At 42.5% G+C, this 144179-nt stretch overlaps 2 protein-coding genes, 1 long non-coding RNA gene and 1 pseudogene across 6 annotated transcripts in view; 2 read left to right on the forward strand and 2 right to left on the reverse strand.

The window, feature by feature from the left end:
- Nucleotides 1-18888: 18888 nt before the first annotated feature.
- LOC114480408 (zinc finger protein 85-like) lies at nucleotides 18889-64091 on the reverse strand. 2 transcript variants are annotated; one of them, XM_028474539.1, is made up of 3 exons: nucleotides 63790-64091; nucleotides 49129-49238; nucleotides 18889-19597 (listed from the first exon to the last, which is right to left on the reverse strand). In XM_028474539.1, exons 1-3 carry the CDS (start codon nucleotides 64069-64071, stop codon nucleotides 19009-19011), a joined length of 981 nt encoding a protein of 326 aa, XP_028330340.1. In that variant the 5' UTR covers nucleotides 64072-64091; the 3' UTR covers nucleotides 18889-19008. The 2 variants fall into 2 exon arrangements, with proteins under 2 accessions (XP_028330340.1, XP_028330339.1); XM_028474538.1 differs by lacking the exon at nucleotides 18889-19597 and having other exon boundaries at nucleotides 48335-49238.
- On the forward strand, nucleotides 41045-41162 carry LOC114480911 (uncharacterized; annotated as a pseudogene).
- A 1300-nt stretch (nucleotides 64092-65391) lies between the features above and the next one.
- Nucleotides 65392-83616, forward strand: LOC114480423 (uncharacterized). 2 transcript variants are annotated; one of them, XR_003676101.1, is made up of 4 exons: nucleotides 65392-65483; nucleotides 67907-68054; nucleotides 81433-81534; nucleotides 83245-83616. It is a non-coding gene; the product is annotated as an uncharacterized LOC114480423 (long non-coding RNA). The 2 variants fall into 2 exon arrangements; XR_003676102.1 differs by lacking the exon at nucleotides 67907-68054.
- A 58955-nt stretch (nucleotides 83617-142571) lies between these two features.
- LOC114480396 (adhesion G-protein coupled receptor G6-like) overlaps nucleotides 142572-144179 on the reverse strand; it is a 21755-nt gene continuing 20147 nt past the window's right edge. For both annotated transcript variants that reach the window (XM_028474520.1, XM_028474519.1), the window contains 3 exons: nucleotides 144113-144179; nucleotides 143893-143980; nucleotides 142572-143697 (listed from right to left, as the gene is read on the reverse strand). The exon at nucleotides 144113-144179 is cut by the window's right edge and continues 95 nt beyond it. In XM_028474520.1, coding sequence (XP_028330321.1) covers nucleotides 143925-143980; nucleotides 144113-144179 — 123 coding nt within the window. In that variant the 3' untranslated portion in view covers nucleotides 142572-143697; nucleotides 143893-143924. The remainder of the gene's footprint in view (nucleotides 143698-143892; nucleotides 143981-144112) is intronic.

The following is a 144179-nucleotide window of genomic DNA, read 5'->3' on the forward strand; positions in this document are numbered from 1 at the left end:
AGCATCATTACTCATCGTGCAGTGCAGGACATGAAATGTATGAGGATGGATTAAGAGGTGTGAGACGAGCTGGCTGTCCACCGCACTGCTGTTCACCACGCATTATGTTTAATGACTATATGGACACTAGTGACGAAGAACAATATGGACAAAAAGAAAGAATCCCCACGTTGCAGCCGGGACATTTTGACGGGACTGGTCCTTGGAAGGACTTCCTGTATCAGTTTGAAAGCTGTGCAAAAGCCAATCGCTGGACTGAAAAGACAAAAGCTGTTCAGTTGAAGTTCAGTCTGAGGGGTGCAGCTGGGGCCATCGTCCACAAAAATCCGAAATCTGACCGCTGGAGCTACCTGCGCATGGTGGAGGAGATTGAAGCTGCCTACGGTCCGCGTTCCGAGCATGCTGCAGCCATCGGCATTGAGCTGAGACAACGAGTCAGGAGACCAGGTGAAGCCTTGCACACCCTCAGAGATGACATTTATGAAAAGGTCTCCATTGTGTATGCTAACCGCACAGAGTTGGAGCAAGACTGTATATGCGTGGAGGTCTTCACCAACGCCTTGGCCGACGCCGAGGTGGTTCAAAAGTTACTAGAGGAGCGCCCCTACACCCTAGCTAAAGCCTATGAAATTGCACACCGCTACGAGACCACCAGGAGGGCTGCTAGGGCAGTCACACAGCTCATGCGGCCAGGTGGGCGTGGCTTTGCAGCACAGGCAACCAGAACTGCTACAGTACGCGAAGCTGCTAACATTCCAGTGTTTGAGCAACTACCAGGGGCCACCAGATTCAATAAGCAGCAACGACCTTACCAAAACAAGTTTAAAAAGACAAACCTTAATGAAGTCATCTGTCACAACTGCTCCGGTGTAGGACATTTAAAGAGAAACTGCCCCTCCCCTTATCGATCCACAAGGAGCCCTGGGAATGCCACTTTCACTTCCACCCCCGACCCAAGCACAGTAGTTATCTGTACTAAGAGCCCAGTAGATGAGATGTGTGTACAAATAATGATTCATGGACTAGAAATCTGTGCTCTGCTCGACTCTGGTGCACGGAGGAATGTCCTGCCTTTGCATCATTTCAACTCCCTCCCTACTCAGTTCAGACCACCAGTGCAGCCATCTGTTGCACAGATTCTGGAAGGCATTGGCCCTGAAGGCTTAGTTGTTTTGGGTGAAGTAATTTTACCAGTGCACATTGGAAACAGCATCACCCACGTTAATTTCATCATGGCGGACACCACCCAAAGCACCGAGGTTATCCTGGGACATCAATTCCTGCTGCAGGCGCAGGCCCGTTTGGACTATGGGCGTAAAGAAATAACTCTTTTTGGTGAAAAGGTGCCTGATTTTTATTCCAGCCAACCTTCTGACACATCTCGTTCGTGTGGCACGCACCACATCGGGTTGTGAGTACGTGGTGCCCGGCATTTCTCGTCTCCGCAGCGCTGTGGGTGGAACTCTGATGCTCAGCCCCGTAAAAGGTTTTATTGAAAGGCACCAGGTTCTTGTGGCTCGAGCAGTATTACAAGCCCGGCAGGCTGCCAGCATCCCCATCAGAGTGTTTAATCCTAGCGCCATACCCGTCACCTTAAAGAGAGGAGCTGTGGCTGGGGTTCTTCAGCAAGCACAGGTGCTGGCAGAGGCGGAGCCGCAGTCATCAAAGACCCCAGGTGCGCATGAATTCACTCATACCCATTCCACCAATGTACCATATCACTTGCAGGTGCTGTATGCAGAAAGCTGTGCTGGTCTGTCGGGGGATGCCTCCCGTAGCCTGGCTCACCTTTTGTGTTCCTACAGTGATGTCTTTTCTGCGGGTCCCACAGATCTTGGCCGCACTAACATCGTGCAGCATGACATTATCACCATCCCAGGGCCGTCAGTAAAGCAGGCACCACGCAGGATGAATAGGGAAAAGCAGGTGGCGGCAGACCAGCAGGTGCAGCAAAGCCTGGATACCGGCGTGGCTCAACCAAGCAACAGCAGCTGGGCTGCCCCGATTGTCATGGTAAGAAAAAAAGACCAAAGCCCAAGACTGTGTGTTGATTACAGGCTTTTAAACGAACGCACTATTAAGGATGCTTATCCGCTTCCCCGCATTCAGAACACCCTCGACACACTTTACACTGCCAAGTATTTCAGCACCCTAGATTTGACATCCGGCTATTGGCAGGTGGAAATGACCCCCAGGGCCCGGAAAGCTGCAGCCTTTTGCACACGTAAAGGACTGTTCGAGTGGAACGTGATGCCCTTTGGACTGTGCAATGCACCAGCCATGTTCCAAAGGCTAATGGATTGTGTTTTAATGGGGCTGCAGTGGGAGACGTGTCTGGTGTATCTCGACGACATCATCATTCTGGGGCGGGACAGTGCACAGATGCTGGAGCGGCTGGAACAGGTGTTAATTCGACTGCGTTTAGCCAACCTCAAGCTGAAACCATCTAAGTGCTGTTTGTTTCGGGAGAAGGTGGCCTACCTGGGGCACATCGTGTCCGCTGGGGGCGTTGCTACTGACCCCCAAAAGATTCAACAAGTGGAGGAGTGGCCTGCGCCACAAAATGTTTCGGAAGTGCGACAGTTTGTTGGTTTGGCTTCATATTACCGCCGTTTTGTTGAAAACTTTGCAACCATAGCCCGACCCCTCCACGAATTGACCCAAAAATATGCACGGTTCCATTGGACCCCTGAGTGTCAGGAGGCGTTCGACAGACTAAAAAAAATGCTAACTTCGGCTCCAGTCCTAGGCTATCCCCTCGACGATGGGGACTTCTTTCTCGACACAGATGCTAGTGACTGGGGAATCGGAGCAGTCCTCTCCCAGGTGCAAGGAGAAGAGGAGAGAGTTCTAGCCTATTGGAGCCGGAGGTTGTCCGCTACCGAGCAAAATTATTGCACAACAAGACGTGAGCTCCTTGCAGTGGTTGAGTTCACAACACACTTCAGACAATATCTACTTGGTAGGCCTTTCACTGTTCGAACCGACCACAGCAGCCTTCGCTGGTTGACCAGACTAAGGGAGCCTGAGGGTCAGCTGGCTCGCTGGCTTGAGAAGCTTGCAGAGTATGATTTCCAGGTCATCCATCGGCCAGGGAAAAACCACCAGAATGCTGATGCTCTCTCTAGGAGACCCTGCCGCGCCTCATGTCCATGCACGGTCCCAGAACCTGACTTTAGAAACATTCAACATAAGGGGGTGCAGTGCGACCTGGGTGATGTAGTGCTCCAGACTCTAACATGTACAGGGCATCCTCCAGTGGGGGTAGTTGAGCCGGAGCTCTGTGTAGGGGAGAAGAGGACCTCAGCGGCGGAGTTTGCCATAGTGGGGGTAGAGGGCTTCGATCTCGACACCTGCACTGCTGTCTTAGCTGATCATCCCATCATCCGCCTGGTGAGTGAGTCTTCTAGTAATAACTTGTTTCACGGCTGGACCCAAGAACAACTCAAAACTGCACAAGTGACTGATCCAGATATAGCACCAATAAGGGTGTGGAAGGAGGAAGGCTGTAATCGTCCACCCTGGGCTGACATCGCAGCTCACAGCCCCGCCACCAAAGCCTACTGGGCGCAGTGGAAAAGACTGTGCCTAAGAGATGGAATTTTGCTGAGAAAATACTACTGCAGTGAGGGGAAGGTGTTCTACCCTCAAATTCTGCTGCCCCGCACTTTCCGCAACTCGGTGATGGAGCAGCTGCATGAAGGCGCAGTAGGTGGACACTTCGGTGCAGAAAAGACACTAGCACGCCTTAAAACCCGGTACCATTGGTACAACATGAGGGATGATGTCACATTGTGGTGCCGCACTTGTGTTAGCTGTGCAGCTAAAGCTCGCCCCAGAAAAACCCCTCGCGCTGCCATGGGCACCGTTCAGGTTGGCGCCCCCATGGAACGAATTGCAGTTGATCTGATGGGACCTTTAAATGAGACTGAAAGGCACAATCGTTTCATACTGGTGGTCCAAGACTACTTCAGTAAGTGGGTAGAGGCTTACCCAGTTCCCAACGAGCTAGCAACCATGGTGGCAGAAAAGATTTTTTCGGAGTGGGTGTGCAGGTATGGTGCACCTCGGGCTTTGCACAGCGACCAGGGCTCCAACTTTGAGTCGGCTGTCTTCAGGGGGATGTGTGAACTCCTGGGAATTGAAAAAACACGTACCACGCCCTTTCATCCACAATCGGATGGACAAGTTGAGCGCTTCAATGCCACTCTACAAAAAGCTCTGGCCACGATGTCCGAGCGGTGCCACTGGGACTGGGATTTGATGATCCCCTACTCACTCATGGCCTATCGTGCAACCAAACACAGCTCCACTGGCTTGACCCCAAATATGATGCTCTTTGGGCGAGAAATCACAGAGCCTGTTGACCTGGTCGTGGGTCTTCCTCCTGGTGAAAATGACATCAACACCATCCCTGAATATGTCATGCAGCTCAGACAGCAGCTGGAGCTCGCCCATCAGCTGGCACGGGAAGCCCTGGGAAAATCCTCTGAGCGCGCCAAGAAACAGTGCGACAAAAACATCTGTCAAGTCCAATATCAAATAGGTGCTGCGGTGTGGCACTTAATCAAAGGCACCAAACGAATAAAGAACAAAGTGCGGAAGTTCCTGCCAGCCTACGAAGGCCCCTACTTCATTGTGGGTGTATTAGACGACTTAATCTATCGCGTCCAGAAGAGCCCAAGGTCCAAGACCAAAGTTGTTCACCATGACAAATTAAAGCCTTTTCACTCCAGAACTCCGTTGGACAACAGCTGGGTCTTCCACAACACTGATGTACCGGTACCAGTGGAGGTGCTGACACCTTCAACAGATAACGAGTCGGAGGACATTGGACCGCTGAACCTCTGGGATACGTCTGCAGAGGAAGAGGAACTAGTGGTGGAGACCCCCAGAGACACCAGCTCACCTGGTGGCGTCCTGCTTTTTGACAGCTCTGCTCAGCCTCAGCTAGATGAGGAAGTCAATCAAGATTTAACCCCGGAACCGCACGGTTGTTCTTCTCCAAACTCTTCATATGCTCCAAGACCTCGTAGGGAGCGTAGACCGCCAAACTGGTTTGGTGATTGGGCGGTTGATTAAAAAAAATTAAAAAAAATAAAAGTAAAAAAAAAAAAAAAGAAAAAAAAAAATTATAATAATAATAATTTGTTATGTTCTCAAAAGTATGGTTGGTATTTTGTAAAAGTTGAATTGCTTTATGCGAAGGTTTAATATAATGTTTACATAGAAATGTGATATAGCTCTATTTTTGTGGCTATGGTTATAACTGCTAATGTTGAATTTTTTTTTTTTGGTTTATGGATGCTGGTTATTATGTTGATGTCTGACTATGGGGTAAGGTTTAACCCACAGATTTCGTAAGGAGACAGACAATTTTCCATAATGCACCCTCTGTTAGGTATAGTATATTTTGCCATAATGTCCTCTTTGCTAACTGTGTATCTGTTGTGCAATAGACATTTTTGTTACACTGTAATAAGAGTGAGAAATGTGCATTGGCTTTTGTTTTATTTAATGTGTTAGAGTAGGAACCAGGTTTGCAGTGTAAACAAAGGGTTGTTCTGAATGTCCTGTTGTGACTATGATGCTGGAGTGATGTTAAAGGTTTAATCATCATCCAGAGTGGGGGTTGTGTTACAGGCACGGCCTGTCACTTTAAGAGAGGTGTTGCATTGTGGGAGGTGAAGGCATGACCGGGTTGTTTACGTGTGGGAAATGTAGTTTTTGTCTGGTCGGTCCGGGAGTAGATGTTCACAGGTGCGCTCTCTGTAAGTTTTGAATGCAGCGTGTTTATTACCCAAGAAAAGAGAGGATTAAAGCACATCATACCCTCAGATACCTGCCTGCTTCTTCCTCCCTGCACTCACCCGGTATGCAGAGTCGGCATTACGGACCGCTGTTGTTACCAGTAATAACGAGCCACGGCTGGGGTAAAACTCAGTGAAATACCAGACCTCCTTACCACGGTTCGGAGATAACCTGGCGAAGGTAACACTGGAGAAGGCCTGGAGGGTGAAGGCATCAATGGTATTATCATTTTTTTCAGTAATGATAGGGAAGCAAAATAGGCTTTAAGTTCAATTTTAAATACTGTTGAGGATGGACTTTTGTTTTGCCATTTGTTTTTGTGCAAGTGGTATTTACTCATAAATATGATTATATTACAAAGTTATGGATTTATTTTTATTTCCAAAAAGCACTTGTTCCAACTGCAATTGTGCAACTTTATCGATTCTAATTTTTAACCAATTTAACAATTTGTGCCTCTAGGGTTTAGTTATGTCACAAATGAAGAAAAGATGTTCAGCGGTTTCCTCCTTCTGTCCTCCACATCTCAAAACCAAAAAAAAATTTAAGTATTGTTGCTGCTGGATAAAAAATTTTAATTGCATTTTTTTTTTTTTTTTAACTTTAGGGGGTATTGGCCATTTCATTAATTTAACACACTTTTTTGTTTTTTATGCTACCATCACTATTATAGATGTTAACATGTCTATCATAATTATGAAATAGTTTGCATTTAAATAATGTGTTCATCCTACATTTTTGTCATTTAAAGAGATTTGATTCAATTGTAATTTAGCTAAAGATATTTGTCTGTGATAATATTGCAAATAGTTTTGAATTAAATTTAGTGAGGCGACAGGTATTGCTTTGCAAACTTTATTGTATTCTCTGATTGAACTCTGAATATTAAATTTAGTCTGCAAAGCCCTGAAACTTAGAAAATTACCTTGGTTATTCAGAATGTCAGAGATAAAAAAAAAAATGCTATTAATTTTGTACCAGCTGTGAATGAATAATATTTTTCTATTAGATGTAATGACTCTATTGTTCCACAAGGTGAAGCCATGAGGAGTAAAGTTATGGGTAAAAGCCATTTTCCAATAGTGGAAAATATGCTTATGGTATTCATCGGCAGTTTGGATACTTCAAAATCACATTTCAATAGAAATGTTTTTGGGAATATTATAGCAAATTGAATCAGGATTAGCAAGAAAATATTTTATCCAATTAATTCTAAAGACACCAACCATTGACTCAAAGTCAATGGTTTAAATCCTCCTTTGTCAGTCTTTAACAAGTTCCAAGAGAGTCCAGCTGCAGACCTGCTCGCTCAGCTCCTGCTCTCTGAGCAGTTTTTTTCAAGTACAACACATGAAGGTAAAATATGTCAATAAATCCATTTTATGATAACTGTGTCACAGTTATGTAGAGTATGTAATTTTTTTTTTTTTTTGTGATTATGTGAATAGTGATTAAAGTGATTCTTACAGTCCAGAGCTATGTGTTTTATGAAACAATATCAAAACGTTCAAGACGTGGTTTTACGTTAGACACACAATTTGTGTTAATGTTTTACATATTCTCTTATTTTTTTTTAAAAAAAATGCAATTTTGAGGTTTTACTAGGATGGTGTATCATGTCCTCATAATTTATGCACATCTGCATTAAAACTATCCATCCATCTTCTCCCGCTTAGCCGTTTCCGGGTCGCGGGGGCAGCATCCTCAGTAGGGAGGCCCAGACTTCCCTCTCCACGGCCACTTCCTCCAGCTCTTCCGGGGGGACACCAAGACGTTCCCAGGCCAGCCGAGAGACATAGTCTCTCCAGCGTGTACTGGGTCTTCCCCAGGGCCTCCTTCCAGAGGGACGTGCCCTGAACGCCTCACTAGGGAGGCGTTCAGGGGGCATCCTAATTAGGTGCCCGAGCCACCTCATCTGGCTCTTCTCGATGTGGAGAAGCAGCGACTCTACTTTGAGCCCCTCCCGAATGACTGAGCTTCTCACCCTATCTCTAAGGGAAAGCCCAGCCACCCTACGGAGGAAACTCATTTCGGCCGCTTGTACCCGTGATCTTGTTCTTTCGGTCATGACCCAAAGTTCATGACCATAGGTGAGGGTTGGAACGTAGACCGACCTGTAAATCGAGAGCTTTGCTTTTTGGCTCAGCTCCCTCTTTACAATGACGGACTGGTGCAGACTCTGCATCACTGCAGATGCCGCACCAATCCGCCTGTCGATCTCTCGCTCCATCCTTCTCTCACTCGTGAACAAGACCCCGAGGTACTTGAACTCCTCCACCTGGGGCAGAACCTCATCTCCAACCCGGAGAAGGCACTCCCCCTTTTTCTGGTCGAGAACCATGGACTCGGATTTGGAGGTGCTGATTCTCATTCCGGCCGCTTCACACTCGGCTGCGAACCGATCCAGTGAGAGTTGAAGGTCACGGTATGTTGGAGCCAACAGGACCACATCATCTGCAAAAAGCAGTGATGCAATACTGAGGCCCCCGAACCGGACCCCCTCAACGCCCTGACTGCGCCTAGAAATTCTGTCCATAAAAGTTATGAACAAAATCGGTGACAAAGGGCAGCCCTGGCGGAGTCCAACCCTCACCGGAAACGATTTCGACATACTGCCGGCAATGCGGACCAGACTCTGACTCCGGTCATACAGGGAACGAACAGCTCCTATCAGGAGGTTCGATACCCTATACTCCTGGAGGACCCCCCACAGGAATCCCCGAGGGACACGGTCAAATGCCTTTTCCAGGTCCACAAAACACATGTGGACTGGTTGGGCAAATTCCCATGACCCCTCAAGGACCCTGCTGAGGGTGTAGAGCTGGTCCACAGTTCCACGGCCAGGACGAAAACCACATTGCTCCTCCTGAATCCGAGGTTCAGCTATCCGGCGGACCCTCCTCTGCATTAAAACTACACTAAAAATAATTTACAATTTGCAGAATCACATGGCTTGCTAATCACTGTATATCCATATCTATATCTATATCAGATCGAGTGAAAGTAGACCTCAAGGAATATAGTTAATGCTAGATATATCATAAATATAATATTAACATAAGTAAAATATACAAAAATGTACATTTTGTTACTGTTAGGAAGCAAAAGCTCCCTCACAACTGAAATGTTCAATATTTGTTAAATGTAGATTTTAAACATGTATTTAATTTGTTTTGCAAGTGAGAAATTGTGTTTAATATATTTTGTAAAATTCTTGTTTTATTACAATTATGAAGGGTTCAGTTTTTGTTAAAGAAATGAAAGGCATTGATTGAGGAGGCGGAGCCTGGGGCCTATAAAAGCAGGAAGTGAAGGTGAGGAGGGAGGACAAGTCAAGATGGCTCCTGCAGCACACATGGACAGGGAAATGTCTGAGCAGGTCTGAATTGAACCCTTTGTTGGAGTATTTGTTTTGATGATTCTCTCCTTGTTTTTCCTGTTGTTTAACGAAGGACTGAAAGCAGAAAATAAATGGACTTGTTTTTTTGAAACCTGAATTGCTCCCAGTGACTTTGTCCTAAGTTTGCCATGACACAACCTTTTGCCTTGTAACAAATGGTGTCAGAAGTGGGATCGTATGCCTTCGAGAAGCTGCTGGAGAACCTGAAGAAATGGCCAGCAGAGGACGGGGGAGACCACGAGTGACAAGGAGAGGTCCACTGGCAGACATGGAGGAAGACCATGTGGAGGGAGTAGAGGAGCATGGGCCACCACCTGAAGGAGCCATGGCTGTAGAGGAAAATCTACATTCGGTAGTGAGGCCGAAAGTGACTTCAGATGCAACAGTGAGTCAAGAATCTTGTGATCTGCAGTCTAACATTTTTGATGAAATGATAGAGTTTATGCGAAACTCTAAAAAGACTGAGGCAATACTTTTTGAACAAATTAAGCAGCTGAGAAGTGAAAGGATGCCGAAGTATTTGCCTGAGACATATGATGAACATTATGAACAGGCTGTTCAGAAAGACAATCCTATGTTTTTTCATCTTCCAAGAAATAAAACTGTACAGCCATCAACTTGGCAGCAATCCCCTCCTGAAGGCTCAAACAGGGGTGGAGTACTTCATGTGACAGAGCCCAGAATGCCTGATTTCAAGGAAGGTGAAGATCCTGAGAGTTTTTTTGTGAGGTTTGAGCGTATAGCCAGAACATGGGGTTGGAGACACACTGAGTGGGCAGCTAGAGTGGTCACCCTGTTAACTGGAAAAGCTCTAGGGGCTTATGCTGCAATGGATGAAGATAAATCAAATTCTTATGAAGAAATTAAAACTGCTGTGCTAATGAAATTTAATGTTACAGAAGAAACATATAGACAGCGTTTTAGGAACATCAACGTGCCAGATGGAGAGACTGTTCGAGAAACCTACAGCCGACTTAAAGGACTATATAGAAGATGGATACGGCCGGATATTCGCAACAAGGAGGAAATTGGGGACGCCATCATCCTGGAGCAGTATCTTCGGGTACTCCCTCCTGACATCCGCACTTGGGTGAAGGAGAACAATCCACAGACTGGGGAGGACGCTGCAGCGCTGGCAGAGCATTACAGTGCAGTACACAGGGCTCCTGTGAGGCCGAGAGGAACTATGGTGAGGACAAGATTTGCTGAAGGCAAAACTCACAGACCGCCTCGGATGGACAATGTGGACACTGCGGGTGGTGAGAAACCAGCTCATTCAAATGTGAAGTTTAATTTTGTGTGTTATTACTGTCAGCAGCCAGGACATAAAGCTTCTGTGTGCCCTCTAAGGAAGTCAAAGGTTGTTGAAATGTGCAGCATACCTCGATGTGATAACAAGAATGATGATTGTATGCCTCATAAACATGTAGTGGAAGTCACCATTAATGGGAATTGGGTAAAAGCCTTGGTAGATACAGGAAGTTCACAAACCCTAGTCAAGTCGTCAGTGCTTAAGAACATCCTACCTGACTATGACCGAAATGTAAACATAACCTGTGTTCATGGATGTAGAAAAGATTATCCAACTGCAGATGTAACAATTGAAGTGGAAGGTCAAGCCTTTATGTTAACTGTTGGGGTTTTAGATCATCTAGCTTATGATGTGGTGCTTGGGGAAGATCTGCCCATTTTGGATAACTTGATACACCAAAATAAAACTTATTCTTCTGCAGTGATCACCCGCTCAAAGACTAAAGGCCTAGAGCCATTACCTGAGGCAGATGTTAGTTTGTATGAAGGTGGACAGAAAGTTAAAAAATCCAAGCGTCAACGCCGTCAGGAGAAAAATAAATGTACTGAAAAGGTGAAAAGTAATGATTTGGCCCCTAAAAAGTAATGATTTGGTCTCCCTAAAACCCCACCCATTGATTCAGAGTGGCAAATTCCTGTTAATTTCAGGGAAAGTCAAGAAACTGACTCTTCTTTAAAGCCACTCTTTGCCAAAGCTTATGTGGTTGAAGGGGATCAGAAAATAAATGTTGCTCAGAGGCAAAATGTTGTTGATGATCCATTCATAATAAAAAACAACCTCTTATATCTTGCCGATATTGAGAAGCCTAGGTTAGTTGTGCCAAAAGAGTACCGCCAAGTAATCCTTAATTTAGGTGATACAGTACCATGGGCTGGACACTTGGGACAGGCAAAAACCTATGATCGCATTGCTCGCCGATTTTTCTGGTCAGGTTTATACACAGATGTACTAAACTACTGTAAAACATGTCACGATTGTCAGCTAGTAGCTCCCACTAGAATCTCTGATCGTGGCCTGTTACAGCCCTTGCCAATTATGGACGTGCCTTATGAGAGGATTGCCATGGATGTAATTGGTCCCCTCCCAAAAAGTAGTAGCGGGTATAAATTTGCACTGGTGATTTGTGATTACGCCACACGATATCCAGATGTCTATCCATTACGCTCTCTTCAGGTTAAACACATAATCCGGTGTTTAATAGAACTGTTTTCGAGAGTTGGAATTCCAAAAGAAATATTGACTGACCAAGGTACAAATTTCATGTCTCAGTTAATGAAATCACTGTATTCCCAACTTGGAGTAAAAGGCATAAGAACTACACCATATCATCCAGAAACTGATGGTCTTGTTGAAAGGTTTAATGGCACCCTTAAACAAATGTTGAGAAAATTTGTGGATGAAACTGGCAAAGACTGGGATAAATGGTTACCTTTTGTGTTGTTTGCATATAGAGAGGTGCCACAGGCATCAACTGGTTTTTCACCTTTTGAGTTGTTGTATGGAAGACAGGTCAGAGGTCCCTTGGATGTGTTGAAGGAGAACTGGATGGCTGAGGAGGCAACTTCTACTACCACCAACATCCTATCCTACATCCTCCAAATGAGAGATAAGCTAAACACCTTCAGAGAAATGGCTAAGGAGAACATGCAACAGGCACAACAGAAGCAAAAGGTATGGTACGACAAACGTGCCCGTGAGCGAGAATTAAGAGCGGGTCAACAAGTACTTGTATTGCTACCAACTGGACCAAGCAAGCTACTGGCAAAGTGGCAAGGCCCATATGCTGTCACGAGAAGGGTAGGTCCTGTGACGTATGAAATTGAATGTCCTGATAAAAGGAAAGATAAACAATTGCTGCACGTTAACCTGTTGAAAGAATTTCATCAAAGAAACCCTACAGAGAAGAGGGAGGAACCTGTTCTGATGATCCAGGACATACAACTGGAAGAAAAGGCTACCCGGGAAGCTGAAGCTGACATGAGGCCCTGCAGAGAGAGATGCATGCCTGAAGCCCGTCCGGAGCACTTGACACAAAAGCAATGGCGTCAGTTGGGTGAGCTCAAAGAATCTTTTCCTCCATTGTTTTCTGCAAAACCTGGAAGAACGGATATTATATCCCATAAAATAGTTTTAAAGGACTCTAAACCTGTACATTTGAAGCCATACAGGATTGCAGAGCAGATGATGGAGCCACTGAAGAAGGAGGTCCAGATGATGTTGGACATGGGAGTGATTGAACCTTCCAGAAGTGAGTGGTCAAACCCCATAGTGTTGGTTCCTAAAAAAGACTCTGCTCAACCACGTTTCTGTTCCGATATGAGGAAATTGAACAGTATTTCATGTTTTGATTCATACCCAATGCCACGCATTGATGAACTGCTTGAAAGACTGGGAAAAGCCTGTTATATCACAACCTTGGATCTTTGTAAAGGTTACTGGCAAGTGCCTCTTGACCCAAGTTGCAAAGAATACACAGCATTTCAGATCCCAGGGATGGGTCTGTTCCATTACACTGTGTTGCCTTTTGGTCTCCATGGAGCCCCTGCAACTTTTCAGAGACTGATGGACATTGTGCTTAATGACTGTTCTAAGTTTGCAGCTGCTTACCTTGATGATATAGTCATCTACAGTGAGTCCTGGGAGGAACACCTGGAGCACATGAAAGTTGTCCTGACAAGGATACAGGAAGCCGGCTTAACCCTCAATGCAATTAAGTGTTCATGGGCTCAAGAAGAGGTGAGATACCTTGGGTACATTGTGGGCCGTGGACAGATCAAACCCCAGGTTGAGAAAATCACAGCTATACAAATGATTCCCAGGCCCAAGACAAGGAAGCAAGTGCGATCGTTTTTAGGAATGGTGGGATGGTACAGAAGATTCATCCCTCACTTTTCAACGTTGGCATCGCCTCTAACTGATTTAACAAAAAAATCTGCCTCCAAAATGATTTGGACTGATGAATGTGAGAAAGCCTTCTGTTTGTTAAAGATGCAAATCTGTGAAGCGCCTGTGTTGCAGAGTCCTGACTTCTCGAAACAGTTCCTTGTACAGGTGGATGCCTCTGGTGTTGGCTTAGGAGCAGTGCTAGCCCAAGGAGATCCTGGTGAAGAAAAACCCATCCTCTTCTTGAGTAAGAAACTGTTTGAACGGGAGAAGAAGTACTCTACTGTGGAGAAAGAAGGCCTAGCTATAAAATGGGCGGTTGATTCTCTAAAATATTACCTCTTGGGAAGGAATTTTATTTTACAGACTGATCACAGACCATTGACATGGATGCACTCAAAGCAACATCAAAATCCAAGAATTCTACGTTGGTGCTTAGCCCTTCAGCCATACCAGTTCACCGTACAACACTGCCCGGGTAAGAAAAACATCATTGCCGATTATCTCTCTCGTTTACCTGACATTTGTGAACCAGAGGGGGGAGGAAGGGTGAAATGTTAGGAAGCAAAAGCTCCCTCACAACTGAAATGTTCAATATTTGTTAAATGTAGATTTTAAACATGTATTTAATTTGTTTTGCAAGTGAGAAATTGTGTTTAATATATTTTGTAAAATTCTTGTTTTATTACAATTATGAAGGGTTCAGTTTTTGTTAAAGAAATGAAAGGCATTGATTGAGGAGGCGGAGCCTGGGGCCTATAAAAGCAGGAAGTGAAGGTGAGGAGGGAGGACAAGTCAAGATGGCTCCTGCAGCACACATGGACAGGGAAATGTCTGAGCAGGTCTGAATTGAACCCTTTGTTGGAGTATTTGTTTTGATGATTCTCTCCTTGTTTTTCCTGTTGTTTAACGAAGGACTGAAAGCAGAAAATAAATGGACTTGTTTTTTTGAAACCTGAATTGCTCCCAGTGACTTTGTCCTAAGTTTGCCATGACACAACCTTTTGCCTTGTAACAGTTACAGTTGTGAATAGGCATACTGTTATTAACCTATTAAGTATACAATGCCAGATACAAATACATTTACATTTGAACCACTGAAACTTAATATATAATTTTGTTCCAAAGAAGTTTCAAACCACTATTGTTTAAGTTATAAGCAAGTAATATGGATGATAATTTGGTAACTAAAGACACAAATAGGTGGTTGACAAAAGGAAATATTTAGTAAGGTAAAAAAAAAAAAAAAAAATTAAATTATGTAAGATCAACACAAATAACAATATTAAACAAATACAATGGGCTGTAAACATGATGACCTAAACAAGCATCAGTTACAGTGGGGGAAAAAAACAAAAGCTCCCTTTTAGAATAGAAGCTTTTATTGTACACATGTACAACACCATTAAGGTGCTCTCCAGGTATATATACTGTATATACATGCTGTGACATGTTGTCAACTTTAAATTTAAATAAAAAAAAAAATGCGTGAGATTGGTCTGACGCATACCTGTCAAGTTTTGGATTTGAAAATAAGGGAAATTTTCTGGCGCCCACTACAAGCCATCCCACCCACCCAACGAAGCTCCAGTATCCCTTATATTTTAAGATAGGTGTACAATAAATCTAAAATATCCACTTGTCAACCACTGACCAAATGCAATTATGTGATTAGAATCTGGTAGGTCGACCTTTATTAATATTTAAATGCTCTGAACGTTCTAACTAGGGCTGGGTGATATGGACCAAAACTCATATCTCAATATATTTTCTCAAAATGGTGATATATGATATAAATCTAGATAATTTTATCAAATAAAGTCTGACCAGGGTTAAATTTGCTGATGCAAAATGCCACACAGGGACATTTATTAACAAACACAAGATGGCACTCAGAAATTAATCTAAAGCTTCGCTTTTCCCACATTTCATCATGTTACAGCCTTATTCCAAAAGGGATTCAATTGATTTTTTTCCTCAAAATTCTACACACAATACCCCATAATGACAACATGAAAAACATTTTTTTAAATGTTTGCAAATTTATTAGAAATAAATAATGAAAATATAACATGTACATACAGTAAGTATTCACAGCCTTTGCTCAGTACTTTGTTGTGGCACCTTTGGCAGCAATTACGGTCTCAAGTCTTTTGGAATATGAAGCCACAAGCTTGGCACATCTATCTGTGGCCACTTTGGCCCATTCCTCTTTACAGAACCTCTTGAGCTCCATCAGGTTGGATGGGGAGCGTCGGTGCACAGCCATTTTCAGATCCCTCCAGAGATGTTCAATGGGATTCAAGTTCGGGCTTTGGCTGGGCCACTCTAGGACATTCACAGAGTTGTCCTGAAGCCACTCCTTCGATATCTTGGCTGTGTGCTTAGGGTCGTTGTCCTGTTGAAAGATAAACCGAGCAGAGCCTGGTGTCCTCCAAACATAACGCTTGGCATTCACGCCAAAGAGTTCAATCTTTGTCTCATCAGACCAGAGAATTTTGTTTCTCATGGTCTGAGAGTCTTTCAGGTGCCTTTTGGCAAACTCCAGGCGGGCTGCCATGTGCCTTTTACTAAGGAGTGGCTTCCGTCTGGCCACTCTACCATACGGGCCTGATTGGTGGACTGCTGTAGTGATGGTCATCCTGCTGGAAGGTTCTCCTCTCTCCACAAAGGAACCCTGGAGCTCTGTCAGAGTGACCATCAGGTTGTTAGTCACCTCCCTCACTAAAGCCCTTCTTCCCCGATCACTCAGTTTAGAGGGACGGTCAGCTCTGGGATGAGTCCTGGTGGTTCCAAACTTCTTCCATTTACAGATGATGGAGGTCACTGTTTTCATTGGGACCTTTAAAGCAGCAGAAATTTTTCTGTCCCCTTCCCCAGACCTGTGCCTTGAGACAATCCTGTATCGGAGGTCTACAGACATATCCTTTGACTTCATGCTTGTTTTGTGGTCTGACATACACTGTTAACTGTGGGACCTTATATAGACAGGTGTGTGCCTTTCCAAATCATGTCCAGTCAACTGAATTGACCACAGGTGGACTCCAATTAGGCTGTAGAAACATCTCAAGGATGATCAGTGGAAACAGAATGCACCTCAGCTCAATTTTGAGCTTCATCGCCAAAATAGAAAATTAAAGCCTAAATGGGTAAATGAAGCACATGTGTTTATTTAATATACTTACAGTTTATATACAAGTCAACAAAATACTAATACGGGAAGATGGCGGGAATAAGGGGTAAAATACGGGAGTTTCGCGATACTTGACAGGTATGGTCTGACGCTGTAATATCCACTGTCTCAAGAGGAAGCACTCCATTTTCAAAGGACAAGTTAAATAGATATACTAATGGTGCACTGATTCTACCAATAACACACTTTAAAGTTTGCATATCTATATCATCAACGACTTTGCTTGTTTTGTTCTTAAAACTTTTGATAATGTCACAGATTTATCTTTCTACTACTGGTTCTGCTACATGGTTCTACACATTGTGTTTTGGTTTGAGTTGATGTAAACTGCTGCATCTATTTTCGTTCCTTCAAACTTTATTTCTTCTGGGAGTTTTGGTCCAAAATTTAAAAAATAATGATTTAATCTATTTACTATCTCCTCCTTATCCTTAATCATATGGTTGTTTTCCATAAAGTATGGGGGGTATCACTTATCATTATTTTTATTTCTGATTATACCATTTAATATTTTCCATAAATCTCTAGTAATTCTTGTTGTATTCTAGTTTATCTGTATAATATTCTTTTTTACACATTCTGATTATGTTAGAGTTTATTTTTATATTTATTTTCAGTTTCTATAGTTCCATTTTTTTATAATTTCTCAATATAAAGTGTTTTTTTTTTTTTTTTTACAGGCATTTTGAAGCCCTATTGTCATCCACGATTTATCACAGTACTTTGAATTCCTTTTATATTTTACAACTGGAAAATTCAAAGAATCAAAGATTCACTGGACATTTCATATCATTACATTTACACATTGATTCAATCTTTATGTCAAAAGGAATTTTAACTTCTAAAGAAATGCTGGACAGGCTAAAGAACAGATTAAAGAACATTTCAGAGATACAAATATCACTTAGACTAAATCTATGAGCTGTAATCAAAGAGTGAATGGAAATGTAAATATGGTGATAAAACGGGAGTGTTTGGACACTTTGGGCTCCCCTTCCTCCGATATTCATTCAGCACACTGCATGATCCATTCACAGGCTTTAGGCAGGATCTCCCTGTCAGGAACCATTTGATCACATTCACTTCAACTGCAAAATATACTTTACATGAAAAAAATCAGATCTAAAATCATTTAAAACTCATTACAAATATGAATCCCTTTACAAACACAGAGAAAAGAAACAGATTCAAAGGTACATGAATGAAGATGGTCTGCATTAACACAGCATCTAAGATGGGATCTGATTATTACATCTAGTTTTTATAGACTGTAGAGGGTGACTAACGATTATTATGTACAGTATACAAACACATGAACATCATAGACTGTCTTGAATATGTGTAAAACTCAAGGCCCAGGGGCCAAATCCAGCCCTTTAGAGCATCTAATTTGGTCTGCAGGAGAAAGTAAAAATGACAGAGAAAACATGAATTATTGTGTAAATTATAAAGTAATTCAGCTGTAGATTTCTCAGCCCCTCAAAAAACAAATCATTTTAAGTAAACTCCACAATATTAGCAGACCTCACAGTTTTTCCATGCCGTCATCCCATGATGGGAGTCATTTTAAACTCAAATTGTTGCCGGAACTTTTCATTTTTTTTCAATCCTACAATTTTACTTAAATAATTCCACAAAATTTTTCAAAACTAAAACTAAGTTGCTCACTAAGGGCTCTATTCTCCTATGCGCGTAAGTCCAAAAAGCCGCCAGCAACGCTGTTTTTGGCTGTCCGCTATTCTCCCCCTGTACTTAAGTCAGTCGCAGCTGTGACTCGGACAGAATGCGGCCGATCCTCAGTCACACTGCAATAATCTGATCAAATCAACCTGTTATATTGTTTATCAATGAAGGCATTTCAAATTAAGTGAACTTTATCATTTTCATGGATTTCAATTACATTTACAAGCGTTGGGAAAACTCCATGTTCCGTGATTTCTAGACAGCTTACATAGTTTACATTTCATTTATAGGTGGAAGTACAAACTAGGGCTGGTTTTCCTATAATCTGCAGCCCTTTGGACCCCAAACTGGTCTGTATTTGAACCCTCAACTAAAATCCTGTATCCTGTATAGAACCTGAACAAAGGGAAACTTCTTCCTGCTTCCTTTCCAACTGATCATTGTATTGATCTTTTTTTTTTCAGACCAGACCTTCAAATATCAACAACTTCCTGAACTGTTGGTGTCCATTTTCCAGCTGACAGCAGGTTTATGTTGGAATCCTGTGCAGCCTGATCTCTGGGTTCTTCAGTCCAACACTGAAAACAGAAGGTGTCGTCACCATATGTGTGTCGCTGGGATCTGAAGATGCTCCTGCTCCATGTCTCCATCCACACAGAGATGTGAGTGGAGAACAGATAAAGTGCTGAAGGTCTTCCCACACTGGTCACATCTGAAAACATTGTTCTATTGAACTCGTTGGTGGCGATTAAGTTGAGATTTCCACTTGTAAGATTTTCCACATCTGTCACATTTATGAGGTCTTTCTGATGAGTGGCTGATTTGGTGATGTTTTAACTGATGATATGTTGTAAAAACTTTGTCACACTGGTCACAGGGATACACTTCATGTCCAGTGTGAGATCTCAGGTGGTGGGTGAGGTTATGTTTCTGTTTATATATTTTCCCACAGTGGTCACAGCGATACAACTCTGTTCTGGAGTGAGTCTTCATGTGCATCGTTAAAGATGATTTTAGTGTAAAAGCCTTTCCACACTGTTCACATCTGTGAGCTTTGGTTCCACGGTGAGTGAGGACATGTAGACTGAGGTATCCAGATCGACTAAAAGTCTTCCCACATTCATCACACGTGTGCGATCTCTCTCCACTGTGAACAAGCTGATGGCGTTTCAGGTTCTGCTTAAGAGCAAAAGCTTTTCCACACTCTTCACATTTAAACTTTTTCACTCCAGTATGAACAACTTTGTGTTTTCTTAAGTTAGAACAGTGGTTAAAGGCCTTCCCACACTGGTCACATGTATGTGCTTTAACTCCAGCTTGGCTCTGCTGTTGAACTCTTTGCTTTGTGGCTGAAGTTTTTCTCTTAGATTTGTTTCTTTGTTGTGGCGGAGCTTCTTCATCCTGAGAGCGTTGAGGTGTCACTTTGTTCTGGCTTCCAGAGTCCTGTAGAACAGTTAGAGATTAAATACAGAGAAGAAACCAAATAAACATTAGTTCCTTTTTCGGTTTACATTTTTTAAAAATTATTTTTACATTAACAAGGCACAATTATATATACATATCAATGAATGTATAAAACTACAAAAACACAACCCCATACCCCCTACCCCCACCCAACAGAACAAACAGAACAAACATTGACTCATTTCGTATGGCTTTGCTACTTGAAAAAAAAAAAAAAAAAAAAAAGAGCAGAAGTTTTGTTTAACATAGTTGGGGATATATCGTCATCCATTCCTCACGCAATCCAAAACAATTGGATTTGTGGGCAAGACCACAGCACATGTAATAAAGTACCATCACAGTGTTTACATTTTCAACATAGTGTTGAACCTCACAACCCCATTCTAAATAATCTACTTGGTGTCCAATAAAAGCGGTGTAATATTTTGAACTGCATTGGTCTCACTCTTAGATCTCTGGATAAAGTACGACCATTAGCACATATTTTTGCCCAGTCCTGGTCATCAAAAGAAATCCCTAAATCTTTTTCCCACACCCATTTCAGAGAGGCCATGCTTTTATTCTCACCGAGGCTGAACAATAGCTTGTAATATTTTGGAGCTTCCCGCCCCCCCCAATTATCTTAAAAATTGCATTTACTGGATCTGCAGTCTGTGGGGACTGATGCTGTGAATTAAACACTCCTTTCAAAGCATGACAAATCTGAAAGTATTGTTGTTGCGATAGATCCTCGAATGATTTAATTATATTCCCACTGTACAGGTCCCTCATAGTGCCAATCCCTTTATCCAACCATTCTGTCCACAACAAGGAAACTTTATTAATACAAACTTTCGGATTCAGCCAAATACTCGATGTACAGTTTAGATAAGGGTCAACATCTACAATTTTCAAATTTTTTTTCCACATCCCTTGAAGATGCGATATAATTGGGTGGAATTTGTCACCCTTCCTAAATTTACTTGACAGACAGTTTATTAATGGTGAAGGCGCTGCTGCAGATTGCTCTATGGAGTGCCATGATGGGGCCCTTTCTGGAGGCAATGCCCAATGTGCAAGGTGTCTCAAGCTGTATGCATAGGGTGTACTCACACTGGCAACTGGGGCCGTTCCAAGCTCACAGCAGGAATCCCCCCTCCCTGCCCCTTTTATGGCACGGTAGAACGGACGTGATCATCAGCTCAACTCGGTTCCTACAGAGAAACACATCATCACGTTAATTTATGACACACGTATGGCGCTACGTCACCATTAAGCGACTCTGGGTTTGTTGTTGACAGTACATTCTGTTAATTTCATATTTTCTTTTGCGTAGGGTAACTATAAACCAAGATTTACCCAGACACGTGCTCTTTTCACTGACTGGGTTTCCCAGGGCCCCTGAACGCATCACATTAATTTAAATGACCGTAACTCTGCTCATATTTGCTCTATCGGAGAAATTCCACCAGTTTATGAAAGATAAGTTGTTCTTTACAGCCAGTGTCGGTAAATTACAGTAATTTTACTCACACGTAACGGAAACATTAAAGATACCGCTTTGTTTTGACGAAATCGACACAAGGAACAGAGAGAACCAAGTGAGTGAGAAAGAAAGATTAAAACCGACCAAATAACGGTGGATTTATTAAAAATGAAAGACTCTCTCTGACGATAAAAACCACCATGAATGGAGGTTCAAATGGATTTGAAAACAAAGAAGGAAACTGAGCCTATAAAGGTAAGATCAGTTTAATTTCTGGATCAATAAATGTCGTTCTGATTTTGTGGAGCTAGTCTTTGTGTACATTAATATAAGTGTAAATAGATGCTTTTAATGTGTGAGACAGTTTAGGACAGAGTATTTGTGTGTTTGTTTAAACTTTGTGTGTGTGTCTGTGTGTCCATCTGAGCATATTTATCTCCATCACTTTCAGTTTTCCTTTTGATGAACATGACATTATCTAACTCTTCTTTTATTTCTTCTTCTTTAAGTCCATGCAGAGTGGACACGCCCCTCCCTGGACATTAAAACCATGAGCTGATCCTAGTTTCCATCATCTGGTCTAGACCCATCACTTCTACAGACAACAGACAGATAAAGCTCAGAGTCAACATGGGATGCACTTATTTATTGAAATGTATATTAAATGATTATTTAATTTTCTGTAATTTTATTTTTTAGGGGATGTTTTTAATTGTTTCAATAATTTAGAGAGTTAAGGAACTGATTGTTATAATGCATAATAAAGGTGATTTACTTGAGTCAGCACTAATTTCAGATTGTTTTTAAGTCTTTGTATAAAAATACTTTAACAGGACAACGATGATGTGCAGAGCTGCAGTAATGTTGGGTTCATACAATAATAATAATAATAATAACAACCACTGATGGTGACATTGAGATCTCAATGTCACCATCAGTGAACTTTTTTTTTTTGTAAATTATTCACTGGAAGCTTAGATATTGTGTGACAAAGATATCAAAATTTGTTATTTTGAGGAATCAAATTTATGATTAAAAGTTATGATTGTAGAATATTCTAAAGTTTAGAATGATCTGGCTCGTCTTCCTTTCTTTCTGTTCACAGCATAACCTTATATTTAGTTCTACAAAATGTGTTTACAGCTAATTTTACTGATTATTGTTACATATCATCCTGCATGTGCATTATTTACAGTATAAATGTGTAGATTAAACCAACTGTTGGAGAAACCATTTTATTAAATACAAAGCAAACAACATGTAAACAGAAAAACAAAGGTAGAAATAGTTTATTTAAATTATGAAATTAGTGAGTTGTTAAAGTGCTGAGGTGCAGCGGAGGGTCTTCTTCTGCAGAGACGTGATGATGAGGGGTCTGAGTAAAACCCAAAATTCCATGGTAATTTTGAGGGTATAAACATGCATATAAACACATTACTGGTGTATTAACCCATATAAACCAAAAAATATAGAAATGGGACATTATACGGCTGAAAATGTGTAACATATTACTGGTATTTTGAGAACAGGACACGTGTAGATTTCTGAGCAAATCATTATAGTTGTGCAGGACTAACAGGAACTCCACATACTGAAAATTGGTATTGCCACGTGCACTACCCCGACACGACCTAAGAAGAGAACTAAAATAAGAACAATTTGCAGTTTCAGGTTCTGCTGTCATAATATTCCCATCCTTGTACTTCCAATGTTTAAATGTTTTATTTTTAAGGTTCATGTTACATTTTGCAAAAGGTTGCACTTTATTTCTGGCTTATTGATTTTTGTATGGAAAATTATTACCCTTTCTTTCAGACATTTCATTTATTTGGGCTTGTATTTGCGATGTTCTGTTTTTGGTTACATTTAGATGAATAAATTAATACACTACACTTTGCTCCCAAAGACACTGTGTTTGTTTTCATTCTACAGAGTTTGTGAGTATGTGTCCCAGAACACTGAAACACCATATGTATATATTTATATTATTTATACATTAGCAGCAGTACAATGTCCAATTTCCATTTTTTTCTGGGTTATGTAATAGACAACCACATGTGTCCTGTCCACAAAATACCAGTAATATGTTACACATTTGCTGCAGTAAAATGTCCAATTTCCATATTTTCTGGTTTATATGGGTTAATATACCAGTAATATGTGTTTATATGTATATTTATACCCGGAAAATATATATCGGAAATACCCGGACCTGATGATGAGCTGCTACACTCCGTTACTGTCCCGCTGTCGGCTGAACAAAGAGAAGTCCTGACGGTCATGTTGTCCTCTTCCTCCATGAGTTCTCTGTGGTGTTGTTCATATATACTGTATCAGGTAACGCCAACTCTGAACTTTTCATCGGCTAACGAGCACTTCTGACACCGCTATCATTGCGGAATGCGGATGTTTATGTGCGTGCGCATGCGCGGCCAACCGAGCCAGTCTGGCACGCTGTTTGGACCACCTCTTCCAGCAGGACCATCGGGCCGTTAACCCCCCTGCGGTGCAGTTCACACCTACGCAGGCCAGACAATGGCCCCCCATGGTTTCACACATGCACAGAGCTGGTTAGGAACGGCCTTGGTGTGAGTACACCCTTAAAAGAGTAGTCTTGGAAGTCCCAGGCCCCCTCTTTCTACAGGCTGTTGAAGTTTCCCAAGATGCATTCGTAGGTGCTTACCATTCCAGAGAAAATCTTTGCAAATTATATCAAATTTTTTGAAATAACTTAGAGGAATCTGTAGGGGGAGAGAATGTAGCAGATAGTTGAATTTTGGAATTGACTTCATTTTAAGTGCATTAACCTCACCCCAGAGAGACAAGGATAATGATGACCAACGTTTCACATCCACAGAGATTTTTTGCATCAGTGGGTCAAAGTTCACTTTAATAAGATCATCCAGATGAGGAGGAAACAGAATGCCTAGACATTGTAAACCCCGCCTCGGCCAGGAAAAATTGCCTTCCTGAAACAATGCTCAATGGCAGGGCCTCTGATTTTGCCCAGATAACTTTATACCCTAAAAATTTGGAAAATGAGTTAATTATATTAAGCGCTGAAGGAATAGACACCTGAGGATCAGATACAAACAGCAAAATGTCGTCCGCATATAACACCAATTTATGAATAGATCCCTCAATGTCAATTCCGCAAAAGTTCTCTTCCTGTCGGATTGCTGCTGCTAATGGTTCTAATGCTAAGCAGAACAAACACGGGCTGAGTGGTGATCCTTGGCGGGTTCCCCTGCTTAATCTAAAGTAAGGAGAAATGTATCCATTTGTTTGAACTGCGGCCTCTGGTTGATAGTATAAAAACTGCATCCACCTGATAAATATCCTACCAAAATCCAAGAAATTCCAATAATTTGAACATATACCCCCACTCGACCCGATCAAAAGCTTTTTCAGCATCAAGCAAAATAGCAGCCATTGAATAGTCCAAGTCTGAAACCCGCCCACATAATATAAATAAACCTTCTTATATTGTCTAATGAGTTTCGTTTATTAATGAACCCCACCTGGTCTCTATGTATTAGAGAGGTGATAACTTTGTCCAATCGATTGGCTAAAATTTTCCACAATATCTTGGTGTCCAGAGATATCAGAGAAATAGGCTGATAATTTTTGCACTCATTTGGATCCTTGTACTTTTTCACAATTAGTGTAATCAGAGCTTGAGACAGCATTTGATCTAGTTCCCCTCTCTCATGTACATATCATATAACAGAGGAGTCAACTCGGTCACATAACATTTAAAAAAAGAAGGGTGTCCAAAGGCAGCTCTCTATGCTGCCTTTGGACGTAACCGCGCTATGCTAAATGCTATACGTAAGTTCACAGTGCATTAGTGAATTGATATCATGTGACCGCTGCAGCTACGTTCTCGAGCTAGTGGGTGGGATAACACTACAGGCAGGATGACAGCACTAGAGACGATAAAGAAACTTTTTTTTGAGGAAAAACGACAGCTTTTAAAAGATGGGAGACCAATGCCTGAACTACCAGACCTTCGGCAAAGGTAAGGTCAAAAAAATGTTTGTATTTTCTACAGTGAATGGTACAAAAGGAAGGATTGGCTTTGTGGATGCGCCTCACTGAGGCTGTTCTGAGTTGTTGACATTTTCTCTGTGTTTCCAACACAAACAATGGATGTGCTGTTGTGTTATGAGATATAATTTGTTGGGAAAGTATGGAGGCTATATTAAATAATTGTTTATGTTTCTTTAATGGTGTTTTACAACATTGATTTTGTTAGATGGCTAAATTTTTAAAAAAAATTGTTTTACAAGAAAAACAATAATGGGTCAAAGTCAGTTGTGAAAAATTCCACAAAGACCCTTTTATTAATCACTAGCAGCTCAATATCAACATTTTGTGCCACTTTTGACTTTTTGCTTCATTAAGGCTGAAATGTGTGATTCAATTCTATAGTGTTGCTTCTTTCAGGGCAGCCCTGAGTTGCTGAAAGTTGTTCTTAAAGTAAATCACATTTGGGACACTGTCCCTTAAAGAAAGTGTAAACAGCCCTGTGAGCCTAATCGCTCTGCTGCTGCGGAGCAACAGAGAGTTAGTTAAAGAAGAGAAATACATGCAGTGTTCCTTCAAACGTCTCTCATCATAGGGCTTTTCCACCAAGAGCACAGGCTTTTTGTTCGGAGCTATAGTTGGAGCGCGAGCTACTTCAGAGCTAGTCCTGTTTAGCTGAAGAACCGGTTTGGTTTTCCACTGCAGCAGCGGCAAGTTGGAGCCACGTCCTTGCTTCACCACAATACGTCAGTACGTCACTGATTACGTAGCAGTTTACACGAGCGCTTGTCCCATAATGAAGCCCATATTTTGACTGTTGACATCGTATGAATACTATCCTATCCTATGTACATATTCAGCTGAACAACTCTACCGTCTTCATTGGAGTCACAGGAATCTGCGACATTTGTGTTAGTCTTTGCTAAGCTACTTAGCTTCAACTACACCTGCATAAGTACAGCAGATAAAGACAATAAGTTGATTTTGATATGTTTGTTTATCATTATAGATGCTCTTAATGCTGACTGTGCACGTCCGTGATCACACTGCTGCGACTCAATACGACCAGAATCAGCGCAAGTTTGTGTCAAACTAACATGTCCTGATGTCATTCATCATCTATATTTGGACCGAGGACTTATTGTGTGACTGAAGGGATGCTGTATTTAAATGTGTGTGTCCTCATCATGTTGTTTAACTTGTGTTATTTATGATCAACGACACCTTATTTATCCACATTTGTTTTATACCTATTGCTGCTGTTTTATTTGTTTCAATAAATTTTGTTTTGAGGAAATCTCCACTGCATTCTATTTATTTATTCAGTTCAGTTCATTTCCGACATGGTTGCATTCACAGAAATTCATTTGACATTCAGAGCAAAATCACATCATTGTTTTTTTTTTTTTTTTTTGTCCTTTTTCATGCCGGAAAGGGCGACGGAAAAAAAGCATTATGCTTATCTTATATTTAATTGTCCTACTCATTAGGTGAGTATTGTATGAACTTTTCAATTCTATAAATGTATCAAAATAAAAAAAAAATACAAACCTAATAGTGTGTGCTACAGCAGGTTATGTCTCTATCTTACAAAAAGTGGATATAAAAAGCAATTAAATTATCTGAATGAAAATAAAATACGTGTGTGCTTACAAGTAGGCAACAAACAATGAACAAAGTCCTTGTAGAATACAAAATAAGTAACTTTATTTACACAAAGTAAAAATGGATATACCTGTATAAACCAACTCAATATAAATCAACATTGACTTAAAAAATGATTGTGGGTTTTCTATTAGAAAGGACCAAAGTCTGCCTCTATCTGCTCCAGAATCAACACCAGCCCAACCAGTGCTGAGGAGTTCATCATGAGCTGGAGGTTATGGACCATGGACGTGGTCCTGGTTCTGGTCCATGAACTGTGTCCCTGACTGCTACATGGAAGAAAATCTGCATTTAACATCTTCCTCCTTTTTTCCTGCATAGAAGCATTTAAAATATTTGAATTTATTAATTATTTCAGCAGTCTCAATGTAGTGGGTTCGATACAAGAAAATGATATGGCTTAGTCAGCTTCGTGTTCTGGTGAATTTATTGTGCAGTTCCGCCCAAAAGTGCAAACAAAAAAAAAAAATGACTTTGCCAAAACCAGATCCACGTGCACTTTTTCCTATAATAATTACAATATTTACAATATTTACAACCTGCTTCGTCCTTGCCAAGAATTGGTACCTTCCATGTACTCAGCTCCCCCTTCAAGCACACACTGCCCATCTGTCATGTTGAAGGCCCTTTATATAGCCTGAGGCCCCGCCCCAACACAATGAAAATAAAGAAAACCAACAGTTTCTCTACACACAGAAACGAAATCACAAGATAAGTATTTTTAACAAACTACAAAAAGAACTAACCACAATAATATATTTACTAATGACTCTCACATTTCCCAAAAGAGAAAATAAAATACTTCAGTATTGAAACCGTAAAGTCACCTGACATCCCGTGACGTCACTCATGCGCGCCCTGCATATGACGCAATATAATGCGGAAGACGTATTCACTCAGGTTGGCTGGGTAAGTGTATGACTGAGTGGCGTATACCGGTGAAATGTTTGCAACTTGGAGAAAACTATGGATGGGAAAGGAGTTGAGCAGCGACCAAGTGTGCACCCATGGCGGCTGCAGTGGCTGATGACACGAACCCTGAGGACCGTGGTAAACGGATGAAGCGGTAAGGAAAAGCTGGTCTGAGTGAGTGTGAATGTATATGTGTGCGTTATCGTCGTGGCGGCTCCCCCTTCACTAGCTGATGGGGCTACTCCGTCACACCTTCCTCCCTCTCACCAAGGTTGCCAAGGTTGGGCAACCTGGAAAGGTAGTCCGCCACAACGTTGTTTATGCCCTTGCGATGACGGACCTCGAACTTGAAAGGCTGTAAGGACAGATACCACCTTGTCAGCCTACTGTTGTGGTCCTTCATGCTGTTAATCCAGGTGAGTGTGCGGTGATCCGTTTCAAGGACAAACTCTCGCCCAAGGAGATAGTAGCGGAGACTCTCTAGTGCCCATTTGATGGCCAGACCCTCTTGTTCTACCACCGAGTATCTGCCCTCTCGAGGTAAAAGCTTCCTGCTCAGGTAGAGAATGGGCCGCTCCTCTCCTGGATCACCTTGAGCCAGGACCGCACCAAGGCCAACTCCAGAAGCGTCAACCTGCACTACAAAACCCTTGGTGAAATCTGGACTTTGGAGGACTGGAGACGAACACAAGCACTCCTTCAAAGTCCGGAAAGCTGTCTCGCATTGTTCTATCCAGACCACCGGATTCCTTTGGTCTTTCGCAGTTAGTGCGGTGAGTGGAGAAGCAATGGTGGCGAACTGTGGCACGAAGCGTCTGTACCACCCAGCAAGACCCAAGAAAGCCCTCACCTCCTTCTTTGTTCTCGGTCTGGGACAGTTCCGCAGTGCCTCCACCTTGTCGACTTGGGGTCGCACCTGACCTTGACCCAGTTGATAACCCAGGTAGCGCACCTCTTCTCAGGCCCACTCACATTTCTTGAGATTGAGTTTAAGCCCTGCGGCCTGGATCTTCCCCAAGACTTTCGTCAGATGGACCAAATGCTCCTCCCATGTCCGACTGTAGATTACAACGTCATCCAAGTACGCCGCACTACACTCTTCGCACCCTTGCAGCACCTTGTCCATGAGCCGTTGGAAAGTGGCGGGTGCTCCGTGTAGACCAAACGGCATGACGGTAAACTGGAAGAGCCCTGCTGGAGTACGAAAGGCAGTATAAGGTCGGCTGGCGAAATCCAAAGGCACCTGCCAATACCCTTTGCACAGGTCGAGAGTAGTGATGAAGGTTGCTGACCCAATCCGTTCCAACAGCTCGTCAATCCTGGGCATGGGTAGGCATCGAACTCTGACACAGCGTTAAGCTTGCGAAAGTCAATGCAGATTCGTAGTGTACCATCCTTCTTATACACTATCACGACTGGACTGCACCATTCAGAGTTAGATGGCTCGATGACTCCAAGCTGCAGCATCGTCTCTATCTCAACCTTCAGCTGCTCCACCAACTTCTGAGGGATGCGATAGGGCCGCTGACGACATGGCTGAGAGTCCTTCAGTTGGATAGTGTGCTCAATCAACAAAGTTTTTCCTGGCTTGGCAGAGAACAGAGAGGGTAAATCATAAAACAGCTGCCGGAGCTGGGTACCCAGTTCAGCAGTGAGGTGGGAGAGATCAGGTCGGTTCCCAACTTCAGCGACAAGGCCAACATCTAGATCCTCTTCTTCTTCCACTGCTTGGACCAGGAGGGCAGCATTAGGAACTGGAACAGCAGGATCTTTCCACTCTTTCAGCAGGTTGATATGATATGTTTGTTTGGCCTTCTTCTTTTCAGGGTGATGGATCTCGTAGGTGACAGGCCCCATACGCCGTGTTATGACATATGGGCCCTGCCACTTGGCCAAAAGCTTACAGTTCGAGGAGGGAAGTAACAGCAGTACCCTCTGTCCCGGCTCAAAGCTCCGGTTCCGAGCTTGTCTGTCGTACAGCCTCTTTTGTTTCTCCTGGGCCTCCCGCAGGTTCTCAGTAGCCTCCTCCTGATACTGAGCCAGCCGGTCCCTCATCTGGAGTACAAACTGCACGACCCCTTGTTCGCTGGCTTTGGACTTTGAGGATGTCCACATGGAGTTGAGCAAGTCCAATGGGCCCTGGACATCCCACCCATACAACAGTTCAAAGGGTGAGAAGCCCGTCGAGGCCTGGGGCACCTCACGGTAAGCAAACAACAGGAACGGGAGCCAGCGATCCCAATCCTTCCCGGAGTCATCAACAAACTTCTGGAGCATTTTCTTTAGAGTCTGATTAAACCGCTCCACTAACCCATCCGTCTGTGGATGGTAGGGTGTAGTTTTGAGAGCGGTAATGCCCAGTTGCTGGTGGAACAGTTGGAGTAGTCGGGAAGTGAAGTTTGTTCCTTGGTCCGTCAATATCTCTTCCGGTATTCCGACACGAGAGAAGAGCTGAATTAGAGCCCTGAGCACACTTGAAGCGGTGATAGTCCGTAGAGGGAATGCCTCGGGAAACCGGGTGGCGTAGTCACACACAACCAGGATGTATTGATGACCTCGGCCGCTCCGGGGCAATGGACCAACGATATCCATGGCAATCCGTCGAAATGGTTCTGCGATGATGGGAAGTGGTTGGAGTAGCGCCCTGTCAGATTTTCGAGGAGAACCAGTTAGCTGGCAGGTAGGACATGTGCGACAGTAAGTTTGTATGTCAGTGTACATGCCCGGCCAAAAAAATCGAGTGCTTATTCGTAGGTATGTTTTGTGCCGACCGAGATGTCCGGCCCAGGGCAGGGTGTGCGCGAGTCGCATCACTAACTGTCGGCAACTAGCGGGAATAACTAAACGTTTGCAACCATCATTACAAGCATACAGAACATCATTTTCGATCACAAACTGTTCTTTCCCCGAAAAGGAAGGGTGTGTGCTGGTCACCACCTTCTCAAATAAACATTTTAGTGAAACATCCTGTCTCTGCAAATTGGCAATATTATCAGGTACTTCCCACAGCCCATCAACAGTTAAGTCCTTGGTATCATGCACAGTACACCCCAACCCTTTCTCAAAACGCCTCTGCCGCCGGGATTTGCGTAGTCCCTTGGTCCCTCCCTCGCACAGACTACCATCCAAGTCAGGCAGAGGTTGGAGACCAGCAACTTTGGCTTGAGTCCGTGTAACGACAGGACACACCACATTCCCCATGACCACCCCCCTAGAGTCACTTCCGGGCCCCGGCAAGAGGTCCATTAGCAGAGGGAAATCCGTTCCCAGGATTAAGTCCTTTGGCAGATTGTCGACTACTGCCACAGTCATGAGATACTGTTGCCCCTCGATCTCAACAGAGACCTCTGTTTTGGGGTAAACATGACAATCCCCGTGAACACAAACAATGTCTGTCTTGGAATGATAGTCTATATTGCTGACAGGAACAAAACTCCTTTTGATCAGGGAGGTGAAGCTCCCACTGTCAAGCAGTGCTATAGCCTGCTGACCATTCACCAAAACTAGTCTCTCAGTTCTTAGTGTAAGTTGACTTCCCCCTTGCTCATTCTCAACACGAGGAGCATAACACGCTCCCGTAAGTTTAGTTTTACGCATTGGACACACTGACGCCTTATGTCCCAGCTGCTGGCAGTAAAAACAAATTAAGGTCTTACCCGGTCCTGGCTGATACGGGGTAGAGTTGGCAGTACCTTTAGCATCCTGGCTGAATTCACCTTGGCGATGTCGTGGTGGTCCAGGCGGTGGAGCTGGACGATGGCCGGAACTGGAGAAACGGTTGGGACCTCGATGGGCATTCTGGTATTGCAGGGCCAATCTTGCAGTGGTGATACCATCCTCAGGTTCATGCTCCTTTACCCAGGTCCTGACTTCCGTCGGTAGAACCCCAAGCAGCTGCTCCATGATGATCAGCTCCCCAATCGCGTCTTTGGACAGTTGATCTGGACGAATCCAACGCCGGTAGAGTCCTTTAAGCCGATGATACGTCTCCGTAGGTGTCTCCCCATATGGCACCGTGGCTACCCGGAACCGCTGGCGGTACGTCTCTGGAGAAATGTCAAACTTGGTGAGCAGTGCGTTCTTTAGGCAGGTATAGCTATGTGCTTCCTCATCATCCATGGCAGAATATGCCTCGAGCGCTTTCCCAGCAAGAAGTGGGACCAGCCGGCATGCCCATTCTGACTCTGGCCATCTCCAAGTTTTTGCGATCCGCTCGAACCGTAACAGATAATTTTCAATGTCTTCGTCGCGATGATAGGGTGGAATCTTAGGATCATTAAACTGCCTCCAGTCTGGTCTTTGTCCACCTTCCCCCTCACGGTTGTCGTTAAACGAAGTAGCTTCTGGCTCTTTCCCCAGGTAGTAACCAGGCTGCACTACCACTCTCGTGCCACCAGGGGTTGGTAGCCCCCTCATAGGAGGACTACTGGATATCTCCGTCACAGCAGATGCCTGGGACAGCCGTCGTGGCGGCGGAGACCTCTGCGGTGGTAGCTGTAGCGGTGACGTGCGCTGGTCTGGAATGGCCGCCCTCAGCCCACGAAGCTCCCCCAGCAGGCCCTCCTCTCTCCTCTCTTGTCCGTCCAGGAATGACTTCATTATCGATACCAGCTCAGCGATGGGTTGTTTGGTAGAAGCTTCATCTTCCCTTTCCAGTGACCCAATTTCTTCCTCCTCCTCCTGTTTCCGTTGTTGACCTTTACGCCTCCTTCGACTAGCCATATCCCACTTCTGACACCAATTGTAGTGGGTTCGATACAAGAAAATGATATGGCTTAGTCAGCTTCGTGTTCTGGTGAATTTATTGTGCAGTTCCGCCCAAAAGTGCAAACAAAAAAAAAAAAATGACTTTGCCAAAAACCAGATCCACGTGCACTTTTTCCTATAATAATTACAATATTTACAATATTTACAACCTGCTTCGTCCTTGCCAAGAATTGGTACCTTCCATGTACTCAGCTCCCCCTTCAAGCACACACTGCCCATCTGTCATGTTGAAGGCCCTTTATATAGCCTGAGGCCCCGCCCCAACACAATGAAAATAAAGAAAACCAACAGTTTCTCTACACACAGAAACGAAATCACAAGATAAGTATTTTTAACAAACTACAAAAAGAACTAACCACAATAATATATTTACTAATGACTCTCACATTTCCCAAAAGAGAAAATAAAATACTTCAGTATTGAAACCGTAAAGTCAATTGACATCCCGTGACGTCACTCATGCGCGCCCTGCATATGACGCAATATAATGCGGAAGACGTATTCACTCAGGTTGGCTGGGTAAGTGTATGACTGAGTGGCGTATACCGGTGAAATGTTTGCAACTTGGAGAAAACTATGGATGGGAAAGGAGTTGAGCAGCGACCAAGTGTGCACCCATGGCGGCTGCAGTGGCTGATGACACGAACCCTGAGGACCGTGGTAAATGGATGAAGCGGTAAGGAAAAGCTGGTCTGAGTGAGTGTGAATGTATATGTGTGCGTTATCGTCGTGGCGGCTCCCCCTTCACTAGCTGACGGGGCTACTCCGTCACACTCAACAATAAGAAAATACAAAAACAAACAATTGTGAAATCCTTAAGCCACTTACTATTTTAACAATATATAATCTACACAAGTGATATATACAATTTATACAGTCACATCAAACATATATACACATGAATGTATATATGACATGTTCTTGGTAAAATTGTTACTCTTCTTTCTTATATTTACTAACAATATATAATTTAAAAAGCTTTTTAAACTGGTTTATGTTGTTTTATTTCATCACTTACGCTGTTCCATAATTTAACCCCTGATATTGTTATACTCATTTTGACTGTTGTTCTAGCATTTTTCATCTTGAAATGTAGTACTCCCCTTCTCACTCTAAAAAAAAAAAACTTTTCTGCAACCCTTTTGGAAGTGAACCTTTATTTGTTTTATACATCATTTGGACAGTTTTGAGTTTGAGGGTGAAATAAAACTCACCAGGATTGGTAACAGTTCTACAGGACGAGTTCCTCCATGGCTGTAGTTGTGTTTGGTCCGTGGAGCTCTGTCCACTTCCCCTGAACCTCTTCAGACATGCACAGTACCAGGAAACAATGTTCTACTCCTCTGACCACTGCTCTGTCTTCTTTGACTCACTTTTAAATGTTTTTTGTCGGATTTTCGCTAACGTGACCACCGCTCGCCAGCTTAAAAAAATGGCTGCTTTTTGTTTTTGGAGGACCGTCGATAACCCCGCTTACCACCCGCCCACTTCAGAGCTGAGCTGTAGCCCAGAAGCTTTATGGGGCTCTGGAAGCTCTGGTTTTTGGCTCCGAGAACTGGAGCTATGTTGGTGGAAACAGAATGGCTCGGAGCCAAAACACCCGCTAGCTCCAAGTTAGCTCCAGCTCCTGCCTGGTGGAAAAGCCCTATCAGTGCTTCAACACTCAGAACTGATGGAGTTTTACAGACAGACATCTTTGGATGTGCTATGATGCAGACATGGCACCGAGGGTTAAAATGTGAACTACAAGCGGTTCTACGATCTCCGTGATTTTGGAGATTGTTGTCATGTTTTTATCCTTAATCTAATATTGTCAGATTACACACCCTTACATAGGACTAAATCGTAATCAGGGCTCTACACTAACTTTTCCAGTGGTGGCACTGGTGTGACTAACTTTCTCAGTTCAGCATAGCCACGCATGCTGATGAATAGTTGACTTAACTGGCGTATCGTAGTTTTGTATAAAGTAAAGATTGACAATGACTCGAGATACATTTGCTAAATGTTTTCAGATTAAGTTTTTCTGAAACAAGCAGTGACTGAAATAACAGGTCATTTCTTTTATAGAATTTTAAAAGACAAAAAAAAATGTAAATAACAAAAGATAACAACAGGTTACATGTATTCTGTTTTTTTTTTTTTTTTTTTTTTTTTGCAGAAATGCTGTACTTGAATTAACTTAACAGTAGCATAACCAACTTAGCATCTGCATTGCTTCACTCCATGGAATTCAATTTGGAGGGGCCAGCTCTTATAGTGGGGTCTCCTTACCCTCTTCCCCTGTTCAGGGGCCTGCAACCTTTACTCTTAAGTAAATGCAGACTGGAGAAGAATTACAAACGTTTTTAAGGGGGAGTAAATGTCCGCCAAGAAGAAAGGGTACTCGACTGTAAAAAGTTTGGGAACCACTGATCTAATTTAAACTGAGAAGAATCCAAGGAAATGATCAGCTCCATCAATCCTGTTACAAAAGACAATATCATGACCAATAAAGAAATTCTGCAGTTTTACTGTTTAAACTATTTCTAACAACCTTTCATTACTCCCCATATTCCTTTAATATTAGTTTGATTATTATCCAATATCTTCCTGTAACAATCTTCCTTGCTTGTTCTCAAGTTATTCAATTATTGAGTTTACAGAGGAATCTTCAAAGCCTGTTCTTAGATCCATCCAGTGGAACCTCTGCTCCATGTTCTTCTGATGAGAACGATGTGTGTTTGATGGAGGATTATGTGCTATCCAATGAAAAGCTCTCCCTCTCTCTTACATGTTTCTATGTTCAAAGAAATTCAGCACAGACAATAACATGTCTTCATTCAAAGGAACAAAGCTTCACTGGACATTTGATATCATTACATTTACATTGATTCAAACTTTACATCAGAAGGAATCAAAAGAGATTTAAAAAGAAATTTAGGATTTATCATTCATTTATAATAATAGATTTAATTTATAATGCACTATTCATTCCAAGGAATCTCAAAGTGCTACATTTAAAAAACAATAAAACTACACAAGATTTAACACTTAAAAGCTTTCCTAAATAAATGTCTTTAGGTCAGTTTTAAATGAGTCCAGACCGGCGCCGGGCGCTAGAGCACCGCCCCACCACTCACCATGTTTGTTTGAGGCATAAAAAATAATAATGAATTAAAAATATTATGAAACAAATGTATATCTGTATTTAGATAATCAGAATAAATGTTATATAGATAATGATGATGTGTGAAGTTATTTTGTTCATCTGTGTCTGATTGATGATGTATTTCCTCCTTGGGACGCAAGAATCTTTATCGTCCACTCTCATTCAAAGTCGTGCATTCACAGTAACGCCTTTACAATACGTGTCTCTGGGCGCAACTTACCTGCGTCCAGAGACCCTCTGCGGCTGTGCAGAGTTGATTGCAGCCGGAACTTTTACAAATCCTCCTCCCGCCATGGGAGGGGCTCACATCACAGCGGTCCGTCAAAAAGCGGCTTTGACAGGTGAAGCCGTGGAAGGAGAAGCATAATGAAGAAAGAAAAATTAAATAATTCTGCTTTCCTTGCCTACCTGCTGACTCAGCATGGATGAAGTCAGGTAGGAGCCATTTAAAGCACTTTCACAGAACACAAAGAAACATGAACAATCTAGGAACAAACTAAATGTGATGAAAATCTTGAATATGTCCATATTTTGTAAAATAGGCCTTAAATTATATTTTGTCATGTCTTAAATTATGTATATTCATTCACCACTTAATTTTTCACCACCAATTTTATTTAATTACTTGTTAAACTAAAACTGTGTCAATGTGTGTGTTTCTGGTTTAATTTTGTTTTTGTGTGGTTGGCAGGGCCGCCTTAACCTAATGTTAGGCCCCGGGGCTGAGAGGTTTTGTAGGCCCTCCATCCCCTCAATTTATAGTCTCCTTTTAAAAAAGTGTAATATAATCCAGGTAATCTACATCACAAAATGCATTAATTTCTTTTGAGATATACAACAGTGAGTTTTTCCTCTTTGATCCAGAAAACACCATAATATTATTAACATATCACTGAGCCCACTTGAGCATAAACACAATACACTTTATTTAACAACCACACACAGAAACTTATCGTGATGATAAAACCAAAATGTGTGAAAGTATGATTTCAAACAATATTCTGTCTGCTATTGATAATAACTAATAACAGCATAAGAAAAGAACAGCAACAGATCATAGTAGTAGCCTCTTCGCTGGCCTCGGCGGGCCCTGTGTGCATCTGTGCAGGTGCATGTGATTGGTTCAAACACACTCAATTCAGCACCATGGATAGCAACATGGCCTAATGCCAGGAACCAAAAAGATGAACTGAGCAACATTTATATTAGGTTGGTAGTATAATCTAGACAAACATTTAATCAAATGTGCATTTCTCTGAAAACAATGTGCAGCAACAACAATTTAAAACCTGCACAAGCTATAAATACAGCACTTTTGTACCATTTTAAAAGTGCTTTCGCCTGGTTTTCTTTGGAGAAAACGCCTTAATTATGTCCCTAAAGTCCAAATCACGACGGATATCATGCTCAATATGTCATGAGTCTGCTTAGTTAGTTATGGTTTACCTCCTTATTCACTCCCTGTTCCTGTCCATGTTTTCCTGCCTGCCCAGTTTTCTTGCTCTCCACAGCTGCTCCTCATTCCCTCGTCAAGTTGGAGGGGGTTACTTATTCTCCCTCTGTTCTGTCAGTCTCTGGCTAGATAGTCAACCCGTTAAGAGAGACTTCAAACTCCTAGAAAGTATTGAGAGTTCCTGAGTGTGATTATTAAAGTGGGGTATTGAGAGTTCCTGAGTTTGATTATTAAAGTGGGGAATTGAGAGTTCCTGTTTTTGATTATTAAGTGTGGAATCTGAGTTCTTTATTAAATAACAAATCCGAGTGGGGAATATTTCAGTTGTCTTCCTGGTTTTGTGCGGGGCCCGTTTATTCAATCTTATTTAGATATTTCAGTATCTGTCTACTCCTTCCTGCGTTGCATTTGAGTTCTTCTGTATACCTGTGATACAATAGACATCAATGTGAGATGACTGATTCGGTCTTGCTGCATGCTTGATCGCAGTCTATTTTTCCACCAAGCCCAGTTTGGAGAAGGACCGTTCTCTGCTCGTGTTAGTGACTGGCATAGTCAGGAACAACCGTAGAGCTATGTATGTGTTTGGAAACACTGTGTGGAGTTTTCTTCTTATTAAATTCAGTATTTCCACTGCAGATGTGCTGCTCACATTCTGTACAAATTCTCTGAACTGTACCACCTCCTCCACAAAGTCAGAGGTCTTGGGGGGGAAATCAAGTGCAACCCATTTAAAAACCCAAAGTTTTAACACACATCTTTGTATGACTGGTATCTTCTATCCAGTTCTGATACTTAAACGGCCAAATTCTGGTGCTTATCATCAGCAATGTTGAGTAATGACTGCTGGATCCCTGCGTAGTTCTGAAATAGGGCTTTGGTTGCAACAGCGTGTACTGACCATCTTGTGTCAGAAAGTGATGTCAAAGTCTCTGTTCGTTTGTTATCATTGGGCTGCAACCCTGCCCTGATCATCTGCCAGCATGAAGTGGTCTGTGATGAAAAGTTGAACAAAGCTTCTACAAAACTGAAAAACTGTTCAGTCTCCTCACAGCAGTTCACATGGTTGACCCCCATCAGGTTTAGAGGTGTGTGCTGCACAGGGTGCCCATTGTGCCAATGAGCTGATCTGCTTGATGCGGGCCTGCACACCTTTGTAGGCTCCTGACAAGTTATTAGCATTGTCATAACATTGTCCAGTTATTAATGCCAATGCCCATCTCCTTTAAAACACTTGCTGACTTCCGGCAGCTGAGCTGACAGCAGCAAAAGAGCAGAGCGGAGCTCACAGAGGAATTTATTTACTAAACATGAACTTTTTCTTCTGAGAAATGATACGATACCTCAACATCAAACTCTATCATTTACCATCTGACTCTGGCTCTGAGGTAATCATCTACTGCTTTTTTATTTGCTGGCTCAACTGGAAAGCTAAGTAGCAAGCTAGCTAGCTACAAGTAGCAAGCTAGCTAGCTACAAGTAGCAAGCTAACTAGCAGAAGAATGGCTCTTTCCACAACAGAATACAGCTGTCTTCTCCAAAAGATTACTGAACTGGAGACTACAGTGCGAGGAATGCAAGTAAACATTGAGGTTAATGGACACTGTGGATATGATAATGATACGACTGTGCCGCTGTTTCAAAACAGCGGAGTGGATAAAGCTAACTCGCTACCAGCCCGTGCTAACAAAGCTATCAGACCTAGGGAGGATCCTGTTCCCGTTGATAAGCCAACAGGTGCGAGTCCTCCTTGGAATACCCTGGGAGCTAAGCCTAAGAAAAAGGCCGAGCAAAGCGCCCTGATATCAATAATGAGACGGACTGGCCTGCACTGGCTTCGCAGACTGCAGCCTCAACATCAACTCCCTTGTCTGCCCAGGCACAAAAGTGGACATCTGCTAAAGGCAGGAGTATCACCAAGTCACAAACCCAGTTTCATGTAGAACTGGGTAATCGATTTGCCCCACTGCTGAATGACCTAGGATCTGGGTCTAATTAGGTCAACACAACCTTCTGGAACTGCGAAGACTGAAAGGGCTTCAGGAAAACAGAAGCGAAATGGTAGGCCAAAGCAACAACCTCACACACTGATAGTGGGAGACGTTTCTGTTAAAGATGCTCAGAAGATGTTTAGCAGCAACGTGAAAGTGATCTGCTTACCTAATGACACAGTATCAGACCTGGCTGACAAAATCTTGCATATCGTTGCAGATTACCCACATTTGAAAAATGTTGTGATTCATTTTGGGTTAAATGATTTAGCCAAGGAGGAGTCTGAGGTGTTAAAGCAGGATTTCACCAATCTGCTAAAAACTGTGAGCTGTTTACAGCCTAAAGTGTTCATCAGTGGCCCGATACCTCCAGTACGCAAAGGAGATCTGAAATTCTCAAGGATTTACTCTTTGAATAAATTTCTGTCTTCGGCTTGTGCTGCCCTTTCACTAAATTTTATAGAAAATTTTCCTATTTTTTGGGAACGTCGTCATCTTTTTAGAGCAGATGGACTGTGTCTAAACAAGGCTGGAGTAAAACTCTTCACATCCAACTTGTTTTACTTCACAGTCACATTGCTATCAGTACTGATAAAGACAGAGGACAACATGTACCATCGGAGAACAAAACAACAAGGAAAGAACATGGAGTCGATGAGCTTCCAGCAAGAAATAAAAATCGCCAAAATGAAGAGGTCAACCCAACCCCCACATCTCAGGACCCACCTGCTTCACCCCAAAATTCACCTACTTCCACCTCATCCAGCTTCTCTCCTACCCCTGCCTTCTTGGATTTAACTGCCCAGATGAACGAGCTGGTTCTGGCTGGCACAAGACTGACACCCCACCCTTTACCCCACCATGGTCCCATCTTATCTCCTCTAAAGAACCAATCTGCACCACCCATCCCTCCTCGACGATACCAGGCCCAGGATCACTCTTCTCCTCAGGCCAGCTGTGTTCATCTTAGAGCGACACAGGCCTGATGTGTGCTGGGTCCAGACTGCAATAGCTCTATTTTTAGGAACAACCAGAAAAAGTCAGGGCCCTATGGAGTTAATGCAGCTTCTTTAATTCCTGTGGTGACAGGTAACACAGGTAAAATTGTGAAATTAAAGAAAAGCAAAAAGCTTTATAGATATAAAAATTTGACTCCTATAACATGTCATCCAAAAAGTCCACCAGTGTCTCCAGTAAAGTTTTTAAAATTAGCTCTTCTTAATGTTCGATCTCTTGTTAACAAGTCACTAATAATTAATGATATTATTTTGACACATCACTTGGACTTTTTATTTCTTAATGAAACGTGGTTGAATGATGGTGTCAGTAATACTATTCTCAATGAAAGTGCACCACAAGATTTTATTTATTTAAATAAGTGTCGTACTTGCAGGAAAGGTGGTGGAGTTGCTGCCATTTTTAAATCAATATTTCAGTGCAAAGAAATAATATTTGGGGATTTTATCTCCTTTGAATATATGTCATTCTTACTGAAGGGTGATTCAAGAGTTCTGTTTTTAGTCGTTTATAGACCCCCAAAATATTCTGGAGAATTCATGGATGAGTTTGCTGAACTGCTGTCAGTTGTATGCACTGAATACAACTTTTTAATAATAACAGGTGACTTAAATATTCATGTAGACAATAACATGGACAATACTGCCAAAGAACTGTATGCTTTAATGGATACTTTTGGTCTTACACAACATGTGACTGGTCCGACACACACTCAAGGTCACACTTTGGATCTGGTTATCTCTAAAGGTGTTGATATCTCTGCTGATGATGTAAGAGACTTAGCTCTATCTGATCATTTCTGTGTCTTTTTTGACCTAGAGACTGTAACATCTGTTCCCCCTAGTTAGTATTGTGGCCATACCAGCCATGCATTGCCCGATCCCGTTAGATCTCGGAAGCTAAGCAGGTCTGGGCCTGGTTAGTAGTTGGATGGGAGACCAATGAGAATTCCAGGTGCCACAGTGGGGTGGCAGTCACCCAGTGGTATCTGTCATTGTGCCCTTGGGCAAGGCACTTCACCTACATTGCCTAGTATGAATGTAGTGTGTGAGTGAGTGTTGGTGGTGGTCGGAGGGGCTGATGGCGCACTATGGCAGCCTCGCTTCCGTCAGTCTGCCCCAGGGCAGCTGTGGATACAATAGTAGTTTACCACCACTAAGTGTGGAGTGAAAGAATAATGCCTTAATTCTGTAAAACGACTTTGAGTGTCTATGATAAAGCGCTATATAAAACTGATGCATTATTATTATTATTATAAAGAAAAGGTACATAAATGAGAACACAAGTGCACAGTTTATGGAAGCCATAGCAATGACACCAACATTGAGTGCTGAGACAGTTGATGATCTTCTGGATGAGTATCATAGAAAAGTCTGTAATGTCATAGATGTGGTGGCTCCAATCAAAACTAAGAGAAAACCAAACGCACAGAAAACACCTTGGAGGAGGACTGAGATAATGCAGAATTTTAAATCTGACTGTAGAAGAGCTGAGCATAAATGGAGATCAACAAAACTCCAAATTCATCTAGAACTGTACAAAATAAGTCTGCGAAAATTCAATGATGGCTTGTTCAAAGCAAGGCAGCAATACTTTTCTGAAAATATTGCCAAAAATGTCAACAACTCTCGCACGTTGTTTTCTGTAATTGAAAAGCTCACAACCCCCCCAGATCAGATAGCCCCTGAATTACTGTCAGCTGGAAAATGCAATGAATTTGCTGTATATTTCAATGAAAAAATACAATCAATAAGGTCAAACATCAGAACAAACCAGCAAAATCACAAAAAGCTTGAACAGCTTCAACCACTGAGGGATGAGTCAACTACAATGTTAGAGTTTATTACAGTGAACCCAAAAACAATAGAGACTGTTCAGCAGCTGAATCCATCAATGTGTTGCCCTGGCACAATACCCTCAAACTTCTTTAAAACTGTTGTAAAGTCAATTGTCACTGATTTGTGTCAGATAATTAACTGCTCATTCCAATCAGGCACCGTACCAAAATCCCTGAAAGTAGCTGCTGTGAAACCTCTGTTAAAAAAGAAAACACTGGATGCCTCTATACTGGCTAACTATAGACCAATCAGCAACCTTCCATTCATGGCCAAGATCATTGAGAAGGTGGTCTTCAACCAACTGAGTCAATTCTTAACATTCAACAAAATATTTGATAAATTTCAGTCAGGTTTTCGTTCTCATCACAGCACTGAAACTGCTCTTATCAAAGTGATCAATGACATAAGGTTGAACACTGATTCAGGAAAAGTATCTGTTCTCATTCTGTTGGATCTAAGTGCTGCATTTGATACTGTAGATCATACAATTTTGTTGCACAGAGTGCAAACATGGGTTGGACTAAATGGAAAAGTAATGCAATGGTTTAAGTCATACTTGGAGGAGCGAAGGTATTTTGTAAGCATTGGAAACTTTGAATCTGACAGATTACCAATGTCCTGTGGGGTTCCTCAGGGATCTGTTCTTGGACCTCTTCTGTTTTACATGCTTCCTTTAGGACAAATTTTACAGAACTGTAAGGTTGATTATCAGAGCTACATAGATGACACACAACTATATGTATCACTGAACCCAGATGACTATGGTCCCATTGAGGTGTTGTGTGACTGTTTAGAAAAAGTAAACTGCTGGATGAGTGAAAACTTCCTTCAACTAAACCATGACAAGATGGAGGTGATTGTCTTTGGTAACAAGGAAAAGCAGACTGCTGTCAGCAATTATCTTGAGTCTCGTTCTTTAAAAGCTAAAGACCAAGTCAAAAACCTTGGTGTTCTGATTGACTCAGATCTTACATTCAGCAGTCAGATCAAATCTATCACAAAAACAGCCTTCTACCACCTAAAGAACATCTCCAGAGTGAAAGGTTTAATGACTCAGAAAGATCAGGAGAAACTGGTCCATGCTTTTATCTCCAGCAGACTGGACTATTGTAATGGTCTTCTAACAGGAATCCCCCAAAAGAGCATCAAACAGCTACAGCTGGTTCAGAACGCTGCAGCTCGGGTCTTAACCAGAACAAAGAGGTCAGAGCACATTACTCCAGTTTTAAAGTCTTTACACTGGCTCCCAGTCATCCTCAGAATAGACTTTAAAGTTCTGCTGCTGGTGTATAAATCTGTGAATGGGTTTGGTCCGGAATACATCAGTGAGATGTTAGTCAGGCATGAACCCAGCAGATCTCTCAGATCTATGGACACAGGTCAGATTGTGGAGCCCAGAGTTCACAGTAAACATGGTGATGCTGCTTTTAGTTGTTATGCTGCAAAGAAGTGGAACAAACTGCCAGCAGAGCTGAAGTCAGCATCCAATGTGAACATTTTTAAAAAAAAGTTAAAGGCACTTTTTTTCTCTACTGCATATGATTGAGAGAAAGATTTTTTGTCATGTTGTTGATGTCATGATGATTTTACTGATGATTTTACTGATGACTTTAATTGATTTTACTGATGATTTTAATTGATTTTACTGATGATTTTAAATGTTCTTATTGATTTTAAACAATTGAATGTTTTATCATGTAAAGCACATTGAGTTGCCTTGAGTATGAAATGCGCTATACAAATAAATTTGCCATGCCTTAATAACTGAGTTAAACAGTGCTTCTCCCGTGTGGCTTTCAATAGGGAGGAACTTTACAAAGCGCTACTCTACACAACCCTCTGATGATACGTACCGCAGGATGGAAGTCAGCTGGTCCACATGTGTGATATCAGGCGTGAAGTCCACACTGATAGCCAAATATTTCAGAAGTTTCACTCTGCTGATTACTTCCTTGAGTACCTTCTGTCCATTCAGCTGTATGATTCCTCACACACATTCAGGGAGCGGTAGGGTGGGGTTCCTTGGCCAGAGTTTCCGTATTTTTCAATATGAGCCTTTAGAAAAGGATTAAACTGGCTAATCATTTCAATGCACCCCAAATAATTACCGTTGTCAATGTCTCCAAACCTGTGGCTGTCACCCCTGAAATCAAGTACTCGTTCAGCCAAAAACTTCACAACAGTAACAATTTTCTGTAGAACCTGTGTCCAGTATTCACACTCCTCATTGAACTGTTTTTTTTTTTTTAGTTCTGAGTCAGCTGTCCCACTGTCAGCTGCTTGATTGATGTAAGCGATCATGGCTTTGCTGTGAATGTCACAGTTTTCATGTTCTGCTATACAATCCTTAGCATGTTTCCAGTCAAAATAACCTCCACTAACAAATGCTGACTTTTCCTTGTTCTCCCCAAATATTTTGCATGCAAAACAAAACACACGACCTGCTGATGGTGAATGACAGAGCCATTCTCTGGGCACACACTCTCCTCGGGTTTGTGTTTGAAATGCATTTTTGAGAAAAATCTTCTCTGCTTTTTATATTGATGTTCCGATGCCGACACGTTAACATTTTTATTTTGACAGGACTCTGGTCCCATTTTTGCCCAATAAACAGGCACTTTTGCGTTAATATTTTTTCCTCAGCGGCCCGGGTCACTGTTATATGGGTCGTCTGACTGGTGTCCCCCTGATTGCTTTGCCGTGTGGTCTTCTCTCGGGGGCTCGTGCGCACCCCCCACCTCCATTGCTGTGGCCGGTCCCATGCTCCTCTCCAGCTACATCCACCTGCGCGGGCTGCGCCTCCTCTGCTCCCTCCGGTGTGTGAGATGGCAAGCTTTCCCTGGTGCTGGGTCCATCTTCAGCAGCAGCTGGTTTTAAAAACCTGGTGATCTTAGGGATGCTTTTCAGTAATTATTTTTTGCGCAACTCATTCTTAATAAGTTTTTGTCTTTTCTGGGCACCACTCTCGAATGTCCTTCCCGACATTTTCCACTTAAAGCTGTTATGTCCCGCCCTCAACAGCTGTTCTCCCTCCACCTGCCTCTAACAACCTACCAGAAGCTACGCCTCTACGTTTGTGCACACGCATTACCTATTAGGCCACGTGGGTCACTTCTAATTTGGATCAATCAGCAGCCACGTAACGTGCGATTAGAGTGATTGACAGAAAACCTGACAAATTACGAGGACCTTGAACTTGACAGGCCCCTGGGCTTCAGCCCAGGTAAGCCCGTGCATTAAAGCTGCCTTTGTGGTTGGTAATATATAAATTATTCCATCTCAGATTGTTTCTTATGTTATGTTTGTGTAATTTGTAACAATGTGTCTTTGTTGTCATCAAAATGTACTTTACATGAAACAAATCAGATCTAAAATCAAGAACATAAAATTATGTGATGTTTTAGATATTCATTTCAAACTCATTACAAGTATTAATCAATTTACAAATACAGAGAAAAGAAAACAGATTCAAAGGTACATTGATGAAGATGGGCTGCATTAACATCATCTAGAAGTTAGGATCTGATTATTACATCTATTGGAATTTCACTCGTTTTATAGACTGTAGAGAAGGTGACTGATTACTATACACAATACACAAACACATGGACATCATAGACTGTCTTTCATATAGAATACGTGTGAAACTCAAGGCCCAGGGGCCAAATCCAGCCCTTTCATAGCATCTAATTCAGCCTGCAGGAGAAAGTAAAAATGACAGAGAAAACATTCATTATTGTGTAAATTATAAAGTAATTAATTTGTAGATATCTCAGCCCCTCAAAAAACAAACGATTTGAAATAAACTCCACAATAATAGCAGAACTCAGTTTTCCCATGTCGTCATTACATGATGGGAGTCATTTTAAAGGGGATTTTGTAGTCCAAGCTCAAGGATGCCGAAGTTACGAGAGGATAAGTCAAAATGTTCGGTTGTTGGATGTAGTAACCCACACGCTTCATTACACCGTCTCCCAGCATCAGAGCCTTTTCGAAGTGCCTGGTTGAGTTTTATTTTTCACGGGAATGTACCAACATCTGTGGGTAAGGTCATTTTTGTGTGCGTGAAGCACTTCAAGAATGACTGCTTCGTCAGTATAAAGAAGGTTTTGCCGAAAGACTTCGTCTGATTGAGGGGTCAATTCCTTCTATCTTTGGAGACGACAAACAGAGCACTTCAGTAAGCTGTAAATAACGCGATAAGACGTCCCTGTCAATGTTTTGTTAGCATTAGCAGTTGCACCGTCTTCATATGTTAGCGCTGTGTGCTTGTTTTAGATCCTTGAAGATATGGCCTACGTGATTTAATTTAAGTCTAAAGTTTTCATTAGTCATTTTATTTTGCCGTTTTTGTCTCCGAAAAAACTATTAAAATGCATTTCGTGACGATAGCTTGGCGCTAGCGTTAGCTCGATGCTTGTGTTAGCTCACTTGTTAGCGTTCTGCAGGTTCATCATCTTCATTTTCATCTCGCTCCGCCGGGTCAGACTCTGGCTCGAACATGTAAGGCTGGATGGACAAGTCTTCCGTTGTTGACATTTTGTAAATAACGTGTGAATAAAAAGTTTCTGTGCCGCTACATAATCGTATCTCTTCTATCAAACTACAAAAATGGCCGAGCAGGGTGGAGTTGAACCGAGTGTCACCTCTGCAACCTGGAGAGGGGGCAGGGTATGAAGTGTCTCATTTGCATTTAAAGAGACCGCACCAAAACGAGTTGCTCTCAGAAGCACATCAGAAAAGGGATAGAAAAGGGGTGGAGCTATAATAAGGAGATATTCAGACCCAAGCATTGCAGTTCCGCTTTATATAGACCACAACTGTATGATTTACATGTAAAAAAGAAAGATTTAAAAGCATGATATGTCTCCTTTAAACTCAAATTGTTGTCAGAACTTTTAAATTTTTTTTTTCAATCCTGCAATTTTTCTTAAATTATTCCACAAAATTTTCCAAAACTAAAGCAAAGTTGCTCACTAAGATCCTACAGGGACTGATATTTGTCACCTATTGTATTGTTAGTGCCTTACATACTTACATTTATAGGTGGAAGTACAAACTAGGGCTGGTTTTCCTATAATCTGCAGCCCTTTGGACCCCAAACTGGTCCATATTTGAACACTCAACTAAAATGAGTTTGACAGCCCTGATATAAAATCTGTCATTAGTGTATCATAATAATCTGAATCATTCTTCATAAACATCATGTATGAATACATAAGCTATAGAATGTATATCCTGTATAAAAACTGAACAAAGGGAAACTTCTTCCTGATCTCTGGGTTCTTCAGTCCAGCACTGGAACCAGAAGGTGTCATCACCATCCGTGTGTCGCTGAGATCTGAACAGTGACATCAGGGTAGGCAAGGTATGCAGTGCCTACCCAAGGGTGAATTGATATTTTGATAACTTGTTTCATTATAATAATTATAAATTATTAATTTTTCCATTTCCAATAGCCTACAGTAGCTATACGTTTGAAAGTGTCCGCAATTTGTGAGTTTCATAGCCCAAAAGACTAAACAGCGCTATTTCCTGGAATGGCTGCCGTCTCACTCCGCTGTAAGGCAGGAGAAAACCACGCCCCCTGCCAAAAGCACACGGCTGCTCTGCCTATTCTCATAGCATGTTTTTATGTGTTTGCGCATGTGCAGTCAGTTCCCCAAGATGACAACCAGCTCTCTACGCTGCCTTTGGACGTAACCGCGCTATGCTAAATGCTATAAGTTCACAGTGCATTAGTGAATTGCTATCACGTGACCACTGCTGCTACGTTCTCTCGCTAGTGGGCGGGATAACACTAGTCAGGATGACAGCGTTACAGACAATAGAGAAACTTTTTTTGAGGAAAAATGACAGCTTTTAAAAGATGGGAGACCAACACCTGAGCTACCAGACCTTCAGCAAAGGTAAGGTCAGAAAATGTTTCATACTTGTCACGGTGAATGGTACAAAAGGAAGGATTGGCTTTGTGGATGCGCCTCACTGAGGCTGTTCTGAGTTGTTGTCATTTTCTCCCTGTTTCTGTGTTTCCAACACAAACAACGGATGCGCTGCCGTGTCAATAGATATATCTTGTTGGGAGAGTATGGAGGCTATATTAAATAATTGTTTATGTTTCTTTAACTGTGTTTTACAATGTTGATTTTGTTAGATGGCTAAATGCTTGTTCATGTGGATCTTGTTAGGTTTTTTCTTTCTTATTATGAATTTTATATTTTGTTAAGTGCATTGAGATGACTTTGTTGTGAATTGCTTTATACAAATAAAGTTGATTTGAATTGAATTAACACTTGCCAGCAGAAACATATGAAATTGTCATTGGTGGTCTCGATTTGCAACGTGCCTACCCAACCCTAGTGGTCACGGTACGTCACTGGATCTGAAGATGCTCCTGCTCCATGTCTCCATCCACACAGAGATGTGAGTGGAGAAGAGATGAAGTGCTGAAGGTCTTCCCACACTCGTCACATCTGAAAACATTCTTCTCATGAACTCGCTGGTGGCGATTAAGTTGAGATTTCCACTTGTAAGATTTTCCACATGTGTCACATTTATGAGGCCTTTCTGATGAGTGGCTGATTTGGTGATGTTTTAACTGATGATATGTTGTAAAAACTTTGTCACACTGGTCACAGGGACACATTTCATGTCCAGTGTGAGATCTCAGGTGTTCGGTGAGGTTATGTTTCTGTTTATATATTTTCCCACAGTGGTCACAGTGATACAACTCTGTTCTGGAGTGAGTTTTCATGTGATTCGTTAAATCTGATCTGTGTGTAAAAGCCTTTCCACACTGTTCACATCTGTGAGCTTTGATTCCACGGTGAGCGAGGACATGTTTACTGAGGTTTCCAGATCGACTAAAAGTCTTCCCACATTCATCACACGTGTGTGCTTTTTCTCCACTGTGAACAAGCTGATGGCGTTTCAGGTTCTGCTTAAGAGCAAATGTTTTTCCACACTCGTCACATTTAAACTTTTTAACTCCAGTATGAACGACTTTGTGTTTTCTAAAATTAGAAAGGTGGTTAAAGGCCTTCCCACACTGGTCACATATATGTGCTTTAACTCCAGCTTGGCTCTGCTGTTGAACTCTTTCCTCTGTGGCTGAAGTTTTTTTCTTAGATTTCTTTCTTTGTTTTGGCTGAGCTTCGTTGTCCTGAGAGTGTTGAGGTGTCACTTTGTTCTGGCTTCCAGAGTCCTGTAGAACAGTTAGAGATTAAACACAGAGAAGAAACCAAACAAACATTTGTTTCTTAATGTGTTCTCTAGAAAGAATAGTGGCTGTTAAAGATGGATCAGACATAGCATTAGGCTTCAGTAGAAGCTCAACTTCAATAGAACATCCACATGGATGCCAGGAACCAAAGGTTACCAGCAGAACATTGACGAAAGCATCACATTGCCTCCACAGCTCAGTGGCAGGGATGGACATTAGCACTTGTCTTTGATCAAATGAAGTAGAGGTGGGTGATAAGGGAGAAAAAAATCATATCACTTTTTTTCTTTGTAAAATCACGATCACAATTTTTTTCTTTCAAATCATTTAGACTATTTGAAAGTTATTTACATTGATTGACTGTCTCAAAAACATGAAGTCGAAGCCTATTGGCTCGGCGTAGTAGGGATCGTTTCCATTTGTATAGGGGTCTATAGGATGAAGAAGGGTCTTATATACATTAATGTATATGAATGACTACCGGCAGTAGAGTATAGTAAATGACTAGTTAGGTATTTTTATGAATTTCAAAAGAATCATACATAAACATAGATTTCTCAGAAACTCCGGATATCAGCTGTGAGTAGAGTTGTCAGTTATGACTTTGAAGGTTGGATGTACAAAGAGGTGTACATACTCTGTCCAGAAATAAATGTCTATATTTATGCGGGTGCAAAGTAAAATAGCGAGTGCGATTTCCCTGGTTTAATTCTATGGGACATGCACATGATAAATGTGTTTGTTGTTTTTTGTTTTAAGTCATTTTTATATTTTTTTCATTTTCATTTTTTTCTGTAATGTATGTATGTTTTTTGGAGTCATGTGTAATTTTGTTTTTTTCTGTTTTTGTGCATTTTTTGTACAATTATTGTTTTTTGCTGCCACTGTAGTGTGATTCTGGAGTAATTTTGTGCATTTTTGTATCTTTTTTGATGGAAGTTTTGTGTATTTCTGTTGTCATTTTGGTTATTTTTTGAATAAATACGTAGTTTTGTGTGTTTTTAGTCATTTTCATATTTTTGCTGTCGTTTGGCATATTTTCTGTAATAAATGTTTTTGGGAGTCATTGTGTGTGTTTTTGGAGCCTTTTTGTATATTTTTGTGCATTTCTGTTGTCGTTTTGTGTACTTTATGTATACATTTTGTTCAGTTTTTTGTTTTGTTTTACTCATATTTCACTTTTTGTTTTTTTTTTTTTTACCTTGGCAGCACATGCAGTCAAAGGTCAACACTACAAGAAGTGTAATCTTTTTAAGACAGTAATGCATGTTTTGTTAAAGCAATTAAATAAATGAATTTATTTTATTACGTAATTGTGACCATCACCGGCCCTCCCTAAGGAAGGGTAAGAAATACTTCATTAAAGGGAGGATGTAAAAAGAAAGGGCAGTGTTACACCTACGTGAAAGGGGGTGTGGAAGGGAACAAGGAGGAGAGAGTCGAGGTGGTAAATGGAAAGGGTGGGGAAGAGTTGATTATTTTAAAGTGAGAGTGAGACATGAAGTTGTAGCTGTGTATATTGTGCTTATTGTGTAATGTACTCAAGCCAGTCTGGTGACAAGTGTGAAGCTTAGGTATAATGGTGGTGGCTGTGGACAGAGGGAAGGAGTGAATGGTAATACCTAAAACAGGTATTTGGGATCAGTGTGTCTAAGATTAAGCCCAGTACCAGTTTTATCCCACAGCCCAAGGCATGCCAGTGCATCGTAGTCCAATGTATGTGCAAAAAACACCGAGCACTGCAAACCCGAGCACTGTCCCGGTACCGAAGATGCAGCCAGGCCAGCAGAAACAGCGGGGGCCAAGGAGCCCCAGGCAACCACTCCAGGGCAGAGCAACACCCCAGATGTCCCCAAGATCCCAAGCCGAGAGGCAGCCACCACTCCACAAATACACATCAGAGAAAGCCCCAAGGAGCCCCAGCCCCGCCGCCCTCCGAAAGCCACGGGGCAATGCCCCCAACTGGCGTGCAAACGACCGGTGGCCACCACTGCGGCGAGGAGGCACTCCAATGGCACACATCCAGTATGGAACAGCAGCCCCCAGCCAAGGGCGCCCCGGACTAACTTACCAGCAGAACAGACCTAGCCGGGGGCCGACAGCGACCTCAACCACCAGAACAGCTAGCGCCGTCCCCCAGCAAACAGCATCATCCCGAAGTGCAAAGCAACCCCGTCCCAACCCCAGTACAAACGCCAGCACCCCCCAGCGCACCCACCTCCCACAGGTGCCAGGCCGCCCCGGGCCCGCACACCGCCCCCAAGGCAACCAGGAGACAAGACAAGCATAAGCCAAACCCGAAGGGAAAAGGCACCCCCATGCCCCGCCAGGCCTACACCGCCCGGAGAGACCCGCGAAGAGAGCCCCCAGCAACAAACCACCCACGCACCTCCGAGACCCACCGCCCCGCCACGCCTGACCATCCTGGTTTATTTTTACTCTACATGGCGGCTCAACCATCAACAGAGGGGCCGGGACCCCACCCGACAGGCCCATATGTGTGCACCTATCCTGTTATGGTGCCTCTCCACCCCTGTCTGAAGGTGTGTGTTTAGTGAATATATGAGATGCTATTGAAAGAAAGGGAAAGGAGGGGAGCGGTGCTCCCCATCCAACCTTTGTGTATATATGTGTATGTGGTGGAATAGCTCCGGAGGGTGGAGGTGGTTGTCGTACCCTCCGGGGGGTGGTGTGTTGAAATGTGACTAAAAATGGAGGGATTGGTAGGGCAACTTGAGGTGGGAGTGCCCAGCCCAGCCCCCCAATGGTTAGGTATGGGTGTGTGGTACACCAAGTGAGTGGGCCAGACCAGCTGGGAGTGAACTGAAGTGTCCATGTAGGGGACCTGTCTGGTGTGAGCCAGGCCCATCCGCATGGCAGGCCAAAAGAGAGGGTAGAGAGCGCAGACGGGCACACGGCACCGCTGGCCCCAGGGACGCGCCTAGCAGCACAGCCGGAGACCCACCCCGCGCCCCCCCCCAAACCATGCCAGCCCCACGGACCACGGCGACACCCCCCACGCGCAGCCGGACACCAGCCACATCCCCCAGCAGTCCAGGGCATGACCCCCGCCGCAACAGGGAGCGGCTGAGCAGGAGAGAAGCCAGCACCCACACCAGGGTCAGCACAGGCCCGCATGGCACCACAATACAACACCCTCCACAAGGAAGCGGCCCACGCCCCCTCCGACGAGAGAGGACACCATCTAACTGCCCAAGCAGGGCCATCCGGCCAGCCATGGACCGACAAGCAGATGAACCCAAGCACTCCCAGCAGAGCCCCGCGCGCATGCACATACTTCATCACAGGTTGTTGAAATGCGTGTGTAGAGAAAAAAAAAATGGACCCGCGGGAACTATTTGAAACTTCTGGGAACTCTTCCGTTGTCACAACTCTCTCTAAACGGCCCTGTGTCCGTTCAGCATGTACATCCAAGGTGCGCATTGGTTATATAGCATGTGGTAAAAATATCAGCTTTTACAATGCTGTATCCACGGAGAAATTTGCTTTTTTCGTCGTAAGCTTTCAACACAGTCGTGGCCATTGCCCGTCAACTTCCGGATCCCGTTCGTCCGGTCTAAATAGCGAATGGTCAAATAAACATGAAAATAAAGGTTTTGAAACATAATCACCAAATAAGTAACAGTAAAAGGATGTTTCCTCAAAAGAGAAGTCCACAGGCTTCCTCTCTCTCACTCGTGTTCCTGCAGTCCGTGTCTGCTTGGCTCTGGCTGCGCACGTGACTCTAGCTGGCCAATGTGATTGGCTCTGGCATGCACTGGAGTGGAGCTGTGCAGTAAAATAGATAGAGATGGACTTCATAGCTCCAGTGACGTCATTACCAGGGAACGTGTGTGTGTGTGCAGAAGACGAGGGGAGACAACTGGCTGATCACTTCCCTTATCATAAACTGTGCCATTTTTATGGTATAACTGGTCAACTTACATAGTTACTAAAGGACGAGCTCACTTAGAATGTAGGCTTATTCAAGATTAACCACTTTAATTTTGCCCCGGTACGTTTAGGAAGCCTCCCGCTGCCCGTCTCACTGAAGCGGGAGGGAGGAGCTGCTGCCTCAGGGGTGCGGAGTGTTTACGACAGTGACATAATCAAAAGGGACATTTAGGGGGAGCGCTAAGCAAAAGTTTTGTTTTGGTTTTTTGTTTGTAATCTTTATTACGAACATGAGACAGTGAAATCAGCAAAACAAAACAAAAAAGTAATAATCCATAATAAATAAATATATAAATCAATCATTAACGTGCTCGAAAAGGAGTAGAAAAAAGTATAAAAACTTACTTAATCCTACCCCCTATTATATATGCATACACAAACGAACACACTTAATTTCCTATGTACAACTTTACATGATTAACAATATGGTAATATAGTAACACACTCACAAATCAATGTACGATAATATAACTATACCCGGTTTTATAAATCAATATATCAGTGCCAACAGTATATCAGATATTCATAGAAATAAAACAAAATTCAAGAAATATATATAAATATATAATAACTCAGAGCCACCTAACCCCACCCCGAGAGCAACCACAGACAAAAAAGCAAACATCAAGCTCCCTCCTCTCTGTATCTTGTGAAAATGATTTGTTTATAGTTATTTTTAAACTGGTTGATGGTTGGACATTGTTGCAGCTCCACACTCAGTCTGTTCTAAAGCCTTACTCCATTATTTGTTACGCAGAATCTTTTCATTGTTGTTCGACATCTCTGAATCTTAAAATTGAACTTTTCCTTTAAATCATACCATCCCTCTTGTTCATGAAACCTTTTCTGTAAGTTTCTTGATAATAAAGTATTCCTTGCTTTGTATAGATATTGTGCTGTTTGGAATTCTACAATATCATAAAATTGTATTATTTTAGACTTTATAAATATTAGATTGGTGTGTTCAAGATACCCAACATTATGAATAATTCGGATGGCTCTTTTTTGCAGTATGAATAGTGACTAATGATTTTTTATATGTATTACCCCAGATCTCTGTGCAGTAATTTAAGTATGGTAAGACAAGTGAACAGTACAGAATGCGGCGTGATTTGTTTTCTAAGAAGTGCTTTGCTTTAGCCATTACAGAAATATTTCTCGATATTTTAGTGCTGATGTATTTAATTTTTATCATTTATTGTCACCCCAAGGAATTTGATTTCATGTACTCTTTCTATGTCTACCCCCTCTAACTGCACCTGTGCTTGGTGATTAATTTGTCTGTTGCCAAATATTATGATTTTTGTCTTGCTCAGATTTAGTGACAGCTTGTTTTTATCAAATCAGTATTTAATTTTGATGAATTCTGAAGTGATAATGTGTAAACGTTGCTGTAAATTCTCAACTGAACCAAGTACAGTTGTGTCATCAGCAAATAAAATTAATTTGAGTATTTGTGATATTTTACATATGTCATTGGTATAACTTCTCACCCACTTTAGTGCCAGTCCCCTAATCCCCTATTGTACTAATTTATTGAATAATATTTCATGGTTTATTGTATCAAATGCTTTTTTTTTAGATCAATGAATACTAGGGATGTAACGATTAATCGTAAGGCAATTAAAAATCGATTCATAGGTATCACGGTTGATATCGATTTTTTGAAAATTGAATCGCAGTACTTTTTTTAACCAGCAGAGGGCGCTATCCACAAGTGTAGGCGGCGGGCGGAGTCTGCTAATACTTTCTGTCTGGCTGCCTTCTACTCTTAAATATGTTAATAAATGATTCATTACCCCTTTAGTACCGACAGAATATCTGTAATATTACTTGAATATCTGTAAAAGTCACGTTTTTCTATTAGCTCTGTCTGCTGGCATAGCTTCTCTTCTTCACTGCAAGATATCTGCATGTCAACCGACCACTGTATTACCAGCGCCCTCTGCTGGTCCAAACAAATATGACGTAAATCAGCGTAATCACGTTTTTTTTTTTTTTTTTTTAAAGTCCAATTGTTAAGGCACAAAATACATTTTCAGTTGCACTTTTAAAAAGAAAAAGAACTATTATGCAGTTTTGCATTGTTTATTATAGAACCAGAATTTAAATTAATAGGCTTCATTTGCATTTGTATTATAACTTTATTTATTTCATTCAAGATTTATTTTTAGTTAAATTGCATTGTTTTGAATTGTTTATCAAGGAATTCTTTTGACAATGAAAAATAAAAGGAAAATAGTACAGTATTTTCTAGTTTTTTTCCCAAAAAAAACATTTGTCTACAGTCCCATTTTGTAAAATAAATCGTGAGAGAATCGTATCGTGAACCCAGTATTGTGAATCGAATCGTATCGGGAGTTGAGTGAATCGTTACATCCCTAATGAATACCCCAACAGTATATTTTCTTTTGTTACTTAGCTGCGCTTTAAGATTTACTATGGGGTTTGCCTCTGAAAAAAGAAACTAACTGGTATGCTATGCTATAATAATCAGGGGAAACCCCAATTACATCACAGAGAAAACATCAATATACATTGAGTATTGTCATTCTGGTTCAATTGTATGCATCAAACCCGGCGTGCAACCCCCGCGGGTAGCCCGTCCCCTCCGATCCCGTCAAAGGGGCCGACAACGGCGGCGAGGCCAGAGAGTAGGGGGGAAGCACCACTGTTTCAGCGAGTCACGAAAGTGATCCACATATTCAAAGCTGGTGATACAGATGATTTCAACAATTATCGCCCCATATCCGTCCTACAATGCATCTCTAAAGGCTGGAATACACTGTGCGATTTTTTCAATTGTTGTACTCAGCTCCAGCTCAAACTGTGAGACTCAGACGCAGAGCTCGAACGTGCGCAGCTCACGATGCATGTTCTCACACTGTACGGTCCGACACGATCTGATTGCTCACACTGTACGTTCATTCACAACACGTTGGGGTCTTGTTTCCGGAAATGCACAGTACAAATTAGAAAAAGAAAAAGAAAAAAAACTGTCTGGACAAACGTGGGCACGACAGTTCGTCAATTTTACAGCAGTCCTAAGGTGTTCGCACATACGCAGTGTGAGCGTTTATGGTAAGCCGGTCCGTGGCACTGCTTCAACTGTGCGATACCCTCATGAGGAGCACACGAGGAGCGACTGGATTTCAAACTTGTTTGAAATCCTCACAACCTACGATTGCTGATCGGGAGCTGGTCGTGAGGTGTTAATCGCTTCTCGTGACCCCATGTATACTACACAATGCACGACTCACGATCTAGCAGAGACTCGCACGATCCCACATAATAGTTACACAAGTCAAAAGTCGGCTAAAAATGGGCCAAAAATCGCACAGTGTATGCCTGCCTTAAGGTATTAGAGAAATTAGTTTGTTAGATTAGCCAGGCACTTAGCTGAAAATAAATTCCTATATGCACACATGGATTCTGTAAAATACATTAAACTGATTGTGCTTTACTCCAGCTAATGAATGTAATCTCTACAGCCATGGACCAAAATTTTTTTTTTTACCTCTGTAAAGCATTTGATACAAGTAATCACAGTATACAGATTTCAAAATTAAATAAATAGTTGGGAATCCTATGCTGAACTGGTTAAAAAATTACTTAATTTATAGAGAAGAATGTGTCACTGAATGATTATTCTTCCATTAATTCTAGAATTATTCATGGGGTGTCTCAGGGCTCAATCTTTGGGCGCTTTATTATTTATTATATGTATATAAATTATCTACCCACATCTTGCAAACATTGTCTCCCTATTACGGATCGACCGATATGGATTTTTAAGGGCCGATGTCGATTATAAATTTTTATTTATTTCTATACTACTTTTGCTCCCTCAATTTACATCATAAAAATTACACAAATCATACAAATCTCTGTTAAGGAATATTAGTTGATGAAAAACTGAATTGGTAAAATCACATAGACCTTGTTTGCAAAAGAAACTTAAAGATGACTGAACTATTATGAAAAGTGTGTCCTTTAAATCATTCCTCTGCTCATTTAACTTTATACAGCTTTTTATTTCCTTATCTAAATTATTGTAATATGGTCTGGGCAGTTTCATATCCCACCCATCTCAAGAAATTATGTATTATTCAGAAAAGGTTCTTAAGATGAATTTCGCATTCAAACAATTTTGCTCCATCAGCTCCACTTTTTATCAGTTGTGCAATTCTCCCAATTTACAAGCTAAACATCTATCAGACATGTTTATTCATACACAAGTTTATTTATAGTAAGCAAGATGTTTCTGTCACTCTTCAAAGTTTTTTTGAACTTTTACTTCTAAAAATACAATCATACTGTACGAGACAATAATGATAATAATATTAATAACTATCGTCTATATCTACCCTTTGCCCGAACATCATATCATCAATTTAACATGTCCTATATAGAATAGTTTACCTCCCCCGATAAGATCCATATCCTCCTACTCAATCTTAAAAAGGCAGTTAAAAAAAAACCTCTTATTCATTCATGAATTCCCTGCATGTCTCGCTCTGTTACGAGGGGGATCAGTAATCACCAAAGCAAATGTATTTTTGCTATCCACACACAGTTGTGATTGTTTTCTGCCGAAAAACTGCACATTACAGTAAAACACATGGCTATATAAGCTGCCATTCAGAGGGAATCCGCCTCCCCTCCCCGCACGGTGACGTAGGGCCAGAGGATGCCACAGAGTGCTTCTTATTTCAGCAAGCCAATATTGAAGTGACTAAGAATGTTGGAAGTTGGAAGCCGTCCAATTCCACAACCGAGTCCGTTGTTAGCGCTGTGAGCCAGAAATCCATAACCATCCCCATCGTTTCCTCCTCAGTTCACAAAGCAATGTCGGGTCTCTCTGCATAGGCTGGTGTAGCATTAGCACGGAATGCTAACAGCTGATGTGTGTGAACAATGGCCGTGGATCCAAGCAGTGACTCCCAACATGAACGACAGTAGAAAAAGTAGTGCAGTTTGGGCGTCCAGTAGTGCAGTTTGCATTTACATATATGGAAATAAAGTATAATATATATTCTATATTAAACCGCAGTGTTTGTTTTAGCTGTTAGATAAATGGAGAGGGAGGAGCTCACATTCTAGAAGGCATGTTAGGTGACGTCACCTGCCAACTAGTGATCGACCGATTCATCGGTCGGCCGATTTATTCGGCTGATTTTTGCGTGTGTTACGTGTATCGGCATCGGCTGATGTGGGCTGCTGCGTTGGCCGATCCCATTATATATAGAGAGCCCTCCACAGGCTGCTGCAGCTAGAGAGGCTGGCGTGCAGTGCAGAGCACCACCCCCTACAAGGAGAGTGCTGGAAGAAGCTCTTGGGCAACCATGGATCAGGTGGTAGTGGGTTGTCTTCTGATCGAGAGGTTGGGGGTTCGATCCCAGTACCTGACTATGTGTCGAAGTGTCCTTGGGCAAGACACTGAACCCTAAGTTGCTCCCAGTGGTCGACTAGCGCCTTGCATGGCAGTCCTGTCCCACTGGTGTGTGAATGTGAGAGTGATTGGGTGAATGAGCTGATATGTAAAGCACTTTGAGACTGCTTCAGTGTGGTGATAAAGCGCTATATAAAATGAAGTCCATTTACCATTCTTCAACACAATAAGTTTTAAACTTTCAAAGCATTATTTTAACAGTTTAAGTTAGCTGAAATATTACCACACAGTTTAAGTGGAAACACAAATGCCAAATGCATGCTCTACATGTGTTATGCTTGAAACTATACACTCAGAAAGTTTATGGGTCCAAATGGTAAACAGGAATGCCGAATGCCTCAGATATAAAACTGCTCACCATTGTGGCTATATGTATTCATACGGTAGCTGTTACGAACACGTGTCATGTAATGTCGATGTTGTTCCGTGGTTCTGTCGTCGTCGCTGTTGTATTTAGCAACCTGGCTGGAGGTTTGGACGGGCGTGCTTCTCCCTCCCTCTCTGTCTCACACTCACTGGGACACACACACACATCACAGCGATACATGAGATGACTGAATGAGAGCTTTTAAAACTTTGAGAAACCGTCCTCTGTTCCTAGTGAGACGGTATTCAGCGAGGTCAGCCAGATATATAGAAAAAAAAGAGTAACAGGCTGACGGGAGAAAATGCAGAGCGTCTGTGTTTCCTCCACTATAACCTGCAGCTCCTAAACTGGGAGTATAAGCTTTCAGTGAGGGATGTGTGAAATGACCACCCTCTGTTGTGTTAACACTGATCAGCAGGAGGCTAAACTCAGTTATACATTCAATATCACAAGTGACATTTTAAAGTTTTTGTTATTTGGTGATTTTTTTACATTTCTCTTTTCCTAAATCACTAATAATATCTTTGAATCTCCCCTGTGTGGGGTAAAGACCTAGGTAAAGTTTGATCTGATCATAGAGTGTATTTTTGTTACTGTGCGCAATACTGTGTCATTATTTTATTTATGCTTAAATACATACTTTCATATCTATTTTTACTTGTTCTACATCACCTGTTTTTAATATTTGTTAAATATTTTTTACTTGTCGTTCTACCTCACCTTTGTACATTTCAATAAATGTTCCTTTTTAAAAAATTGAGACTTGTACCATTTATCATTGTGTAATTTCTATTATGTAAATTAAGCGAGAAAAAGTAGTATCGGCTCCAAATATCGGCTCAAGAAAATCGTCAGTCTGAATCGGTCATCTGCAAAAGCTGATGGGAAAAAAATCCCATATCGGTCGATCCCTACTGCCAACGTGTGCAAAATCCAACTCGCTCGTTTGGAGCTGACTTTTTACAAAATGTGGAATAACAAGAGAGGGAGGAAACAAAACTTTTTCAACTTTGGCACTCTGAACGAGGCTAAAAAAAATGCATATTGAGCGGCAGTAGCTCAGTCCTTAAGTTGTTCTGGTAGCTGGAGAGGTGCCAGGGCACTTCTTGACCACTGTCGAGGTGCCCTTGAGCAAGGCACTAAACCCCAACACTGCTCTGGCTCCCTTCATTGGAAAAGCAGCCCCACTCTGACATCTCTCCATTAATGCATTTCCACAGGTCCTGTTTGTGCATGTGTGTGATTCGGCCTATGTGTGTGAGAAGCATGTCCCTAAAAATAACAGAGTGCAATGTAATTTCCCTTCAGGTATTAATAAAGTAATTCAAATTCAAATATCATTGTAGCACAACCATTATAAAGTGATTTTTTTTTTTTCATCATACCTCCCCTTTAATGCACTTTAGTTTTTTTTTTTTTGTGGAATGCATGTTTTGTTTTATTTGAAGGGCTAAAAAAATGAAAAACTTTGTTGTGCTTTTTTTGAAAAGCAAAGGCTACTGGAATATTTAAAAAAATGTCAGAATATTCAATAAACATTTACTTTCTTTAAAAAAACATGTCTAAAAATGTATTCAAGGCTATTTATGCACTGTTTAAAAGAATAGTGAAAAACTTAACAACCGCATTTGATATTCAGTATTCGGCCAAATGTTTATATTTTATTCGGCTTTGGCCACAAATTTTCATTTCGGTTTATCCCTAGCAGTGACGTATTTAGAGCCAAAAACACACCGTTACGCCAATTATTATATTAATCATCATATCATAAAATGTGTGTTCATGTGTATAATTTTTAATGTGTTGTTTATGCACAATGACTGCATTATTCATTGTACTTGTGAACAGAAACGTGTGCTCGTATAGTATCAAATTGTACATTTTGTAAGTTCTACTTTGTCTCTGGGATATCTTCTCATGCCGTGTATCACAGTGAACACAGATATAACTAACCCTCACATGGAGATATTGTTCTTGGCTGAAACCAGGCGCCAAGGCAACACACACCAACTCCGTTAAGATAAAAGAGGTGCCTTCCTGCTCAGACATCTTCAACAAAGTCTTCGTCACTCTCTCTCTCTTTGAGTCCCTGAGAAAACTATATTTGTATGCATTTTCTGGGTGAAGTCACTGGTGTTTTATGAGATTGGATGTGATCCCTCCTTTGTATGTATATAATTTATACAGCATAGCCATGCATGCTGATGAATATTTGACTTAACTGGTGTATCGTAGTTTTGTATGAAGTAAAGATTGACAATGACTTGATATATTTGCAAAATGTTTTAGTGTCAATATTAAGTTTTTCTGCAACAAGCAGTGGCTGAAATAAAAGGTCATTTATTTTATATAATTTTAAAAGACGACATTCGAATTTTTTTTTAAATAACAGCAAAGCATAACAACATGTTACGTGTATTCTGTTTTTTTTTTATTTTGCAGAAATGCTGTACTTGAATTAACTTAACAGTAGCAAAACAAACACAGCATCTGCATTGCTTCACCAAATGGAATTAAAGTCAGAGGGTCCAGCTCTGATAGTGGGGTCTCCTAACCCTCTTCCCCTGGTCAGGGGTCTGCAACCTTTACAAGGAACCATTTTGCCTCATCTCACCTGGAGCCAAAAAATACCTTCCCAATACAGTACATTAAATTTTATACAGTTAAAATTATATAGAATAATGTTTGATTTAATTTGATGTGGTTTATATTATTCATGTAAATGGAAACTTAAAAACAGTTTAAAATAAAATTTTAAAAATTGACATCAAGAAATAAAACAGTATCTTACATCTTCAAATTGTTACACATCTCAGTTTACATGAACACAATGTTATGTCATTTTAGTTAATGCATTTTAAAGGCTACAAAAGTAACTTGAACATGATAACACATGATCATGTGATCAACACATGCTAATTACTCATTTCTTGCCACACATAAAACATACATATTTAACCTGCACATTGGTGGTTAAATGAATCTGTTCCCACACAATCAAAATCTCTATTTTCTTCCAGAATAGTGTTTTTATTGGTTTAGTTATCTTACCAGGGATTTAAAACTTAAGCTTAGCCACAGGTGCAGGAAAGTTGATGGTCTGTAGATGTTGCAGGAGGTGAAGTAGGAAGGTGCTGAGTCATTTATTTTAGGTTAACAATTTGTTATATCTTGATTTTATTTGTCATTAATCATTAATAGCTTCTGTAAAAAAGAACTCCTCATTTCAATAGTTTTTGTTAAAGTATAGGGAGCCATTGCAAAAGAGTCAAAGGATGTAGACAAAGACACGTTTGCAAAGAAAGCTGCATTTAACCATGATGCCTTCTCGGCCATGGGAAATCTCAGCATCAGTTAACCACTGAATACACAGGGACGTAACGGAGCGTTCAGCCGCTCCGTCCAAAAAAAGGTCAACCATACGCACTCGCACGGATGCGACCAGATAAAGATTTCACTCGCACACACTGAAAATACACTTGCATGTGCAACCATTTTGGTCACAGTCTCGAGCACTGAAATTATATACATACAAAGGAGGGATCACATCCAATGTCATAAAACACCAGTGACATCACCCAGAAAATGCATACATTTAACCTCTATGGTTTATTATGTTGGAGACAAAGCATTATTGTCAATTTTTCTTTTTTTTTGAAAGACAGACAATTTAAGTTGATTATTTATATTAATTAAATATAACTAATATATTAGTTATATTATATATAACTAATATATTGGTTATATTTCCTTTGCACATAAATTGATGTGCAAACTGAATGATTATTTTTTTTAATTTCAACCATATAAATTCTAACTTCATTTATTAGTTTTTTATTGCTTATATGCTTTTGTTCATGTACTCTTATCATGCACCAAATAAAACTATAAGTAATTAATATGTATGTCAAACTTATACAAATACATTTGCAGTTCATACTAATAACAATAACAATAACAATAATAATAATAATAATAATAAAGGCTTCAGTATTGCAATATTACCCGGAACCTTGATACTTTGTGTAGTATAGTAACTCATTTAGGTATTGTGACAACTCTAATTCACAGTATTTTTGTTAATATCTATTCTGTTGTATTTAGAGGGGAAAATATTAATGTTTTCCTGTGGTTTTCGGAGTACTACAGTGAATTATGAAGAAGTTATTACTATTTCAAGACAGTATTAATGGTAATTAATGAATGTTTATCAAAATGTAGAAAGTCACGTTTCATATATTTATATATATTTAAAAGGGCAGACCCAACAAAGACTGTCAGTTGTGTTCAGGGTACTGCAGTTATTTTTGAAGAAGTTATTGCTAGTTAATGACAGTAATACTGGATTTTATTTTATTTTTTTTTTTCAAATAAAAAAATCAGATAAAGAATCTTCTTAACTATAATTGCTGTAGTAAATAGAGAGCCCTAATAAAGACTGTCCACAGGGTTATTGGTGTTATTGTTGACGCTTCCTTTGGGGGTGTGACTTTGTAGACGGTCCCTGCCCACTCCTTAGCTCATTAACATAAAGTGTGTTTTTCTGTAGTTTGTTCTCTGTGTTCCACTGAGTACACACAGGTTGTTCCACCTTTACATCGTCACATATCGATGAGAGAAATGTGAGTGTGAATGAAGTGGGTCACCAGTTAAACTAGTCTCCAGTGTGTGTGTAACAGCGGATGAATGTGGTGAGTGAGTGAGTGAGTGAGTGAGTGAGTGAGTGAATGAATGAATGGAAACACACGGAGTGTTCTAACCTCTTCCTTCACAGAACCTTGATCTGCGGCACAGGACGGAAACTCCTCCGTTTCTTCTTCTCCGCTTTTCTCCATCTTTGGAGCAAACATTCCGTCCCACACATGGTCGGGATGACGAAGCTCCTCCAGCACAGCTTTCCTCCTGCAGCCTTCATCATCATCATCATCATCATCATCATCATCACTGTCCGTCTCACCCACCTTCACTTCCCTCCATAATATTTCTTCTTCTTTTTCTTCCAGTTTAACAGTAGTCATCATCCAGCTCTGTCCGTCCGCCATTTCACTGCTTTGTTCCTGACTCTAGCTGGTTGCCAGATACAACCGACGATTCCCCGCATGAAATATGTTGAATGTCCACAGAAATGCCCCAAAAACCATCCGTTCATCATCCAACTAAAACATAAATATCACCTTCAACCAACATTAAACTGTTTGATCACTAAGTAATTTAAAAAAAAAAACAATCTCACAATCAGCGGTAAAATACTGAACCTGGCAACCACTCTGAACTGTTGCGTTGACGTCACAACCCACTGTATTGACCAAAACAGTCAGAATAAATGTGTTTAATGGTGATTTAAGAGTTAATAATTAGTTACAGCCTGAAGGATTTGGTCTGTGGATGATTTAATGGATTCTAGAAGAAATTTGTTGCATAGAAATTAATTTATGATTAAATTATGATTGGTTTGTTCTCAGAAACAATAAAAAAAAATAAAAAAAAAGATCTAACGAAGAAACATTTCATGAACAGTGAGAGTAAAGTCAATGTGTAGAGCACATTAGATCCACAGTTGCTTTTGCTTTAATTAAAAAAAATGTTTATATAATTGTTATTTTTTTTTTTTTTTTTTTTTTTTTTTTTTTTTTTTTTAATTGAAAAAGGAAACTAAATTACGATGGAGCATTGTAGTCAGTTAAAAAAAAAAAAAAAATCCGTTTTCCGAATTGATGTTTTTTTTAAATCCGTTTTCCGAATTAAGATTTTTTTTCAATCCGTTTTCCGAATTAATATTTTTTTTAAATCTGTATTCCGAAATATATTTTTTTTGAATCCGTTTTCCGAAATAATATTTTTTTTTAAATCCGTTTTCCGAATTAATATTTTTTTTTTAAATCCGTTTTCCGAGATAATGTTTTTTTTAAATCCGTTTTCCGAATTATTTTTTTTTTTTAAATCTGTTTTCCGAATTAATTTTTTTTTCCTGTGGGTATTATCTCGTAATTTTTTATTTATTTTTTTAAACACAGAGACTGGTTCCGGGTCAGAGCTCATCACAATGGCGTCATCCACAGCGCTGGCTATTCATCCATGTATTGATTTTTACTTTTCGAGTTAGAATATAAAGATATTAAGGATTTGCAGTCGGCACAACTTTAACATTAGTGACGGACAGGTTGGAGTCCTGGTTGAATTCATTAGCAACCAACTACAATACTACGGGCAACTTCACGGATACCGGTGGATAATAATATTATTAATGATGTATTGGATTTTATTTAGAAACAGTAGGTGGCGGTAATGCGCTTTTTACTTTGCCAACTGCCATAAAACCCCAATAAAGAAGAAGAAGAACGAGAACGCCCCGCCCTCTTTCTTTCTCTGTTACTGGGAGAAGAAGAACACGGAGCTTCACTCTGACTCTGAGCCTCGTTTAACCGTCAAAGATCACTTTCTGTCAGGACTGAAGGTAAAAACACTACTTTCATGGTTTTACTGAAAGCCTCTGATGGTTTCAGACCGGTTTTAGAGCGCTTTGAGGCTGATTTGTAGGTTTCAGGGTAGTTTTCTCTGATGCTAACGTTAGCGTCCTGTCTGTGTTCATCATGTTAATGTTTAGACTCTATGATGAAGATGCAGTCATTGCTAATGTTCCTGTAGTTTATCATACGCAGCTGGAGCAGATCATCTCATTATTAAATATTAAATAGACCTGAAAGTTATTGATTTATTTTTGTTATTAAAGATAAAATAACATCTTGGTATTATTTCTATCATGTTTTTGGTTGTGTTGTAATGATCTTTAACCTACGGTGGCTGAGAAGTGCAAAACACATTTACAAATTCCACAACACTTGCAAAACTTTTACAAATGACCGCAACACATTGACAAATTAGTGCAAATGTTTTACAAATGCCACAACAAAATTACAATTTTGAAAACAAATATACATAATTATTTAAAAAAAAAAAAAGGCAAATAGCAAAACACTTACAAATGTTGAGACAGATTTACAAAGGCATATTGTAATTGTACAAGTGTTTCCATATTTGTTCATTTGTTTTGACCTTTTGTAAAAGTGTTGCAGTAATTTGTAAAAATATTGTGGTTGTTGACGTGTTGTGTGAACTCACAACGGAAAAGGAGAGGGGATTATTTTCAGAATAAAATACTCCGTGTTCAAGGCGGATTGACAGTGTCAAATAAAACGGAATTTGGAAAAAAATAAAATGGATTTTATAGGGCCCTACACACAGGAAGGATGTGGGCTTAAATCCAGAAGATGACAAAGTTCTTGGAGGGAAACAATCCATTTCTTCATCATTCATTGAAGTCTCCTAGATAATAAGAACTTTATACTTTTTGACTGAGTCTTTATATTTGCTCTTCACGTCAATTAATGGCAGGGAGAGTTTAGAGAATATTTCTTTAGAATGAGCGGTTCTATTAGGAACATAAACCTTGCAAATTATAAATAGATTATTGTCCACCTTTAACACCAAAATAATCCACCTTCCTTCTTCTGAAATAATAGATTCCAGTGTATCACCATTAAATCTATTAAACACAATTGCAACTCCAGCAGAGTGATTGGAGCAATGAGAAAAAAAACATAACTTCTCCCTAAGGCTGAACGATTAACCTTAATCACCGATATTTAGGTTTCCACTACTGCAGTAACGTAACCTCAGATGCTGGAAGTTTTTACTTCCGTCTCCTTCATTTTCTTAAATTCCTTGTTTTCCGCTTTAATGTTTTAAATTCCATATTTTTTTTAGAAAAATGAATCATTTTTTTAAAGAAAATAGATTTTAACTCCTGTGAGGAAACAAAATAAATACTAATAAATTTTAAAAAACTCAATTAAACAAACGTATGTCTGAAGTAAGATACAATTAAAAGGTAGATATAAATTGTAGTGACGGATTATTTTTAATTATGTCATATAAAGATGTATGAGAACAGCATTAATTTCACCCAGTTTCCTCTCAAGGATCAATGGTTTACTGAATTTGATCAGGTTTTGATCTTTAAACTAAGTTTTGATCAACTTAGTTTAAATTAACAATTTAAATTATCCTATCTTCTGTAGCTCTGATGTAACATTCTAATAACGTTTCTCCAACTGACTTTTATTTTGTAAACCGGAAGTTCCCACTGAAACGGTTGTACTTGAGGTAACTTGCTGACTGTGAATGTGTACCTACGAGGCGCGGACAAAAAGCTGGAATAAAAAGAACTAAAGGACAACACGGACTGAGTTATTCTTAGTTAACCAGGCACAACAGTTCGAACACTGAGCAGGTGAAGATGATTAAAGCTGATCACATTCTCACGGAGCACCGCTGCGCTACACGAAAAACGGGCGGAGCTTTACAGGCTCGGCAAAGTTAAACGGGCACTGGTGGCTCTGTAGTTAGGAGTCAGTGAAGATTTGTGTTGTTTTTAGACTGTGTTTGTGGTGATTTAAGCTGAGTTTAATGCAGCCAGGACAGGAGGAGGGAGTGGTGCTCCTAATAAGTGGTCCCCGGAAACATTTCCCCATTAAAAAAAAAGTTCCTTGCCCCACACTGACGGCGTTTCATGCCGATTATGTCCATTTCCGCGTTTAACCGTTTTCATTGGTCGATTTTGCGATTCCTTCCGCTATTACTTTAAGGCAGATTTTTTAGGACCCTAGGTAAGGTAAGAGTTTATTTCTTAGCTTGTTAGATCTTCTTTGATAACAATTTTCTTCTTAATGCTTCCACTCTCCCGGAAGATTATCCAGATCTTGTTCCTGGATGATCTCATTGTGAATTGTATGATGACGGGATGGGATGCATTTTCATTGGCTGCTCCAATTCTGTGCACCGTATCAACAAGAAAGCCCATTTTTTCCTTGTCTTCAGGTGTCAGTGATGCTAGAAGCTGCATGAGCTCTTGTTTGATGTCTTCACCTGTCGTCTCTCTGAAGTCGTGAATTGGTAGATTCCAATGCCTGCTGTAGCGCTCAGCATCCTCAATCCTCTGCTTCAGGGCTTTTGGTTGGTGTAGCAGGTAAGGGTGTGCACTAAACATCCATTCCAGCAGGTTTAGAGTTCAGCACTCGCTTATTTTGGTATCCCTTTTCAGCATGCCTTCTGCTGTAGTTAGCTAGCCCAATGCTAACTTCTCACACCGAGCTCAAGTTGAACAACAGTATTGTTTCCCGGCGCGGCTTGGTTTTATCACAAGTCTTATATGGACATAATGCACAGTTGTCATAAGGTTAAACTGTTCATATTTGGCGTGGTACAACTTATATTGGGCCCTATAAAATCCGCATTAACGGAATCGCGGACGGAATCACGGAATCGACCAATAAAAACGTTTAAACGCGGAAATGGACAAAATCGGCATGAAACGCCGTCACCGTGGTGCAAAGAACGTTTTTTTTTTAATGGGAAATGTTTCCAGGGACCGCTTATTAGGTGCACCGCCCTCTTTCCTCCTGTCCTGGCTGCATTAAACTCATCTTAAACCACTACAAACACCCTCTAAAACAACACAAATCATCACTGCCTGCTAAATACAGCTCTGTCCGTGTTTCGTGTAGCGCAGCGTTGCTCCGTGAAAACGTGATCAGCTTTAATCATCTTCCCCTGCTCAGTGTTCGAACTGTCATGCCTGGCTAACTAAGTTTGACATAATTTTATTCCATTTATCAAAATTTGATTTTGCTATTGGTAATGCCTGAAACAGGAACAAGAATCTTGGTAATACCATCATTTTTAGTGTTTCCACTCTGCTCAGTATTCCATCTGGTATTAGCTTCCATCCATATTTAAGTCCTGTTGTATTTTGTTTTCTAACACACCATTATTACTATTATACAGCTCTTCTAAGTTCATACTAATGTTAATACCCAAATATTTTATTTTCTGTGCGTCCCACCTAAGCTGATATTTATCTGAAGATCTTGACTAATTTGTTTCCCTATTACTATTGATTCTCACTTATTTTTATTCAGTTTATACCCTGAGACTGCACTATATTCACCAATTGTTTACATTAATTTATTGACGGATTCTTCTGGTGAAGTAAGATAGACAATTATGTCATCTGCATAAAGTGCCAGATTATGCATTTCCTTTCCTACCTGTAGTCCTTTGATATTTTTATTCTGTTTTATTGCCTCTAACACTTCAGTATATAAAGCAAATAATAGAGGGAAAAGAGGGTCTTTCTTTCTAGTTCCTCTTTGTATATTAAATCTTCTTGACACTGTATCATTTATTTTAACCTTTGCATATGGATTACTATAGATTGCCTGTGATCATGAGATAAATTTTTTATCCATTCTGAAGTAGTCAAGTATTTTAAACATATGAGGCAAACTCACTAAATCAAAAGCTTTCTCCGCATCTAGAGTTAATAGCAGCAGATCAGCATCTTGCTTTTGAGCATAGTCAATAAGATTTATAGTTCACCTTATGTTATCTGCCAATAACCTACCTGGAATGAAACCACACTGATCTGTGATAACTATATATTGAGTAATATTTTTTTAATCTTTTGGCCAATATTGATATTAGTTTGTAATCTGTGTTAAGAAGTGATATAGGCCTGTATGAGGAGCACTGTGTAGGGTCCTTTCCTTCTTCATGAGTAAGTGTGATAACTGCTGACTGCCATGTCTGAGCCCATGTATCAGTATCTATTGCATAATTATACGCATTAAGTAGTATGAGAATTATTTGTACTTCAAATTTTTTGTAAAATTTATTTGTAAATCCATCATCTCCTGGAGATTTTCCTGTTTTCAGTCCCTGAATGTGTTCTTCTCTAATTTGCTGTTATTGCCTTTATCAATGTAAAAATATTTTCTTCTGATACTTTTGATAAATTACATTTGTCCAAATATGTTTTCATTCGATTCTCATCTGCCTTAACTTCATGACTATATAATGTTTCATAGTATCTGGCAAACTCTTCTGCAATTTGTTCTTTATCTATAATTGTTTGCGATTGACCTACAGATAGTTTCATAATATAACCCTTCTTGATTTGTCTTTTAAGTTTATAGGCCAGAATTTTTAAGGATTTGTGTTCACTTTCATAATTTTCTTGTTTTGTAAACCTCATTAATCTTTCTCTCTTTACTGCCAGATTCCCTATGTTTATCCTCCATTATTTTAGCATCTATTAGTAGCTTTTTCCAACTGTGCCTCTCCTGCCTTCTTTTTGGTAGATGTATATGACCCTCATAACTGCTTTGGATCCTTCCTATAATATTATTGGATTTATATCCTCTGTATTATTTATTTTAACATATTCTGTTAGGACCTTTTGCCTCTTTTCTATGAACTTTGTATCTTGTAGAAGGGAATTATTTAATCTCCACAGAGTTTTACCTTTGCTGATTTTTAGTAATATTTAAGAGAGACCGTAGCATGGTCTGACATATTTATTGAACCAATACTGTAACTTTTAACCAGTGCCATGTCATTTTTAAACATAAAAAGGTAGTCTAATCTATTATATACTGCATGTCTACCAGAGTAGCATGTATATTCTCTCTTATTAGGGTTGGGTGCTCTCCATATGTCCTCCAGACCTATCTCAGAACATGCTCTTCTCATCATTTTTGCATTTTTTTCTGCTCTGTGTGTCTTAGCATTAGACGAGTCTAATTTTGGCTTCAATGTCATATTCAAATCTCCTCCAAATATGAAGACTCCTTTACTCCTTGATGTTATTAAATTTATAACAGTGATGTTGATAGGTTTTAAATATAGTGAGTCCCCAGGACCCACAGGTGGTGATTTGAGTGGGTCTCTGGGAAATTCAATGGGTCCCCAATAAAAAAATGTATTTCTTTCCATTTCTTATATTCTTCTATTTCTTAAATTGTAGTGTTAAACTCTCTTAATGGTGGTATGATATGGCTATAATTAGCCGATAATTCATGTATGTTCAAAATGTATCTGAAATTAAACAAATACAATTCAAATGAAAACAAAATGGTGTCTGTTGTACAAAAATAAGTTATCTATAAAAGTGCTGATTTTAACACAAACAAAACATTCTCATCACCATGACAGTCAAAAAATAAATTGTCACCAAAATCTTCTTGTCTGAACATCAACTAAATCAAATGAAGTCAATCACTATGAAACTTATAGCACAAAAATGTAACTTAACCAACAGTGCAAAGTCTGTTGAGAAAAATAAAATGTTGCAGATATGTTTGTGGTGTATTATAAGCAGCTAGTTAACTGGCTGATTGTTGTTGTAGCAGCTAAACTAGCATGTACTCAAGGTGATCATGTCTGCGCTGATTTAATGCGTAAAGGGGTCCGCTGACCGCTAGGTTTCTTTTGCTAGTTACTGTGACTTTAAACATAAGTTGTTGTTCACAATGTATCATACCTAGCAACATCACTGCTTACTACGAAGAAGTTTGTATCTTTGACTTAGGGCCCTATAAAATCTGTTTTATTATTTCCCAAATTCCATTTTTTCCCCCAAATTCCGTGTTTTTCACTTTATTTAAAAAAAATTTTTTTCTTAAATATTTATAATTTTTTAAAGAAAATGTTAGTTTTTCAATCAATCAATCAATCAATCTTTATTTGTATAGCGCCAAATCATAACCAATGGTATCTCAAGGCACTTTACAGTAGAGCAGTCTTAAGGACGGACTCTTCATTTTATGGATACACACATATGCATATATACGTATATACACATACATATGTATCCCACACCCAACATGAATTCATCATGTTTTACCTCCTGTGAGGAAACAAAATAAATACTAATAAATAAAAAACTCAGAATTAAACTAAAATGTATGTCAAAAATAAAGTAAGATACAATTAAAAGGTAGATGTAAATTGTAGTGACGTGGATTATTCTCACTGCTGCTTTTTAATTATTTATATGTCATATAAAGATGTATGAGAACAGCATTAATGTCACTATATTTCCTCTCAGGGATCAATGGTTTACTGAATCTGATCAGGTTTAATGATTAGGTTTTGATCAACTTAGTTTAAATTAACCTAATTTAAATTATCCTATCTTCTGTAGCTCCAACGGACTTTTATTTTGTAAACCGGAAGTTCCCACTGAAACGTTTGTACTTGAGGTAGCTTACTGACTGTGAATGTGAATCTATGAGACACGGACAAAAGGCTGGAATAAAAAGAACTAACAACAGGGACTGAGTTATTCTTAGTTAACCAGACACAACAGTTTGAACACTGAGCAGGTGAAGATGATTAAAGCTAATCACGTTTTCACGGAGCACCGCTGCGCTACACGAAGCACGGACAAAGCTTTCAGAGGGGAGGGCGGTGCACTTAATAAACGGTCCCTTGAAACATTTTGAAATGAAATCCGCGTTAACTGGCTAGTTGGCTAAACTAGCATGTACTCAATGGGATCATGTCTGCGCTAAGGTAATGCGTAAAGGGGTCCGCTGACGGCTAGGTTTCTTTTGCTAGTTACTGTGATTTTAAACATAAGTTGTTGTTCACAATGTGATTTTTTTTCATTGGGGAAAAAATGAGGTGCATCCCTGATACGCATGGATAGTGGATTTACTACGTCCTTTTAGATTTTTATGCGTCAGGGGCGCAGGATGCGTACCTAGCAACATCACTGCTATAAGCGGATCCATGAGCTCTGGACCTGCTTCTGGAGGATGATAAACATTTAAAAAGGTTATGTCAATATTTTCTATTTTACCCACTATCAACACAAACCTACCCTCTTTATCTATAGCACAGTTCTGTTTTTCAAAACCAACATGGGATTTAATAATTAAAATAAACTTCGAGCTGAGCTATACGAACTATAGAAAACATGACTTTGTGTTATTTTCTTTACATTTTCGTGTTTTTCCCTAAATGAGTTTTTTTGTAGGAAAAGTATGTTCCCTTTATCTCTTTCCAACTGAAGTAAGATTTTCTTTCTCTTGACCACATTATTTACTATTAACATTTAGTGATATTATGTTTAGCGAACTCATAAAGCAGGCGACAAGTACGCAAACATTTTAACCTTTTTGAGACCTGGTAGAGCATACCATATCTGAATTTATGTGAAAAGATGGCAAGGAGTGAAAAGAAAAAGAATAAAAAAACACATTATAACAAACATTACATAAACTGAAGTAAGAAACATCAGCTCCAAAGATCTGGTTTCAGCAACCATTTATGTTTATATGGTTGTCAAGGCGTTCAATAAATCGCCTCAAAGATATAATAAACTAAAATTCCTCAATTTATTTGTAGCAGTTTTATTTTTTTTATTTATTTATTCAGTTTATTTCCGACATGGTTACATTCACTTTTTTTTTTTTTTTTTCTTTTTTGTACATGCCGAAAAAGGAGACGAGAGAAGCAGTTTGCTTATCCGGGTCCCGTCCCCTGTTTTACCATCGCAAATTTACATGGGTTTACATGTCTCTCTGGTCAAAACATTCTTGATTTCTTCTGAACGTCCTTTTTTGTGTATTCTCATCTGTAGTCAGTGTTGTCCTCTATCTTTGTTCGTGTTGGCCTTGTTCCCTGCCAGACGTTGTTAGCATTCCTCTCTGTTATCATTTTTCTTTGGCAGCAGATGGCAGGAGTTGATGTTGTCAGGGTTCAGGACAATGTCCTTCGACTTCAGGTAGTCAATGACCTGTTGTTCAATCGATTTTGTTTCTTCGTCACTCCTGGGTTTTATCTTTAGGCCTGTGATGATGACATCTTTCTCTCTTTCCTTTTGTTCCAGCTGTTCAACCCTCGCGTTCAACAATTTTATCTCTTCAGCATTTCTTTCATTCTTTTCTTTCAGTACCTTTGTTTCGCTTTGTAGTCTCTGTATCCCCATTTATTAAATCATTATGTTGGGGTTTTGACAGTTCAACGCAGGGTACAAGTAAATCATATTTGATGTAAAAATTCTAATAGACATGAAGTAATTTTATCTTTTAACAATCTCCTGCACTCAGATGAACCCATCTCATTTTTTGTTTATACACTAGCACCATATAGTCAATAGACAGAGGTGCGTTATACATAAATATATGCGCATTTAAAAGCATAACACTTGGGGAGAAGGAGACACGTATTTATCAAGAAAAAAAGAATAGATTCAATCATGTCCACACGTAATCTCCATCCCATAGAAAGACAGAAGAGTTCAGAGGGAGAATAGTTCAGTCACTTACAGCTCCATAGATTTATCATAATGTCTGCATGTTATTGTGCACCTCTCTCTCCTTCACCGGTGCGTCTGTGCTGCAGCTCTTCTCTCCATTCTCCATCCGACCTGTAAACACCTCTCCGCTCCAGCTCTTTTCGTGCTATTGTTGCGCTGCTGTATGTGGTTGATGTGCCATCCTTATTGAAAACGCAGAGCTTTGCTGGTGCGAGGACATGTGACTTGACCTCTCGCAACTCTCTGTATGCAGCCCTCTGCTGTTTCACCTTTGATGTTAAGTCATGATCCAGGTAGATGTGGGCCTCCTCAATGCAGAGCTCCTTCTTTGACCTCGCCGCCCTTAATAGTACTTGCTTGATGTCATAGTTGGCAAATGCACAATAATAGGTCTTGTGGCACGGTTGTCTTCCTTTAATATGCCAATTCTATGTGTTCTGTTGACGTGCAGCTCTTACTCTACATGCAGTGTCTTTACACAGTGTCTGTATTAACTTGATCACATCATTACCTTCACTCCGCTCCGGTACGTTGTAGATGCACAAGTTTTGCTGTGATTTATTCTCCAAATAGTCGATCTGTTCTCCCATTTCAGAAATGCAACCGCTGAGATCTTTTATTGTTTTATTTTGTTGGGATTTTTCATCCTCTTTTTTTTTTTTTTTTTAATTTAGTGAACAATTTAGCAAATGAGTTCCAAGTAGGCAGGGCCCTTTAAAATACATTTTATTTTTTCCAAATTTCGTGTTTTCCACGTAATTTTTTTAAATTCAGTTTTTTAGAAATATTAATCAATTTCTGTGTTTTATTTTTTTGAGTTCCGATTATTGTCAGGCAAAGGATTGCGTTTTTACCATTTTTCGCAATTATCGACACAATGAAAATAAACGGAGATATATGGATTTTTTTGCTTTTTCAAAAATGCTTTAACATTAGAACAAAATAAATTAATAAAAGTTTGAAATGTATTAAATAATCAATAAATAACAAACAAAAACTAAATACCATCATAAAATAATAACATACATAAATTGGTGATTTAACATTTAAACAGAAGAATTATTGTATTGTTATTTAGCAAAAGTAATACTATTTACTGTAAAATACAATCTGTTATTAAAACTAAACTCTTATTCTATATATGGTTAATAATAATAATAATAATAATAAGTATCGGTTTTATGTTGCAACAGCCAGAGCGTGCTTTGTTTACCCAGCGCGTAGCACTTTCTCTTTACTCTCACTTCACCTCGTGGTTTACAACAGCCTTGTAAATTGCAACACTTTCTAGAAACTTCAATCAGTGGAGTGGATTTACACTTGTACCTTTATGTGGACAAACTGGGAGGGATGATTGTCGCAAAGATGTTGAATCCTATTGGTGCCTTTGGCAGCAACGTTTCTCCGACATGTTTTGCATATTGGCTACCCGTCGGCTCTTACTGCGCCCTGGTTGTCTTTAGCATATCCAAAATAGTCCCACACTGCTGACTTTATTTGTTTTCTGGGTGAATGCAACTCAGGGAGTGCTGCTCCTGGTTCTGCCATCATTCAGAGGTGAGTGGATGCGCTCTTTGTGCAGTGCTGCGCTATTCCCGCTGACACTTACCTCCGCTGTCACGGAGTGAGCCGTGACGCTCACACAATAACCACAGTTAGTTACTGACCTCAGCATCTATGCAGGGAAAGGCCTACCAGCATATGTGTTTGTTGGTTAGCAGCAAACTCACCACCATGGTCACAGGAGCACTTCCATTTTCAGGAAACCAGAGGGACTAACCCAACTCATGTAAATAGGGGTGTTGGGTCAAACCATTTGTACAGGGGTGTTTGTGTAATTTTTGTTTGTTTTGGATTTTAAAAACATTTAAGGTGAATTAATTTACATGAAGTTATTATGTATGATTGAGTAATTAAGGTTTGTTGTTTTGTGTGTTGCTTGTATGATTATTTGGTTTGTTATTAAGTTAATTGATTTTAGATGGGGTTTGGTTTGTCTGTGGGAGGAGTTACAGTTAGAGGCTGCCTATAAAGGGAGCACAGCCTCAGTTGCTAGAGAGGACCCTGAGTGAGCAGACCTGTTAAAACTGATGGCAACAAACAGAGGGTAAAGTCCATGTTCAGGATTTGCAAAAATATAGCCTGGCATCTCAATGCCCTTTTCTTTTTGTTTTGCTCAAGTTTTTGGTTTTCTGTTTTGGGGGTTTCACTCTAAATATATTGCACCTGACAAGGAACAAAAATAAATAGAAAAAGCTTGAAACGTATTTCTACTCTCGAGTCTGTCTGTCCCCTCCGCTGCCGGTCATCCTTACCACATTTGGTGTCAGAAGTGGGATGAAGGAGGTGGACTGAAGAAGGACAGGCAATAATAGAGAAAGAAAAAAAAAAAAAAAAAAATGGAGACCAGGAAGAAAAGACCTGAAGAGAGCGCTGCTGAGGTGACAGAGGTCAGTGGGCAACCAACTGCAGGTGAAGCACTTAGTCACCTTGGAAAAATGTTTGAGTCTTTCATGGAGGTCCAGCGAGCCAGAGATGAGCGGATGGAGAAGGAGTCAACCAGACAAGCCAAGCAGTTCCAGGTTCTCAACCACCAGGTGGTTCAGCTACAATTGGACTTGGAAGCGACCAGAGAGAGAGCAAGGACACCTCAACCACCTCCATCCCGCCCCACAACGCCAGAGCCACCAGCAGTTAACCCCAGGGGTCGGGCCTACGAGCTAAAGATGGCCAAGCTTGAGGACTCTGACAATATTGAGCACTACTTGACCACTTATGAGCGCCTCGCAAGGGTGTATGAGTGGCCGAAGGAAGAGTGGGCCATTCACTTGATTCCGCTGCTGACAGGCAAAGCACGCAGTGCATTTGTGGCTATGGACCCAGACAGCACAACAGATTATGACCTGCTCAAAGAAGCTGTGCTGAAAAAGTACGAAATAAACTCAGAGACTTATCGCCTACAGTTCCGTGCCATGGAGACCAGCCCAACAGAGACACCACAAGAACTTTACATTCGCCTCAAAGACCTCTTCTGCAAATGGACCAGGTTCGAGCAGTGCACTAAAGAAGGCCTGATGGAGACGATGGTGCTGGAACAGTATCTGCGTGTCCTCTATCCTGAATTAAAGATCTGGGTGAAAGAGCACAGTCCAGCGACAGCAGCAGAGGCAGCCAAGCTGGTGGAAAACTTTGTGGCGGCGCACAGGGGCCCAAGGACCTATCGCTACGCTGGGGTGATCGACAAGCAAGCCTGGGGTAAGTCTGATGGTGTTGGTAGGGATGGCTCTGATGCTAGATTTAGTCATAAAAGCAAAGCTCCACCCCCCTCCCTGAACAGGCCCAAACCCTTAGTCTGTTTTGAGTGTGGCAGGGAAGGTCACAAGAGTCCAGCTTGCCCTCTTCGAAAGTCAAAATATAGTAATCTCTGCTATGTGCCCAGCCCCTCCCCACCCCTAAAAATCTGCCAACTTAAAGATCCCATCATCACCATAGAACTTAATGGTAAACCAGTTACAGCCCTCATAGACACAGGATGTTCTCAGTCATTGGTTGAGGCAGAAATAATTTCTCCCAAGGAATGTAATTTTGGTGAAACTGTTGAAGTTTGCTGTGTGCATGGTGATAGGACAGAGTACGATACGGCAGATGTGTATGTGAGAGTTAGTGACCAGACCTTTCTTCTAAGAGTGGGAGTGGTGCCAAAGTTACCCTATCCAGTGCTGTTAAGGCAAGACTTTCCCTTATTACCAGAGCTGGTGGGTAACACTGCTTGGTGTGGTGTAGTTACCAGAGCCCAAGCTAAAACAGAACAGCAATCACACCTCTCAGAATTGCCTTACTTTGAGGCTGATGTCCCGGTTGAGTCTAGACAGGCAAGGGAGATGCGTTGTGAGAGGCGCAGGAAGGATGTTGGTGAGATGATAGGGCATGCCAACATGCAGCCAAACACTGATGCGACACACCCAGATATTACTGAGTGTTCAGTACAGACTTAGCAGAGGAACAACGTCAGGATGCCACACTTGTCCCTTGCTTTAAGAGAACTGCAGATAGTTCAGATAATTATTCTTTGCTGGGCAGGGATAAATATGTAGTGGAGAACAATTTTTTATATCGAAAGAGTGAAGAAGGTCTCCAACTGATTGTTCCTAAAAAGAATAGACATGAAGTTTTAGAACTTGGACACTCAATCCCATGGGCGGGACATCTCGCTTGCATGAAGACTTTACAAAGAATCAGCAAGAGGTTCCATTGGCCAGGTCTGTATGAGGATGTTAAAAACTTTTGCAAGTCTTGTCCCCAATGCCAGAAGACAGGTGGGAAAGCTCTTGCTCCAGCCCCTTTGATTCCCCTACCAGTTTTAGACACTCCATTTGAGAGAATTGGGGTGGGCATAGTGGGTCCCTTGGAGAGGAGTAAGGCAGGGAATAGATTTATTTTGGTAATTTGTGATTATGCCACGAGACACCCAGAGACTTTCCCCTTACGTGACATAACGGCAAAACATGTTGCCACTGCTATGCTCCAGTTCTTTTCAAGAGTGGGTATTCCCCGGGAGGTGTTAACAGATCAAGGCCCAAACTTCATGAGTCGCACTCTCAGGCAGGTTTACAACCTCTTAGGTATCAAACGCATCAGAACGACCCCATACCACCCACAGACCGACGGACTTGTCGAAAGGTTCAATCAGACTCTGATCAGCATGCTCAAGAAGTTTGTTTCAGAGAATGCTAAAGACTGGGACCAGTGGTTGCCATACCTGATGTTTGCATACAGAGAAGTTCCGCAGGCATCCACAGGCTTCTCACCGTTTGAGCTCCTGTACGCACATCATATTCGTGGGCCACTGGACGTCCTCAGAGAATCTTGGGAGGGAGAGATGCCGAACAAGATGGATGTCATCTCCTTTGTGATGAAGATGAGGGAGAAGCTCTCAACAGCAGCGGGACTGGCACAGCAGAACCTGCGGGAGGCCCAGAAGAAGCAGCAGTCTTGGTATGACCGTGCAGCCCGTTCCCGCACATTCCAGCCAGGTGATCGAGTGCTGCTGTTGCTGCCCAGCTCTGGCAACAAATTACTTGCAAAATGGCAGGGTCCGTACGTCGTATCAAGGAAAATGGGGCCAGTGACTTATGAAATTGATATGCCAGATCGTCGGAAGCAGCACCAGGTGTTCCATGTCAACATGCTGCAGGTGAGCCATGGACCGCTACGCCCTGTGGCTTATATTAGTCGCAAACTCCTACCAAGGGAGTGTAACTACTCCACCATTGAGAAGGAGTGCCTGGCAATCAAGTGGTCCTTGGACTCTTTCAGGTATTACCTGATGGGTCGTAAGTTTGTATTGGAAACGGACCACAAAGCACTGTCATGGTTGGGGCGTATGAGAGACACAAATGCACGTATAACCAGGTGGTTCTTGGCTATACAGCCTTTTGACTTTCAGGTGTTGTACCGTTCTGGGAAATTGAATTGCACTGCAGACTTTCTCTCCAGAGTGCCACAGGGGGCATCTCGAGAAGGGGGGGGAAATGTCACGGAGTGAGCCGTGACGCTCACACAATAACCACAGTTAGTTACTGACCTCAGCATCTATGCAGGGAAAGGCCTACCAGCATATGTGTTTGTTGGTTAGCAGCAAACTCACCACCATGGTCACAGGAGCACTTCCATTTTCAGGAAACCCGAGGGACTAACCCAACTCATGTAAATAGGGGTGTTGGGTCAAACCATTTGTACAGGGGTGTTTGTGTAATTTTTGTTTGTTTTGGATTTTAAAAACATTTAAGGTGAATTAATTTACATGAAGTTATTATGTATGATTGAGTAATTAAGGTTTGTTGTTTTGTGTGTTGCTTGTATGATTATTTGGTTTGTTATTAAGTTAATTGATTTTAGATGGGGTTTGGTTTGTCTGTGGGAGGAGTTACAGTTAGAGGCTGCCTATAAAGGGAGCACAGCCTCTGTTGCTAGAGAGGACCCTGAGTGAGCAGACCTGTTAAAACTGATGGCAACAAACAGAGGGTAAAGTCCATGTTCAGGATTTGCAAAAATATAGCCTGGCATCTCAATGCCCTTTTCTTTTTGTTTTGCTCAAGTTTTTGGTTTTCTGTTTTGGGGGTTTCACTGTAAATATATTGCACCTGACAAGGAACAAAAATAAATAGAAAAAGCTTGAAACGTATTTCTACTCTCGAGTCTGTCTGTCCCCTCCGCTGCCGGTCATCCTTACCACATTCGCGCAGTGTTGTGCTCTGACCATAGACTGGAGAGTGCTTTGCCTCCCGAGTCTGGCAACACCAGACATATCTGCGGTTTACCGTGGTTCTAAAACCCCCACGGTTAACCTACCGCGGCCGAAAATATTAGCGGTCTTTGAAAAACTGGTTAATTTTTACATCCCTAGCGGCAGCCAATGAGAAGGTTGTCTTTTGGGGTTTTATTAACTAAAATAATTAATTATAAGGCACAGACAGCACGCAGACGTACAATTTTTTCAGAAATGATTACTTTTACGATATACTCTGATACTAATAATAATGGTTTTTTTTAATTAAAGAAAATAATTAGAGTACCCCAGCTTTAACTTGTCATGTGGCAGTAGATTGATGCTCTACTTTCCATACATGACAAATGACCTTTCATCTAAAATAGTTTAAAGTAGGGATGTTCCAATCTGATATAGATATCTGATACCGGTCCAATATCAGCAAAAAACTAGTATCACGTTATATAGGCCTGCTTCTAGAATCTGTTATATAAGCACTCTGATCCAATCAGTTCATTCCATAATCCGCTCCAGCTCTTCTAATAAATAGGTCAGTTTTTCTCATCCCTGCTGTTGCTGAATATTGTTCTTTGTTTGAGTATCACTGGGTCAATGTTTTTCTAACATTCTACACTACAAAATAATATATCTTCATATCTGAAGTGATAAAGTAGTATTGGGACAGCCCAAGTTGAAAAAGAGTGGCTAATGACCTGAGAGTTCCTCCCTCCTCTGCAATCATGTCGTTCATTCTTCCTGCAGAACAAAGTCAAACTGTTTCCACTGAAGACTTTCATTTACAAATCTATGGGCATTTAAATTCTTAAGCTACAAAATCAAAGCATTTTCCTCCACATCATGTGATCTCTGAACAAACTGATCATTTTAGTCAATTTCAAAGTGATAACACTGCAGTGGAGTGATGAATATTTCGAGATCCTTCACGTTCATTCTGTCCTGTTCATCCTTCAGGTGGAGCTGATTCCATGCTGATGTTGCAGGTGAATGGAGGCGTCTGAAGGAGGATTGTGGAACCACTCAGCTGTGACAGCAAACATGGACTACTCAGAAAAGGTGAGAAATGAGTTGATTGAAGTCTTTCAGCAAATGTGGAACAAAAGCAGTGAATATGGAACCAGTGAAGGACACCTTTAAAGCTGAACATAATTAGGGCACTATAAAATCTCCAATAACACAAGATTAAGTCCATATATTTGTCACTAGTAGAGGTCGACCGATATGGGATTTTCAAGGGCCGATGCAGATACCGATTTAAAAAAAAAAAATAAAAAATTCAGCCGATGGGCGAAATCTTAAGCCGATTTTAGAAGCAGAAGCAGACAGGGGGCCTTGGGATTGGGGGTTGGGGACGGTGGCGGGGTGCACTGGGTCCTCGGCTCCATGGGGATTTTTCAGATTTGTATGTGGGGGGCGGTGGCTGCCCCTCGGCTTGGGGTCTTGGGGGGCGTCTGGGTGGCTGCCTGGCCTTGGGGGGTGGCCTGGGGCTCCTTGGCCATGTCGGTGATTGGGCAGTGTCTCTGCTTTCAGCTTGTGGGTGTGTCTCAAGTGTGGGCGTGAAGTGGAATGACATAGACAACAGAGGGAATTCCTAAACATAGAAAAATGCCTAATAATTAATTCTACATATTTCAAAACATCTTTTCAACATCATATCTTAATATATCATGTATTATGAGACAGTTTGATACCAGGCACGGATGAAAAATAGCATAGTTAGTACTTCATAAACTGGAATGTCAAAATTCATGTTAGGCTTTTTCTTTACCATATAGTTAAGTGTAAATACCTTAAACTAAGCTTTGTGATGTTTTCTAGTATTTCAAGCACCTTTTAAATGATGAAACATTTTAAAATAGCATTCTGTTGGTTATTGAATTACTGAATGGTTCTGCAGGAACCATTCCAATAATGTTTTCTTTTGTGACTTTTCAAACATAGTACAGTTTCTTTGTTCTCATTTGAGCGGGAAACAGAAAGCTGGTGTTATTCCAACAACCTATGGGACTTCTGGAGGTGATAAATCCGCAGGGTGTCGGAGCTCAGAGTTTGAAAAATTAGCATGTAAATGTTGACTGATGGTTTCCTTTTGATCGTAATGTGAAAGAGAGGCAATAACAGGAGCGAACTCTTCTTGGATTCTCCTGTTTCTTTTTTCGGACAGGAAGTGGGAGAAGGTCCCCCTGTTGGCATGTTTGCATTTCACAGTGGGAGACAGACCTTCTGACTCCGTTGAATGGCTAGACAAGTATCTCGGTCAGAGTTCAACTTGGAGGATTTGATTCCCTACAACATACATTGGTCTCCGATGCACTGGCATGCCTTGGGATGTGGGATAAAACTTGTATTGGGCTTAACCTTAGACACGTTGATCCCAAATACCTACTATGGGTATTACCACTCACTCCTTCCCTCTGTCCACAGCCACCACCATTATACCCAAGCTTCACACTTATCACCAGACTGGCTTGATTACACAACACAATAAGCACAAAATGCACAACTACAACTTCACATCTCACTCTCACTTTAAAGTAATCAACTCTTCCCCACCCTTTCCATTTCTTGCCTTGAGTCTCTCCTCCATGCTTTTTTTAATTGGTCATGGTAATACTGTATACCACGGTATAACTGTATCAAAATTTGGACACCACCCAGGCCTAGTCTGATCCATCTTTAACAGCCACTGTTTTTTCTAGGGAACACATTTAGAAATACATATTTGTTTGGTTCCTTCTCTGTGTTTAATCTCTAACTGTTCTACAGGACTCTGGAAGCCAGAACAAAGTGACACCTCAACGCTCTCAGGACAAAGAAGCTCAGCCAAAACAAAGAAACAAATCTAAGAGAAAAACTTCAGCCACAGAGGAAAGACTTCAACAGCAAAGCCAAGCTGGAGTTAAAGCACATACATGTGACCAGTGTGGAAAGGCCTTTACCTTTAAATCACAGCTCACTAGACATCAACTAATCCATTCTGGTGAAAAACCGTTCAGCTGTGACGAGTGTGGAAAGGCTTTTAACCACAATTCTAACTTAATTACACACAAAGTCATTCATACTGGAGTTAAAAAGTTTAAATGTGACGAGTGTGGAGAAGCTTTTACATTTAAGCAGAGCTTGAAACGCCATCAGCTTATTCACAGTGGAGAGAAACCACACACGTGTGATGAATGTGGGAAGGCCTTTACTCGAAAATGCCACTTATTAGTGCATCAATGTATCCACAGACAATCTAAACTGTACAAATGTGAGGAATGCGGAAAGAGTTTTAGTCAATCTGGACACCTCAGTCAACATGTCCTCATTCACCGTGGAATAAAAGCTCACAGATGTGAACAGTGTGCAAAGGTTTTTACACGAAGGTCTTCTCTAACGATGCACATGAAGACTCACTCCAGAACAGAGTTGTATCGCTGTGACCACTGTTGGAAAATATATAAACAGAAACATAACCTCACCCACCACCTGAGATCTCACACTGGACATGAAGTGTGTCCCTGTGACCAGTGTGACAAAGTTTTTACAACATATCATCAGTTAAAATATCACCAAGTCAGCCACTCATCAGAAAGACCTCATAAATGTGACACATGTGGAAAATCTTACAAGTGGAAATCTGAACTTAATCGACACCAACGAGTTCATGAGAAGAATGTTTTCAGATGTGACAAGTGTGAGAAGACCTTCAGCACTTCATCTGTTCTCCACTCACATCTCTGTGTTGATGGAGACATGGAGCAGGAATCATCTTCAGATCCCAGCGACACACGTATGGTGACGACACCTTCTGGTTCCAGTGTTGGACTGAAGAACCCAGAGATCAGGCTGCACAGGATTCCAACATAAACTTGTCAGCTGGAAAATGGACACCAACAGTTCAGGAAGTTGTTGATCTTTGAAGGTCTGGTCTGAAAAAAAAGATCAATACAATGATCAGTTGGAAAGGAAGCAGGAATAAGTTTCCCTTTGTTCAGTTTCTATACAGGATATACATTCTATAGCTTCTGTATTTATACATGATGCATATGAAGAATGATTCACATTATTATTATGATACACTAATGACAGATTCTATATCAGGGCTGTCAAACTAATTTTAGTTGAGTGTTCAAATACGGACTAGTTTGGGGTCCAAAGGGCTGCAGATTATAGGAAAACCAGCCCTAGTTTGTACTTCCACCTATAAATGTAAGTATGTAAGGCACCAACAATACAATAAGTGACAGATATCAGTCCCTGTAGGATCTTAGAGAGCAACTTTGCTTTAGTTTTGGAAAATGTTGTTGTATAATTTAAGGAAATCTGCAGGATTTAAAAAAAAAATTAAAATAATTAGTTCCTGCAACAATGAGTTTAAAATGACTCCCATCATGTGATGTCAGCATGGGAAAACTGTGAGCTCTGCTAATATTGTGGCGTTTACTTAAATTATTTGTTTTTTGAGAGGCTGAGAACTCTACAACTGAATTAGTTTATAATTTACACAATTGTTCATGTTTTCTTTGTCATTTTTACTTTCTCCTGCCGGCTGAACTAGATGCCCTACAGGGCCAGATTTGGCCCCCGGTTCTTGAGTTTGACACTGATTCTATATGAATGATAGTCTGTGATGTCCATGTGTTTGTATACTGTACATAATAATCATTAGTGACCTTCTCTACAGTCTATAAAAACTAGTGACATACCAATAGATGTAATAATCAGATCCTAACTTCTAGATCAATATACATGCTGTGTTAATGCAGACCATCTTCATCCATGTACCTTTGAATCTGTTTCTTTTCTCTGTGTTTGTAAAGGGATTCATATTAGTAATGAGTTTTAAATTAGTATCTTATTTTTCTTGATTTTAGATCTAATTGTTTCATGTAAAGTATATTTTGCAGTTGAAGTGAATGTGATCAAATGGTTCCTGACAGGGAAACCCTGCCTAAAGCCTGTGAATGGATCATGCAGTGTGCTGAATGATTATCAGGGGAAGGGGAGCCCAAAGTATCCAAACACTCCCATTTTATCACTATTTACATTTCTATCAACACTTTGATTACAGCTCATAGATTTATTCTGATATTTGTAACTCTGAACTGTTTTTTTCCTGTCCAGACTTTCTTTAGAAGTTAGAATTCCTTGTAATGTAAAGTTTGTATCAATGTAAATGTAATGATATCAAATGCCCAGGGAATCTTTGTTCCTTTGAATAAATGTGTGTTATTGTCTGTGCTGGATTTCTTTGAACAGAGAAACATGTCAGAGTGAGGGAGAGCTTTTCATTGGATAGAACATAATCCTCCATCAAACACGCATGGTTCCCATGAGAAGAACATGGAGCAGATGTTGGAAGGTTCCTCTGGAAACTGAGTGTTGAAGGAGTTTAAAAATTGAATTTTAGAGTAACCGTCTAGTCATGTCTTTCCAACAAATTCTGACAAAATGAGTTAAACGTGTGGAAATCTTTAGTTTAAAGGTCCCAAATTATGATATATTTCACCCATCTCCAATTTTTCTAAGAACCCCAAAAACATAGTATTTGATGTTTGTTTTCCCAAACTCGCCTGTTTTTCAGAGTTTTAGCCTCTGAAAAGTCACTTTCTGAGCAACTCCTCCCCCCACGGTGACGTAGGGCCAGAGTACGGCCTGCCCTCCAACCCACTATGTAGCTGAGCTCATGCTGCTTTATAAACAAGCGTCTGTTTACATGTCAATCACGGCAGAGAGCTTCCTGGAGGTGTGGCTTCTCCAGCTCAGTGCCGTGTCAAATTCGTCATCAAAGTGGGAACGCATCATCAAATTGGAGCGAGGTGTTTGGGCTCACCCTGCTGTAAGAAAGGAACAAATCACCCTCTAACACTTAACAATTAAAAAAATATTGCAGCAATCATTAGTGCACGAGGAGAAGTGGGGCAGACCGCCCTATTCAAATGACTGTTTTGCTCATTCAATGTCGTGGCGTGAGTGCACAGAAGCACACAATGAGTTTTGAGGAAGTTTAAGTAAAAGACCGATGGACTTCTCTGTCTGCTGCACAAACATTTAATAATGTAGAAAACTAAATAAACAAATATATGTATATATATATACATTTTTTTTTTAATCCACTTCAAAACCTAATGATATTTTTTTTCCCCCTCATTTATTGTGAGCGTGTTAGGAAGCAAAAGCTCCCTCACAACTAAAACGTTGTATATTTGTTAAATGTAGATTTCAAACATGTATTTAAGTTGTTTTGCAAGTGAGAAATTGTGTTTAATATATTTTGTAAAATTCTTGTTTTATTACAATTATGAAGGGTTCAGTTTGGTTAAAGAAATGAGAGGCATTGATTGAGGAGGCGGAGTCTCGGGCCTATAAAAGCAGGAAGTGAAGGTGAGGAAGAGAACAAGCCAAGATGGCTCCTGCAGCACACATGGACAGGGAAATGTCTGAGCAGGTCTGAATTGAACCCTTGATGGAGTATTTGTTTTGATGATTCTCTCCTTGTTTTTCCTGTTGTTTAACGAAGGACTGAAAGCAGAAAATAAATGGACTTGTTTTTTTGAAACCTGAATTGCTCCCAGTGACTTTGTCCTAAGTTTGCCATGACACAACCTTTTGCCTTGTAACAAATGGTGTCAGAAGTGGGATCGTATGCCTTCGAGAAGCTGCTGGAGAACCTGAAGAAATGGCCAGCAGAGGACGGGGGAGACCACGAGTGACAAGGAGAGGTCCACTGGCAGACATGGAGGAAGACCATGTGGAGGGAGTAGAGGAGCATGGGCCACCACCTGAAGGAGCCATGGCTGCAGAGGAAAATCTACATCCGGTAGTGAGGCCGAAAGTGACTTCAGATGCAACAGTGAGTCAAGAATCTTGTGATCTTCGCTCTAACATTTTTGATGAAATGATAGAGTTTATGCGAAACTCTAAAAAGACTGAGGCAATACTTTTTGAACAAATTAAGCAGCTGAGAAGTGAAAGGATGCCGAAGTATTTGCCTGAGACATATGATGAACATTATGAACAGGCTGTTCAGAAAGACAATCCTATGTTTTTTCATCTTCCAAGAAATAAAACTGTACAGCCATCAACTTGGCAGCAATCCCCTCCTGAAGGCTCAAACAGGGGTGGAGTACTTCATGTGACAGAGCCCAGAATGCCTGATTTCAAGGAAAATGAAGATCCTGAGAGTTTTTTTGTGAGGTTTGAGCGTATAGCCAGAACATGGGGTTGGAGACACACTGAGTGGGCAGCTAGAGTGGTCACCCTGTTAACTGGAAAAGCTCTAGAGGTTTATGCTGCAATGGATGAAGATAAATCAAACTCTTATGAAGAAATTAAAACTGCTGTGCTAATGAAATTTAATGTTACAGAAGAAACATATAGACAGCGTTTCAGGAACATCAACGTGCCAGTTGGAGAGACTGTTCGAGAAACCTACAGCCGACTTAAAGGACTATATAGAAGATGGATACGGCCGGATATTCGCAACAAGGAGGAAATTGGGGACGCCATCATCCTGGAGCAGTATCTTCGGGTACTCCCTCCTGACATCTGCACTTGGGTGAAGGAGAACAATCCACAGACTGGGGAGGACGCTGCAGCGCTGGCAGAGCATTACAGTGCAGTACACAGGGCTCCTGTGAGGCCGAGAGGAACTATGGTGGGGACAAGATTTGCTGACGGCAAAACTCACAGACCGCCTCGTATGGACAATGTGGACACTGCAGGTGGTGAGAAACCAGCTCATTCAAATGTGAAGTTTAATTTTGTGTGTTATTACTGTCAGCAGCCAGGACATAAAGCTTCTGTGTGCCCTCTAAGGAAGTCAAAGGTTGTTGAAATGTGCAGCATACCTCGATGTAATAACAAGAATGATGATTGTATGCCTCATAAACATGTAGTGGAAGTCACCATTAATGGGAATTGGGTAAAAGCCTTGGTAGATACAGGAAGTTCACAAACCCTAGTCAAGTCGTCAGTGCTTAAGAACATCCTACCTGACTATGACCGAAATGTAAACATAACCTGTGTTCATGGTTGTAGAAAAGATTATCCAACTGCAGATGTAACAATTGAAGTGGAAGGCCAAGCCTTTATGTTAACTGTTGGGGTTTTGGATCATCTAGCTTATGATGTGGTGCTTGGGGAAGATCTGCCCATTTTGGATAACTTGATACACCAAAATAAAACTTATTTTTCTGCAGTGATCACCCGCTCAAAGACTAAAGGCCTAGAGCCATTACCTGAGGCAGATGTTAGTTTGTATGAAGGTGGACAGAAAGTAAAAAAATCCAAGCGTCAACGCCGTCAGGAGAAAAATAAATGTATTGAAAAGGTGAAAAGTAATGATTTGGCTCTCCCTAAAACCCCACCTATTGATTCAGAGTGGCAAATTCCTGTTAATTTCAGGGAAAGTCAAGAAACTGACTCTTCTTTAAAGCCACTCTTTGCCAAAGCTTATGTGGTTGAAGGGGATCAGAAAATAAATGTAGCTCAGAGGCAAAATGTTGTTGATGATCCATTCATAATAAAAAAACAACCTCTTATATCTTGCCGATATTGAGAAGCCTAGGTTAGTTGTGCCAAAAGAGTACCGCCAAGTAATCCTTAATTTAGGTCATACAGTACCATGGGCTGGACACTTGGGACAGGCAAAAACCTATGATCGCATTGCTCGCCGATTTTTCTCGCCAGGTTTATACACAGATGTACTAAACTACTGTAAAACATGTCATGATTGTCAGCTAGTAGCTCCCACTAAAATCTCTGATCGTGGCCTTTTACAGCCCTTGCCGATTATGGACGTGCCTTATGAGAGGATTGCCATGGATGTAATTGGTCCCCTCCCAAAAAGTAGTAGCGGGTATAAATTTGCACTGGTAATTTGTGATTACGCTACACGATATCCAGATGTCTATCCATTACGCTCTCTTCAGGTTAAACACATAATCCGGTGTTTAATAGAACTGTTTTCGAGAGTTGGAATTCCAAAAGAAATATTGACTGACCAAGGTACAAATTTCATGTCTCAGTTAATGAAATCACTGTATTCCCAACTTGGAGTAAAAGGCATAAGAACTACACCATATCATCCAGAAACTGATGGTCTTGTTGAAAGGTTTAATGGCACCCTCAAACAAATGTTGAGAAAATTTGTGGATGAAACTGGCAAAGACTGGGATAAATGGTTACCTTTTGTTTTGTTTGCATATAGAGAGGTGCCACAGGCATCAACTGGTTTTTCACCTTTTGAGTTGTTGTATGGAAGACAGGTCAGAGGTCCCTTGGATGTGTTGAAGGAGAACTGGATGGCTGAGGAGGCAACTTCTACTACCACCAACATCCTATCCTACATCCTCCAAATGAGAGATAAGCTAAACACCTTCAGAGAAATGGCTAAAGAGAACATGCAACAGGCACAACAGAAGCAAAAGGTATGGTACGACAAACGTGCCCGTGAGCGAGAATTAAGAGCGGGTCAACAAGTACTTGTATTGCTACCAACTGGACCAAGCAAGCTACTGGCAAAGTGGCAAGGCCCATATGCTGTCACGAGAAGGGTAGGTCCTGTGACTTATGAAATTGAATGTCCTGATAAAAGGAAAGATAAACAATTGCTGCACGTTAACCTGTTGAAAGAATTTCATCAAAGAAACCCTACAGAGAAGATGGAGGAACATGTTCTGATGATCCAGGACATACAACTGGAAGAAAAGGCTACCCGGGAAGCTGAAGCTGACATGAGGCCCTGCAGAGAGAGATGCATGCCTGAAGCCCGTCCGGAGCACTTGACACAAAAGCAATGGCGTCAGTTGGGTGAGCTCAAAGAATCTTTTCCTCCATTGTTTTCTGCAAAACCTGGAAGAACGGATATTATATCCCATAAAATAGTTTTAAAGGACTCTAAACCTGTACGTTTGAAGCCATACAGGATTGCAGAGCGGATGATGGAGCCACTGAAGAAGGAGGTCCAGATGATGTTGGACATGGGAGTGATTGAACCTTCCAGAAGTGAGTGGTCAAACCCCATAGTGTTGGTTCCTAAAAAAGACTCTGCTCAACCACGTTTCTGTTCCGATATGAGGAAATTGAACAGTATTTCATGTTTTGATTCATACCCAATGCCACGCATTGATGAACTGCTTGAAAGACTGGGAAAAGCCTGTTATATCACAACCTTGGATCTTTGTAAAGGTTACTGGCAAGTGCATCTTGACCCAAGTTGCAAAGAATACACAGCATTTCAGATCCCAGGGATGGGTCTGTTCCATTACACTGTGTTGCCTTTTGGTCTCCATGGAGCCCCTGCAACTTTTCAGAGACTGATGGACATTGTGCTTAATGACTGTTCTAAGTTTGCAGCTGCTTACTTTGATGATATAGTCATCCACAGTGAGTCCTGGGAGGAACACCTGGAGCACATGAAAGTTGTCCTGACAAGGATACAGGAAGCCGGCTTAACCCTCAATGCAATTAAGTGTTCATGGGCTCAAGAAGAGGTGAGATACCTTGGGTACATTGTGGGCCGTGGACAAATCAAACCCCAGGTTGAGAAAATCACAGCTATACAAATGATTCCCAGGCCCAAGACAAGGAAGCAAGTGCGATCGTTTTTAGGAATGGTGGGATGGTACAGAAGATTCATCCCTCACTTTTCAACGTTGGCATCGCCTCTAACTGATTTAACAAAAAAATCTGCCTCCAAAATGATTTGGACTGATGAATGTGAGAAAGCCTTCTGTTTGTTGAAGATGCAAATCTGTGAAGCGCCTGTGTTGTAGAGTCCTGACTTCTCGAAACAGTTCCTTGTACAGGTGGATTCCTCTGGTGTTGGCTTAGGAGCAGTGCTAGCCCAAGGAGATCCTGGTGAAGAAAAACCCATCCTCTTCTTGAGTAAGAAACTGTTTGAACGGGAGAAGAAGTACTCTACTGTGGAGAAAGAAGGCCTAGCTATAAAATGGGCGGTTGATTCTCTAAAATATTACCTCTTGGGAAGGAATTTTATTTTACAGACTGATCACAGACCATTGACATGGATGCACTCAAAGCAACATCAAAATCCAAGAATTCTACGTTGGTGCTTAGCCCTTCAGCCATACCAGTTCACAGTACAACACTGCCCGGGTAAGAAAAACATCATTGCCGATTATCTCTCTCGTTTACCTGACATTTGTGAACCAGAGGGGGGAGGAAGGGTGAAATGTTAGGAAGCAAAAGCTCCCTCACAACTAAAATGTTGTATATTTGTTAAATGTAGATTTCAAACATGTATTTAAGTTGTTTTGCAAGTGAGAAATTGTGTTTAATATATTTTGTAAAATTCTTGTTTTATTACAATTATGAAGGGTTCAGTTTGGTTAAAGAAATGAGAGGCATTGATTGAGGAGGCGGAGCCTCGGGCCTATAAAAGCAGGAAGTGAAGGTGAGGAAGAGAACAAGCCAAGATGGCTCCTGCAGCACACATGGACAGGGAAATGTCTGAGCAGGTCTGAATTGAACCCTTGATGGAGTATTTGTTTTGATGATTCTCTCCTTGTTTTTCCTGTTGTTTAACGAAGGACTGAAAGCAGAAAATAAATGGACTTGTTTTTTTGAAACCTGAATTGCTCCCAGTGACTTTGTCCTAAGTTTGCCATGGCACAACCTTTTGCCTTGTAACAGAGTGCTTTGTCAGGTCCAGTAACTTTGCTCTGATCAGTGCATGCAAAATAAGCAGATTAGGACAGAAACTGTCCTGTTGATCTGAGTTAATACAGCTACACAGTCCGTCAATCAGTCTGCATTTTTTGAAGATGATCTATTGACTATCATCCAGCGCAGGTCTCAGCAGCACTGTCACGCACACTCTCATATGTTACCGTCAGTGACCATGCGTAGATTAAGCATCTGATCTGCTGATTCTGGCTTGACATCATTACGACATGAGACTTTGATGGTTAAAACATGGAGAGAAAGGAGCTCAGTGGAGCAGTGAGTCCAAAGTGATATCATTCCATGGTCATATCTATATATCCATCTCTGCGCACAGCGACGCTCTTTTCTCTCTCTCTCTCTCTCTCACACACACACACACAACTGGAGCGTTTTATTAATCTCCGCTGTATTTTCTGTCCACATTTACTGCAGCGATGATGTCTGCGTGTGTGTTTGCACCTCCTTCTCAGTTGTACTATTTTCCCGTACTAAAACATCACCGCAAACAGTTCCGGATTTCATGAATCGTAATGCTCCCCCTGCATAACTTTATTTGCATTTCCCCCTCCCATATTTTCGCTCCCCCTGGGAGATCTGCCTACTATGGATATTCTTTAGAGAGAAACACACTAAATGGATTGAGGGCGCATTGGAAAGCGCAGCTGACTCGCACTCCTGATTCCCTTCCCTTTGTACTCCTTATTAGCGCGTGCACACATTTTAATACCGCTAAACCTTTAGTGAATCCGGCCCTCAGTGCGGAAATGAATATCATATAAAGTTGTATATACAGAACACCAGGGTCACTGACAAGGGCGTCGGACTGGGGGTGTAAAGGGTACTGAGTACCCAGGGCCCAAGGCAGGGGGCGGTACTCAGAAGTCTGCTTTATGTATGTGTACAAAGATGCATTTTTAAAAATTTTAGATTATTTATACTGGAATGAAAAGGGCGCTGTGTGAAAATAAGCTGGTTGTTAAGTACAGTTTTGCACTAAACACAGTTATTCATGCTACATCTGGGCCCTACCACCCCTTTTAAAACAGTGCAAATGGTACGACCCACATGTGCTGCTACATTCTGAACTGTGGATGTGACGTGGAGCGGGAGATAGAAAGCAGCTTTTTTTTCCTCAAGAAAGGTAAATCAGGTCAAAAACGCAAAGAAAGGAGAGAAGGTGAAATGAGGGAAAGCAAATGTTTTCTCAATTCTTCAGAGCTTTAAAACACTCACATCTTTTTTAGGCAATATATTATTTTGTTTGAAATTAACTACGTGCCCTCTCGCGCATTTAAATGCTGGAACATTCATTTTGAACGTCAAATCTAAATTGGAAATAAAGTTATTTAAAAAAAGATTTTGAAGACTACTGCCACCAATTCTTAAGTTGGTAGCCAGAGTGTCCCCATGGTTCTAATCATTCTATATTTGCCTTTTATTAAACTTTGTACACAATTGCTTTGTAATAATTATAATAATAATAGATTTTATTTGTATAGCACTTTACATTAAAGAAATATCTAAGTGCTACAAAAAAGCCTAAGACCTATAATGAACATAACTAGTAAAACTGTTTAAAACCAATAACAATGAGGCATAAAAAAGGCTACGGAAAGGCCTTTATAAAAAGGTGTGTCTTTAGGCTGCGTTTAAAAGAATCGACAGTCTGCGGAGCTCTCAGATGGTCTGGGAGAGCATTCCACAGTCTGGGAGCAGTCGAGCAGAAGGCTCGGTCACCCATGCTGTGCAGCTTGGTTCTGGGGATCTTAAGGAGTAGAGCTTTGCCGGAACGGAGGCTGCACAAGGAGGTCTGGGGGATAAGAAGTTCCTTTAGGTAGGTTGGGGCATTTCCTTGTACACACTGGTTGGTGAGGAGGGAGATCTTATATTCAACTCTTTATTCCAGAGGGAGCCAGTGCAGTGATTTCAGGATAGGGGTGATATGATCATATTTGCGCACCCCCATCAGGATCCTAGCAGCGCTGTTCTGGCTGTATTGAAGCTTGCGAATGCTCTTGCTTGGGATCCCGATGAGGAGACAATGGCATGTACCAGTTTTTCAGCGTCCGGCAGAGAGAGTGTGGGGCGGAGTGTCGCGAGGTTCCTCAGGTGGTAGAAGGAGTTTTTGCACAGCTGCTTGATGTGTGTCAAACATCATGTGAGAATCCATTCTCACACCCAAGTTGGTGACTGCTGCGGAGAGTGGAATTTCCTTACCAGCAAAGGGGATAGAAGTTATTGGGGATGTTTGAACCTGATGTGGAGCGCTGACCAGCATGGCTTCGGTTTTGGAACTATGGAGTTGTAGGAAGTTGAGATTCATCCACGCCTTAGTATCTTCCAGACAGGTTGTCAGTGTGGCCAGTGATGAAGATGATGAAAGGGCTGTAGGGGTGACGGCTCTACCCTGATGTAGAGCTGCCTGTCATCGGCATAGCAATGGAATGACATGCCATGCTTTGTGTCTGTGTTAGTTATACCCCCTCCCCCCCCAAAATAGATACGCCCCTTAAATTGTAGCAAAAGATATAAAAATATAGTCGAACACATTTATAAAATGCAAGCAATGGATATGGAGTCATTAGGTTATTGCAGTTTTTTTCAACCTTGGGGTCGCAACTCCATGTGGGGTCAGCCTGGAATTATATGTCTAGTAATTGGTAAAAAAGAAAAAAAAAAGTAGGTAAAAATAGATTCAAATTCTATTTATCAAATTATTTGAATTATTGTTTTTCAAATATACATCATACATAATAAATATCAATTTATCCTATACTTAAACTTTCTCAAATATAAATTCAGTTCAAGTATAAAAATATCTAAGGTGGCGCACTTGTCACTTTGTCACTAATCCTGGCTACTCTATTTGTAGCACTTTCAGAAACATTTATTTATTTTTTTTAATATTTTTATTTTCTCTTGTCTGCACATGCTGTCAAATGTCAACACTACAAGAAGTGCAATCTTTTTTAGACAGCAATGCATTTTTTGTTATTGCAATTAAATAAATTGCATAATTTTATAGCATAATTGTGACCATCACCAGCCCTCCCTGAGGAAGGGTAAGAAACGCTTTATCAAAGGGAGAGTATAAAAAGAGAGGGCAGTGCTACACCTGGGTGAGGGGGTGGAGGGATGTGGAGGGGGAAGAGAGCAGGGAGGAGCAATTCAAGGTAGAGAAATGGAAGGGTGGGGAAGAGTTGATTACTGTATAGTGAGAGTGAGATGTGAAGTTGTAGGCGTGAGGCTTAACTATTATGGTGGTGGCTGTGGACAGAGGGAAGGAGTGAGTGGTAATACCTGAAACAGGTATTCGGGATTAACGTGTCTAAAGTTAAACCCACTACAAGTTTTATCTCACAGTCCAAGGCATGCTAGTGCATCGTAGACCGATGTATGTGCAAGAAACCGCCACTGCAAGTCCAAGCGCTGCCCCGGACTCGAGGACACAGCCAGATTAGCAGAAAGAGCGTGGGCCAGGCACCAAGCCGAGAGGCAGCCACTGCCCCCCATATACACACCCGAGAAAGCACCTAGGAGCTGAGGAACCGGCGCATCCTGCCACTGCCCCCAACCCCCAACCCCAAGGCCCCCCACCGACATCCACCTCACCGCCCAAGCCGGGGCCACCCGGCACTGCACCCGCAGGCATGGTAGGACGCGGCCCGCACCACCCGCCCCGGAAGACCCCCGCCAGGACCGGCCCGGCCAGAAGGCCCGCCGGGCACCACTGCAGGACAGGGAACCCCCAAGGGCGAGACGCCGGGCCAAACCCCCGTGGGGGGCGCCCACCCACCCCAGCCCAAGGACCGGCCACAACCCAGGAGGACCGCACAGTCCCAGATGGTGCAAGAACAGCGCAAGCCATGGGGCAATGCCCCCCCCGGGCGCAAGAGCGACCAGTGGCCACCACCACGGGAGAGAGGCACCCCAATGGCACAAAACCGATGCGGAGCAGCAGCCCCCAGCCAAAGGCGCAGAACCCACCCACCCGCCAATCCGCAGAGAGCAGGACAGACCTACCAAGCAGCCGATACCGAACTCAACCACAGCTAGATCCGCCCCCCAGCAAAGAACACAACCCCGTAGCGCCAAGCAACCCCGCCCCAATCCTGGCGTAGATGCCAGCACCCCCCAGCGCACCCACCCCCCACACCGGCGCGGCAGGCCGCCTCAAACCCACACGACGCGAGGTGCGCCCCCAAGGCAACTAGGTGAAGAGACAAGGTCCAAGCCCCACCCGTAGGGAAGGGGCTCCCCCACGCCCCACCAGGCCGGCACCCCCTGGTGATACCCTGCAAAGAGAGTCCCCAGTAACACCCCTCCACGCCCCCCAGAGACCCACCGTCCCACCACACCCTCCCGATCTCTACATGATGGCCATCAACAGAGGGTCCGGGCCCCCACCCGACAGGCCCAAATGTGTGAAGCTACCCACCAGCCTGTTATGGTGCCTCTCCACGGACGCGCCGAGCAGCACAACCAGAGACCCACCGCAGCACCCCCCTGAACATGCCAGCCACACGGAGCACGGCGAAAAAGGTGATATTTGACTTTTCAGTTACCCAAAGGCTGTATGGGTGGTTAGGTTGGCGCCTTTACTTTCCATCCTTGTGGCCTCTATAACGCTCCAGGATATATTTTACTTAAGGTTTTTCATGGTTTCTGATAGATTTTCAGAAAAGAATGTATACATAACAATGTAGACGGTTCAATCTTATGAGCCACTGGGATGGTAAGTAAAGCCAGTGAAAGGTCAGATACGCACTAATATCAACTTATTTTTACATATAAAAAGTTGCATAATGCACCTTTAAGTAACATTACAATAAAAATTCCCTGGTTTGTAATTACATTTCTCTGATTGTGTGGTTATTGGCAAAATCCTGAACGGTTTGATTTTGCGATGATTGATGGCTAACCCATCTGAACGCTTTGTGTATGAACCACTTGCCTAAATATCGCATAACAATAATTGATTTTATGTATCTATTTTTGTAGGTTTGGTCCAAACTCAAATGAATAACTCAAACTCTAATTTTACGATTCTCTGCCATTTTGTTCCTGGTTTTCAGAAAGAATTACAAGAAGTAGCACGTCTCTGGAACACCCACACCATTAGCCGCAGTCGGAATGCTGTCAGTCCAAGAGGAAAGCCTTTAGTAATGTGCAGACTTCCCCACCTTTTTGGATCTACGGACCATGTAAAAACTGTATCCATTGAACAAATGGAACTCTGCAGACAGGAGATCATCCCAAGAGGCCCCTATCCATGTGATGAGACAGTGTTTGACATTTGCTGTTTAGCAATGGCAGAAAATCTATAGCTATAGAACTCTATCTTTTTTTGAGATTATGTGGTACAGTGTCCAATCCGAGGCGAAAGAACGCTGGACAGACAGATTGAGTGGCCAATAGCGTGAGAGGGGCGCTCTCCCATATACAAACATATATATAAAATAAAATGAAATACTGTAATCATCTGTGTGTTTGTTTGAGTGTGTGTCTCTATCTCTCTGTCTGTGTGTGTGGCTCTCTCTCTCTCTCTCGCTCTCTCTCTCTCTCTCGCTCTCTCTCTCTCTCTCCTACAACAGAGCACACATTTTAAATGTAATTATTGCCAAAGATCAGGTTAATTTAATCCTGGCAACTGTGTGTGTGGCTCTCTCTCTGTGTGTGTGTGTCACTCTCTCTCTCTCCCTGTCTGTGTGTGGCTCTCTCTGTGTGTGTGTGTGTGTCGCTCTCTCTCCCTCCCTGTGTGTGTGTGGCTCTCTCTCTGGGACTTTTGCCCTTTACAATCACTGGTTTCACTAATTTTATTTGTGCATTTATGCACAATTCAGGTTAAATTTTTTTCAGTATAACAAAGTGCATTTCTCTTTTTAAATGCAATACATCCCACACAGTAGATGATCTATGGATCCACATTTCAACTTTAGATGATATCCATAGCAAGGTAGCTGCTATTTAATAAATTGTCTAGCTCTACTCTGAGTCCTGGGAATGAGTTGTAGATTGACGGCAATTCCAAGACTGTCCCACAGGTATGTACAACTGGGCGGCGTTCAAACCCTTCCAAAACTGTAAAAACGATTTGTACCTTTTCTACATTGATTATGTCAGAGCCCGTAACAAACCTAAGAATATTTCTGAGACATGTTTCATCAGCTTCACAGATGCATGGCTGAAAAAATTGTAGGGCCTGGTGTTGCTTTAATGAGCTTGTTGTTGTTTTCTCTGCATACAAGGCAATGATATCTCTTGTAGTTTTCATTTTTCTCTTAAGAAATGACTCTGACACAGATTGTTATCAAGGGCATACTTAGGCTTCTGTATAAAGAGATGAAGGAGGAGGGCTTTAAGGGTGTCTGTAGTAGGAAGTACAGTAACTCCAAGCCGATCCAGTAAATCAAGCAACTCATCCTTCTCATTTTCCAGGTCCTCATTAAGAGCTTTTGTGACAAGGTCTCTGTCACACTTACTTAAATATGACAGTAAAGACTTGAAGAGTACATCTGATGAGACAGCATGCTCACCAAAGATTAGAGCAGTCATGAAGGCTGGGGCTAGGCGTAACGGGAAGTACCCTTGGTCAAGGAAGCCTTTTGCGAAAATCCTTCCTATAGCATGCCACTCTTCCTGCTGCCACTTTGGGGTCAAGGATGGAACTCTCATATCACAACCTTCCGTCGCAGCGTTGACGAATTTGTTCCAAAATGCAGCATAAATGTCTTGCCTGACACCATCGGCATCTGCCCCTTTTTCACCGACAAACTTGTACTTGAGTCTGTAGTTCATTAATACTTAATCTTTGAAACGATTAATCAGTTCTGAGACAATATTTATACGATGCACTTCGATAACAATCGTAATAACATCAAAGCCCATGATGTCACTTGAGGAAGGACTGGGTGATGCTGGAGCCATAAAATCATTTTCACTGAGCTGTACATCTAAAAATGGTTGAAACTGCTCAGTCTGAATGGGAGAAGATGATGTCATAGCATTATTGGTCTGAGCAATCAAAATTGGCATGGTGTCATCAAGATCAAATGGTTGGGGTGCACCTCTACCACCTATTATAACTTCTGAGTCATCCACACTCTGTAGGCTGCTGGAGTTTCCTTCTGCTGAAACCACAGTAAAAGGTTGTTCACGTGCATTGCTTTGATATTCTTTTTTTTTATTTTCAGATGCACCCCACCACCAGGGTCTGCATGAATTGCTTCATTTTCAACATCCGACTCAGCTGTAACAGATAGGCTGCTGGTTGCGTCTTGAGTTAAATCCGCACATGATGCATTATCATTGCTTAGCTCTCCATTGGCGTATACATTTTCAGTCAATTGTGCTCCACCAGGCTCTGGATGACCGGCTTCATTTTTCCCATCTGTGTTGCTGCATTTGGCAAAACTTGTGTTGAGGTAAAACCTCAAAATGCCAAATTTGTGTAACATGTACAGTTGGCCAACGGTGCTTCCTTCATCGATTTGTGTTTCTTTGAAGTCATAAATATGGACAAAATCTTCTCATTTTCCAAATTTGGACTTATTATTTGGAAAAAAAAGATCTTTTGAAATTTCCAAAATGACATCTTTGGTAGCAGTTTTACATACAGAGAGAGTTCTGTGCCCCCACCAGATCGCTTGTTTATTTGTTTGCCTTCATGCATCCAACAGATTTTGTTTGTGAAGGCTCACCACAAGTAGCAGTTGCAGTATTCATTTTCTTTTGCAGTTTTTCCAGTAGGGACATTTTTGAATCAGCATTTTTTGATTTATTCTTGTCAAGACAGAATCGTCTGGCAGCTATTTGGTCGCCATATGCTGGTATGTGTGGAGTTACAGAGTCTCAACAACTCTGTCTCCACCCTTTCCTCTGCACACACCCAACACAGCATAACGTAGATGGCTGTTCATCATAGGAATGGGATCTACACAAGGTTCCTGCTGCTTAACAGAAGGTTTTCCTTGCCGCCATGATGAATTCATGTTGGGTGTGGGATACATATGTATGTGTATATACGTATATATGCATATGTGTGTATCCATAAAATGAAGAGTCCGTCCTTAAGACTGCTCTACTGTAAAGTGTCTTGAGATACCATTGGTTATGATTTGGCGCTATACAAATAAAAGATTGATTGATTGATTGATGTAGCGAGCAAGGTAACCATCATCAATTTTGCAGATGATTGAGGAATCAATCTGTAAAAACAAAAATAATCAGGTCACTACTGGTTAAGTAGGTATAATAATCATACAAATTCTCAAATCCAGGGAGAACAGCTGGGGATACATTAGGGGAGTTTTAGCCCAATATTTGCAATTATGACTACACAAGCCTGACCTCTATAATATGGAAGCCCAAAAGATTCATAAATAAATAAATGAAAAGAACATTTTGAAATAAATACAAATTTGATAAATAACAGATAAATAATATGGCCATTAATTTGTAAAATAAGGTAATATTTTATTATAATTGAATATTTTCTAATGATTATCTAAACAATATCATTCTTTTAAAAATAATGACTATTTATTTCCCAAGATTTTATAAAATAAAAAACGTTTTTCACAAAGTCAATTTTTATTTCATAATGTCCTTTTCCACAATGGCCTTTTTATTTCATAATGTCGTTTTTCAACACAATGACTTCGGTCTGTCAATCAAAGCTAGTGGGTTGGACCTCTGATTGATCCTTTTTTTCCTTGTTTTCCTGGACACAGGTCATGGTCATTCTTTGAATGACACAGTGCTAGAAACGAGGTGTAGGAGCATATTAAAATGATAAGGAATATGAATAAATATATTAATAATAACAAAAATTTAAAGCAATAAAAGTGCTGTGAGATGTGTCTAGCTTGAATGTATTTATTTAGAGTGAGGAAGCGGGTGCATGCATGTGGGTGTGCGTGCAGAACCCGGAAGTGAGAGGTCGCTGGCGTGTTATGGCTGTCGCTTCTCACTCTGGACTAAAAGCAAAAGTTTGTTTGAATTGAATGCTTTTTACGTACCGATTTCTCCTGGTACTGGTGGTATCTCATCCTGCCTCAAGATCAGAGGCATCATTTATAAACACTGCATATGTATAAAAGAAAGCTTACGCTACATACAAGCAACATTTGAGACTTATAAAAAAAAAACCTGGCGAGATAATGTGCATACCTCCACGGCAATTCTGACCCTCCCGTATGCACACAATCATGAGAAATGTGAAACTCCAACCCCAACAGGAGAAGGATGAAATTAATCAAAGTTTATACTTAATTGAATTTTTTTTTTTTTTTTTAATTAAGCATTGAATAAAGTAATATATTTTTCTATTTAGAGAGTGCATGGCTTATTAGCCAGTGAGCTAGTGAGCACTGCATGGATAATGAGCAGCTCTGGAAGAAATGTCACCAAGGGAAAACCCTTAAATCCAAAATCTGCCAACGTGCGCACTGGCCCGTAGGCACCAAGACGACAGCGAGGTGTGCTGAGGTCAATGCACCGGCCTTGCGGCAAGGAGCGTGCAGCGGGGCTAACACCAGAATGAAACACTGGGGAGCAACGTGTGCCGGAGCAACAGTGTTGGAAGGAGACGTCAGCCGGAGCCGAGGCTTGGAGGTTCATTTTTCCCAGATAACAATTGACATAGTTCGATTGACACATTAATCCTGTTTTAGTTTACCCTTGGTACCACAGCTGTCCACAGAGTAAAGCAGCATTATTATTATCATTGTTATTTTTTTTGCAAAATGCAGAAAGTTAAGAGCAGTACAAATAAATAACTTCGAAAATAATGCATATCTGTAAAAAAAAAAAATTCTCACCCTCTATAACATTAATACTTGATTTATGAAATTATTGATTATTGTTTTGATTTAAAAACTTGGATTACAGTTCTAAGAAGAAAAGCAGTAAATGTTTTTTTTTTTTTTTTCAACCAGTTCACAATAAACAGTGGCAGAACAGTTGCTGGTGTTATAGTGTTGTCGTTGGGCCAGTTGTTGGTGCCGAAACATTGTTACAGTTGTTTGTTCTACAACAGGTTGGTCCACTGGTTAGATTTCCCACTTCTTCCATAAATGGCAATACACCGTGATCAGAAGCAATTTCACACACATCTGTTGATGTGCAGCCAGCAACAAGTTGGCTTCCAGTGTCAGTTGGGACTGTAAAAGAAAACATGAAAGGAATTATTGAAAACACATTTCTTCTCTTTTCCACAAACATTTGTAGATTACAGGAAATGGATAATCTCCATACGTGAGATTTCTTTCTTTTACAAACTTTTAGACTTAAGAGTAAACCTTCTTCTCCCATACAGTAGTCCCTCACTATAGCGCAGTTCACCTTTCGCAGCCTCGGTGTTTCGCTGATTTTTTTTACAGTGCAATTTTGCATGCATTTTTTTACAGCGTCTGAACGCGCATTGTGTTCTGCATCCTGATTGGCTAATGCTGCATTCACCCATCAGCGACACATCCAACTCGCTGAGTTTCACTGCCTGCTGAAGCGAGGAGCTGCGCTCCTTTTTCTCCTCTCATAAACATAAACCACCAGTGAAAAAAGCCGGTGTGATTAGTGGCTAATGCTATCCTAGCTCAGTGCTACAGAGAGAACTTTTACCTGCTACTACTTGTATAATAATTCTAAAAAATAAAGCTGACTACTTCACGGAATTTGCCTATTGCTGGTTATTTTTAGAACGTAACCCTTGTGATAAACGAGGGACTACTGTACATTAAGGGGGCAGATTCACTGTAGGTTTAGGGATATCAAAATGTGCGCAAACGTCACTCCACACGCTAATAGGGGCTACAAACCTCAAGGAATTAGGACTGCGCGTCACAATGCGCCCACAATTTATTTAGCGCGTTTCCCGCGGATGAATATGTAAAGTAGGCTGATCTCATAAGGGAAGCAAAAAATGGGAAGGGGACATGCAAATAAATTAATGCAATGGGTGCAATGCAATTCATCAAACCAGGAACTGTTTGCGGTAATTTTTTCATGCGCCGAAAATAGTACGACCCACAGGAAGATGTAAACTCACACACAGAGATCATCTGAATGTTGACACAAATCACAGTGGAGATGAAATGCTTCAGTTAACCTTTCTAGTATAAGAAAATAGTTTAAATGAAACAATAGTCAATATTAACAGCCACTGATTGAGAAAATGCTGAGTAAAGTGTTTGTGAGGGAGAGAAACAGCTGGATTATTTGTTTATTTTGTTTTCTACATTATTAAATGTTTGTGCAGCAGACAGAGAAGTCCATCTGCCTCCAATTAAACTTCCTCAAATGTCATTTTGTGCTTCTGTGCACTTACCTCTCCACACTGGACGCGCAAAAGGTTCATTTAAATCGGGCGTTCTCAACCATGTCTACATGTGTACCAATTTGCCCTGCAATCTTGGTGAAAATCCCATAGCAGGTGAGCAAACAGCGCCACCAAAGAAATTAGGGACACATTCAATTAGGGAAATTAGTGAATCCACCCCTAAGTGAACAAAGTTTCATTTTATTTTTTTACTTAAATGTTTTATTTCAAGTGAAAAGTGTGCCAAGAACAAAACAAAAGTATAGGCTACATAATAATAATCACTTATACACTGACGCTTGAAATGGAGTGGAGAGAAGTAAAACATATTGAACCCCAACATACCATATCCATCAAAGCAGCGGTCCTGTGCTCCTTCACAATGGACAGAAAGCAGGCAAAATTTGGTTCTAGAAAGACAGAAGAAGCACTGAAGTCCGTTTGCTTCCTGTTGAACAGGTAATAAAACAGAAAGGAGAATGCTATAATATATGCTATATATGCTGTTATTTAAAAGCAACATGCAGGTTGATTTCTTATTCAAAGGTACCTGTACTAGTCATATATAAAACATAAAATTATGTTTCTTCATAAAACACATTTGAAATTTATACAATGTATGGGGAGCAGCCAGTTGCAGGCCAAAGTGACACCAAGTCGTTGATTCCGGTGCAGCCTTTAGCTTAGCGCCACCTGATTTCTCAGAATAAATTTTCTATTTAGGATTTTGTAGCTTTTTTCCACATGTTCTTTAATCTTCTTTTATTTCTTACTGAGGACAACATAAGGATGTGTGTTGGAGCTCCTTCTGGGATGACTTTGGAGACATTTAGAGGTGGACAATCCACTAGTGACGTACCTGTTACATAGACCTCAACAGCACTAATTCAACACCTTCACATCACTACAAGCTTCTGAAGTAAGGAAAATGCTGGGACTGAGTCTCCTGATTGCTCTCCATGGACTTTTAAAGAAAGACTAAACCTCTACTTTGATAAATGGTTAGAAATGAAATTCACTACAGGTATCCTTTAATATTCATTTTACAGAAATGTTTTTGGTTCTCATTTACTTCTAAAAACAATCTCCTCCATCATCACTTACCAGGCAGAGTTTCTGAGTTGCAGTTGTTTGTGTCGCAGCATTCAGCATCTATGATTTTATATGATGCCACCACATCAGTAGAAAACTTAAAGGTGCCGCTGCTTGGACACAGTGTGGGAGGAGCACATCCTCTCAAAAAACTCTCATCTCCCGATTTAACATCTACAATGATAAAAATCAATTTGTTTAGGTTGTCTAAAAACATATTAGAGTAAATGTACTTCATGTAAATCATGTTAATTACAAGAGACAAAGACTACCTTTAATGGAAGCTGTTATACACATAGTCTCTGAAGAACAATTCACTGACACTGGACTGAAACAAGATGAATCTGTGCAGGATAGACACTGAAGTGGTTCTGTGAAATCATTGCAGTTGTCTGTTCCACAACAGGTTGGTCCACTGGTTAGATTTCCTACTTCTTCCATAAATGGCAATACACCGTGAAGAGGAGCAATTTCACACACATCTGTTGATGTGCAGCCAGCAACAGGTACCACTCCAATATCATTTGAGACTGTAAAAGAGAACATGAAAGGAATGATTTTGTAATTTTCCACAAACATATGTAAAGTACAGGAATAATAATAAATACATTAAAAAAATATGAACAAATACAACTGTGTCTGTGTCAAAGAATCTCCATAAATACACCTAATAATACATTAGGTGAACAAAGTCTGTGAAACATTTAATGTATTTCACTCTAGTGTAAAAACACACCATATCCATCAAAGCAGCGGTCCTGTGCTCCTTCACAATGGACAGAAAACAGGCAAAATTCGGTTCCAGAGAGACAGAAGAAACACTGAAGTCCGTTTGCTTCCTGTTGATCTGGTACTAAAAGAATAACATTTATTTAAATGCAACATGAAGATTTGTTTTTCTTTTGGATTAAAGATTTTATGGACACAATTTGTGACCTTAACTTTTCAGATTCAACAAACCGACACCTCCATCATCACTTACCAGGCAGAGTTTCTGAGTTGCAGTTGTTTGTGTCACAACATTCAGCATCTATGATTTTATTTCAGTAAAAAAATTAAAGGTGCCGCTGTTTGGACACAGTGTGGGAGGAGCACATCCTTTGAAAAAACTCTCATCTCTAGACATCACATCTACAAAGATAAAAATCAGTTTGTTTAGGTTGACTAAAAACATATTAAAGTGAATGTACGTCATGTAAATCATGTTATTTACAAGAGACAAAGACTACCTTTAATGGAAGCTGTTGTACACATAGTCTCTGAAAAACAAGTCACTGACACTGGACTGAAACAAGATGAATCTGTGCAGGATAGACACTGAAGTCCTGGAATGAGAGGAAAATCAGAGCAGCAATATGTAATGTTCACGGTTGAACCCTTATTTCATATTAAAAGTAAAAAAAAAAAAAAGAAAAAATATATCTAAATATATATATGTATATATATATATATATATATATATATATATATATATATATATATATATATATATATATATATATATATATATATACAGTATATACCATTGTGTTCATAATCTGACCCTCTAGGGGCAGATTCCCTCCACGAAAACATCACTTTAATGTTAAAATCCAATCCAATCAAATTCCAATCCAACTTATTTATAAAGCACTATTAAAAACTACTCAGTTGACCAAAGTGCTATACAGCAATGCAATATAAAAATACAATTATAAATACAACAGTACAGTGGCATCACAAAATACAATTGGAACAGTAAAAGTCACCTTCAATACTGGTTAATCGCCAAAGAGAACATGCATGTCTTAAAGTATGATTTAAAAAAAGAAAACGCGCAGTCTCCTCTAAGTTTGCGATGCGTCTGAGGGACCATAAGCAATGCTTGATCGGCTGACCTGAGTGAACGTGCTGAGGAGTAGGACATGAGCAGGTCAAACAGATAACGTGGGGCAAGGCCATTGAGGCATTTAAAGACAAACAACAAATTTTTAAAATCAATTCTGTATTGGACTGGGAGCCAGTGAAAGGAAGACAGAACAGGTGAACTATGATTACATTTTCGTGAGCAAGTTAAAGGGGTATGTAAAATTGACTTTTTCAAGATTTATATCATGTTACTATGTCATTCCCTCATTAAAAACATGCCTGGAGTGTTGCCTTGGCTCATTCATGTATGTTTGAGTAATCTTTAAAAATTCTGACGGCAGCCATTTTGGTAAATACGCCTGAGTCCTCCTAGGAATGCCCCCACCTCCAGGAGATGCCTCGGACCTTTCGTCACCAGCCGAGTTATTGCCCAACGCTCCACAGCAGAGCCCCTCCCCCTCCTATGTTCTCTTCCTTAGTTGAGCCCACAGCATACGCCTCCTCAGATTTAGCTTTTCATTTACTTATTGTAAATACATTTGTAAAAATCCCATGGCTTATGTTGTCTGTACTCATCAATGTACGCATTAAAATAACAAATAAAAAGTAAATAAAACTTGTACCCCTCCTCCGCTTCCAGCTCCGTCAAAAACGCTGCAGTCACAGCAAACAGCTGAGAGATAACTGCGTGTCGATTGGTCTACTCTGCTCATCGTAGTAGCTGCTGCCTTTTCAGATACAGTAACTGCTTTAAAACTAGAGCTTATTTGAAAGTGGATAAATAAATACACTGACACAATGTGATCCCTACTCTGGACTATAGCGCCAGCAGCAGCAGCACGGGTAAACGTGTGTGTGTGTGTGTGTGTGTGTGTGTGTGTGTGTGTGTGTGTGTGTGTGTGTGTGTCGGTGACAGGGAAGAGAGATCTCCATCCGTACGTGAGCATTTCTCACTTTGATAATCATTCTAATGTATTGTAGCGATGTTAACATGTAGAGAGTATCCAAAAACAGCACACAAAAAAAAAATGTGGGTAGCATAGATATTTGAGTATGCTATACAATGGTACAATGTGCCTGAAAAAAACATGATACCCACCCCCCCCTTAAAAGGCATGCTGCAGTGTTCTGAACCAGGTGCAGGCGCATGAGCAAGAACCCAAATCAAATAAACTTTTTGCCATTTAACTGAATACCTGTAATTGTTGTGGTTGGGTTTTCTGTGGTTATTGTTGTTGGAGGTGTGGTAGTTGTAGTTGGAGATGTTGTAGTTGTAGTTGGAAGTGTGGTAGTTGTAGTTGGAGGTATGGTAGTTGTAGTTGGAGGTGTGGTAGTTGTGGTTGGAGGTGTGGTAGTTGTGGTTGGAGGTGTGGTAGTTGTGGTTGGAGGTGTGGTAGTTGTGGTTGGAGGTGTGGTAGTTGTAGTTGGAGGTGTGGTAGTTGTGGTTGGAGGTATGGTAGTTGTGGTTGGAGGTGTGGTAGTTGTAGTTGGAGGTGTGGTAGTTGTGGTTGGCGGTGTGGTAGTTGTGGTTGGAGGTGTGGTAGTTGTTGTTGGAGGTGTGGTAGTTGTAGTTGGAGGTGTGGTAGTTGTAGTTGGAGTGTGGTAGTTGTAGTTGGCGGTGTGGTAGTTGTAGTTCCACCATTACAGTCATCTGTATTACAACAGCTTGGTCCAGAGCTGTAGGTTCCTAACTCTGGTAAGAATGGCAGTTCTCCCAGCCTTTGACTTGCAATACACACACTTGGTGATGCACAGCCACGAGCATCATTGATCACTGTGGATTAAAATGTGGATTATTCTCACGGATTATTGTCGGAGGGCATTTGCAATGAGTAAAAAAGAATGACAACAAGTTGGGCCTAAAAGTGACTGAAGGTACCATGTTAATTTAATTGTATTTTGAAGATGAGTCTTATTGCAGTTTTGGAGACTGTAGGTCACCATCTTGAATGGCCACATTGTGCCGTGGGTTGATGACGTCATATGGCAGCACTGCCTCACATAATCCAATTGATTTCAGTGTGTTTGTGGCTTTGTTTGCATTAACGTTGAGTGTTAAAATGGGACAAAACTGCCATTTTTTCCCGTCTTTTATGATCCTGACAATACCAAAGCAGTGGCAAACTCATGTGCCATCGTTCAAGCAACAAGAAGCAGCACATGTCCTTGGTGGGTTTGTAATACAATAAAAACGCAGTTACTACTGCATAATATCACATTACAGTTACGTCCATGTTTAGTGTTTTTGTTTTTAGCCAAGATAATACATAAACAATGCTTTGATTGAGTGTTTTATTGTGTTTGATTTCTGCCAACAATAAGAATTTTACAAGTTCTTCAAAAATGTCCTCTTACAGTTTTTACAGCAATACTATGTTGTTGCCCAAATAGACAATTATAAGGGTGTAATTTACCCTGAGAAAAACTCACATTAAATGAATTATTCACTAATTGATCATTTACATTAAAGAAAGTTAAAAACTTCTAAAAAAGCTAAAGCAAAATATTCTAAAAAGCAAAACTGCAGTAATAGATATAAAGCTGATTCATAGTTATCATATGACTTATATGTTCCTTGAATACAGAGGGTCTCGTCACCAATGCAGGTGCTTGAAAAATCACGTTGGCCAGTTAAAAAGAATGTTTAACAGTTGTTTTTCTCACCAAAAACATTTGTTAAGGTTTTAACAAAGGATTGCACAGCCTCCCTAAAACATTAAAATATCTCAAAACAAACGGAAACACACACTTACCAGGTAAGGCATAATTGTTGCACTCATCAGTGTCACAGCACTCAGCAGATATCAGTGCACCTGAAAGACCCATGTCAAGTTCATAAGTTTGAGAGCCTGTGATTGGACAGAGAGCTGATGATGCACACGCTTTGTAGATTTGTGTTGTTCCAGATGAACCAGGTGCTGTGTCTGCAATCACAAAAACAAGATGGTTTATGTTAATTAAACAGTTTATCTTGTATTTACAACATAATGCATGGAAATAAAAAAATATATAACCCGTGATGGTGGCAGTTACACACATAGTTTCTGTAGTACATGTAACTGTTGTTACATTTGAGCATGAACCATTGCAACTTAGACAATCAAGAGGTGCAGCTGTAATGAGAAAACAAAATGTTTAAAGATTGTTCAATATTTGAAATGTTGATTCTTTTTCTAGAATCACACATCTAGTACATTTACTCTTTTTTAGGGCCCGAGCACCGACGGCAGTGTGAATTGTATAACTTGAATAAACCTCTACTTAGGGGCGGGGCTTCAGGGGGTGCTGGGAGGGCGGCACGGGGCCCGCATAAAAGGTAGGACTTAAAGAAGCCGGGCCTTTACCACGGCTCACTGGAGCTGGAGAAGGCAGGCCCTCCCATGACTTGTGCCCAGAGGTGCCCAGTGTTTAGGCACAGTCTGTTTAACATCACCCATCATGCAGATTTATACAAGGGTTATAGAGGCTCACTTCATGCGCAGGCTCAGTGCAAAACAGCGGAAGCAATCGTGTCAACGTAATCGCTGCTGAGGCGAGGTGGTGCACGGGAGCGGACGGAGCATTATTTCAGTCTGGATCCCGTAAAAAGTGACCATAAAAAGCTTTAAATGGATTGATAAGCAGACGTGGGACAGTGAGGAGAAGATTTAATGTAGAGATGGAAATTCATCCATTGAAACTGATCAGAACACATAGAAATACACAGAAACCTTCGGTAACAGGAGTACAGCAGCCCGCCTACCTGCCTGTTCATAACAAGTAGTTATAAGCATTTAGAGACTTGTATATGCTTTTAGTTTTTTTTTTTTGTATATACACTGTTTTTTTTCTGTCAGATATTTTCTGCACCGAGTATGCGCATGCACGTCAGTCCCGTGTCTCATGTTTGTCCACATTGGAATGAGTCTATAGGTTGCAGCGCTCATTCTCCAAGTTAAAACTTATTAAAAACCACTTGGATGATGATGAACCACCGACATTTCTACTGAAACGTGGAAGACGCACAGCACGCGCTGATGCTCAGAGACGCTGGAGATTCAAAATCAACCTTCACACAACCAGCAGTAGGAAGCCATGATTCACAATAATCAGCAAAGTGAAGATAAAACGCAACAAACATTTAGAATCAAAGAAGAAGAAAAGTAGGCGGAGCTTTTATACTCACTATCAGATCTGATCCATTTCATAACCCGGTCCTGGTCGGTTACGTGTTGCTTAAGATTGAAAATATGAAGAATTAAAATTCAGTTCAGACCAAAAACACCACTGGTGCTGCAGTAAAAGCAGAAAGTTATTCATGCAGGAATTCACGTGTTAATGTTTACATTTGTGAGATTATAAACGAAGAATAAACGGACATTCTGATAAGTTTCACTTTCTCTTTTCTTTTTAACTTGTCTACTGTGGCTGTGATCCTGCATTCATACAGATCAGCCTTCATCATAAGGTGGAAAATATTTACATTTTATATTATCTACAGGACTGAGGCTCTCAGCATTACATGGATTAATTAATTAATTTATCAGTGTGAACGCGCCCAATGCACACAGGTGTTATCAGCTGATTTAATTTATTGATTTTATTGTATCAGTTCATCAGATATAAATCTTATTTTTCCTATAGAATGTCATGGGTAAATGAAAGGATTGCATCTCTATCCTGTCAGCGTCTTTTTTTTACCGTCTATGGTCAGCGTCACATCAGACATCACACATCACCTTTCATTGGACAGCTGGTTTTCTTAGAGATCTGATTGGTCAGGAGGCGGGACTTTATCACTCGCTAACATTTAAACTAGAGAAAAACTTGGTCAAGACCAGGTTAGCTGTGAAAAACTAGTTGCCATAGTGATTCAGCTTCAATGAGCTTTGAAGTCCAGCACACACGCATTCAATCCTGGAAGTTAGCACGATTAGAGGTAATCTAGATTTGCAGCATGCCCCCCTTGAGTTTTTTTTGTGTGTTTTGACAATTATATTGTGTGTTTCTTTTATTGTGTTGTGTATTTTTTTGTTATTAATTTATGTTTTTGGATTTAAATGTTGTGTTTTTGTTCAGTGTTTACAGAATTATATTTAGTTTTTCTTTTGTTGTGTGTTTTTGTGATAGTTTTGTGTAATTTTGTTGTCATATTGTGTATTTTTGTTATTGTTCTGTGTATTTTTGTTGTCTTTTGGGCCACCATTTGCCCATGTGTAGATTTTCCTTGAATCTTTGGTGTAAAGCTTACGATCATCCTGCTTCTTTATTTGTTGATCCTTCGAAGCTTCACTTTGAACATGGTTGTGATCGACCAACACAAAATGACGGTGGTTTTATTTCTTTGATGGTTTTTAGGATTTTCTTCAGGAGTGGATCAGCTCCACAAATCAAACGTTTCCTGTCCGTTTCTTGTCCCACGGCTCTCCGACCCTTCAGCTGTTCACGTTCATTCAGTGTGAAAAAGTCCCTTCACAGTCGCACAGAAACTGACCTTTAGAGGGTGAAAAACTGTTTCCAAACCACAGACTGGAAGGTGATCTGCAGCTCTCATGGAGACGACATCGATGCCCTGACCCACTGCATTACGGACTACATCAACTTCTGCGTGGACAACTCTGTACCGACACGGAAGTTATGGTGTTTCTCCAACAACCACCCCTGGGTGACTCCTGAGCTTAAAGCCCTCCTGAACCAGAAGAAAAGGGCTTTCCACTAAGGGGACAGAGAGGAGCAGAGGAGAGTCCAGCACGAGCTCCAGTGGAGGATCAGGAAGGCCAAGAAGGACTATGGGGAGAAGCTGGAGCAGAAGCTGGCACAGGGCAACTCGCGGGACGTGTGGAGGGGACTGAAGAACATCTCCGGACATGAACAGAGTGACAGAGGGACAGCTGATGGAGACCAGTGAATTCAACAAACATTTCACCCGTTATGATTCTCCCTCCACTCCCTCTGCCCCCCTCCTTGCTCCCACCTCTTCACTCGTCTCCAGCCCAGTGGACACTGCCCCCCTCCCCCGACTACCTTCACCTGCCTCCAGCCCCCCTGACCCCACCATACGGACTTCCTCCAGCACCTGCCCCACCCCTGGCAGTCCACACCAGTCCCCCCTTCACTCCCCCCTCTCCATCACACCGGACCAGGTGAGGAGAGAGCTGAGACGACTGAAACAGAGGAAAGCAGCAGGACCTGACGGCATCAGCCCCAGGCTGCTGAGGACCTGTGCAGACCAGCTCTCTGAGGTCCTCAGCCACATCTACAACCTGAGCCTCAGCCTGGAGAAGGTCCCCGTCCTGTGGAAGACCTCCTGTGTGATCCCGGCTCCTAAAACAGCGCACGCCAGGGAACCGGACCACTACAGACCTGTCGCCCTGACCTCCCACCTGATGAAGACCATGGAGCGGCTCATCCTCCCCCACCTTCGCTCTGAGGTGAGCTCCACCCTAGACCCACTGCAGTTTGCCTACAGGCCTAACGTCGGAGTCGAGGACGCTGTCATCTACCTGCTGGAGCGGGCGCTCACCCAACTGGTGCTCGCCGGGAACGCTGTGAAGGTCATGTTCTTTGACTTCTCCAGCGCCTTCAACACCATCAGATCGGCGCTGCTGCGGGGGAAGCTGGAGGACGCGGGAGTGGATGAACATCTCACTGCAAGGACCATCGACTACCTCACAGACCAACCACAGTACGTGCGGCTGAACAGCTGTGAGTCTGAGGTGGTCCTCTGCAGCACTGGGGCCCCTCAGGGGACCGTCCTTTCACCGTTTCTCTTCACCATCTACACATCGGACTTCACATACAACACGGACAGCTGTCATCTGCAGAAGTTCTCCGACGACTCCGTCATTGTGGGCTGTGTGTCTGAGGGGAACGACCTGGAGTACCGGTCGGTGATCATAGACTTTGTGGACTGGTGTGAGCGCAACCACCTGTGCTTGAACACCAGTAAGACGAAGGAGATGGTGATCGACTTCAGGAGGAAGTCACTACCACACTCACCACTGAACATCCAGGGGGAGGACATCGAGGCGGTGGACAGCTTCAAGTACCTGGGTGTTCACCTCAACAATAAACTGGACTGGTCCCACAACACCAAACACCTGTACAAGAAGGGCCAAAGTCTCCTCCACTTTCTGACGAGACTGAGGTCCTTCGGAGTGAGCGGGCCTCTGCTCAGGACTTTTTATGACTCTGTGCTATCCACTACGCTGCCGTGTGCTGGGCCCCGGGCAGCACAGAGAGGGACAAGAACAGACTGAACAAGCTGGTCAGGAGGGCCAGCTCCGTCCTGGGCTGCCCCCTGGACTCTGTGGAGGAGGTGAGGGACAGGAGGATATTAGCCAAGCTCACCTCCATCATGGACAACACCTCCCACCCACTGCACGGGACTGTGGAGGAGCTGAGCAGCTCTTTCATTGGCAGACTGAGACACCCTCAGTGTAAGAAGGAGCGCTACGGCAAGGCCTTCATCCCCACTGCTGTAAGACTGTACAACAAGACCCTAAAGTTCCTAAAGTTAGGAACCAGCTCATAGCTCATAATTAAGATGCAATAGGCATAGACTGCCGGGGGGGGGGTCTGGCATGCTCGGTTGGAGAGAGGTTGGAGAGGGCGTTAAGAGAGAGGTCATTTAGGTTAGAGAGGGACCGGAGAGGGTCCCATTCCTCTTTCAAACACTCCCTCTATGTCTGCTTACTCCCTTGTGTGTTTGCTCCTGTACTCCTTCTGGCTTTTGTCTTGCAGGTCCGTGGGATCCTCAGTGTGGAGTTACAGAGACTCAGCGGCTCTGTCTCCACCCTTTCCTCTGCACACACCCAACACAGCATAACGTGGATGGCTGTTCATCATAGGAATGGGATCCACACAAGGTTCCTGCTGCTTAACAGAAGGTTTTCCTTGCCGCCATGATGAATTCATGTTGGGTGTGGGATACATATGTATGTGTATATACGTATATATGCATATGTGTGTATCCATAAAATGAAGAGTCCGTCCTTAAGACTGCTCTACTGTAAAGTGCCTTGAGATACCATTGGTTATGATTTGGCGCTATACAAATAAAGATTGATTGATTGATTGATTGATGTGCAATAACCCCATTTGGCAAAACTACGTGCAATAATCTCTTTATCAGCACCACTTTATTCCCTGTACCAGCGTCCCTTACTGCACTAGAACTGTAAACTTTGCAGATATTCTAGGTTTTATAGTCTGTTCTAAGTTTTATTCTATTTGTATTTATTCTTATTTCCTAATTGTTATAACTCCATCCCCTTAAGATGTTTGCTTTTACTTATTGTACATAAGATACCTCTTTTTACTATTTAACTGTCTGCACATTTCTTGTCTATTCTGCACACCCTGAGTGATCTTAATGAATGCCAAATGTAACAAATGAATTTCTCCATTGTGAGATCAATAAAGGACTATCTTATCTTATCTTATCTTATCTAATCTTATTTTATCTTATCTTATCTTATCTTATCTTATCTTATTTTATCTTATCTTATCTTATCTTAAAATGTCCCTCCAAGGCTGTGTAGCTGTGGACTGTGAGAACTGACATTTCAGGAGCTGCTGCTGTGACCTATAATCAGTGTTGGACGGTAACGTTACTTGTAACGCGTTACCGCCCCAACGTCACTTTTGACAGTAACTAGTACTGTAACTCAATATTTTTCTAAAGAAATAAACGCCGTTACCCTTACAATATGGTGCGTGTGTCCGTTACTTTGCTAGCTGCAGTGTACTTCCGGTTTATTTTTGCGGGATGCCGCATTTATTTTCATAAGCATTTTCAACAGCAGAATGTGCACCTGGAATATGCACAGCTTATTTTACATTACTGTGCTAAGGCTGAAAAATTACTGTTTTAATTTTGGAGCAGCTGTTTTGTGCTTTATATGCACATCACTTTGTTTTATAGCAGTTGATCAATAGTGGATTAATATTACAGCACTGATATGAAGCTGTACGGACACAAATGACCAAAAATAGATAATAAATTCTTTAATTCTAAGTAACTCAAAAGTTACTTTTTCCAGTTACGCATTACTTTTTGGTGTAAATAATCAAAATAGTAAATGAGTTACTTTGTGAATGAAGTAACTGGTAATGGTAACTAGTTACTTTTATTCAGTAACTAGCACAACACTGCCTAAGGGTGAGCCCCTGGTCACGTGACCTCCCGGAATCTGATTGGCTACAGATGTTAACCCCTTTGAGAAGCAGCCTGAAGGCATTTCCAACACCAAACACGACTCATGGATTCAGATGTGAGTCCTTAAACAACTTCTCCTTTTCATCTCCAAACCCAAACAGCAGTGTTTAGGCTAGGAAAAAAAGTTAAAGTAAGCAACAACAGCAACTTTTGCAGCTGTAAAAAAAGCTATGATCACAAATATATATTTAAAACTGTTATGGATAAAGTGCTTATCAGTATTTATATCTAAGAACAAAGCCATGGGACAGAAAGTTGCTTCAAAATACTGAAAAAAAAAAGGGACACAAACTGTGTTGAAGTTTAGTCATTGCTAATTATTTAAAATAATTGTGTCAAACTGAACAAAGGCATCAAAATAAAAAGAGGTTCAAACAAAAAATAGGCTTTAAAATACACAAAATGGTTTGAAATACTGACAATTTGGTTAAAAACACAGAAAAAGGTCTTTACAATACTAAACAAAATAGTAATAGAAAAAATAAAATGGTAATAGAAAATTTAGAAATACTAAACAAAATTGTATCAAATACTGAAAAATGGGTTCAAATTACATAAAAACAAAGGATTTAAACAGAGAAAAGTGTTGAAAGAGCTCAAAACACACAAAATTAAAGGAGTTTGAAGATTGGTTTTTCAAAATTATTTAAAATGATATGTCAAATTGAACAATGGCATCAAAATAAAAACAGATTCAAATAAAAAAGGTTTTAAAATGCAAACAATGGTTTGAAATGAAGTACATTTTGTTTAAAAATATTTTCAAAATACTAAAAAAAATAAATGAATAAATACATAAATGAACAAATGGGGTAACAAATACCCTCCAAAAAATTCAAATGATCAAAAACAAAAGGTTTTAACAGAGAAGTGTGTTCAAAGTTTAAAAAAATTGTTTAAAATACTGAAACTTCGATTTGTGCATCTTATTGAATTTCATAGTGTTTGGTTCTCTTTGTTTGGCTGGAAAATACTGAACTGGAGTCACAAGTTTTATGTTCTTCTGTCCATAGTGCATACGGAATAGTAACATAAATGCATCTCAGAAACTCATAGAATGTGGTGCTCTGAGGTCAGTAGGAAGGATTTTAAGTGTTTTGTGGTCCTATTTGGGCAGGTGAGGCAAAACCGGAGGTGAGAGGAGTGACGTTGGTCATGGACACAGAAGACAGAGAAACCTCAACATGTTGAACATTTTTCAGCTTAAAAATGAAAATTGGAGATTTCCAAGACTAATTAATATTTTACCCTGTAAAAAAATGTAAATAAATCAATGTAGGCATTATGACGTGTTTCTGGCCATACGTTGACAGTGCAAAGGCATCGGGCCCCATTAGTCACCAGCGTATAGATAAAGGTGGTAGGACAAACAGCATCGTCAGGACCCAAACCTAAATGACTCATAATTCAAATGACTCAAAATATCTGGGTTAAGGATGTTTGAGACACGAGTCACAAGCTCCCCGGAAACATTCAGGAATTAAAAAATTCACGTTAGAAAAACCTTGCAATGAGTCAGGACTCAAACATAAATCAAATGACTTAAAAGATCCAGGTTAAGGATCTGAGTTTTGGATTCGTCCGGATTCATACAATCAAGATAAAGACAAGCTAAAATTCAGGAATGAAACAATTTAGGTTAGAAACTCCCTGGAATGAGTCAGGACTCAAACCTTTTCAAATAACACAAAGGATCCAGGTTAAGAACCAAAGTTGCAGATGAAAACATTCAGGACTCAAACATAATTCAAACAACTAAGAAGATCTGGGTTAAGCATCTGAGTTATGGATTCCCTAGAAATGATCAAGATTCAAACAATCAAGGGGTCACAAGCTCCCTGAAAACATTTGAGAATGAAACAATTCAGGTTAGAAACAGTCCGGATTTAAAAGGATTCAAATGATCCGGGTTAATGACTCTGGGAGTAGTTTGGTTTCAAACGATCCAAGTCAAGGAGCGTCTGTTAGATTAGGAATCTCTGCTATTTGGTAAACTTTGGTCCCTAAACATAATCTTCCTCAGGAAGAGGCCTTGGTGAATGCCATCAGTGTATGATGGTATCTGGCCTGCTTAGGGCAGTCTGACAAGAACTGACAAGGGGATAGTTCTGTAATTACATATCAGACTGGACTAAAAGGAATCCAAATGCCTCAAATGATCAGGATTAAGGACACGGGTCACATTGCGGAGAAACCACACTCCTGGACATGAGACAGGAATGATGGACCAATGCCAACAACACAGAGGAAAAGACAACCACTGTAGAAGCTGGGTTGCCAGGTTGGATTTGTTGTGTCTCAAGGAGATGTTTTGGCAGATTTTTTCTAAGCTGAATCATCAACTGTATCTGGCAAAATGAATGACTTTAAAGGAAGGATCGTTGTAATTCTGAGTACGCCTTGATTCATTAGAAGTGGTTTAAATCTTAACAAAACGCTGGTAAACTGTCCAGGTTGGTAACTACGTTCACCAAATATTATGCCTTGTAAATTTAAATGTGGTAACCAGTGAACGTGTAAAGTTGCCGGCGTACTCACTGCAGTTGAGCGTGTTGTCCGTATGAGCCAGCATGGACGGGACGGACCAGTAGTCATACTCCCAGTCGATGATGTTTCCCACGCTGTTGCAGGTGAGAGCGGTGAGCTGCTGCGCCGACATGGCGTAGTCCCACAGCCGCACGTTGTAGATGTTCCCGTTCAAACTGTTCTGCCCTGAGAGCACACAGGATACTAAGGGTGTGAGGAAAAAATCAAATCAGCAATATATCGCAATATTTCACCGTGTGATTATTGTATTGATCCAAAAAATGTCGAAATACATTTTTTTATTCATAATTTTTAAAGAAAAAAATCCTTTAACATATGCATCACCTGTAATCACCTGATCACTGGGTGTCAGTGAACGCACCATCAGACCTTGTTAAACTACCTCACAGTCATTGCAATGCACACCCCTACATTATACCGTTTCTGATAAAGTTAGGACTGGGCCACTTTATTGCCCATTTATTTGTTAAATGATGAAAATCCACAAAAATCCACATCTCGGGCTCACCTCCGAGCTGGAAATTTCCAGCGGCGGGCAGGGAGTGTCCAGCCGACTCACTGCAGGTCTGTCCTTTGAGCTGCTGGTCCAAGTAAACCTCGACTCGACCACTGGACGACATCCACAAAACGCAGAAGGACTTCATGCTGGAGGTGATCATGGACGGTGAGAGGATCTCATCCATCGGACAGACGACTCGGTCCACCATCAGTTTCATCTCATTTTGATCTGATCCCAGACTCAAAGCCACGTTGTTGCTGCTGTCCGAGTAGGTGAAGATCCCCTCACTCTGTGGACGCATTCACGTCTGGTTTTTACTATTATGTGGGCCATAGTATATAGTCATCTTAAAGATGTAAATCCTTGTTTTAATCAGAAATAAAATGGGTTAAGTGACCAAAAATGATGGAAAAGTTGGTGAAATGGGATTTAAAAACCACAGAAATTGGTTAAAAGTTGCAAATTAGAGAGGCCAGAAACGGACAGAAAAAGTGGTAAAAAGGACACGACAAATCTTGAATGTGGATAAATTGGTAAAAATAAGCATGAAATATGGTGAAGAAATTAAAAGTGACAATAATGGGTCAACATATGTGACATTAGAAGGGAAAAGTGGAAAAAAAAAATTGCAGAAAAGTCATTGAAGTTTGATGGAGAAGAGGCAGAAATGGGAGTAATGTAGCAAAAAATCATTAAAAGGAGCAAAAATATGGCAAGAAAAAGTGATGAAAATAGGTTTCCCCAAATGGGGTCCTGACCCCAAAGTTGAGAACCCCAGCCCTAGAGTGGAAATGTAGTGCAGGAACAATCATGATAAACCAGCCTCTGTAGACTAAAGTAGTTCTCCACTTTCACTCAAAAATAGCTTGTAATGTCATAATAGAGTGATTTTCAAGTGACATCAAGATCAAAAAGTTAGGAAAAACCTTCAATACCAATACATTAAAATATGGTTATATCTGAGATGAGACAGAATATCACAACAGGGACACAAATAAACATTCATTTTCAATCCTTTAAACAAATGCCATTTTTATCAACAAAGTCCAACTAAATTAGCCAGAAAAGTATAAGAAGTATATATTATAACAACATTTTAATATTAGTTTGTAGTGGTTGTTTGTAGTGGGCCAAAGCTGCAGAAAGGAGAGAGTGGGAAACAATTATGGGAGGCAAGCTCAGGCTTGATCACCCTGTAGCTGGCCACCTTTGAGGAGGGTGTCCAGTGTTAAAAAGGCAGAAAAACCGCCAGATTCAAAGGAACACTAATGATGGTGCCATCTTGTGGCACAAGGGACAGTTTAACATCATGTCCTATGTTTAATGACTTTGTAAAACGGAACTTTTGGGCCACAACCTACATATTGAGGACTTCTGTTATATATACAGTGTCATAAGTTAGTACATATCCTCTGTAAAGTTTTTTTTTTGCTGACAGTTTTGATAAAAGAAATCTGCTATTAATTTCTCTCTTTTCTTCCTGCTGTGTGTTTTTCTGCAATTCTGTCACCAAACAACATGGCAGATTCAAAGGCGTACAGGCAGCCCGTCGCCACCTCCAGGTCAAAGTCCAAGAAGGTCAGCTGGATGATGAAGCCGGCGGGAGCCTGGAGGCTCCACCTACACGTCAGGGAGTTGGGGTAGTTCTGAGGGTAGCAGGGTGAGGTGATTTCTCCCTGGGCCTCCGTTCGAACTGCTTCACAGTTGGTGGAGCTGCAGCCCTGGACTGAAGGTGATAGAGTTCATCAAGTTCATAATGTGTCCACCAATGCAGTTCAGACAATAATGTCAACATTAGGCGAGGACATTAGAGAACCACGGCAAAGCATAGGATGAAGACATTATAAGTTCAAAGGAGGACCTTTGAAGACCAAGACACCGTAGTTTGAGAACATTCATAGACCAAGTCAAAAATAAGAGGACAAAAAGCAAGACAAGAACATTATGAAGCCAAGAGAAAAACATTTTTCTTTTTCAGAACATTTGGAGACCAAGTCAAAGCAAAACAAGAACATTAAGCGACCAAGTCCAAGGTCAGAGGAGGACGATTGAAGACCAAATCAAACAACAAAAAGACATTTAGAGACCAAGTCAAAGAATTAGGCAAGGATATTTGAAGACCAAGTAAATGAGTAAAATGAGGACGTTACAAGTCCATGTCAAAGAATAAGAGGATGACATTTGAAGACCAAGTCAAACAACAAAAATACATTTTTTAGTCTTTCCTGTGCCTCACACAGGAAACCTGCTAGATGGGCCGAGTCATCAGACAAGAAAAACAACCCTTGAAAGTTAACCTTCGTTCAAAGTGGGAACCATACACAATATTCTACAGCATAAGGATTTTTTTGAAAACATAATAATGTTCATGTAATGTGTTAAAAAAAAAAAAAAAAGAAAAAATATTACCCATCATCGCTGCTTGCATTTTTAATTATTATTATTATTATTATTATTATTATTATTATTATTATTATTATTGGGCGCACGGTGGCTTAGTGGTTAGCACGTCCGCCCAACAGCAAGAAGGTCCTGGGTTCAAGCCCTGGGGTGGACTTGGGTCCTTTCTGTGTGGAGTTTGCATGTTCTCCCCGTGCTGCGTGGGTTTCCTCCGGGTACTCCGGCTTCCTCCCACAATCCAAAAACATGACTGTAACGTTGATTGGAGTCTCTAAATTGCCCATAGGAGTGAATGAGAGTGAATGGTTGTCTGTGTCTGTGTTGCCCTGTGATGGACTGGCGCCCTGTCCAGGGTGTACCCCCGCCCAGCGCCTTATGAGAGCCGGATATTGGCACCGGCAGACCCCCGCGACCCTGTTATACGGGAATAAGCGGGTATGAAAATGGATGGATGGATTATTAGCATTATTATTATACTTAAGGATCAAGGGTTGGTAAATTGATGGATAATTCTCAATGCAAGGTCACCAGTCCATTCCATTACCAGCACAACATCAGACAATTGTAGGGCCAGAGGAAACAGGAACATTTTTTTTTTTAATTTAGTTTAGCAGTAAATAATTATTTCTCTATAGATTGATTAAATTACCTTTACTGAAGAATGTCCAAAGGACCGTCACAGAGAGAATCAGCTTCAACATGTTGAGTAGGTGAGAACGTTCGGTTACGTGGTAACCTTGGTTCTCTGAGTGGAGAGACTATCTCTCCACCCAGTTACATATTCCATATGTACGGGGACTGATCCCACTGGGACAGTTGACGTGGATATTTCTTTAAGACACACCACTATGTGGCCCATGCACGGGCTTAAAAGCCCCAGGTGTGCATGCAATCACCAATTCACATTGATTGGAACGGTTTCCGAGCGGCCTCGTGGTGGAGAGATAGTCTCTCCATTCAGAGAACCAAGGTTACCACGTAACCGAACGTTCTCTATCGTATCGAGACTATCGCTCCACCCAGTTACATATTCCATATGTATGGGGACCCTGTAAGACACACCGCGAGGAGACTGAGGAGACAGAGCAATGCACCCCTCTAGTACCCCCCCCGGGGTCCCCGACCCTGGTAATCGAATGAGACGTCACCGCCACCAGAGTGTTCCAACAGTGCACATGAACAATGACACCCAAAATCATGCTATGTACATAATACACATACACATACGTGGGCTCCCGCCAGACGCATGTGCCTACCCCCAGCCGAGGCGCCAGACGCAGCTCCCGGTATAGCCAACCCTGCCAGACGCAAGGGTCGGGCGTATATGTATGGAGGGGTAGCCGGACGGCCTGCCTTCCCACTAGGCCCACGGATAAGAAAAACCAGGCCACCTCTAGCTCAGCATCGCAGGGGCGTAATGGAGAGACCCTGGTCACTTTGGACTAGTACCCAGCACAAGTTCCCCAAAGGAGGTGCCGGTAGCCATATTAAGGCTGTAAAACCTTGCAAAGGTGGACGGACTCGCCCACGTAGCGGCCGCACACACTTCGGAGAGGGTGGCTCCCCGCCACAGGGCCCAGGAAGCGGCAACGCCTCTTGTGGACTGCGCCCGTACCCCTCCCGGAGCCGGAGCGCCGGAGTCTGTGTAAGCCCATTGGATCGTTTCCACGATCCAGTGCGACAGCCTGGATTTAGACACCGGCTGACCTAGGCGCCGGGGCTGAAAACAAACAAAAAGCTGGTCGGTCTTCCTGACCGCACCAGTTCGCTCAATGTACACCTTAAGCGCCCTGATCGGGCATAGCCTCGACCCGTCCTGCTCCCCCTCATCCCTGTCCCGGGAGGGGCGGAGGGACCTTAACTCTACTGGCTGGTTTAGGTGAAAGTCCGAGAGCACCTTCGGCAAGAACGCAGGATTTGGGCGTAAGAGCACACCCGCACCGCTGGGCAGGAATCTACAGCAGCTCTCGTGCATCGACAGAGCCTGTAGTTCTCCGACCCTCCGCGCTGATGCCACCGTTATGAGAAACGCCGTCTTCAGTGACAGCCATTTCATGTCCACTGTTTCCCCATGTCGGGACAGCCAACCTTCTACAGGGGGCGAGCCTAGCAGCACCTTTCAGGAACCGTGAGACGAGGATGCAGTCAACCTCGGCCAACTTGTTATCGCCAAAACGAGATGCCTTGATTGCAGCCACCATCCCCCTAAGGGTGGAAGGTGATCTCCCTGCCTCGAGCAGCTCCTGTAGATACCGGAGTATCTCGGGGGCCGAGCAGGTCAGCGCATCAGCCCGATTCAGCCTACACCATGATGAGAAGAGGTCCCAGCGGTATGAATAGGCTGCTCTAGTCGATGGTGCTCGAGCGCCCTGAATGATCCGGACCACCGACCGGGCTAACCCCATGCCCAACAGGCTGGCCCTGAGCCTGAGCCCCTGGGGAAAGGGATGGAACAGGGTCCCCTGTGCCTGACTCAGGAGGTCCCGGCGAGCTGGAAGTTCCCATGGACTCCCTTCCAGGAGAGGGGCCAATCCCGAGAACCACATCATGTGTGGCCAGTTGGGAGCCACCAAGATTAGCCTCACCTCCTCCACCTGGGCCCTCAGCAGCAGGGTGGGAAGGAGACCGAAAGGGGGGAAAGCATACAGCAGCCCCGGGGGCCATTGGTGTGCCATGGCATCGACGCCCAGCAGGGGGTCGTCCCTCCCCACGGAAAAGAACAACGGGCAGTGCGTGTTGTTCCGGGATGCAAACAGGTCGGCGACAGCCCTGCCGAACCGACCCCAAATCTCCTCAGCTACTTCCGGGTGCAGTCGCCACTCTCCCGGGGCCGGCCCCCCCCTGGAGAGCAGGTCCGCCCCCAGGTTCACCATCCCGGGCACATGCATGGCTCTGAGTGACAGGAACCTCGTGCCTGCCCATGTCCACAGACTGTGTGCCACCCTGCAAAGGCCCGGGGAACCCAGGCCCCCTTGCCTGTTGACGTAAGCCGCCGCCGCTGTGCTGTCCATTCTCACGAGTACGTGACGGCCCTGCAAGCTGAGTTTGAAGTGCCGAAGAGCCAAAAAGATGGCCCTCAGCTCCAAGACATTGATATGCCGGGCCAGCCAGGCACCAGTCCAGCTTCCTCTGGCACCTTCGCCTTCGTGGACCGCGCCCCATCCCGTCAGGGATGCATTCGCAGAGATCACCTGGCGGTGGAGCACGGGACCCAGCAAACTCCCTTTGGCGATGTTGGTCGTGTATCCCACCATGTTAGGGCTGAACGCAGTCTCCTGGTGACCCCCACTTTGGCACGCAGGTGCCTCCGTGGACAGAGCCCCCAGAAAAAGAGGCACCTCTGTACTGGGCGCATGTGCAGGAGTGCCAGCGGCACCACCTGCACCGATGCCGCCATAAGGCCCAGGAGGCGAAGACAAAGCCTCCATGTAACCCTGGCTCCCAGCGAAAACCGGGAGAGGCAGATCCTGTGGGATTCCTGCCTTTCCCAAGTCAGTGTCACTAACCCAGTCCTGGCATCCAACCACATGCCCAGGAACTGGGTGGCCTGTGCCGGCTGTAGACTGCACTTCTTTTTGTTGATCCGCAGTCCCAGACTCGTGATGTGTGCCAGTAAGACTGTGAGATGGCGGAGACACCGCTCCTCCGTCTGTGCACATATTAGCCAGTCGTCCAGGTAGTTCATCACCCGGAAACCCAGGCAACGCAGAGGCCCCAAAACCGCATCCATACATCTGGTGAAGGTGCGGGGGGCCAAAGAGATTCCGAAGGGGAGGACGGAGAACTCGAAGGTTCTGCCTTTGAAGGCGAACCTGAGGAGTGCCCTTCCCAGATCGGTATTTGAAAATAGGCATCCTCCAGGTCGACGGTAGCAAACCAGTCGCCTACCCGGACAGCCTGCTTCACTCCCGGTATGGTCAGCATCTTGCATTTCAGAGGCCGGAGGAACTTGTTCAGCCCTCTGAGGTCTAATATTGGCCGGAGGGTACCATCCCGTTTCGGGATGAGGAAATAACGGGAATAAAACCCCGCCTGACGGTTCTCCCTCCCCACCTCCCGGATGGCCTTCTTCTCGAGGAGAGAGGAGACCTCTGAACGCATAGCCCCTCTGTGCTGCAGGTCTGTGATTACAGAAAATACAGCCAACCGAGTCACAGGAGGGGTGCGCAAGAACTGTAACCGGTAGCCCTGGGTCATTGTAGAAACGACCCAGGGGTCTGCCCTCAGATCCTCCCACGCTGCACGGACCCCCTGAGGACAGGATCCGGTGTGGGGGGGGCATAGCGTCAGGACTGAGGCTGAGGCTGGGGTGGCCTCTGGCCGCCGCTGCCTCGTCTCCCCCTCTTAAACTTACCTCGCCTGCCCGCCTCTAGCCGGCCCCTCAGATCCCCCTGACTCCAGTCAGGCTGAGGAGGTTTTGGCTGCGGTGGCTGGGGGCGCCGCCAGTCCGTTTCAGGGAGCCAGTCCGTTTCAGGGAGCCTGCTACTTCTCGGGCGCAGCGGCGGGCTTCCTGCGCCTGCTGGAGCATGGCCGCTGCTCCCGGCCCGAACATTGCCAACGGCTCTACGGGCAGTTTGAGGAGGCAGGCCCTGTCGTCCGGCTGCAGCATGGACTGCGACAACCACAGGTGGCGTCTGACCGTCCAGAGGCCCGACATGGCTTTTCCCGCCGCCTCGGTCTGCTCTCTCATTAGTTTAGAGAGAAGTGAGGAGACCTGCTGCAGCTCCAACAGCAGGTCGTCACTGCACCCCTCCTTCAACCGCTGAATCAGATGGCGTTGATACAGGGACAATATGGCCCCCGTATTGCCAAGCTGAGTCTGGACCGCCATGGCACCATGCATTTTGGTGAGTAGTGCGTCCATTGTCCTGCAGTTTTTACTGGAGCAGCTACTTCTCCCGAGCAAAGATTGCGATGGCGACACCAAAGCCGGAGGTAAAGGCCCACAGCCAATCCTCTCACGGTTGTGAACCACCCCTAGGCGTCTACAGAGCCCAGACCAGCGACCTGACGGCGACTGGAATTGCTTCTGGAGCACCTCCTCAAAGTCCGAGAGGAGAGGGACGAGGAAGCGCGTGGAACGACTCCCCTCCGCGTCATCGAACCGGGAGGGGGGAGGCCCCTGGTCAGATGGCAGCTCTATGCCTAATGCCGCTGCCGCCCTGCTCACAATCTCCTGGAGGAGAGGGGGTGGCTCCGCCCGTTCCTCCACGACCGTTTCCTCCCCCAATGGGAAGGCATAACTGTCTGAGGGCTCCAGGCTCAACACATCGACCTCACCGTCCGACTCTGAGTAAGATGGGCGGCCCCTCTCTGCCCCCACCGATAACATAGCTGGGGGCCCAGGAGTGGGAGGCTTGTCAAACCAGTCCTGTGATCGCACGTGCCCCGACAGAAGCCCACCACTAGGGGGCAAAGGGGGACACAAGTCGGCTGAGCTCTGTGCTGCTGGAGCCACAGTCCTAGAGCGCTTGGCCGACTGCAGTCCATGCACAGGTGTGGGCGGCTGTGCCCTAAACACATGGCATCGGGCCTCCCTCAGTCTCACTGATAAGCAAAAACAGCTCATACAGGAGGATGGGTCATCCCTTGCCATAAATGCATGATCGCTGCCCAGGCACATCACACAGTAATCATGGCCGTCCTCTGCAGGCGTTCTCGTATCGCAGCCCCTGCAGGGAGGTTCCTCTCGGCTTGCCATACTGACGTAGCAGGCAAACCAGGAAGTGCTCTCGCACGCTGTGTTTTGTTTGTAGCCGAAGCAGCTAACAGTTGCTACTCCCTTTTCTTTTCTTCGCGCTGTCAGAAGACACGGCAACGAGCCCACACACACAAACACACACACTGGAGGACACGCAGATGCGGAAGCCGGACAGCCAGCAATACACCTCGAGTCGCTCCAGCGCCAGGCGGAGAGGGGATGCCGCACCACGCCCGCCGACCAGGTCGGCTTCGGGGGTGGACTGTACCTGGGCGCGTTAGCAGAGCGGATCGTGCAATACGCCCTACGGTACCCCTTCGCCAATTCTACTACTGAGAATAAAGGGCAGACAAGCGATCCCGAGAGGGGTCCGAAGACTCTCGACTCCTACTCCCACACACGGTAAGCGCTAATCTCCCTCACACGTCTGTCTCTCACGTCTCCTACTGCCAGAGTGGAAATCAATGAATCGGTGATTGCATGCACACTTGGGGCTTTTAAGCCCGTGTATGGGCCACGTAGTGGTGTGTCTTAAAGAAATATCCACGTCAACTGTCCCAGTGGGATCAGTCCCCATACATATGGAATATGTAACTGGGTGGAGAGATAGTCTCGATACGATAGAGAACTCAGCTTTCCTGAACTGTAGAACTAACACCTTATATGTATATGCAGCACTGTTGAAAGCATCTGATTTGGATATTCACCAGAGCTTGAGTTCTCAGACACTCCTCCATAATTTGTGATGGAACATTTTCATAACGTCACTATACCACACCCAGCTTAGCTTTAAATAAGATGCAACTTATTTTGTCATGTTAATTGCACCTAAAAAATCCTGAGAAATGCCCTCAACTTGAGGTATTTTCATAGTAATCATATTATTGTGGCAGATCAAAAGATTGGTATATAACAAAGTGTTTTTTATAAAGTCATTTGTTGTTTTGGCTTTTTCATTTTGGCTCTGAACCCTGTCATCTTATCCAGTTTTGGCAACACGACGTGCTCGGAGCATGTAGCAGTTATCACTGTCCGAGTGTCTGCGTTAGCTGTCCATGCTAGCTGCTATATGTTTAGCATTGAGGTTGTAGCAAATCGGTGATTGGCAAACTCTTTCTTGCTTGATTTGCACACAACTGGGCTTGTGTTTTCCATCCGGTGTTTTTAAAAGCCAAAATTTAAACTAACGAAGTTGAGAAGTTCGGTAGTCTCAGGGTAGTCTCTCGTCTTGTATTGTAGCCTGTGCATCAGTATTGTGGGCATACCAGGAACCAGCTGTTTGGAGTGCAACAAAAATAGCGAATAACAGCGTTATTTATTATTTTTTTTATTATTGGCATCTTTGACTTTACCTGAATATTTAAATCAACCAAAAGCAGCACAAGTTGTCATTTTGACTGAAAAAGCTGCTAAATGATCTAAAAATTAAGCTGACTGCTTCACTCCAATAGAAAACAATGGGATGTTTACAGGCAGTGGGGCCGTGTGACATCATCAATCACGTGATTTCAAGATGGCTCTAAAACTGTAAAGTAGTCCCATATGGTGCAAAATAATGTTTTGTTTGGCATAGATCTACTATGGAGTTTGCATGTTCTCCCCGTGCTGCGTTGGTTTCCTCCAGGTACTCCGGCTTCCTCCCACAATCCAAAAAACACGACTGTAACGTTGATTGGAGTCTCTAAAGTGCCCATGGGAGGGAATGAGAGAGTGAATGGTTGTCTGTGTCTGTGTTGCCCTGTGATGGACTGGCGCCCTGTCCAGGGTGTACCCCCGCCCAGCGCCCTATGAGAGCCGGAGATTGGCACCGGCAGACCCCCGCGACCCTGTTAAACGGGAATAAGCGGGTATGAAGATGGATGGATGGATGGATAGATCAACTAATAAGTACAGTTAGATGATTTTAGGCCAAACTTGTAAAAACAGGGGACAAAACCCTTTAATAGGTGTGTTCAATAGGAGGAAGACAATCAGGCTAAGCTCCCAAAGGAGAGCTGAGCAAACACATAACACCCTCACCTTTAAAAAAAGAGACATTGCATACACCCAAAACTAGATTAAGCCCAAAACTGAAGGCATCACACACAACAACTCCCAAAGCAGCAGCTTCCTGACTGCGGAGACAACATTATCAGCATTATCTTCCAGCACACAAATCACAATCCATCCTCGCGACACTCACCATAGCAAAAAAACAATATTAGTGAATTGGAAAGATAAAAAAATCCTTAAACATAAACCAATGGCAAAATCTCCTCATAGAATACATTTCCATAGAAAAGATGTCTGCTGTCAGATAAAATAAAATAACCTGCTTTGAGGAGCGCTGGTCTCCTTTCTTAACTGCATTTAATCTCGATTTCTTAGCCTAATGATCTAGCCTGCAAGCGAACTGCCAGCACCACTCTTTTTTAACACACTAATCAAACTGTAGACCTGAATCTCCCTGGGCTTGTGGGGTGGCCTGGGTGGCTTGGGTGGGTTGCCTGGGTGTCTGGATGCCACTTCGCGGGCGTGCGTTCCTACTGGATGTCCTCCAGACGCTGGGCTGTTTGATTTTGCTCTCCTGCCCCCTTCGTACACGCCTTAGAGGCCCGTGGGGCTGGGGGCCTGCGTGTTTTTCTGCCGCTCTTTCACCTTGCTCCTGTTGGGTTGGGCGTTGGGGGGCTCCTGTCGGCCCGGGGTACTGGTGGGGCGGGCTGTGGCTTTCGCCTGGTGGGTGGGTGGGGCTGCGTCGGGTGGGTTAGCTTGGGGGTGGGCCCGTCGGGGGGCCTGGGATGGTGGGGTTTGTGGCTCCTGGCCAGGGGGGGTCTGGGGTGGGGGTGGCTACTGCTCGGGGGCGGTGCCGACATCCTGGGTTGCTGGGTGACGGGGTGCTGCTGTGGGTCGCTCCGCCTGCCTGTCTGGGCGCTTCGGCTTTGTTCCCTTGAGCGCACCGTCGCCAAGGATGTCACTACCGTGGTGCCCTCCCCTGCCCCCCCTCCCCCTTTGACTCACTTGGGGGACCGCGTGGGCCGGTGTGCGGCATGTGACGGAGGTGGGGTGGTTGGTCTGCCGGTTGGGTGCGCCGGGCCCCGTGGGCGCTCTACCGGGGGTTCCCTGGGGTTGGGTTTTTGGTTGGGGCGTCTTGGGGAGCATTCTCCTGCCGTCCGCCCGGGAACTGGCTGCCGTTCGGTGTGGCGCCGCACTGCCTTTGGCGGGGTGGGGGTGCCACCTTGCCCCGTGGGGCCGGCGTGGTCTGGGGGGTGCCGCGGGGTGAGTCTTCGGCCGTGCTGCTCGGCGCGTCCCTGGGATCCGCTGTGCCGCGTGCCCGTCTGCGCCATCTACCCTCTCCGGTGGCCCGTCATGTGGACGGGCCGGGCTCGCACCAGACAGGCCTCCTAAATTGAACACCTCACTTCACTCCCAGCTGGTCTGGCTCACTCACTTGGTGCACCACACACCCATACCCAACCCTTGGGGGGCTGGATGGTGGGGCTGAGGGTGGAGGGTGCCACCGCCTGTTCTACTGAGTAGTGGCGCGGGGGCGGCATTCCCACCTCAAATTGCCCTACCAATCCCTCCAATTTTAATCGTAACTCAACACACAACCCCCCGGAGGGTGCGACTACCACTTCCACCCTCCGGGTCTATTTGCACCACATACACTTATATACACAAAGGTTGCACCTCATACATTCACTAAACACACACATTCACACAGGGAATAGGGAAGTAACAGGAAGGTGGGTAGGACCACATATTTTGGCCTGTCGGGTGGGGGCCTGGTCCCTCTGTTGATGGCTGGGCCACTGTGTAGAATGCAAATACATCAGGATGGTGTGGTCGGGCATGGTGGAGCGGTGGGTCTCGGGGGGCGTGGGGGGTGCTGCCGGGGGCTCTCTTCGCGGGGTCTCTCCGGGCAGTGTTGGCCCGGCGGGGAGTGGGGCTGCCTCTTCCCTATGGGTGTGGCTTGGTCCATGTCTCGTCTCCTGGTCGCCTTGGGGGCTGTCCTCGGTGTGTGCGGGCCCGGGGCGGCCTGTCTTGCCGGTGTGGGGGGTGGGCGCGCTGGGGGGTGCTGGCGTCTGTATCGGGGTTGGGGCAAGGTTACTTGGCGCTTCGAGATGATGCTGTTTGCTGGGGGGTTCAGGTGGTTGCGGTTGCCGTCGGATGCCTGGTAGGTCTGTCCTGCTATCTGTGGATCGTTGGGTGGGTCCGGGGCGCCCTTAGTTGGGGACTGCTGTTTCGCACTGGGTGGGTGCCATTGGGGTGCCTCTTTCCTGCGGTGGTGGCCGCCGGTCGCTCGCGCTCTGGTGGGTGGCATTGCCTTGTGCTGTCTGGTGGGCGGCGGGGCCTGGGCTGCTGTCCTTGCGCCGTCTGGGGCTGTGTGGTCCTGCTTGACTGTGGCCGGTTCGTGGGCTGGGTTTTGGGAGGGGTTCTCCCCGGGAAGTTTTGCCCGGGGTCTCGCCTTTGGGGGTTCCCGGTCCCGGGGGGTGTTCTTGGGGGCCGGCGGGCTTGGCCGGCTGTCTTGGCCGGTCTTGGCGGTGGTCTTCCGGGGTGGGTGGTGCGGGCCGCGCTCTTGCATACCAGTCGGTGCGGGGTGGGGTGGCCTCTGCTTGGGCGGTCCACAAAGTACCGCCTCTGGTTTGCGCGTGCCGCATGCCGGTGTGGTGGTCTGCCTGGGCCCCTGGGGGTGGGTGGGGCGATGGGGGGACTTTAGCAATAACTGAGGTGCATCGCGCTGGTGTCAAAAAATGGTCACCTGGGGCACTCTGGGGGGCTGGGTCGGTGCACCTGGGGGCTGGTGGTGCGGCGTGCAGCGTCCCCTCGTTGCCCAGGGCGGCCGGGGGTGTGGTTGTTGTCCTCGGGCGTGCTGCTCCCGGTGCTGCTTCTATTCCGGGTTTTTCTATTCCGTCTGCTGGGCGTGGGCCTTGGCCCCTCTGCTGGAATCTCGGGCGGGGGGCTCTCTGGGCCCTCCCCTCGGGGGATTGGGGGTGGGGGTGGTGGGGTGGATGTCGTGGGGGGCCTTGGGGTTGGGGGCGGTGGCGGAGTGTGCTGGCTCCGCGGCTTCTACGTGCTTTCTCGAGTGTGTATGTAGGCGGCGGTGGCTGCCTCTCGGCTTGGTGTCTTGGGGGCGTCTGGGGGGCTGCTTGGCCGGGGGGGGGTTGCCTGGGCTCGCTGGCTTGCTCTTTCTGCTATTCTGGCTGCGTCCTCGAGTCCGGGGCAGCGCTTGGGTTTACAGTGGCAGTTTCTTACACATACATCAGTCTATGATGCACTGGCCTTGGACTGTGGGAAAAAACTTGTTGTGGGCTTAACACGTTGATCCCAAATACCTGTTTCAGGTATTACCACTCACTCCTTCCCTCTGCCCACAGCCACCACCATTATAGTTAAGCCTCACGCCTACAACTTCACACCTCACTTTACAGTAATCAACTCTTCCCCACCCTTCCATTTCTCTTCCTTAAATCGCTCCTCCCTGCTCTCTTCCCCCTCCACCTCCCCTCCCACCCCCTCACCCAGGTGTAACACTGTCCTCTCTTTTTATATTCTCCCTTTAATAAAGTATTTCTTACCCTTCCTTAGGGAGGGCTGGTGATTGTCACAATTATGCAATAAAATAATGCAACTTATTTAATTGCAATAAAAAAAAAAATTAAAATAAAATGCATTGCTGAATAAAAAAAGATTGCACTTCTTGTAGTGTTGACCTTTGACAGCATGTTGCCTGGTATAAAAAACCACATGTCGTTATGAGAAAGTGGCCAAGTGGACATCTCTGGTAAATCACATCCAAAATGTTCACGAGCATGATGATCCTTTATTCCCTGTGTGAGCATCCAATCAAAATTTCCAGGGATCGGAATAAGTGGTTCAAACCTGGTATGTGTGTGTTATTTATCAATAATGTTCTTGTATCAGGATTTGCAGCATTATGTTTATTGACCTTATTGCTATTGTTCCATGCACTGTTGCCCTTTATAAAGTGGAGAAAAAGCTCGTTAACAAAAGGATCTTCAAAGATGTGCACAAGCTAAGCTCAAACCATCAGACATCTTCACTTGAGTCTTTCCATAGCCTGATTCTACACTTTACACCCAAGAATATGCATTTCCCCTTCATTGGAATGTTGTGCAGGAATGTTTTCCTATCATGTTATAGATTTATCATGCTTACCCTTTTGCAAACACTAATCAGGTTTTGTCATGTCTTTACTTTTATGTTTTACAGGCTCTATCTGGCTGCTATGCATCATAATGAGAACGCTAGGCATGAGCAGGCTATGGCAAAGGGAAAACATGTGTGGAAATTATTGTTTCCAAAATCAACAAAGGGACTGCCCGTCCCTTTGTTGCATTTGGTACATAAAAAAAGAAAAAAAAAACTCTATTATAAAATGCCTTCTACAAAAGTGCACACATTCTCAAAGTTTTTACAGTATTTATAATTTCACAGGATACAGAAGTGACCTGATGCAGCTGGTTTTCAATGAGGTACTTTGCAATCCAAAAAAGTTTCAGAAGGAGCTGCAGAAAGTGCCAGTGCCTCCCAGCCTCAGTTCCATGTTTGACAGGCCTTCTAAAGAGGATGTGGCTGCTCAGGTCTCTCAGTTTAATCCCGCGGTGGCACAAAGTCAAAGGGCTGGAAGAGGACATAGTTCCCGCCAGAGTCAGGGAAGTCCTGCCGAATCCTCAGAGCAGCACGCAACGGGATAACAACCCTTACTCTGACTCTGGCACAAAATATTGTAAATATTACTGCTTATGATAAATTTAATAAATGTTTTGTTGCTTTTATAACAGTATTTATATTCTTTGAATACATACACTTCCTGTGTTCTTCTCTGGACTGGACCATAATCAGCTCTGTATATATTATTGATATTTTGGAGAGCCCAGTGATTGAGACAGTTAACATGAAATCCAGAATTGTCTGTGATGCATTTTAGTTCTGTAGGGAACTGATACAGTCTTCTCAGAACCTTTGGGGAAAAGAACATTTCAATTAGCTTCTCATTTTGTCTAGCTAAATTAGAATAAACATTTGTATATTGTTTTATGCATGCTAGGTTACAGAGCTTTTATACAGCTTTCCAGATCAGTGACGATACATTTAAGTGTACAGAGATAGAACAAAAGTGTACTACTGAATTTGGCAGCTTAGACTGATGCTAATGAATTCAGGATGTCTCAGGTAGGTGTCAGGACAGGTCATTGATTTTATTTCTGTACAATGGAAGAGGTGTCAAGAGCAGCAAGAGCCTGTTTGATCTATGGTCATGGAGACTGAAGCTGAGCACAGGTTAGATACAATAGCACAATTGAAACAGGACAATGCACACACTAAGACATGTAGAAAGAAATTCATTCAATTCAATTACACACCTTAGGGGTCTCCAGGCCACAAACGGCAAGTCGCCCCGCCGGCCGAGCCCCCCAGAGCACCCCAGATCACCTTTTATTGATGCCGCCTGCGTGATGAGCCTGGTATTGCTAAAGCCAGGAGAGGAAAAGCACCAAGCCACACCCGAAGGTAAGAGGCACCCCTTCGCCGCACCAGGTAAACACCATTCCCCAATGGAGAGTCACTTCCCTATCCCCTGTGTGAATGTGTGTTTAGAGTGAATGTATGAGGTGCAATTAAAAGACAGGGGATAGAGGGGAGCAGTGCTCCTCACCCAACTCTTGTGTATATATGTGTATGTGGTGCAATAGCTCTGGAAGGTGGAGGTGGTGCTCGTACCTTCCGGGGAGTGGTGTGTTGAGGTGTGATTAAAATTGGAGGGATTGGTAGGGCAACTTGAGGTGGGAGTGCTGCCCCCACACCACTACTTAGTAGCACAATTGGTGGCCCCCTCCACCCCGCCCCACGCCGGCCCAGAGCGGCCGAGCAGGAGAGAAACCCGCACTATGGCCAGCACAGGCCCGCACGGCACCACAATACAACACCCTCCACAGGGAGGCGGCCCCGGCACCCTCGACGAGCAGAGGTGGGTCGAGTAAACAACAACAGTACGCAAGTAAAAGTACTTTTACTTCATAATATAATTACTCAAGTAGAAGTAAAAGTACTCTATAAAACTAAGTACTTGAGTAAGAGTAAAAAAGTACCATGTGAAAAATCTACTCAAGTAGTGAGTAATTTCAAATACAGAGTAGTAAGGGTTAGTGTACAAAGTGACAATATGTGTGCTCAATTGTTTTTTATACTGCAGTTGTTACAGTTGTGTGTGGGGTTTTAATTTGAAAAAGAATAATAAATACTTAAGCTCTTTGAGATTTCTGCCTCTTCCTATATTGTATGTCTATTTCTGTGATATATTGTATTGTTTTTTTTTTAGTTGCACAAAATAGATAAAATAAAATAAATAAATAAAAACCTTTTTATTTATTTATTTAGAAATATTAGATATATAATATTAATCATTTATTTCATTTTATTATTATTAGACACTTCAGGCGACCCACATAGGTTCACGACCCCAAGGTTTAAAAACATCAAGAGATACAGTAATTTAGCCCAACTTTGGAGAATTCCTTCATCTCCTTGCTGATAAGCTAGCATGATATGCTTGGTATGTGTTTATTTCTAAGGTTCTTTAGTTTCACATGATATATGTATCCCCTACCTAGCATTAAAACTGGGCCCGCTACACCCGCTAAAAGAAGGTTTATAGTTAACCCGGCGACCGTTAATAGGCTACCAACAGAAGTGGTTTGTGCAGTAGTACTCATAGGGTAATGTGTTGTATATATATTTTAACTTGCTCCATATTAGATGGTTAGCTTTGCTATCATGAGTAACAGCCTACTTACCATCACGTTTTCTCAGATTTGAAGTGGAATTTTTAAAAGTCGAGATTTCCACCGTTTTGGGCTGACAAAGTAGGAAATGCATTACATGACGTTTGAAAGCAAAGGGAGATGCCAGTATTTCTTGAACTACAGCGAGGTGAAGGGAGGCTGTGTAAGGGGCGGGGCTACAGCTGCTGTGATTAGTTAAGAATGTCTCTGACCAAGAGCTGCAGAGCTCCGTCTGAGCTCGTCTGAATTTATTTATAGACAAATTGATGTAACAACATGCATGTAGCCCAAAGTGACAGAGTAAAAGTACATATATTTTCTTACAAATTTACTTGAGTAAATGTATTCTACAAAATAACTACTCCTAAAAGTACAATTTATCAAAAATAAATAAATACTCAAGTACATGTAACAGAGTGACATGTTACTACCCAACTCTGCCGACGAGAGAAGACGCCATAAACCGCCCAAGCAGGGTGACCCTGCCAGCCACGGACCAATAAGCAGGCGAACCCAAGCACCCCAGCAAGGCACCGCCACCCCACACCAATGCCACCAGCAAAGCCCCACAAGCCCAGGGAGGTCCATATCTACAGTTGGATTAGTGTGTTAGTAAAGAGGGGTGCTGGCAATCGCTTGCAGGTTAGATCATCAGGCTAAAAAAAAAATCAAGATTTAATGCAATTAAAACAGAAGTCCAACGCTCCTCAAAGCAGGTAATTTTATTTTTTCTGAGAGCAGACATCTTTTCCATTGAAATAATTTATGAGGAGATTTTGATGTTTTATCTTTCCAATTCACTAATATGTTTTTTTTTTTTTTTTTTTTTTGCTATGGTGAGTGCCGCAAGGATGGATTGAGATTGGTTTGCTGGAAGATCAAGCATCGTCAGGTCTCCTATCAGACATAGAATCAGAATCACAATCCTTTTTTTGTCATTGTTGTTTTTTTAGAAGGACAACGAAATTAAAAAAATAGCAGTGCTCATAAAAAAAAGTGTGAACAGCAGAAAGAGGAAAAAAAAACGGTAGTGTGTGGAGCCGAAGAAAAGGAGTCGGAGGTGGAGTATTCAGCATAGAACTCCAATCTTTATTTGCCATTTAAACAGGCTCTTATTCACCTCTCTAACACACAGGGGAGAGACGCATGTGCAGCACCAAAATACTTCCCCATGGAAACACCCTTCACCAAACAATAAGTTGCCCCCGCCAGTCCTCATTCATTGGGTGAATTATGAACATGAAGAAAACACCCACCACATGAGCCCCCAGAATTCACCCATACACAAAATCACTGTGTCGAGGAGGCACAACGAGCCGGCCCCTGCGACTCCGCGTACCGAGGGAAGGGGGGCGTGACGACGCAGAGTCCAACTCAGCAGCCACAGGGCTGCGGGGGGGGGGGTGCGTCAGGGAACACCGCAGGGCGATCAGACAAACAAGACACGGCGGAAAGGCGTCCCCACCGCGGGGGCTGCGGCAACTTCAGCGGGAGGCTTAAGTCCAGGTGAGCAGGCTTAATGTGGTCCACCGAAACACGATCCGGCCTGCCACCTACGTCCACCACCAAATTCTTAACCCAGGACTCGGAAGGGGCCGTCGTACGGGGGCTGAAACGGAGCACGATGCGCTTCATGTCGAATGAATACATGACTTGCCGAACGCAGCTCCGCCGGGACCCTAGACACAGGCGTGCAGTGCTGAGAAGCAGGCACTGGGGCGAAAGACTTAGCGATACCCTGCAGAGAGGCACGTTGGACCGACTCCAAGATATACGCCAGCTGCCGTTGATCAATGTTTCGCAGCTCAACTATTCAAGAACACTCAAATTAACTGATCATTGGTCCACGGCTCAATTTGTCTGGGACACTCGGATGGACTATACTTCTATGCTATCCTGTTCGCCCTTCTATTCACTAACCCCAACCAGTCAAAGCAGATGGCTACCACCTCTGAACCTGGTTCCGCTGGAGATTTCTTCCTATAAAATAGAGGGAGTTTTTTCTTCCCACTATTGCTAAATGCTTGTTCATGTGGATTTTGTTGGGTTCTTTTTCTTACTATAGACTTTATATTTTGTTAAGCACACTGAGATTACTTTGTTGTAATTTGAGCTATATAAATAAAGTTGAGTTGAGTTAAGTTTGGTGTATACTTAAGCCTAGATATTTATTTGTATTTGTGGGGGAGGGGTATTGTGGGTTTTGGCTTGCAAGATTACATGATTTTTTTTGTTAATGGAAAGATTGATGATTTTGACCAGTAAATGGAATAGTCTGATAATTTAGATAAGCTGTTTATTAGATTAAATACTTCTTCTAATGAGGATTGGGGTTCTTCCAAATAAAGTAAAATATCATTTGCATAAAGATTAATTTTGTGTTCTGAAATGGATGAATGGATTCCTTTGATAACAGAGTTCTGACATAGCTGCTGCGAAAGGTTCAATGAATATTGCAAAAAGCAAAGATGAGAGTGAGCAGCCTTTTCTGGTTCCTCTCTGCAGTGTGATGTGATGTTATTTAGGAATGACCAGTTGACTCTATCAAATGCTTTTTCTGCGTCGAGTGACTAGATTATTGTTTTCTTTTTAGAGTCCTGTTCTGGTCTTGGTGTATAATTGACTGCACTACTTTCTCTAATCTGCAAGTGAGTGCTTTGGTGTCACACCCTTCACCCCTAGCGCCACTTAGGGGGCGATGTTTTCCCTGTTTGCTTTTGTTTTTTAACCTTCAGTGGTGCTGTAGGTGCTGTGAGTGGCCTGATTGCTGATGAGTTCCAGCTGCAGGAGGCAATCAGCAGTCCATATAAGCGGCACCCTAACCATCAGTCAGTGCCAGACTGTCAAGGGCAGAGACGCAGGACGCCGGCTGGGGGGTATCCGGAAGGGGCTTTGCATTGTGGGCAAATTCGCCATAGAATTCTAAACCTTCGCGGCAGAAAGGATGAAGCCCTTCAGGATGCCTCCTACCAAGCACTTCAGGACTCCCTCAGGGATGAACTGGCCACTCAGGAGGAGACTTGCAGGCTGGATCAACTTATCTCCCAGGCCATTTTCCTAGACAACCGGTTCAGGGAGAGACACTGAGAGCGTTCAGCCAGGAGCTTGTTTCTCATCTCCATCCACCAGCCAGTGCAGATGGACCCTCGACAGCCTTCTTCCGTTCTCGAGTCCATGCAGATCGGGCGGGCCTAACTCTCGTCACAATAGAGAGACAGGCGCCGAGCTGCCAACGCCTGCCTCTATTGTGGGACGACGAGTCATTATGTTGCCACCTGCCCAACCTGACCGGGAAAAGACCAGTATCCCCTCTGTCACTGTTGAGCCACACACTAACTGATTCCCCTCAACGCCTCCAGCTACCTGCATCCATCAGTCTGGGCACTCAGACACTGCCCATCTCTGCCTTAGTAGACTCCAGAGCTGAAGACAACTTTATTGACAGCAACCTCGTCAAACAACTTGGGATTTCTACAGTCCATCTGTTGTCCCCTCTTGAAGCCCGTGCCCTTAATGGGCTATGCTTGGCCCAGGTTAGTCACAAGACCACTCCTGTTTCCCTGACCCTCGCAGGTAATCACCAAGAGTCCCTCAGTTTCCACCTCATTAGCCACTCTAACCCGCCCTCAGTCCTTGGTTTCCCCTGGTTGAAGTCACATAACCCTCACATTGACTGGAGTAAGGAGAGAGTAATTTCCTGGAGCTCCTTCTCCCACACCCACTACCTTCGCTCTGCCCTGACTCCCTCAGTTCCTCCTGTCCCAGTGGTTCCTGAGCCTACAGATCTCTCCACGGTTTAAGTTTATCATGAACTTTCGCCTGTATTTAGCCGAGATAGGGCCCAGACTCTGCCACCCCACCGCCCTTATGACTGTCCCATTAACCTGCTCCCCGGATCTTTGCTGCCCAGCAGTCGGTTGTATAACCTGTCCAGACCCGAATGCTCCTCCAGTACATCATGGAGTCCCTGTCAGCCGGCATTATCGTCCCTGGTGGGTGCTGGGTTCTTCTTTGTTGGCAAGAAGGATGGTTCCTTGAGGCCCTGCAATGACTACAGAGGACTGAACGACATCACAGTTAAGAACAAGTACCCATTACCCCTTATCAGTTCTGCATTCATCCCGCATCATGGTGCCACTATCTTTACCAACTTGGACCTCCGAAACGCCTACCACCTTGTTCGCATCCATGAGGGAGCTGAGTGGAAGACAGCTTTCAATACTCCCTTAGGACACTTTGAGTACCTTGTCATGCCCTTCGGACTTTCCAACGCCCTCGCTGTTTTCCAACACCTTATGGATGACGTCCTCCATGACATGATCAACCGGTTTGTTTTCGTCTATATCAAGGACATCCGCATATTTTTCCGTTCTCAGGAGGATCATGTCAAGCACGTGCCTCTGATCCTAGAGAGGCTTCACAGGAACCGACTTTTTGTTAAGGCTGAGCAATGCGAGTTCCACTCTCCCGCTGTTACCTTCCTGGGCTACATCATCTCGCTAGGAGAGCTAAACATGGATCCGGTAAAGATCTCGAAGTCCAGGATTGGCCCATACCCAAACAGCTCCAACAGTTCCTTGGTTTCACTAATTTCTATCGGATATTCATCCGGAACTACAGTAAGATAGCCGCCCCTCTCACAGCACTCACCTCCACCCCCGGCTGTTTACCTGGACCCCAGAGGCTACTCAGATCTTCAGTGAGCTCAAGCTCAGGTTTGTTTCTGCCCCGGTCCTCATTCAATCAGATCCCAGTCTCCAGTTCGTGGTGGAGGTGGACGCCTCGGATGTTGGGGTTGAGGCTGTTCTCTACCAATGGTCCCACAATGACAACAAGTTGCACCCTTGTGCCTTCTTTTCCAGACACCTCTCCCCAGCCGAGCACAACTACGACGTCGGTAATCAAAAATTGCTAGCGGTGAAGCTGGCTCTGGAAGAGTGGAGGCACTTTCTCATCGTTTGGACAGACCACAAGAACCTGGAGTACATCAGATCAGCAAAGCTGCAGGAGGCAATCAACAGTCCATATAAGCGGCACCCTAACCATCAGTCAGTGCCAGACCGTAGCTTACTCATAGCTCAACTCAGAGAAGTCTCGCCAGATCGGCTCCAGCTTTCGCTTTGTACCTTTTCTTGCCTCTTCCTCCTGTGGTCTCTGCTATTTTAGAACCCGAGTCTGAGGGAACATTGCTTGAGTGTCAGGCACCAAAGTCTTAAAAACTCTACTCATCTTGCTCTAATTTTCCCTTGTTCAATGAGGGATGTTGTAAACCAACTATTTTTCCTATTGGCTAGTCTACTTGTCTATAAAAATGTCCAATTCACACAAAATATAGTACAAGGGGTAAACATTGTCTTTGAAAACAATTTGTACATTCACATTCATCAATTATCTGTAAAACATTTTATTCACACCAAGTTATTTGTTAAATTACTTCTCAGCTGTTACGTAGTTAAATCTCTGTTGAACATCAAAGTTTCTCATCAGCAGTGCTGGGAATTCTGACCAAACACGTATCAGTTTTACTGTATTTTACTTTCTTTCGAGCATAACTGGGTGTTAACCACATTTTCAAATTAAATAGATCCGGGATATTTAACTCAAATTCAAGTTATTGTCTGAAAAATAATTTAGTGCAATGTACGTTGAAGTAGCTTTGTGGTTAAATCAATATCAATAACATTATCAATGTTAACCTTATTGTCATTTTTGATCATATTTATTGTCACATAGCCTAATATGACAAAATATTTACATATAATTACTGTATAGGCACAATGTTCTCCTATTTACAAAATGAAAATAGGGCTGTGTTTCAAATTAAAAGAAAATAAACTACAAGTGAAAATGTTGCATGTTGATTAACAGTCAGAACTAATTTTACACACAATGGCCCTTATTTATTAACCGTTCGTAAATTCAGATCTGAGCATGACATCATCAATTATAGTATTGGGCGACCGTGGCTCAGGTGGTAGAGGGTCGTCTTCAGATCGAGAGGTTGGGGGTTCGATCCCAGTACCTGACTACTTGTCGAAATGTTCTTGGGCAAGACACTGAACCCTAAGTTGCTCCCACTGGTTGACTAGCGCCTTGCATGGCAGTCCTGTCCCACTGGTGTGTGAATGTGAGCGTGATTGGGTGAATGAGCTGATATGTAAAGCGCTTTGGGACTGCTTCAGTGTGGTGATAAAGCACTATATAAATCAAATCCATTTACCATAATATTTTAGTGTTGCATGCTTATTTTCTGTTTGCGGCAGGACAATAAAGTTGTGAAGTAAAAAAAAACAAAAAAACAAGTCCTACTGTATTGATAGAAAACAATTCCAGAAATGAAAAAAAAAATAAGATAAAGTGATCAAAAACGTACCTAGTATTGTAAAAGCGGATATCTTGACAAATCTTGGATTTTATGAATGAAATGGGAGAATCCCACACTTCACCACCTGTTACAGACGTTGCAGCCTCGGTATGAACATCTTCACGGAGCTGCTTAACAGAAAAGGTAACATCTGTCCTCTGTAATGAAACCAAAGCCCACGTAAGAGCTTGGCTCATTAGCCAAGCCAGTCGAGCTGCATGTACGTGTTAATCATTTCTGTCGCATCGGACTTGAATTGAAAAGTGAAGCTATGTTAGCAAGCCTGACTTTAGCGCACATCCTGTGAACATGAGTGTCAGACGAGCTGACCTAATGGAGCAACTGTTTCATATGTTCACACTCAGAAGTAGGCTAGATTGAGGAAGCAGCTGTTGGAGAGCAGAGGATGAAGCTGCAGCTACTGCACAGCCATTGGTTTAGGAAGGCCTTTATCTTAAAGCTTCTCTATGGAAACTTCATTTACTATATTATATGTATAAGCACAGCTCTAATAGCAAGTTTTCACCTACGTCACGTTCTGGGCAGTAACCCGAATGCGCGGCCATATTGGAGGCACCCGTAAATAAATGCTGCAATGGATAAATGTCGGAAACAACAGAAAAGCTCCCCATAATGTGTTATAGATGCAAAAGCATACATCACGCTATTTGGAAAAGTTAAGGTTTATTGGTGGTGCAGATCCATACAAGTTGGCGCCCTCGTCTTAGATTAATGACGACCCAGAGAGTCTTCCATCTGTTGCGTATCCTGATATGGTCAACTACCTGGTTTTAACCCTAACACAATTAGGGTCATCCTTTTGATAGAGGTCAGACCTTTTTCCTGGAATACAATGAGAAATACAGCATATTTTAGAGCTGCAGAGGGTAGATGGCGCAGACGGGCACCCCCACCCCCCAGGTACAGCAATACACCAACCACAACCCCCAATGATCCAGGGGGCGACCCCCACCGCACACCAGCCCCAAGCAGTCCACCCCTCCACAACAGGGATTGGCCACACAGCAGAGAAGCCCACACTCGCACGGCGATCCAACACTGCTCACAGGGAGGTGGCCCCAGCCCTCCCGACAAAAGAATACACCATCAACCGTTTTTTTCCCAGATTACTGGTGAGATACACAGATTGACACATTAATCTTGTTTTTGTTGACCCTTAGTGCCACAGCTGTCCACAGAGAAGAGCAGCATTATTTTAAAATTTGTCATAGTTATTGTAACATGCAGGAAATAAGGCGTAACACAAACTCAAAAACCCCCAAAAGAATTAATCTCCATCATAATTTAAAATAAAACACTTCACCCACTGCAAAATATTCATTAAAATTCATGCTGTATTACTTCGTCAATATAAACTTTAGTTGCTTATTTCATAACAAAAAAATAATGAAGGTAATGTTTTCTTGTATTCTCTAGTAACACTGCAATATGTCTCCCCACAAACTAAGATTATTGTTCTGATCTAAAGGCCTGGATTACAGTACAAGATGAAAATACAGTTTTTGTTTTTAACCAGTTTACTGAGAGCAGTTGTTCTCCATTCCTCTGCATTCAAGAGTAGCAGAACAGGTACTGGTGTTATGAAGTTGTAGTTGGTCCTGCTAATGTTGCCTATTCAACATTGTTGCAGTTGTCTGTTCCACAACAGGTTGGTCCACTGGTCAGATTTCCCACTTCTGGCATAAATGGCAATACACCGTCATCAGAAGCAATTTCACACACGTCTGTTGATGTGCAGCCAGCAACAAGTTATCTTCCATAATCAGTTAAGACTGTAAAAGAGAACATGAAAGAAATTATTACTGTTTTACTTTTTACACAAACATATCTACAGTGCATAAATTAAAATACATGAATCCAAACAAAAACACTTGTATCACAAGGTAACATAATTTCCATAAATACTAATAATACATTAGGTGAACAAAGTCTGAAATATTGATTCTATTTCATTCGAGTGAACACACCCTCGATAAAAAAGCAGCGGTCCTGTGCTCCGTCACAATGGACTGAAAACATTATTCGAAAGTTGGTGCCAACGATACAGAAGAAACACTAAAACAGAAAGGAGAACGCTGTCATTTAATTGCAACAAGTAGATTATTGTCTTGTGAATTCAGATTTTATACACATTTTGTGACCTTACCTTTTCTGATTCTAAAAACAATCTCCTCCATCATCACTTACCAGGCAGAGTTCCTGAGTTGCAGTTGTTTGTGTCACAGCATTCAGCATCTATGATTTTATTTGATTC

The sequence above is a fragment of the Gouania willdenowi genome, chromosome 18, assembly GCF_900634775.1.
Source record: "Gouania willdenowi chromosome 18, fGouWil2.1, whole genome shotgun sequence".
NCBI classification, from domain to species: Eukaryota; Metazoa; Chordata; class Actinopteri; order Blenniiformes; family Gobiesocidae; genus Gouania; species Gouania willdenowi.

Bases quoted from the DNA above. Each gene is read 5' to 3' on its own strand.
- LOC114480408 (XM_028474538.1), bottom strand. From the start codon at position 64,071: ATGGCGGACGGACAGAGCTGGATGATGACTACTGTTAAACTGGAAGAA. The intron at 49,239-63,789 runs GTTAGAACACTC...ACTGTTCTACAG, and splicing joins AAGGTTCTGTGAAGGAAGAG to GACTCTGGAAGCCAGAACAA.